The sequence below is a fragment of the Sander vitreus genome, chromosome 7 (assembly GCF_031162955.1).
Source record: "Sander vitreus isolate 19-12246 chromosome 7, sanVit1, whole genome shotgun sequence".
Classification (NCBI taxonomy): Eukaryota; Metazoa; Chordata; class Actinopteri; order Perciformes; family Percidae; genus Sander; species Sander vitreus.
Genome location: NC_135861.1, coordinates 1958885 through 2090885, shown reverse-complemented (window position 1 = coordinate 2090885; position 132001 = coordinate 1958885). Strand labels below are relative to the sequence as shown.

At 43.2% G+C, this 132001-nt stretch overlaps 4 protein-coding genes across 9 annotated transcripts; 2 read left to right on the top strand and 2 right to left on the bottom strand.

Moving 5' to 3' along the window:
• Positions 1 to 10665: 10665 nt before the first annotated feature.
• Positions 10666 to 25054, bottom strand: tbc1d25 (TBC1 domain family, member 25). Of its 2 annotated transcripts, none has more exons than XM_078254157.1 (7): positions 24869 to 25054; positions 23343 to 23452; positions 22016 to 22170; positions 20340 to 20467; positions 20050 to 20238; positions 18721 to 18996; positions 10666 to 13925 (listed from the first exon to the last, which is right to left on the bottom strand). In XM_078254157.1, exons 1-7 carry the CDS (start codon positions 24911 to 24913, stop codon positions 12228 to 12230), a joined length of 2601 nt encoding a protein of 866 aa, XP_078110283.1. In that variant the 5' UTR covers positions 24914 to 25054; the 3' UTR covers positions 10666 to 12227. The 2 variants fall into 2 exon arrangements, with proteins under 2 accessions (XP_078110283.1, XP_078110285.1); XM_078254159.1 differs by having other exon boundaries at positions 25004 to 25048.
• A 19634-nt stretch (positions 25055 to 44688) lies between these two features.
• Positions 44689 to 68737, top strand: ccdc22 (CCC complex scaffolding subunit CCDC22). 3 transcript variants are annotated; one of them, XM_078254156.1, is made up of 16 exons: positions 44689 to 45135; positions 46518 to 46695; positions 47348 to 47480; positions 50242 to 50348; positions 51502 to 51586; positions 54198 to 54367; positions 57231 to 57446; positions 57895 to 58068; positions 60004 to 60123; positions 61586 to 61702; positions 62887 to 62988; positions 63123 to 63230; positions 65254 to 65349; positions 66464 to 66523; positions 66634 to 66708; positions 67992 to 68737. In XM_078254156.1, the coding sequence occupies exons 1-16, from the start codon at positions 45086 to 45088 to the stop codon at positions 68103 to 68105; spliced, it is 1905 nt and encodes a 634-aa protein (XP_078110282.1). In that variant the 5' UTR covers positions 44689 to 45085; the 3' UTR covers positions 68106 to 68737. The 3 variants fall into 3 exon arrangements, with proteins under 3 accessions (XP_078110282.1, XP_078110281.1, XP_078110280.1); XM_078254155.1 differs by having other exon boundaries at positions 51502 to 51595; positions 57898 to 58068; XM_078254154.1 differs by having other exon boundaries at positions 51502 to 51595.
• A 682-nt stretch (positions 68738 to 69419) lies between these two features.
• On the bottom strand, positions 69420 to 101684 carry slc38a5b (solute carrier family 38 member 5b). Of its 3 annotated transcripts, none has more exons than XM_078254153.1 (16): positions 101608 to 101684; positions 87575 to 87705; positions 87102 to 87171; positions 85710 to 85825; positions 84695 to 84768; positions 84353 to 84445; positions 82824 to 82905; positions 81131 to 81213; positions 79376 to 79434; positions 78769 to 78885; positions 77470 to 77549; positions 76157 to 76257; positions 75902 to 76026; positions 74543 to 74687; positions 73528 to 73631; positions 69420 to 71390 (listed from the first exon to the last, which is right to left on the bottom strand). In XM_078254153.1, exons 2-16 carry the CDS (start codon positions 87637 to 87639, stop codon positions 71286 to 71288), a joined length of 1419 nt encoding a protein of 472 aa, XP_078110279.1. In that variant the 5' UTR covers positions 87640 to 87705; positions 101608 to 101684; the 3' UTR covers positions 69420 to 71285. The 3 variants fall into 3 exon arrangements, with proteins under 3 accessions (XP_078110279.1, XP_078110277.1, XP_078110278.1); XM_078254151.1 differs by lacking the exon at positions 101608 to 101684 and adding an exon at positions 98978 to 99193; XM_078254152.1 differs by lacking the exon at positions 101608 to 101684 and adding an exon at positions 98836 to 98961.
• Positions 101685 to 104511: 2827 nt separating this feature from the next.
• On the top strand, positions 104512 to 120382 carry LOC144520443 (solute carrier family 2, facilitated glucose transporter member 1-like). The gene is made up of 10 exons (XM_078254150.1): positions 104512 to 104532; positions 106122 to 106214; positions 108886 to 109046; positions 110628 to 110868; positions 112306 to 112468; positions 113580 to 113767; positions 114122 to 114226; positions 116878 to 116979; positions 117075 to 117278; positions 118283 to 120382. Exons 1-10 carry the CDS (start codon positions 104512 to 104514, stop codon positions 118487 to 118489), a joined length of 1485 nt encoding a protein of 494 aa, XP_078110276.1. The 3' UTR covers positions 118490 to 120382.
• The last annotated feature ends 11619 nt before the right edge of the window (positions 120383 to 132001 follow it).

Below are 132001 nucleotides of genomic sequence, written 5' to 3'. Positions count from 1 at the left end.
TTTTCTCATTACAAACAATGACAGAAGATGGAAATCATTTCAAAAACTTGGCAATCTATGATTGTTTGATTGCTAACGTTAGCTCCAAACACCATTCCAGTGACAACAGTAGGTCCATTTTCATTGTATTGACGTTACGGAAGTCTCTCGTTAGCAGGTTATTCTTTGGCTAACGGCAATTGTCGCAAAATGACGCACGCGCAACTTGCATCTGCACTTGGCTCACATCAGAGCAGACACAGAGGTCACAAACACGGGGAAGGAGGGGAGAGTGTGTAGCATTGGAGATCTGTGTTTAGTTTGAAATTACCCTTTTTTTGGGGCATTTTAGGCCTTTATATAGGACGGCTGAAGACAAAAAAGGGGGAGAGGGGGGGAATGATATGCAGCAAAGAGCCACAGGGCGGAGTCGAACCTGCGGCCGCTGCCTCAAGGAGTAAATCTCTATATATGGGCGCCTGCTCTACCAGGTGAGCTACCCAGGCGCCCCCTTTGAGACTTTTTAAAGACTGTTAAGTCAACACTTCCGTTCCTATATAAATAACGCTCCGCAGGTGAGCTCGGATGAAAGGACTTACAATCAATCATGCCACCGTATGGGGGTGGCGCAGTGGATATGGCACATGCCTATGGAGACCAAGGTTCGATTCCCACTGCGATACATCAGCCAATGTGTCCCTGAGCAAGGCACTTAACCCCTAGTTGCTCCAGAGGCAGATGCATGTAATGTAACCACACCACACATTCATACGCACATACGTTTTCTTTTTCAGATATCTCCTACCGGTGTCTCCGTTGAACTAGACATAACATACAACCTCAACAACCACACAGCCGGTACTCAGCACAATCACGTCGAGTCCTTCTCGGACAATTTCATTTTAAAAAGTCTCTTGAAATTGCTCATTGTTGTTTATGGTTATTGTGCTTCTGCTGTTGAACTGTCATGCTCACTTCCTGTTAGAAACCACACTGAGTTGTTTATTGGTAGAGAGAGGTTGACTGTAGCTCTCTGTCTCTCTCTCTGTCTCTCTCTCTCTCTCTCTCTCTGTCGCTCTCTCTCTCTCTCTCTCTCTCTCTCTCTCTCTCTCTCTCTCTCTCTGTCTGTCTCTCTCTCTCTGTCTTTCGCTCTCTCTGAATGTCTTCACAGTGCTGCTGTCCACTCTCCAAACCTTTGAACTCTGTGTGTGTGTGTGTGTGTCTTCACTATAGGCAACATTTAAGGAAATAAATCATTATTCAGAATGTTTAAGATGGACGTCGTGTTTTTTTGGAAGATTGTCACGTTGCTTTACTCATGTACAAACAAAAAAAAAAAAAAAAACTCTGAATCACAATTATTCTTATCCTTTTCAAAAAGTTTCTATATCAAAAATTTGGGTTTCTTTGAACCAGATTGTCAAAAAATGATAAAAGAACGTGACAAAAAGGTCGTGGGAAAAAAGCTTAAAAAATTTAGCGCACAAGAAATCGACAGACATCGAAAAAAGTGACCAAAAGCTAGAAAAACACCGAGAAACTTGACAAAAGTCTCAAAACCAATTCCATTTGACCCAGACAGATTAACGGTTGCATGGTCGACAGGAAGACAACACAGGATTAATTAAAGCTTTTCAAAATAAAACTCAGAATAGTAACACATCTCCACCCCCCCAAGCAGGAAAACTACCCGGATCACCGCTGAAAACTGTGAAACTTCTTTCACGATACGTGGGGCCGATTGGATTAGTGTTGTTGTGATTTTCATTTACTGCGATTCTAGAAGTAATTATATAGTGTTGAGTTTTGCGATTTTCTTTTCCTTCTTTAACAAAAACAAAAGAGACGATATATCATGAGACATTTCTAAAAACGGATTGTTTTCATGTCAGTCTGACATTTATTTCATTTGTAAAGAAGTACGTGTATTTTCTGTTTAGCTGGAGACGGATATGATGTAGTCGTAAAGCTAAGACAATGTGTTATGAGAGGACATTGACGTTTACATACAGACGAAAATCTGGTGCCACTGATATGTCTGCTCTTCTCTCTGCTGCTCTGAAACAGACGTTACAGGAAACACAAACACCGCTGCATGTGACGCTAGTTAACACTATACTCAACAACAGCTAACGTTAGCCTACCGCTAGCTAGTTAACACTATACTCAACAGCAGCTAACGTTAGCCTACCGCTAGCTAGTTAACACTATACTCGACAGCAGCTAACGTTAGCCTACCGCTAGCTAGTTAACACTATACTCGACAGCAGCTAACGTTAGCCTACCGCTAGCTAGTTAACACTATACTCAACAGCAGCTAACGTTAGCCTACCGCTAGCTAGTTAACACTATACTCGACAGCAGCTAACGTTAGCCTACCGCTAGCTAGTTAACACTATACTCAACAGCAGCTAACGTTAGCCTACCGCTAGCTAGTTAACACTATACTCAACAGCAGCTAACGTTAGCCTACCGCTAGCTAGTTAACACTATACTCGACAGCAGCTAACGTTAGCCTACCGCTAGCTATTAGCTGGATTAAACACGGTTAAAATGCTGACAGCTAACGCTAAACGGTGTAAAGTGTGACTGTGTTTTACTGTAGAGGATTCAACACCGGGATGTAACAATCTGCAGCTGCCGTCGGAGAAACAACACAGACGGTGCGTTCAATGAAACTGGTAAACTACAGCGTCGTGGTGCATTTGAAGTTATTGTAAATGTCCTTTTCCTGTCTGGTGGTTGTTTTTGTCGTTCAACAGCAATTTACTAGTGAAATAAGTTATTGTTATACATTATTATTAAATCATTTAATGTTGACCATATGGCCTTAGCAATAAACAAGCCGTTCTTTAATGTCACCAAATGTTGTTTAGTACCTTTTTTTTTTCTTTTCCTTTTTTACTTTCTTAAAAAGTATCGGTTCAGGCACCGTTAATTATGTATGCGATTAATTAATCAAAGAGTATGTAATTAATTAGATTACAATTTTTAATTGATTGACAGCCCTAAAATATACACATGATTTTAGGTGATGTTTTTGCAATTCATTTAAAAATTAGTTTTTTTTTTGCCCCAGAATACACTGTGAAATGACGAGTAATGTATTGCACATGCCTTTTTGCGATTGCAAACCAAGCTGTATAATATTTCCGTTTACCACATCTGTTTGGGAAAGTTAGCATTAATGGTGACAGTAGAAGTCACGGTGAAAGCACACCATAACAAACATTTATTTATATATATATATATATATATATATATATATATATATATATATATATATATATATATATATATAAACATAAACAGAACATTGTGTTGTCTTCCCGTTGACCGAGCAACTTTTAGTTTTTCTGGGTAAAGAGTTGAAATCCAAACTTCATTTTTTCACACTTTTGTCACTTTTTTTGTTTCTGTGCTTTTTTTGACGTTTTTTTTCTTCGTTCATGCACCACGTTTTTTAAGCTTTTTCCAAAAAAAAAAAAAAAGTTCTTTTATCAATCTTTTTCTTCAAATGCTATCAAATATTACTATCAAATTGAATAAAACACCCACATTCAATCAAAGTAGTGAACTGATCATTTATCTTAATGCGAAGAGTGTCGTAGGGAACCATCAACATTAGTTTTTTGGACAATCCTGTTGATAGAAACCCAAATTTCTGACGTAGAAACTTTTTGAAAAAGGGTCAAATTTGCCCCGAGGACAACAGGAGGGAACAGAAATAAATAAAATAAGAAAATAATACATACGATGAATAATGATAATGAAGAGGATAGAGGATATCTAAATATCTGAGCCATGGAGGGACAAAAAACTAATGTGTGCACCGGAGATGTGGACTTGAGACTGGAGTCACCATTATGATGACTTGCCTGTATTCATAAGTTTGTGTTAAAATATAAAATAATATAAGTTAATGTCACGTTTCTGTTTAACTATCACGCATGCTATGCAGCGGCGGAAGCGCAAACTGTGAATCACGGTTGGACGATTTCGGGGTAATCACTTTTGGCTTTAACATATTCATGCAATAAGGAAAAGGTTTGTATTAGTTATACAGTTATTTGATGAGCTGGGCTACTAGTATCTTGTCTTTTCTCCTCATGAAGACCAGACTGACGGACACTACAGGTCATCTTGGGTGTAAAAAAGTGACTCCACTTGACCCCCAAATAAGACTTGGACCATCTGACTCGAGACTTAAGCAAAGATAACGTGCTCGCAACACAACACTGTAATATTTTCACCACTTTTCTTGCAGACTTTCTTCTGAAACTTCTTAATCAATACTTCTACATATTGATTAACCTTGCTGGGACGTTGGCAACGCTGTGGCGGGTTGGGTTGGGTACCGAAACTCGGTTCAACCGACAACCGGCAGGAATCGGATCGGATTAGAACGAAAATCTCGGTTCCTCATTTCGGTTCCACTTAATGTGTCGACTGAAATATTTCCCCTCTGTCGCTCCGAAACGGACGTAAAAATGTCACACTTTCTCTGTAGTCTACCGTTAGCTAGCTACAGTTGCTGAATCTGTCTTCATTTCAGATCGACAAAGGTCAGTTTAAAAGATTTTCGTCAGACTTTGAGAGGCGTTGTCACGCTCATCCCGCTCGTCATTTCCGGGTTAGTGAGTCCGACCGCCCGCCCTCCGACCCAGGTCGGCCAAAATGAAGGCCGACGGCTCCTCTGACTGACGACGGCACGGAACACACCGACCAGACTCGAGTCACCGACCTCGCCAGACTGTCCGACGGCCGATTATTGTGTCGGTGTGTCAGCGCCATTAGTCCGTCCCAATGAGGACGCCCGGGAGAGACGCGAGGAAATCACAAGAGGAGAGAGAGAGGAAACAAGGAAATGTGATCCCTCCCCCATCCTCAGGGCAGGAATAAGAGCTTTGAGAAGCCTATATTATCCCTAAATACACACGTCCTCGTTTCCTCTCCTGGCCTCGTCCCTCCCGGGCCTCCTCAGTGGGACGGACTAAGATGTGAGGAAAGGAAGAAGGTGAGTCTTTTAGTTTGTCCTTTGTTTGTAGTGATGCGTTTTGGTTCGCTTGGCTTTTTCTCTGTGTGAAACGAAACTGAACCAAGGGGGGGGGGGAATCGCTCCGCGTTTACAAACTCATCAACAGATTCAGACCAGAGCAAACGATTTAGACATCAACTGAGCAGGAGAGTGCGTTATTGCGGACGCATTCAACTTTTTTGTGCTATTTCTTCTTTCTTCGTTACACAGTCTCGCTTGAAATCTTGTTTGGTGAGTCTTACAGTGAGTCTATTGTTAGGCCAACCTAACACACATTACACATTTCCAGCTCTAAACATTATTTAGAGCACATGCTGTTGAAGTGCTATCTGACCTCTGTTGCAACACCCCAAATTATAGGTATTTTCACCCTGTGTGAATTAAAAAAAAGATTAGCAACACTATATTTCAGTCAACTCAAAAACACAAATCAGCCTTCACCCAATCAGTTGCATTGGTTATTTATTTGTGTCCAATATACAATCAGTAACATTGTGTTGTATGATTAAAAAGTCTAACTTCTGTGCACATATATGAGATAAACCATTTTATAAATGCACATAATGCTAGATCATAGTCCAGCCAGTCCCGTTACGTCAGTTCTCTTTAAATATGCTATTAAATATTGATATACAAAAAGGAGGCGAGACCAAATGTAAGCGTAATAATCACAATAATCACAAGGGTCTTTCTAAAGACACGATAATTACTTTAGATTCTGCTTAAAACAGAATCAAAGAGGGATTTCCCTGTTTGGCATGGAGCCATCACCCCTTCTGTATCTGACAACTGAGCATATTTAATATTGGTAGAAGTCTTAAGGTGAACAATGCTGAGGAAATCAAACAAACGACACATCTGACAATCTTAAGATACACTCCGAACCTTTGTTCTGATGCCCCTGTGTGGGGGTGACGGGGATCAGCCAATCAGCGCCTTTGTTTTGGGCTCACAGAGAGGACACCTGTATGCGCTGGCTGGTCAGTTTCATTTTTAATTAGGAGTTAGGCCCGTTACACACTGGATGCGTCGCGTGAGCGTGCCCGTTTTTATTTGGGCTCCCATGGTAACAGGTTAGAGCGTGCACACTGCCTGCGTGCGTGCTAGAAATAGGACCGACGCCTATTTTTCACGCGACAACACAAACGTGTTGGAAGCGTTTCCAGACAAAATAGAATAGGAAAATATGTTTATGTGTCATTTTGACACTAATACATATTAATAAATGACATGTTGATGTCTGAAAGTCTCGAGGTTTTGATATAAATGTAATATAAAAAAAAAATTCTAATATTGCACCTGTCGATACAGAACCAAATATTCTGGAGCCTATTTTGTCGTCAATACTGCTGACGTTGTCTCTGCTGTAATCAGATCAGTATATATTTATGTTTATGGGAAACATACATGTGTACAGACAAGGCTAGCAGCAGCAGCGCCGCGTCAGTAGTATTATTTTAAATGACATATCTGCATTTATGTCAAACCTCGAGACTTTCAGACATCAACATGTCATTTATTAATATGTATTAGTGTCAAAATGACATATAAACATATTTTCCTATTCTATTTTGTCTGGAAACGCTTCCAACACGTTTGTGTTGTCGCATGAAAAATAGGCGTCGGTCCTATTTCTAGCACGCACGCAGGCAGTGTGCACGCTCTAACCTGTTACCATGGGAGCCCAAATAAAAACGCTCACGCCACGCAGAGGACACGCTCACGCCACGCAGCCAGTGTGAGAGTGGCCGGGAGAAGCACATCGTAGGTATTTCTGAAGTGTATAGTTCAAAGACATAAAAACACACACACACACACACACACACACACACACACACACACACACACACACACACACACACACACACACCCCTCTCTCTCTCTCTCTCTCTCTCTCTCTGCTGGCTGCCAATACATCTATTGAAGAGCATCAGACTGCGTTCTTACCGATGCACCACGGTGGTCACCTATTCCCAACCAGCTACAGTTAACGGTCCTAGTTATCAAGTCTCCGTTACACCCCCATATCCCCAAATCTCCCCGCTCAACGGAACTGGGAGAACATGTAGCGGTTTAGGGAACCAGGAGGTACATCTCGTAGGATTCAACACGTAACTCTTGTGTTTGAATGACTTTCCATTCTCTCTGCCATGCTACAGCCGTGCACAGAGCTCCATCTACATCACTTGACTCCGTACCAAAGTGCATCCAAATAAGACTGAGCTCGTCAACATTTACACGTCTTTAGAACAAAAATCGTAGACCGTAAAATCAGTAGGACGACGCATCCGGGTCCGCAAAGTAAAGATCATCAAATATGACTCAAACGGATTAATCGATTATCAAAATAGTTACTTAATAGTAAACTAATCGATTAATCTAATCCATCTCCCGGCCTGGTAAATGCCCAGCCTTTCAAACTCTGCACCCCCAGCTTGTTAACATTTCTATAAAAAGAAAAGACCATATCAGTAGGTCTTGGGTACCAACAGGTTTTTGGATATGCACAAGCATCGCAGCGCTGACATTTTCCAGAAGCATGATCACATCAGGCCATCCCACGCGTCGACAATGTCCTTCGATAAATCATTTTAATCCAAATATCACTCAGCCCAAAGGGCGGAACTGTGGGGGGGGGGTTGAGACCTCCACTTTTGAGCAAAATAGAAAGTTTTGAGCGTCAAACACATCTGGTGAGTTTTTCTGCATCAACTTATGGTGCAAATGTCTATTTATGTAAAGGGAATTATAATAGGGGGGGTTTGGATTATTGGGCTGGTTGTAACCCCCCCAATCCCCAATCCCGCCTGTAGATGACGCCTACGCTCAGCCCTATAACTGGCTTTTAATGTAGACGGGTGTTAAGAGCACAAAAGAAAACGGATTCAAACAAATGAGGCACTTCTCTGCCAAAATGTTGCACGAAGGCTAATATTTTTTGTCAAGTGTCCACTTTATAATGTCTATCACACTGAAGAACAAATGGTAAAGATATTAAATATACAGCCTGGACTCTAACGCCTCATCAGTACGGAGGAGGATTAGGGCTTTGAGTTCTGAGGCTACATTTACATTTTGGTTTAAAAACTAATATCTCTTGCTACGTTTCCCCCTCTCATTCCCCCTGCTCTGGTGTTCCCCCCTCTCATTCCCCCTGCTCTGTCGTTTCCCCCCTCTCATTCCCTCTCATTCCCCCTGCTCTGGCGTTTCCCCCCTCTCATTCCCCCTGCTCTGGTGTTTCCCCCCTCTCATTCCCCCCTGCTCTGGCGTTTCCCCCTCTCATTCCCCCCTGCTCTGGTGTTTCCCCCTCTCATTCCCCCTGCTCTGGCGTTTCCCCCTCTCATTCCCCCCTGCTCTGACGTCTCCCCTCATTCCCCCTGCTCTGGTGTTTCCCTCCCCTCTCATTCCCCCTGCTCTGGCGTTTCCCCCTCTCATTCCCCCTGCTCTGGCGTTTCCGAGCCCCTAAACCGGAGACATTAGGAAACCCTTCTGACCCGTTTTGGTTGGTAATCTGCGGGGTTGTGTTTCAGTCTCAACGGCCGCAGACGGAGACCTTTGGAGACACCGACACTGACGCCAACGTTTCTCCGTCTGATTGGGTCTTATCGGTCACGACGTCTCGTTAGCTGAGATTAAGCTACTAACGTTACCATGGCACCTACCAGCAGTGGGCGGAGTCTCCACGCTGCCTCCTGTTTATGCCCGGTATACGAGTGTTAGTTAGTGTTAGTTTAAACGGAGACTAGTTCTTCTACTGGAGATAGCGATGTAGATGTAGCCTGAGTTTGAAGTCAGAATTCTGAGAATAACTTCAAACTCTGAACTCAAACACATTTTTCACACGTGGCCCTGATCCTCTTCCGTCCATCAGCGATCACACACAAATCAAGTATTAAGATCAATATCAATCAGTATGCGAGACCTCCAATCGTGCGCCACATAGACAAAGCCTCACGTAGACAAACGTTTCTGTGGTGTCTTTGAAATGACACAGAGAACAGAGTAACAACAGTCTTTGGGGAACAGCAATAACCAAAGTGCTAAACTGATACATCTCTGAATAATGACCCACCAAAGCATTGAATAATGTACAGTACTTCCTTTAACTACTGTTGTAGATTGAATGTATGAGTCCAGCACATACTGCAGTACTACAGAATGGTATATGTACAATGGATATCAACACCGAACTGATCTCTACAGAACTGCATCCACGTATCCTCATAGTTAGATGACAAGATACGTCTGTATCTTGTCATCAATAAAAAAAAAAGATCCGCTGCTTTGTCACGTTTTATCTATGGAGACCCTTTGTACCAATGATTGGATTTGAGACTTTACTTCCTGAATAACTGAAAACATAAACAGCCTCATCTGTTCCTCTGGTGTCAGACTTCAGAAAGCAGGTATTAGCAGTTCTAGGTTGTGATTGGCTACGTCACATTCAAAGATGAAAGACAATTAAAATGAAACCGCTTGAATGTATCATCGATTCGTACTCATTTTAGTAACCCAAAAAAATCTCTGAAGTTGCGAGTTTGAATCACAGGCTGTAAAAAGAAATGGACGAAGCTTCCAGGTCTGAGAAGTGAAGCCGACGCTGAAGCTCCTTAAAGCTGCATTCTCTCTAACTTCCAGCAGGGGGAGACTCCACCGGCTCCAAACAGAAGTCTGTTTCTATAGAAGTCTGTGAGAAAATGAGCCTACTTCTCTCTTCATTTATTACCTCAGTAAACATTTTCATAACGAGTTTATGGTTTCAAGTCTTCTTCAACACAGCATGATGTTCATTTAGTAAATGATGCTCCCGTTTATTTTAAACCAGACGATAAAGCAGGGGATGCTTTAGGACCTGTCAGTCAGGACAGAGGCTTAGCGATGCTAACCATGCTAACACTGTGGAGTAAAAATAGACCTCAGCTTTTTTTTGGTTGTTGTCCGTGTTTTCATCTTAAACTCTGACCCTCTCACTGTGTGTTTTCACTTCATCAAAGTTAATTGGAACATTTTGGTCGCCTATAAATGTCTTGTTTAGCTTTCTGCCAACAAAGCTAGTCGCTAGTCGCTACCGCTAGCGTTAGCTGGAAACTTAAGGGAAAGTTTGCTGGTTTTCTGTTCTGCCGTACGTGCAGATGAACGGCTCCAGTACCGTCAAAAGGGTTGAAAATCAGCAACTTTCCGTCTTTAGCGTTTAGCTTAGCGCTATCGCAACCATAAATAACGCTGGCTTGGCCGCGTCATCCTCCCCAGCTCCGCCCTCTTGTCCGAAAATCATCACATCCGGTTGCAAAAAAAAAAACAAGATGCCGACGCACATATTTTTACAGTCTACGGTTGTCATCAGTTCACCTTGTGAAAGGCTGACAACAAATCAGAGTCTGGATTTTCCCTTATGTTTAAATCTAATGTAACTCGAGTGTTTTAGTTAAGACACTTTTGTGGCTCGTTGGACAAAACAGAAGCTTGTAAACAAAGATCATAAAAAGGGCAACGCAGGCTTAATGCACCAGGTGGCTTAACTTCTGTTGGTTCTGGCAAACCTCCACCAGAATCCCAGGGTTTAACATTTCATGCATCAGGAACTTTTATCATTACGATGAGAAATAAAGCTCTCTTATCCCCTCTCCAAGGACAGACAATAAAACAGCTACACTTTAAAAGGTTGATTTAAAAAAAAATCTAATATTACGATTACAGACATAAGTACTAAATAGAAGTAAATATGTATTCAATCATACACAGAATGAGAATATCATTAAAGTGTCATTTCGTTTTTCATCAACCTGGACCCTATTTTCTCATGCATTTGTGTGTCTAAGTGACCAATGTGAACAGAAATATTTGAAATTGGTCCAGTATTGAGCGAGAACGCTGTAACCTGACAGCGACAAACCGGGTTGCAATGTAACCCTATAGAGCAAATGTACAATGTCAATTTACGTCCACTAAAAGTTCTGTTTTTGCCGCTGACAGACTCAGATTATTATTTTAAGTGTCTGACAACATTATGAAAGGATCCCTACAGAGATAGACCTTTTAGTTAAAGAGTAAGATCCTTTTTCTTTAACCAGAAACAGCTATGAAATCACTATATCCAAACTCCACCAGACTCCATGTAAATAATCAGGACTTTTAGCGTGTATAGAGCCAGCATATCTTCACCAGACTCCATGTAAATAATCAGGACTTTTAGCGTGTATAGAGCCAGCATATCTCCACCAGACTCCATGTAAATAATCAGGACTTTTAGCGTGTATAGAGCCAGCATATCTTCACCAGACTCCATGTAAATAATCAGGACTTTTAGCGTGTATAGAACCAGCTTATCTCCACATGTAAATGGGTGAATTAAGGGTTTATTTCAACCAAACCAGAGTGGTGATTGTTGGAACAGTGGAAAGATGAACCAAGACGGCTTTTGATAGTTTTATTTTGTTTCTGTCGACTTTGAATGAAGTGTGTCTTACGATGATAAAATTACTGTTAATTTAAGTGCAGTCTGGTGAGTTTCGCAACAGCGATTTCGGGGATGATTCATGTTAAACGAATAGGATCTTACTTTTAACAAAAAGGTCTATCTCTGTAGGGATCCTTTCCATAATGTTGGGATGGGAGGGGTATGACTGAAGAAATAGATGTGAAGTAGGCTAATGTCCAGTAGTTTTATTTATTTATGATATTGTGCAATATACTCCTTTTATTGTATTCTATTTACTGATGTGTGTATGTTATGTGTTAGATAAATAGCACTGTAGATGTCTGGTTCAATGTTTGTGTCATTGATTATGTGTCAATATGCCTGTACTGTACAACAAATTGCCTTTCGGGGACATTAATGTTTTCTAAGTCTAATGTTGTCAGACACTTAAAGTATTAATCTGAAAGTGTCAGTGGCAAAAACAGACCTTTTAATGGACGTAATTGAAGGTGTGCAATTGCCCAATTAACTTACATTGTAGCTTGTTTCGTCGTTGCCGACTGCAGCGTTCTTGCTTAATACTGGACCAATGTCAAAGATTGGTGTTCCCATCAGTCACACACAAAAACATGGGTCCAGGTTGAAAAAAAACCCAAAAGAACGTAGTTACCCATTAACAGCCCAATTCAATGTGGAAGGCTGTATAAAAAAAGACCAACCGCTCCAATGGGCGACAAACAAAGTCTACAGAGGAGTTCACTGAGAATAGGAAGCCAGTGATGCATGATGGACTCAGGAGACGGGAGAAAGGGAAACTTGAGCTGTTGGGGAGGGAATGGTGGTTGCGAGGTTATAGGTTGAGTTCGGAGATGATGACTGAGGCGACGCTAAAGGGCTGTAAATGGGCCTGGCAGAGATGGTTGAAGAGGGGGAGTGTTGAGCTGCAGTAGCTGTTGTCGGAGAGTCCGAACTGACCTCGTCCCCTTCTTCCGAGTCCCACACTTCGCTCTGCAAGTAGTCCGCAAATAAGGCCTTGGCTCGCTGCAGCACCCGGCTCAGGTTGTGGCGCCGCACAAGGCGATCAAAGTGCATGGCTAGCTCGTTGTAATCCAAGCTGTTCTTGATGATGTGGTCTCGGTGCTCCAGCAGGATGGACAGGCACAGGAACAGCATGAAGGGATTGCCTTTGCCGAACTCTTGAGGCGGCGGCAGGGAACATGGTTTGATGCTGGTGGTCTCAGCTTTTGAAGAACTGGGCGTGTTAGCTGTAGTGCTGGGGGATTTGTTGCCAGGCGAAGGGAGATTGTTGTAAGACGACCTGCCGCCAGACAGCGAGGGGCCTCTTCCAAAGGACAAAATGGGCGAAGAGAGTAACGATCGACTCAGAGTGTGGTTTGGAGACGCAACGGATGTTTTTACAGTGGGGGTTGTGGGCGAGTTAATCCCTGTACTGCTGAGCACTTGGGCAGAGTTGGTCAATACTTTTGGGACAGTTCTTAGTAAGGCCTCACTTCCATTGGTTGCGGATGGGGGTGGGGATTTTGGAGGAGAGTCTGGAGAAGCACCTGGCCAGCTGGAGGGTGAAGCTGAAGATGTGGGAGAGACAGAGGGGCCGGTTTTCCAGATCGGAAGGCCACTAGGAAAGATAGGAGGCGATGACATTGGAGCGAAACTATTGTCGCCGTTTTTTATGAGAGGTGTTCTCTCTCCGGGGTCCTCCTCACTATCAGCCGTCGACTGGCGCCTTGCAATGCTTGTAACTGACTTTGAAGACACCAAACGCTGTGGCAGCTCAGCATCCTCCATATGAAAGCTATCTTCATTTCGGGCAGAGTAGTATTTAAACTCCCCGAAACTAGTTTGCCTCTCAAGAGGTGGAGCCTGCAAATCTGCCTTTTCCATGGTCGCTGGCGGAATATCGTATTCACCCACCTCGCTTCCCTTTTCAGCATTTCTCCTGTCTTTTTTTTCTACGGCAGCATTCCTGCTCACATCTGGTTCTTCTCTCGAAGGCCTCAGCATGTGTCGTCTACGCTGCTTCTCCTTTTGTTCCTTATCGTCTCCGAGACCATTCTCGACCGCCTTGTCCTTGTCTCTGCAGGACGTTGTTTCTTCGGTGTCCACCGGCGGTCCCAGGAGCTCCACTTCGGTTTCTGGAGGATCCGGGGGCAGCGAGCTCCACGTTACCTCGAGCATCCTCAGAGCGTCATCAAACGCAAACTCTCGCTTGAGCTCCAGGAGCAGCCAGCGGTAGCAGAAGAAGAGGTCGTCAGCTCCTCGGGACACCAGGTAAGAGTAGAATTCGGGATCTGAGTACTGCAGAAGCAGCTTTAGATGCTGGAACTTGACAGACATGAGCTGGCCATCCGGCCGGAAGTTCCCCTCCAAGCGTTTCATGATGCCACAAAAGCAAATGAAGGCGTGTGCCTCGTTGTCCATTACCGCAAGTATTGGGGAGGCAATATCACTCATGCCTTGACAGTATGATATCTGAAAAACAACACAACACAAAGTTACAAAAGTCTGTTTACAGATATACGCACACTTTAAGAATAAAATGGGCTTGCAGATTTTAAAAAAACTGAAAGAAACAAAGAAGTTTTTTATTCCAAGGGTAGATCAGGGGCCTCATTTATCATGCATAAAATCATTTCTATGCATAGAATCAGATTTTTTTTAATCTGCTAAGATTAAACATTATTATGCCAGAGAATCTGCGTATATTTACTGTAAAATGAGGACCAACAAAGCAGTGTTTCCCCTATAATTGTACAGGCCAGATTATTATTATTATTATTTTTTTTAAATGGCAAAAATAATGTTGAATATCCACTGTGTTTCCCCTATATTCATTCTGCAGATACGTACTGCTGTGAGTCAATAAATGAGACAACTGTCCGTGGTAAGTTCACTAACAGCAAGACAGTCAAGGGTTAACTAAAGTCAGTTGAACAGATGAAGTGACGATAACGTTAGCCTACCGGTAGTCTTGCATTGCCATATCTATCTCCACAGCGCTGACGGATTTTGTGTTTTTAGCTGAGCTGGACCAGAAAATATTACATATACATATATATATATATATATATATATATATATATATATAAACAGACCGGCAATGTTTTTTTTTGCCTGTGTTGTTCTCTCGGAAGTTTGCTGGAAATGACAATGTAACATTTTATGTGCGTGAGCACTGTGCCGGACTCATAACACTTAAAACCCTTTTAAAAAATAGCCTTTTAAATGCTACATTGCTTGTAACGAAATAACGGGAGAAACAGCCGAACCAGCTTCAAAACTGTCAAGTGCTTTGCGCTGGATCCAATTTATGCCGATGTGAAAAGGGGTTCATGTGGATTTGAAACAACCCAGAGCGTTCTTTTCTCCTATCCCAGAATGCATCTGTGGTGCAGCCAGACCTAACTCCACAGTGCTGTGGAGATGGAGCCGGCGATGCGAGACTATACAACAGGGTCTCTGCAGGTTTCAACAAGTCAGATTTAAGACTTTTTAAAGACCTTTTTAAGACCTTTATAAATGAAATTTGAGACCTACTGTATATCACGATATGAAAGTAAAACGAAATGCAGAGTCACAAAAGTACTTGCAAAATTAATAAACTAAAGCGACAGAGAAATAATAACCTGTAAATACACGGCAAATTATAAATGGACGAGCGAAAGAAAGAACTACAACACCACAGAATAAAAAAACCCAATCATTTAAATGAGCATTAGAGTAATGTTACACGGACGTAGGGAAATTAATACCTGTTTAAAGTTATTTAAGAGCTAGAACACAAGACTTCAGCGGCTTTAAGACTTTTTAAAGGCTAAAATGTTGGACTTTTTTAGACTTTTTAAGACCCCGCTGAAGCCCTGATATAAGGTTTGGCATCATACAGTATGTTTACTAGGGGTGGGAATCACCTTACGATCCCATATCATCACGATACTTATGTCACGATACGATATTATTGCGATTTTAAACATATTGCAGTTCATTACCTTTTTCCCAACTTCAAATCTTTCCCAATTTCAAATGATGTCCCCAAAAGGAAACTTTGTCAACATCTGTTTTACCTAAAAAGATACATTTCTCTGTTTGTTCATCTCACTTCAATTGTGTTGCTGCAAAAAGGGATTGTCAAGCAGACAAACTGACCAACACATATATCATAAAAGATCGATACTTGGCGTCTGTGTATCGATACGGTATTGCCACGGAAAATATTGCGATACTATGCTGTATCGATTTTTTCCCCCCACCCGTAATGTTTATACGCTGACAAAAGGCACATCATGTCATTATAGCTTGCGAGGTAGGGATGTCATGACAAACTGTGCACACATCACTGGCGCTCTTACCACATTTGCTTGTAATAAGTAATTGTATGGCAACAAATCAGGTGTGGATCACATGTGAAATACAGTAACACCAATGCAGGACCACTAGGGTTGGGTACCGAAACGCGGTGCCAATAGGGCACCGGTTCGGACGTAAATGGTATTAACGAGACCGAATAAGAACGAAAATTTCAGTGCCTCATTTCGGAGCCTGACTTTTTTTTTTTCAGAAGCATCGCTGCACGGGACGCTACGTTACCGTTAGCTAGAGGCTGGATTAAACCCAATGGTTAAAATGCTGACAGCTTACGTTAAGCAGTGTAAAGTGTGACTGTATTTCCCTGTAGAGGATTCCAACACCGGGACGTAACGGTCTGACTGCAGCTGCTGTTGTCGCAAAAACAACACAGACGGTGCGTTCACTTGAAACTCACCAGCCTTGTGGTGCATTCAAAGTTATTGTAAAATACCCTTTTCCATTCTGGTGCTTGTTTTTGTCGTTTACCAGCTATTTACTGGTGAAATAAGTCATTGTTATAAGTTATTGTTATTACATTATTAATCAATCTTTTCAATCAATTTAATTTTGATGTGCCCTTAGCAATAAACAAGCCGTTCTTTAATCTCGCCAACTGTCATTATATTGTATATATTGTTTGTATATTATATATATTTTGGTTCAGGCACCGGCACCGTTTTTAAAGTATCGTTTTAGCACCGGTATCGGAAAAAACCCAAACAATACCCAACCCTAAGGACCACATGTAAAGACTTACCGTTGCACCGGTGCATGCTGGGAAGTCTTTCCCACACACCTGCCCCTGGGATGCTACAGTATCTTAACCACGTTGTCTGTGATGTTTTTTGTCTTTATCCAGCTCGTCTGCTACTTTTGTCCACAACTTGTAACTCTTTCAAAGGGAAGTGTCTGTGTGTAAATGAGTCTGTACGTGCACAAATGGTTGGATGTAGAACAGGTTTAGAAGTTATGTGTTCGTACACAGTTAGAACTTGCTTCACGTATGCTTTGATAAATGAGTGTTTAGTTACGAGCTGACTGCCAGTTCCATTTTGGATCCAGTCCCAATGGCAAAATACCCTGAATGGCTAAGGCCCGAGGCTAATGAATATCTTATCTAAACCTTATATCTCAATTTGCAAATAACAATGTACAAACCTATTATTTAATTAACATTTCATATCGTCCGCTGCTGATTTCATCTTTACGCTTTGAGCTACGGACTGTCAACACGGGTTCCATGAAAAACAGTTGTGTTTTAGAGTAATTACAGATTTAAATGTAATTTTTTTTGGTTGTACTTATTTTTTAACTTCAGTTTATGTAAATGTTGAAGGCTGAACCTAACTGCATTCTTTAAGGTGGGGGTTTTTCAAAGTCTGACTGAGTCATATTTTTTGTACCTCTCTCTCGCTCTCTTTCTGCAAAACGGCAAAGTTAGAAGTATGCTGAATCAGCTATTAGCAGTTCCTGTGTGCAGTTTACCTATTGATGTACGGACAACTATCACTGGATTACTTTGAAACTTAAAAGTCTTCAATGATTTCTAATCGGATTGATGGACGTTTATTTGTGGCTTTGTGTTCAGATTGGATAGATTTATGACTCAGAGAAGTAGCGTGCTTTTTAACGGGAATTGCGGCAATCGGTCACTTTCAAGTTCTGAAATTCTTTAATATGCTACAGGAGCTGTGCGTCGCAGCCACTGCTGCAGCTCTCACCGGGCTGATGAACAGCCAAATCAGAAGCCAATATAAAAAATACAGTAAAAAAACTTCCTGTTGCTTTTAGAAACACCTGGGCTAAATCCCAAGTCTCTAATTCAATAGCACCTTGTCCGGACCGGAAGTCGTTCTGGCCCTCCTTTGCGAAGGCCATCTTAAGGCTCTTATTCCTCGCCACGAGGAACAATGGAGGAGGGATCTCTGAGGAACTATGAGCGAGGATGGAGGAGGGATCTCTGAGGAGCTATGAGCAAGGATGGAGGAGGGATCTCTGAGGGAGCTATGAGCGAGGATGGAGGAGGGATTTCTGAGGAACTATGAGTGAGGATGGAGGAGGGATCTCTGAGGGAGCTATGAGCGAGGATGGAGGAGGGATCTCTGAGGGAGCTATGAGCGAGGATGGAGGAGGGATCTCTGAGGCAGCTATGAGCGAGGATGGAGGAGGGATTTCTGAGGAACTATGAGCGAGGATGGAGGAGGGATCTCTGAGGGAGCTATGAGTGAGGATACAGAGAGCAGCCTTCCTGGAAGCCGTGCAGTTGAAAGCTGTTTGCTAACTCTGCACATACAGCCGACGAATTCACGTGACGCTTCAGGAGAAAGGACGTCTCATCTAGAGATGGCCCGATACCATTATTTGCTTCCCGATACCGATTCTGATACCTGAACTTGCGTATCGGCCGATACCGAGTACCAATCCGATACCAGTGTGTCATATATATTATGTTTTAACAACTGTATACTACTATCCCTGTATGGATGTGATTTCTATCTTTGTTGTCAGTCTGGCTCAGGTTAAACTCTTTGTGAAAACTGAACAATGAACGCCACAGAACTTTCTTTTATTCTGCAGTTTGACAGTCAATTATAACGGAAAAAGAACATAAATAAACTACTTTAACATAGATTTTCTTACGGGCTTTCTTACGTGGTATCGGATCGGTGCATGATACCAGCGTTTTAGGCAGTATCGGAGCTGATACCGATACTGGTATCGGAACATCTCTAATCTCATCCCTCTAAAAACAAAGGACTCGGACGGACAAAGACGCGAGGAAGGGAAGCAAGTGCAGGAAACGTGGATGCAGTTTAACGACCGAGACGTAGCCCCATAGGCATACTTCCAACTCTCCCCCTCCCCCCTGGTGAGGTGCCTAACGCCGGTACAAGCTAACTGATAGAACAACTCTACACACCTGTGGATGTGTGATGGCGAATGTGGTGAGCAGGTCTGTGAGGGCAGTCAAATGTGGACTGTCTTCTGAGCCTGCGTAGTACGGATGAGCCCGGTCTGTCCGCAGGACGTCTTTAAGAACATTCCCACGGATAAATTCAAGGTCTTCGTGGCTGACCCGGGCGTTCCACTCTCTCTTCAGCTGGTCGTACTCCCTCGTCTTCCTCTTCATGTAGTCCATTCTTTCCTGACCGCTTAGTCCGTCGGGGTAGACGTTCAGGAGGTACCGCCAAACAACCTAACATAACACAGCAGACAACGCAGCATTCATTAAAACCAGTAATAAAAATACTAACCATTTAATTTGCCCTGAATATAAGACAATGCACCCTTTTACTAGACTCATTTGGGGGGAAAGACTTTTTGAAGTCTAGGGCTGTACAATATATTATTTTTTCATATCGTCATCGCGATATCATCTGGCGCAATAAACACTTTGCGAAAGGCTGTGACATTATGCGAAAGAAAATATCAGCAGAAAACTTTAATATGCAACTATCATTCTTTTTTAGTGCTGCCTTTTATATTCAATTCAATGTTCAATTTCTTCAATAAAAGAATGTTGGAAATGATTTTCTATCATGTGTTTTAACTAGGGATGCACCAAATCCAGATTTTTGGGGTTCGGCCGAATACCGAATCCTCCTCCCATCCTCAGTCCATGAACACAGTCAACACATTAATGAAGTCAACAACGTCCACAGCAGTGTAATAAGCTGGTAATGGTCGTCTGGTTTACACAAGTTCTTAGCAGTGACTGTCCTCCCTTTGCCGTACCTGAAGTTGCTGCATTCTGGCTGCTGTCTGTAGATTCCTTCATGCTCAGCTCGTATTCTTCCAGATGTTTCATACCAGATGTTGTAACAGCGGTGATGTTGTGTATTGTTTAGGGTCCTCGCCAACACGAGAGAAATCGGCATTGCAAATTGAACATGTAGCTGGACTTGAATGGCCTTCTTTTGACTGAAAGTACTGCCAAACAACACTTTTTCTGCTCACCAGTTCCATTTTCACTTTCTCACAGCCTGCTGCATTGAACGCTCCACCTACGTAAACACCTTCCCGTAATCAACGGCGGCGTCATTACGTCGACCAGCGTAGTGTGCGTAGTGCAAGAGTAGGGTACGGTTCGGTGGAAAAAAATTCTAAGGTTCAGCAGAAATCCAACCCCGTCAAAGAGCCCAATATTCAGCTGAATCCTGGATTCGGTGCATCCTAGTTTTAAATGCAACAGGCAGTTTGTGAACTGCCTTAAACGTAATGCTCATAAAGCACAGGTACGGTACTTTACTTTGCGCAGTGAAGGTTCCACACCGCCATGGTAGATGCGCAGTCGCAGTTCCTCAGGTCGGGACAACTGGCCCTGTCCGTTGAGGTAATTGTGAAACTCGGCATCGCTCAGAGGGGGCTTGAAAGGCTTGATCTCTTCCCCGTAAGTCCAGCTGAGGGCTTGCTGGACTCTGTTCAGCGTGCGGCCCACCTGAACAAAAAGTGAAACAAGTGTGTAAGCAAAGACCCTGACTTATAGAGGGTAGAAGGTAAAAGAGACCGCATGAGGAAGGTTAAAGACAGTGAAGGAACCTGGGACAGTAGAGACTGTGTGAAGGGAAGAGCTGCGGATGCCAAAGACCGAGTCCGCTCTGTGAGAAGCTGCTCGGAGCCAATCACATCTTTGGGGCTTATGATGTCCCACTCCTCCATAACAGGACCTGCAGTTGGACAAAAAGTAGTAGACTTAACGAGCATCTATTTTAGGTCTGCCTCTAATTTATACTCCTTACTTAAGGGATAGTTCACAATGTTTCATAATGCAGGGTTTCCCCTACCACTATGAGGCTTAGGTGCAGCACCCTAACCAATTTTCTTTGTGAATGAATAATGTATCGTAAATAAATAAATGTTCTAATTAAAATAGCCCCACATCATCACATACCCTTCACCATACCTAGAGATTGGCATGGTTTTATTTCAGTTAGCTGGTTTGGTATGGTATGGTGAAGGGTATGTGATGATGGGGGGGGTATGGTGAAGGGTATGTGATGATGGGGGGTTATGGTGAAGGGTATGTGATGATGGGGGGGTATGGTGAAGGGTATGTGATGATGGGGGGGTATGGTGAAGGGTATGTGATGATGTGGGGGTATGGTGAAGGGTATGTGATGATGTGGGGGTATGGTGAAGGGTATGTGATGATGTGGGGGGTATGGTGAAGGGTATGTGATGATGGGGGGTATGGTGAAGGGTATGATGATGGGGGGTATGGTGAAGGGTATGTGATGATGTGGGGGGTATGGTGAAGGGTATGTGATGATGTGGGGGTATGGTGAAGGGTATGTGATGATGTGGGGGGTATGGTGAAGGGTATGTGATGATGTGGGGTATGTGAAGGGTATGTGATGATGGGGGGTATGGTGAAGGGTATGTGATGATGTGGGGGGTATGGTGAAGGGTATGTGATGATGGGGGGGTATGGTGAAGGGTATGTGATGATGGGGGGGTATGGTGAAGGGTATGTGATGATGTGGGGGTATGGTGAAGGGTATGTGATGATGGGGGGGTATGGTGAAGGGTATGTGATGATGTGGGGGTATGGTGAAGGGTATGGTGAAGGGTATGTGATGATGTGGGGGGTATGGTGAAGGGTATGTGATGATGGGGGGGTATGGTGAAGGGTATGTGATGATGTGGGGGGTATGGTGAAGGGGATGTGATGATGGGGGGGGGGTATGGTGAAGGGTATGTGATGATGGTGAAGGGGATGTGATGATGGGGGGGTATGGTGAAGGGTATGTGATGATGGGGGGGTATGGTGAAGGGGATGTGATGATGGGGGGGTATGGTGAAGGGGATGTGATGATGGGGGGACCAAGGGACCTTTATCAGGATCATAGTATCCTGGATCCATGAAATAACTGGCCTTTCAAAATAAAAGTCTGCCTGCCTCTATGGGAATTTAACATAGGGGTGTACTGACTTATGCCCCCTGTATTTTAAGGAAGAACATTTATTTATTTACGATAAAAGACAACTTTAAAGAAGACAACTATGTGTTGTCTTCTTTAAACTCTCTGAGGAACATCTGATTTCCTTCATACTGTATATGGAAGTATTTTACAGTTTAGCTTCAAATTAACTGCAAATGCCACATTTTCACATTTACCTCCACACTTTATGTTCTCTGCAATATAGTATATGCACAGTATAAGCTTTGCATTTGATCTTTTACGCTTGCTTTAAGGGTACACAGGTGTCCTTACTGTCTTCTGAAGGTTTTATGTCCATCTTGAGCTGCAGATGGGATTTTGCTGCACCGACAAATGCGACATCCAAATCCCAGTCAGACAGCAGAGACAGATACGTTTCAGCACCACTCCGATCTCGAGACAGGTAACTGATCCCGAAATTCCGCTTCCTGGTTTTAAAAGACAGAGGAATAAAAAATGCTGATATACATAATGTGTCTATGTCACAGTTTATAGCCAGTATAGTCTCACATTGCAAGACCCTCCTCCGTAGTGCTGTGGAGGAGGGTCTGTCTAGTCCACACAGCAAAAAAAAAGGATGGGAGAAAAACGTGCTCAGGTTTATTGGCATTTTATTTAAACCAATCACAATCGTCTTGGGCGGAGCTAAGCGCCGGACGGAGCAACGGTGTCGCTGCAAAATAGCCTCAGGAAGGAACTTGTTTTGGTGGAACATGTGTACATTCAAAGGTTGTTCACACCGCAAGTCTTAATGCTTAATTCCGATTTTTTTGTTTGTCTGTTCACATTACCTTTTAAAATGTGGCCTTTATCAGACTCCAGCGTGAACTGTTTGTGGTTTTGAACTGACCCACATGCACAAAAGAACAATAACAATGACATCAGACGCAGCGCGTTATGGAGGAAGTCAGCATTCTCACTTTTATTTCAAAATGTTTGTGTAATGGCAGCCGTAACATTAATGAGCAGGTGCTGAGGAGGAGACGGTTACGGCACGATCCTTCTAGTTTTGATTGAACTGAAGTATCTCCCCATACACTATGAGTAATGAGGTCTAACACCTGCCTCTCCCTCCATTGACCTGCTCCATCCCTGTTCTCCATGTTGTAGGCCTAGTCAAGTTTTTAATGTTACTGTCTGTGTCTAGGACCGACTCCCGCCGGAGCATAATTGTGACAAATGTCGATGTAGATTGACGTAAAAGTCGCATCAAATCCTCCTTGGTTGTTCACGCTGCGGCCGCGTTGATAATAATCAGACCTGGGTCTGATTCAGGACCACACAGGGAAGTGGTCTAAATCTGATTTGAGTGTTCACACTACTTCTGAAGAAGTCTGACCTGGTCACTTGACCCCAAAAAAAAAAAAAAATCAGATTTGGGCCACTTTTGCCTGCAGTCTGAAGGTAGCGACCTTCTAGCTAGCTGTCTGGATTTACCCTGCAGAGATCTGAGGAGTCCTCAGAAATCCACCGGAGTTTAAGATGCCAACATAAAGAAAGAGGAAGGTGACGGAAACATCCGGCCGAAATAAGGGACATCTGGAGGAATTTCCGCATTCCAAGTCGTGGATATAGACCAAGCCAGGGTGCTGACTCTTACCCGTTCAAATCAAAGGCTCTGATAAGTATGTGCTGCAGGACCTCCAGCGACGTTATCTGAGGATCAACAGCAAAGGAGCGAAACTCCACAGGAAACACCCCGTCACATTTCTGAGAAGCATAACAAAAGAATTAAAAAAACTACACTAGATACTGTGGGGGGAAAACCTGGGGGAGGTGGCAACACATTCTACTATTTTTGGCAGTAAGTAGACAATAATTCAGTGGAATTAACTATTAATTAACTGTGAATTACCTGTGAATTAACTGTGAATTACCTGTGTAAGATATGGCTGCACCTAACGATAACGTTGTCGATTAATCGGCCGATTATTTTCTGGATGAATGGATTAGTTGTTTGGTCCCTAAAATGTCAGAAAACTGTATAACACGTGGATCAGTGTTTCCCAAAAAGCCCAAGATGACGTCCTCAAATGTCTCGTTTTGTCCACAACTCAAAGATATTCAGTTTCCTGTCCCAGACGAGAGAAGAGACTAGAACAATATTTAAGAAACTGGAATCAGAGAATCTTATCTCAACTCAATATGAAACAATATATTTGGGTTTTCGACCGACACAACAAGACATTTATAGACATAATCCTGGACTTTGAGAAACTGGGATGAAACTTTTTCAACATTTTCTGACATTTTATAAACAAACGATTAATTTGAGAAAATAATCTGCGGATTAATCGGCAATTGAAGTCGTTAGTTGCAGCTCTAGTTTATATTATCACATATCTTATAGATCTGCTGAACATTGATAGATAATATTTAATTATTATCTATTATTTATTATTATTATTAATTATTACAGAAAGCACTGACTGCGTGTAGTTGGTCTACATAATGATTAAAAAAAATAAAAATAAAAATAATCGTATTCTTAGATTATTTGACCCATTTTGCAACATAGGGTAAAGCAATTAAATAAACATCAGTTTACTGAAATAGAGGCCACACTGTTCATTCAACTCCAGGTAACATGTGACGTCACGGAGTGCTGTCACGCACGCATTTTAGCTGAGCAGGCAGGTGACGTCAGTCAACTCGAGTCTGTGAGGGTTTCACCGCTTTGTGTATCAGCATTAGGTTACCGTTGGATCTTCATTATGGGGTTTTACATACTTGTGTACATTTCTAACCAGCTGTTGCAGTCAAATTACGGTCAAAATAACGTGATAGATATAAGTATCCCCCCCCCACACCACACACACACACACACACACACACACACACACACACACACACACACACACACACACACACACTTCCAGCAGTCTGTATTCAACGAAAACAAACAATGCTGGCCCGGGCGAAACGTTGACAAAATGTCGAGTCTCTCTCTCTCTCTCTCCCTCCAAACACACTGTTCTACAGCTAATGCCACAGGTGTTTTATGTCGACGTTTAGCAGTTGAATGTGTGTTTGAAAGACAGCAAACGTTAGAGCAAACTGACGGTTGCTAGCTGACGTTAACTAGCGAACGTTGGCAGTTTGTTACTCGAACCGTAATCATCCTACCTTGACTTTGACACGAACCACCCCCCTCTCCTCCTCGCCTGCCATTTTAAAGACTCCGTTTTCGGAACAGGGTGGTGGTTCTGGGTTTTGTTTTCCTTCTACACCGACATGGTGATCAATAACAGTAGCACTAACCGAGTTCCTCTCATTTCGTGATGGGGTCTGAGAGGGTCCTCACAGCTGTATTACCGCCATCTACTGGAGGTGGCGAATTTGCGTTTCCGGTGTTGCACCGGAATCTGTGAACCAAAGACTTTATTTTTATTTATTTATTTAATTTTTTATTTTTTATTGCAGAATACATTTGTTACAATTTGTCAAATAAGGAAATTGAACTTGTAGAACACAAATCATGTTGTTACAGATCATGTTTTTATAAAGAATTAAAAAAATAAGTAAAGTAAAAAAAAAAAAAATAATAATACATATCAGTCAATAGATATACAGATGAAAATAATATCATATAACAAGTAGTCAGTAAAAAATTATAAACAAAAGTACATAGCCAGAGTATCAGACAGTAAATATCAGTTAAATTAATTACAAAGTTAAATCAGATAAGTATTGCTTTACCCTCTAATCCAGAAATACAATCTATATCATTTTTTAAGTCAAGTTTAAAAACATTGAAAAGGGGTTTGTTTTTCATAAACAAGCAGAATTATTAAGTTGGCTATATATTGTACGGAGGAGTTTGAGTCAGAAAAGTAAAAGAAGATATCAAAATCAGATAAATGTATGTATGTTTGAGCCACGTTGTCCATTAATGAAACATTGTCTATCATTCCTCAGAGAAGAGCTGTGTGAACAGCTATAGAAAAAATGGTCTAACGCTTCTGTTTCCATAAAGCAAAAGCTGCATTTTCCGTCTACGGTAGGGATACATTTAGAGATAATCTTGTTACAGGGGTAAAAATGGTGAAGAATGTTAAATGATATTTCTTATAACTAAAAAATGTATGTGGGTTACTCCATGCTCTATTCCAGTTAATATTTTCATATAAGGGGGACCATTTGTATCTGGAGGCAGGGATGGATTTTGCACATAAAAGGTCTTTTATTACTTTGTTGTTGACTTTTCTGTCTAGAAAAGATAGACCATTTATTGAAACACTGCTGGAGAAAGATATATTACATTGATCCAAATCTGTCTCATCTCTAAGTAGGGTGATGATCCCATGGGGTATAGCTCGAGTTACAATATCACATTATTTTCTTGGAGGATGGAAATTGATTTGAGTTATTTAATAATTGGGTTACCAGTAGAATATCATGTTTAAACCAGTTTTCTATAAAGAGAGTCTTGTTTCTATATATGATGTTCATGTTGTTCCAGATAAAACATTTGTGAGGGGAGAAATTGTGTTTATATAGCAGAGACCAACAAGTTAGAGCCTGTTGATGGAAGTTTGACAATCTGTGAACCAAAGACATAGACAGTATATAAGAATGGACCAACAGATCCCGTGTCTCTGGACGGAGACCAGTGAAGGACATTAGAAGCTCTTTCCCGGTGATGGCTGAGCGTTACTGAGCAGCCTCCAACTGAGCTTGAAGACGTAGATGTGACGTGAGCAACCTGTCTGAAAGTTGGAAGTCTTCTGGTAGCTGTGCCAAGAGAAATCTCAATCATTCCCAATCTAGCAGAGACGGAGAGCGTAGGTATATGTAAGGAGATAACATAGACACAGGCTCATTATTGATCACTACAATGATAGTTAACATTAGTCATTACACTTAAACAGCTAATGGAAGTCCAAACTGCCTGAGAGCTTCTCCTGTACTATACGGTAACTCCTCTACTATGAGACAGGAAGTCTCGTGGTTATGACCCAATCGTTAGCCTATTGTTATAAAAACGTCTGCTACGGAGCCATAACGTGAGGTACAAGGTAATGGAGCCTTTTATACATTGTCGTGTTTCTTTAGAAATAAACAACGGACAAATAGAGTCTTTAAACGCTTCAGATGTGAAGTTATTCTCTGTCAAAGTGACGTCAAAATGAATGGCAGTCAATGGGATGCTAACGGGAGGTGATGGCTTGTTAGCATCAAAATGGCGCCATAGGAGGTTCGCGGTCCGAGGAGAAGCTGACCCCCTTGACCAAAGAGGGCGCTGCTGCCGGAGCTCAACAGTGGGTTTTTTATTGACAAAAACACCAACATACAAAACTCTCGTTGGGGAAAAGATATACGTGCGTATATACAATACAAATGTTGTCTATGTACAAGAGACAATGTACAAAGTCAAAAGCAATAAGGCTAGAGAAAGTAAAATTAGCATTTAGAGCGGCACACAAGATTAATCAAAACAGTAGTTTCCTAGATATGTCACTACACATTTTTCATTAGATTTGATCTTTTTCAGTGTGGAAAAAAACTATTTAAAGTAATTTATAAACCAAACAAAGGAAGGCTTAGAACATCTCCACTCACTGCAATGAATATGATATTTAGCCATAGGAATAATCATATTGACTAGATCTGATACTGATGAATCTATATTATCCATATAAAAGAGGATGTGTGTTAAATGAGAGTAGGGATATTATCAATCTTAAGTGACAGCCAATTATGTATCTTAGACCAGAAGCTGTTAGACACGGGGCAAAAAAAGGGTCGGAGCCAGGGTGGGAAATTAGCACCCGCCACCAGCCACATTAACCAGCTCCGACTGGGGGATCCCGAGGCGTTCCCAGGCCAGGTTGGAGATATAATCCCTCCACCTAGTCCTGGGTCTTCCCCGAGGCCTCCTCCCAGCTGGACGTCCCTCCACCTAGTCCTGGGTCTTCCCCGAGGCCTCCTCCCAGCTGGACGTCCCTCCACCTAGTCCTGGGTCTTCCCCGAGGCCTCCTCCCAGCTGGACGTCCCTCCACCTAGTCCTGGGTCTTCCCCGAGACCTCCTCCCAGCTGGACGTCCTGAGTCTTCCCCGAGACCTCCTCCCAGCTGGACGTCCTGAGTCTTCCCCGAGACCTCCTCCCAGCTGGACGTCCCTCCACCTAGTCCTGGGTCTTCCCCGAGGCCTCCTCCCAGCTGGACGTCCCTCCACCTAGTCCTGGGTCTTCCCCGAGGCCTCCTCCCAGCTGGACGTCCCTCCACCTAGTCCTGGGTCTTCCCCGAGGCCTCCTCCCAGCTGGACGTCCCTCCACTTAGTCCTGAGTCTTCCCCGAGACCTCCTCCCAGCTGGACGTCCTGAGTCTTCCCCGAGACCTCCTCCCAGCTGGACGTCCCTCCACCTAGTCCTGGGTCTTCCCCGAGGCCTCCTCCCAGCTGGACGTCCCTCCACCTAGTCCTGGGTCTTCCTCGAGGCCTCCTCCCAGCTGGACGTCCCTCCACCTAGTCCTGGTTCTTCCCCGAGGCCTCCTCCCAGCTGGACGTCCCTCCACCTAGTCCTGGGGCTTCCCCGAGGCCTCCTCCCAGCTGGACGTCCCTCCACCTAGTCCTGGGGCTTCCCCGAGGCCTCCTCCCAGCTGGACGTCCCTCCACCTAGTCCTGGGGCTTCCCCGAGGCCTCCTCCCAGCTGAACGTCCCTCCACCTAGTCCTGGGTCTTCCCCGAGGCCTCCTCCCAGCTGAACGTCCCTCCACCTAGTCCTGGGTCTTCCCCGAGGCCTCCTCCCAGCTGGACGTCCCTCCACCTAGTCCTGGTTCTTCCCCGAGGCCTCCTCCCAGCTGGACGTCCCTCCACCTAGTCCTGGGTCTTCCCCGAGGCCTCCTCCCAGCTGGACGTGCCTGGAACACCTCCCTAGGGAGGCGCCCAGGGGGCATCCTTACCAGATGCCCGAACCACCTCAACTGGCTCCTTTCGACGTGAAGGAGCAGCAGCTCTACTCCGAGCTCCTCACGGATAACTGAGCTTCTCACCCTATCTCTAAGGGAGACGCCAGCCACCCTCCTGAGGAAACCCATTTCGGCCGCTTGTACCCTGGATCTTGTTCTTTCGGTGTTGGTGTGGGCGGCCATACTAGGCGAGATCGGTCGTAAACGGTTGTAAATATGGTGGCGTTCTATTTGGTAGTGACGTAGGTGGCATCTATAAATTTGCCTGGATTGCTTTTAAACTACACTAGTTATACTCAAGCACTTATAGTTGTCTTTCGTGTTCGATTGTATATGTTTGTGCTATATGTTGTTTAAAAATATAAAATAAATAAAAAGTTGATCTAAAGTAAGTCTAAGTAAGTCATAATTATTTCTAGATAAAAACATGGAAAAGGTATAGGTCTGCTATGCTACTTGTTAAAGGGGATATTACACATATTTTGCAGATTATGTTCACTATAATCATCTTGTGACTTTGCAAATACTTTTAATAAACATGTTTTCTCATTATGTTGATGCTGCTGGCTAATTTTTAAATGTAAGCTGTGTAACAGATCCTCTGCAGAACTCATCAAACATTATTCTGATCTGTATTTTCCACTCTGTGATGGACATGACTTAACCCAGTGAATAAACTGGTTATTTCAACCAAAAAGAGTCAAAGTGAGGCTGAGATAAATGAAAAAATACGGAAAAATTAAGCTTTGGTTACATTTTAGTTATTTATTTACTATTTGTTATTTACAATGTAGTCTTTTCCCAGAGAGCAAGTCAGGCTGACCAACTCATCTCCATATCAATGGTACATATCACATGCAGTTTGACATTGATGTATGTGGGAGATGAGTTCTGATTTGGCCAAAGACAGAGGCGACGGTGGCGAGGAAAAACTCCCTTTAAAGGCAGAAACCTGGGGAGGGACCAGGCTCTCTGGGGGAAACCCTTCCTCCTGAGGGCTGGGGGAACCTACTGCTGCTCCAGGAAACAGGGTCAGCTGGTTGTTTACCACAAACCTCTTCCATTACCTTCAACACAACAACAGGGAGGGAATTAATAGGCGTGTCTGTAAAGCCTGCATGGCTACTTACCTGGAGTCTCATTTATAGACGTGGCGTACGCACAAAACGGGGCTGTGAACGTAGAAAGAAACAGACAGACAGAAAGAGAGACAGACAGGGAGAAACTGACAGACAGACAGATAGAGAGACAGACAGGGAGAAACAGAGACAGACAGACAGAAACAGACAGTCATAAAGAGAGACAGACAGGGAGAAACAGACAGACAGACAGACAGATAGAGAGACAGACAGACAGAGAGACAGACAGGGAGAAACAGACAGACAGACAGAAAGACAGACAGGGAGAAACAGAAACAGACAGACAGACAGAGAGACAGACAGGGAGAAACAGACAGACAGGTAGAGAGACAGACAGGGAGAAATAGACAGACAGACAGACAGGGAGAAACAGAGAGACAGGAAAAAAACAGAGACAGACAGACAGACAGACAGGGAGAAACAGACAGACAGACAGATAGTGAGACAGACAGGGAGAAACAGACAGACAGACAGACAGACAGGGAGAAACAGAGAGACAAACAGACAGGGAGAAACAGAGACAGACAGACAGAAACAGACAGACATAAAGAGAGACAGACAGGGAGAAACAGACAGACAGACAGATAGTGAGACAGACAGACAGACAGACAGAGAGAGAGACAGACAGGGAGAAACAGACAGACAGACAGAAAGACAGACAGGGAGAAACAGAGGCAGACAGACAGAAAGAGAGACAGGGAGAAACAGAGGCAGACAGACAGACAGAGAGACAGACAGGGAGAAACAGAGGCAGACAGACAGACAGACAGAGAGACAGACAGGGAGAAACAGACAGACAGGTAGACAGACAGACAGACAGACAGGGAGAAACAGAGAAACAGACAGAGAGAGAGACAGACAGGGAGAAACAGACAGACAGACAGAAAGACAGACAGGGAGAAACAGAGGCAGACAGACAGACAGAAAGACAGACAGGGAGAAACAGAGGCAGACAGACAGACAGAGAGACAGACAGGGAGAAACAGAGGCAGACAGACAGACAGACAGAGAGACAGACAGGGAGAAACAGACAGACAGGTAGACAGACAGACAGACAGGGAGAAACAGACAGAGAGAAACAGAGAGACAGACAGACAGGGAGAAACAGAGAGACAGACAGGGAGAAACAGACAGAGAGACAGACAAGGAGAAACAGACAGGGAGACAGGGAAAAACAGACAGACAGACAGATAGTGAGACAGACAGGAAGAAACAGACAGACAGACAGAGAGAGAGACAGACAGGGAGAAACAGACAGACAGACAGAAAGACAGACAGGGAGAAACAGAGGCAGACAGACAGACAGAAAGACAGACAGGGAGAAACAGAGGCAGACAGACAGACAGAGAGACAGACAGGGAGAAACAGAGACAGACAGACAGAGAGACAGACAGGGAGTAACAGAGGCAGACAGACAGAGAGACAGACAGGGAGAAACAGACAGACAGGTAGAGAGACAGACAGGGAGAAATAGACAGACAGACAGACAGACAGACAGACAGGGAGAAACAGAGAGAAAAAGACAGACAGACAGACAGACAGACAGACAGACAGACAGACAGGGAGAAACAGACAGACAGACAGAGAGAAACAGAGAGACAGACAGACAGGAAAAAAACAGAGACAGACAGACAGACAGGGAGAAACAGAGACAGACAGAAACAGACAGGGAGACAGGGAGAAACAGACAGACAGACAGAGAGACAGACAGGAGGAAACAGACAGTCAGACAGACAGGGAGCAACAGACAGACAGACAGAGAGACAGACAGGGAGAAACAGAGATAGACAGACAGACAGAGAGACAGACACGGAGAAACAGACAGACAGACAGACAGGGAGAAACAGAGACAGACAGACAGAGAGACAGAGAGGGAGAAACAGAGACAGACAGACAGACAGAGAGACAGACAGGGAGAAACAGACAGACACACAGACAGACAGAAACAGAGACAGACGGAGAGACAGACAGGGAGAAACAGAGAGACAGAGAAGGCGAAACAGACAGACAGACAGGGAAAAACAGAGACAGACATAAAGAGAGACAGACAGGGAGAAACAGACAGACAGACAGATTGAGAGACAGACAGGGAGAAACAGATAGACAGACAGAATGACAGACAGGGAGAAACAGAGGCAGACAGACAGACAGAAAAAACAGACAGGGAGAAACAGACAGACAGGTAGAGAGACAGACAGGGAGAAATAGACAGACAGACAGACAGACAGGGAGAAACAGAGACAGACAGACAGAAAGATAGAGAGAAACAGACAGACAGAAAGACAGACAGACAGGGAGAAACAGACAAACAGACAGAGAGAAACAGAGAGACAGACAGACAGACAGGGAGAAACAGAGACAGACAGAAACAGACAGACAGAAAGAGAGACAGACAGGGAGAAACAGACAGCCAGACAGATAGAGATACAGACAGACAGAAACAGACAGACACAAAGAGGGACAGACAGGGAGAAACAGACAGACATACAGACAGATAGAGATACAGACAGGGAGAAACAGACAGACAGACAGAGAGACAGACAGACAGGGAGAAACAGACAGACAGACAGACAGAGAGACAGACAGGGAGAAACAGAGAGACAAACAGACAGGGAGAAACAGAGACAGACAGACAGACGAGAAACAGACACACAGACAGACAAAGAGACAGACAGGGAGAAATAGACAGACAGACAGACAGAGAAACAGACAGGGAGAAACAGAGACAGAGAGACAGAGAGACAGGCAGACAGACAGGGAGAAACAGAGAGACAGACAGACAGACAGACAGGGAGAAACAGAGAGACAGAGATACAAACAGACAGGGAGAAACAGACAGACAGGTAGAGAGACAGACAGGGAGAAATAGACAGACAGACAGACAGACAGACAGGGAGAAACAGAGACAGACAGACAGAAAGATAGAGAGAAACAGACAGACAGAAAGACAGACAGACAGGGAGAAACAGACAAACAGACAGAGAGAAACAGAGAGACAGACAGACAGACAGGGAGAAACAGAGACAGACAGAAACAGACAGACAGAAAGAGAGACAGACAGGGAGAAACAGACAGCCAGACAGATAGAGATACAGACAGACAGAAACAGACAGACACAAAGAGGGACAGACAGGGAGAAACAGACAGACATACAGACAGATAGAGATACAGACAGGGAGAAACAGACAGACAGACAGATAGTGAGACAGACAGGGAGAAACAGAGAGACAAACAGACAGGGAGAAACAGAGACAGACAGACAGACAGAAACAGACAGACATAAAGAGAGACAGACAAGGAGAAACAGACAGACAGACAGATAGTGAGACAGACAGGGAGAAATAGACAGACAGACAGGGAGAAACAGACAGACAGACAGAGAGAAACAGAGAGACAGACAGACAGACAGGGAGAAACAGAGAGACAGACAGAGAGAAACAGAGAGACAGACAGACAGACAGGGAGAAACAGAGAGACAAACAGACAGGGAGAAACAGAGACAGACAGACAGACAGAAACAGACAGACATAAAGAGAGACAGACAGGGAGAAACAGACAGACAGACAGAGAGAGAGACAGACAGGGAGAAACAGACAGACAGACAGAAAGACAGACAGGGAGAAACAGACAGACAGGTAGAGAGACAGACAGGGAGAAATAGACAGACAGACAGACAGACAGGGAGAAACAGAGACAGACAGACAGACAGGGAGAAACAGACAGACAGACAGAGAGAAACAGAGAGACAGACAGACAGGGAGAAACAGAGAGACAGACAAGGAGAAACAGACAGACAGACAGGAAAAAAACAGAGACAGACAGACAGACAGGGAGAAACAGAGACAGACAGAAACAGACAGACAGACAGAAAGACAGACAGGGAGAAACAGAGGCAGACAGACAGACAGAAAGACAGATAGGGAGAAATAGACAGAGAGACAGACAGGTAGAAACAGACAGACAGACAGACAGGGAGAAACAGAGAGACAGACAGACAGACAGACAGACAGGGAGAAACAGACACACAGACAGACAAAGAGACAGACAGGGAGAAATAGACAGACAGACAGACAGAGAAACAGACAGGGAGAAACAGAGACAGAGAGACAGAGAGACAGGCAGACAGACAGGGAGAAACAGAGAGACAGAGAGACAGACAGACAGACAGGGAGAAACAGACAGACAGACAGACAGACAGACAGGGAGAAACAGAGAGACAGAGATACAAACAGACAGGGAGAAACAGAGAGACAGACAGACAGACAGGGAGAAACAGACAGACAGACAGACCAAGCTCAATCTTGGTCTGGGAAGTCTGCTCTGTGTTTTCTACTGCACAAGAGGCGTGACCAACGGGCAGTCCTTCAATAATTGATAGTCCTTCAACCAATCAGTCCAACGAGCCGGGTTGCATCAACGGGTTTCCTGCGCTTCGGTGGCCGCCATGTTGAATGTAATCAAAAATCTGCTTTGTCACTTCTCTATCGTCATCGTGTTAAACCCGCCAATAGTGCGCCAGGTGGATAAGCCAGTTTGTTAATGGTTCCCGCAAATTTGTAACGGAAGCAGGACAGATAAATGTACAGGTTTCCACAGGGACGTAGCACACAATTCTGGGCCCTATAGAAAGGCCCTTTTTACTCTATGAGGCGCTTTGCATTGAAAAATTGGCGTGTACAGGGTGGGATAAGAGGCTGATTCACGTATGCATACTTGTGGGTAATCTGTGATTTATAAAGGCAACATTGCTTACAGATGCATGGTTTTATAAATCTGAATTTCTTTTGACTTTTGGGCTTACGTACACTTTTAAGGATCCTACACAGTTTTATAAATGAGACCCCTGTACAGGTTCCTAACAGGTCAAGTGTTTGTTTAAGTGCTGTCTTTGTTAGTTTGATCCAGGGAGTACGTCATCAGTAGGTCCCACCATTGCCAGACCGGACTACATCTAGGAACAGACACAAATATGTTAGTGCTGCTTTGTGTGTGGGGAAACAAGAACATTTTCTGATGTGTGTTTGACTTCAGTGCAGGGTGTCACAGTTTTGTCCTTTTACCGATCTTTGGTAGAAAATGATGTAGGCTGTTCGTTGAGCCCGCTTACAAACAGCAGCACCAGTTGTCTTGACAACTTCATGATCACCATGGCAGAGCCATCTGTCATCTGTGTCATACAGCAACACAGTCGCTGATGTAGCGTCCTAACAGGAGAGAAATCACTGTTACGTCAGGTGTCTAAGCATGAAGTGCAACTTAGGAAAGAGACGAAAAAGAACTTGCAGTTGCAAATTGTAAATGATTTTGCAGAAAACCTGCAGAAGAAAGTTAGGTAATTGAAAGAGCGCGAGTCAATATCAAGTGTTTCAATATTTCTGCCTCTGATTGACACACACACACACACACACACACACACACACACACACACACACACACACACACACACACACACACACACACACACACACACACACACAGCTGGTTATTCTACTGTCCCTCTGTCCTCTGCAGTGTTTTACCAACATTTTGGATTATAACTGAAACATGGAGGGAGAAACATCCTGTATTTCATGTATTTTTTCTACTGATGTGTTAATCTAATTGTATTCACTATGTGGGTCAACATGGTAAACAACAACAAAACCAAACCAAAAGTGAGTACATGTCCAGCAGAGATAATACTGATTCTCATCTACAGTAATTTCCTGTTCACAGGGGATGTGATGTGACACACTGTGAACAGTAGTGTGTGAAAACAGATCAATACTGTCAACGCATAAGATACTGGTTACCTGCTGTTATGTTTCTGCTCAGCTTCATCGTCAGTTACTGGAGCCACACGATGTCTTCTCTGTTAAAGGACAGAACGGTGGGTCAATATTACAGCAGCAAGATGAACTACAATGAATACTTCACAAGACAAAATTCAAGTTCTGTAGAGTAAAAAGAAAAGCAATGTCTATGTCAAGCATCTTTTGTGTCCAAAAACCTGTTTTTGGTGTAAAACGCTGTTACTTCCTGTGAAACTTACCAGGGGTCGACTGAACAGTCTGTACCACCTCCCGTCGCGGTTTTCCACAGAGGTCTCGGCGGCAGGCGCTTCTGGACAGTGACTTTGGTGATGCACAGAAACACATGTTCTATTATGGGCGGCTGTGGATCAGTGGTAGAGAGGTCGCCTGCCAATCAGACGGTTGGTGGTTTAATCCCTGGCCTGCAGTCCCATGTCAAAGTGTGGCAAGACACTGACCCCAATGCTGCGCCATCAGAGTGTGAATGGTGAATGGTTCCTGTACTATGTAAAAGTGCTTTGAGTAGCTGTTAAGACTAGAAAAGCACTATATAAAAACAGTCCATTTACATTATACACCCAAAATCAATCATTTAGGGGCATTAAAAACTCTGTCCCAGTGTCACAGACTTCAACTGTCTTCAACTTCAACTGTTCAGCTGTTATGGCTGTTATGAGACCATGATATATGTACTCCAGAATCTAAAAGAACTAACATGTTTCCCAACACCATTCTCTTTCACACTTACACCAAACATAAGATAACGGTATTCACTTGTACACGCTTTTAAGAACAATTGGCACAACTTGAAGTATGGCAAATGTGCCCATTAGCCTACACAATCATCAGATTAATCAATAGCAGGCAAGAGTTAATACTGATGATCAAGTCTTCAAAAACAAACGACTAGTCATAGTGCATGTCTCTGAGGTCACTGACGTTTACAATGACACATTTAAATATTTTCTTGTTAATTAAAGTAAACTGATGAGAGAACAGAACAACTTGTATGATGTCATGAACAGTCCTATAATAAAAAAGTGAATCTTTTAATTTGTTGTTGACACTGTAACAGAGAAGCTGATTGACCTCTGTGGATTATATGATGTTGTAAGATGTTTCTTATATTTTTGCTCCTCCGCATATGCAAAATGAGTGGAAAATATCAAGAAAACACCTTACTGTACTGTGCAGCACAGCACCTCAATACATTGCATCACATCGTACAGGTGTGTCACTAACTACACTGTATTCAAAAGCAACTTTCTTACCTCCCATTGGAGCGCTGTCTGCTCTCATCTCCCTCGACTTTTTCAGGAGCGATTTGATATTTCTGTTAAGGAAAAAAGGAAATACACGTATTTATGTATGTATATATGTAAATGAACACAGAAAAATTATGTCTTCTGTGCTGACATGAACAAGCATCACAGACAACTACAATACTCTTGTCAGCAGAGCCAGAGAGATACTCAAAGATGTAGATGAACAAGGTCTAAAACACTACACAGACTTTGTAGATCTGTGAAACAAACCTTTGGTTGATGGTTGAACATTGTTGCAATGTCTTCCAGCAGGTACAATGTGAGTGAACTGTTGGTCAACTTAAGTTCTAAGTGAGTGTAGGTTTCTAGTCATGTTCGGAGCGGAACACGACTTGATAACATCATGTTCTAGAATGCTTTATGACACAGATAACATCATGTTCTAGAATGCTTTATGACACAGATAACATCATGTTCTAGAATGCTTTATGACACAGGCACTGAGTTCCATCAGATAGAACGTCTAATAGAACACAGACAACAGCCTATATGCCCACGCTAGTGCTGACGTACTTCCGTTTCGTTCTAAGCCACCGTTGCTATTTCCGGAACGCTACCTCCTTCATACAAAGGGATGAAATGCTCTGTGATGGACTATGTGGAAAAAAAACCATACTTATTTTTTTGGGAACTGTAGAAAGCAAAGAAATTATAGTGATTGTAAGTAAAAGTAAGAATAAAACTTCCAAAGATTGTGATGACATTGATATGTCTCTAGTAAAAAAATGTAATAGACCCAGTTGTAGACCCACTAACATATATATATATATATATATATATATATATATATATATATATATGTATGTATATATCATTTAAAACAGGAGTATTTCCTGACAAGATGAAAGTAGCTAAAGGCATTCCATTGTATAAATCAATAACAATAATCAATAACTATAGACCAATATCCTGGCTTTCTCAGTTCTCAAAAATACTTATTTGTCAAAAGACTAGATCATTTCATTGATTTAAACAATGTACTAATGGACAGTCAGTATGGATTCAGATCCGGTAGATCAACATGTATGGCATTAATTGAGTTAGTAGAAGCAGTGGGGAATTTCATTAATCTAAAAAAAGCTTTTGATGCTGTTGATCATGACATCCTGTTAAAAAGATGGAGAGGTATGGTGTCAGAGGTGTGGCCTATAACTAAACTAAAAACTAAAAAACTATATTGAAAACAAGAGTCAGTTTGTTCAAACGGGTTATCATTGGTTAGTGAGCCATAGTATTTCCTGTGGCGTTCCACAGGGGTCAGTTTTAGGCCCGAAACTGTTTATCCTTTATCTAAATGACATTTGCAGTATCAAATATACCACAAATATTTTTTGTTGTGGGGATAACTAGCAGCAGATGCTGGAAATGGTCACAAATGAAATTAATAAATGTTATACTATGTTAAAATAGTAATTGATAATGAAACAATTGAAAGCGTCTATGAAAGTACATTTCTGTGCATGAAGATGGCCAGGAGTATTGGTATATTGAGTAAAACTAGATACATATTGAACCAAAATACATTACATACTCTGTACTGCACACTTATTTTACCATATATGTTATATTGTGTGGAAGTTTGGGGAAATACCTACAAAAGCAACTTACAGAGCCATAATATCATTCAGTTCAAAAATAGATTAAATAAATCATTACTTGGTCAATACAGAAAAGAATAGACCGAAACATAGGAACGGAATTGTAATGTAAAGGTATTGTTGTTTATTGTTGAAAGTTATTGTAAGACCTGAAAAATGGTATGCTGTATTTGCATATCTACTTACTTTGTAATAATCTGATTTTGTGAAATAGGGGCAGGACCAAATAAGCTATTTGCTTCCGCCTGCTCCTTTTCAAACTAATCTTTTTATATTTTTAGTAGTAGTAGTAGTAATAGTTTTGTCTTGTGTGGTATCCTTAGTTTCGTTGCTGTGGTGCTGTATAGAAGAAGTATTCACCGACACTGATCCTGATTATAAAAGGGTTATTACATCAAAGATTCAGCATCAATGACGAGTCCTGCAGAACCCGGAGAGTACAAAGCCAGTATGCACTCTGTTCTGCTTCAGCAAGAACATGGTTTATAAGGGGTACGTTTTAGGTAACATGTTAGATAAAGTAAATAGATGTGAGTTGGCAAGTAAAGGTCTGAGTCCCTTTGAGGTCAGAGTCTCTTTGGGGGGGGGGCTCCAACACCACACATAAAATCATTAATGCCACTCAGCTCCCAAATCACATAATCACATAGAACGTCCTCTTCAACACATCGCTCCACTGAGAGGAAAATCATTAAACTTACATCACTAACACAGTGCTCATTATGTCTCAGCACATTTGAGCTTTATACAGACTTTAACCTTATAGGCTCTTCAGATACTACACTTGCAACAGTGATTGTTCGAGATAAATAAATAAATGAAATGAAATGGATACACAGTTGTTTTAAAATCTTTTTTTTAAGTTGTTTTTTTACTGCTCATGTCAGGCTTCAGGCAGTACTTGTAACTATGGGGTTAGCTCACCACACAATTGATTTAAGATAACAACTCTTAAAACTGTCATGACAGCCACTGTTTTCTGAACCCGTTGTTTTGGGGATTGGCATTGTGATATCTGTTTTTCTAATGATACAGAAATAAGTTTGGAGTTTTTGCTTGAAAACAAAATAATGATTATTTAATTACTAAAACAGTTAATAGTATAAATAATGCAGCAAAGATGTCTCAAGTGTGCCAGGTTTCATGTGATCATCTGTGCTGTGACCTCAGGAACAGTTGTGCTCATAAGTTTATGAACCCATGCTAAAGTAACTAAAAAGAGGAATAAAAAAAAAAAACACCTTTTGGAAATTGATCTTAATGCCTTAATTATGAGTCCGACCACTGTGGTGTTGTCAACAAACTTGACGATGAGGTTGTTGTCAGTGTTTCCGACACATAGACTGATTTGTGGCGGTGCGCAACACAATCAACACCGACCGCCACACATTGCGTTTAGTTCAGCTGCATTTCCTTTCCCTGTTCTCCTCGGTCTCTCTGTCACTCTACACACACACACATATGCAGCCCCTCCCCTCCGTGCACACAGCGTCTGTCTCCATGAAAACAGTGTTGCAAACTTAGCGACTTTGTCGCTAGATTTAATGACTTTTCAGACCCCCATAGAGAGTTAACTCTAAGTAACTTTTTTCACAAACGCGACTAGCGTCAAAAATCTGGTGACTTTCTGTAAAAAAAAGACGCCAGTATTTTCCAGCGAGCACACAAGCTATTTCTCTACAGTCACCTCTCTCTGAATCTATTTTGTGAGGAGCAGCCCCTCCACTCCCCTCTCTCCTCATGTGTGGCAGCACTGCGCACCTCAGGTGGGACTCTATAGTCGCTTTTCCATCACGTGATACCTGCTCACCTCTACTCGCCTTTTTTGGTTTTCCATTGCGAAAAAAAGTACCTGGTACCTGCTAACAGGTACTTTTTTTAGTACCACCTCAGTCGAGGTTCCCAGCGAGCTGAGGCGAGCCGAAAAGGTGACGTGAAAGCGACAGACGGGGGTGTCCTGAACAAACCCGCTATCTTTAAATAGTTCAGCCAGCTGTTTTATTTTTTGCTGCCTCCAGCTTCATTTGAAACTAAATGTGTCTTCTGGCAACAACAACACACCGTCCACGTTCTGTGTGTCGCGTTAGGTCACGGCAGTTTCCTGCGGCGCTGCTTGTTTTACAGTTCTGCGGCGGCTCCAGGCAGAGCTTTCACCGTAGCCACGTACACACACACACACGGCCGGCTCGACGCACGCACCAGCGCACACGTATAAACATCAGGCCACTTACATAGTATACGGAGAAAGCTCTGCGTGGAGCCTCCACAGAACTGGAAAACTAGCTCAAGTGGCCTGATGTTTATACTTGTGTGCTGGTGTTTGCGTCGAGCCGGCATATAACGACCAGCCACGCTGAGGCGGTACTAACGTCTGCAGTGGAAAACGGACGCACAGTGTGTCGAGTCGTGTCGAGTCGAGTCGAGGCGAGTAGAGTCGAGGCGAGTCGAGCAGGTACCATGTAATGGAAAACGCCATATGCTCCTCTTATGGTCCGCCTTTGCTAACGTAATACCACTTTTCAGGTCGGCTCGAGCAGTCCTGTACAGAGCTCTGTCATCTGACGTGAAGGCAGCGTCGCAGGCTCTGAGGAGTGTGCGGACATGGTTGGTCATCCAGGATTTCTGGTTTGGGAAAACCCAAATGTTTTTGTCCACAGTCACATTTACAATACAGAACTTGATATAGTCCATTACTGTTCCTGTGAATGAAAACACTGATTCATGGTTGTTACCATAGACAGTATATAAGAATGGACCACCAGGTCCCGTGTCTCTGGACGGAGACCAGTGAAGGACATTAGAAGCTCTTTCCCGATGATGGCTGAGCGTTACTGAGCAGCCTCCAACTGAGCTTGAAGACGTAGATGTGACGTGAGCAACCTGTCTGAAAGTTGGAAGTCTTCTGGTAGCTGTGCCAAGAGAAATCTCAATCATTCCCAATCTAGCAGAGACGGAGAGCGTAGGTATATGTAAGGAGATAACATAGACACAGGCTCATTATTGATCACTAAAATGATAGTTAACATTAGTCATTACACTTAAACAGCTAATGGAAGTCCAAACTGCCTGAGAGCTTCTCCTGTACTATACGGTAACTCCTCTACTATGAGACAGGAAGTCTCGTGGTTATGACCCAATCGTTAGCCTATTGTTATAAAAACGTCTGCTACGGAGCCATAACGTGAGGTACAAGGTAATGGAGCCTTTTATACATTGTCGTGTTTCTTTAGAAATAAACAACGGACAAATAGAGTCTTTAAACGCTTTCAGATGTAAAGGTATTCTCTGTCAAAGTGACGTCAAAATGAATGGCAGTCAATGGGATGCTAACGGGAGGTGATGGCTTGTTAGCATCAAAATGGCTCCATAGGAGGTTCGCGGTCCAAGGAGAAGCTGACCCCTTTGAGGTTGTTACACAGAAACTACCAGAAGCATTTCCGGGTAATCTCTGCACCTTTGGATGATTTGTTTAATCTAATATTACCGTGTAATGAAATAGAAACAGGCAGTTTTACATTTTGCGGCACTGATTCATGGAAATTACACAGAAACTAGACGTGTTTCCAGGTAAGAAGTCACAAGATTAAACATATAATTTGTAAAATATTACCTTGAAACAAAAAAGGAAATGTTTGGAATAAAGGGTGGATGAATTTCAGCATTATAATATGGTAATTACCAATTTTAAATTCCAAAAGTTTCATCTAATTTGGAAGGTATTACGCTGATAGTAGCCTATAATACTGTGAAAACATTAACATATATTACCCCCATTATTGCCACGTTATTACACTATTATTATAACTATATTACCATTACCCAGATATACATTTGGTTATCATCGAACCCTTTCCTACTTATTACATTGGTAATCGCATGTTATTACATCTGTTACCTTCTTATCACTTTATTACCCCAGTATTACATCTTATTACTGTAATGTATTACCCAGTTATTACTTTGGTAATTACATGTTATTACCTATATATTACCTCTTTATTATCATACTGTTAACCCACTATTACCATCTTATTACCGGGCCGTAATGTAAAGTGCTACTGATAAGAGAAGTGCAAAGAAAATGTAAAATAGTTTGAAGGTATGGCCAGAGTGGCTTGCACATAGCGATGCAATGTACTGTCAGGCAGTGGCAGAGCCACCCAGTTGGATGGATTAGCGGGTGAGGAGCAGGGGCGTAGCACAAAATCCTGTGCCTTGTAGAAAGGCATTCTTTATGGGCCCCTCCTGCATCCACAGCTATTCATTCTAGCATCTTTGTGGGCCCTCCTCACATGAGGGCCCTGGGTACTCAGTCCCCTTTTTCCCCCCAGTCCGACACCCCTGGTGAGGAGAAAATGACAAGCGGCAACGTTAGGCCTACCCAGGTAGAGCCACACAGCTAGCCAGCTAGGCATCCATCCATATCAACACGCGGATAGCTCTGTTAGCCTGGGTCCAGCTCGCCACGCCCGCACCTCCCTGCGCCTGGCTACACCGAGTCGGGCTCGTCGTTACTATCATTTGGCTCCCGTCAGTCCAAAAAGTGCCTCAGAACATACCGAGCGATGCCGACTTCAGCGTACGTTCTGCGCGTGCGCCAGACGTATACGTGTCCATAACAGCAGGCGGTGCTAATCTGTATTGTATTATTGTATTATAAATGAAAACCGGAAATGACGAACGCGTCACATGGGTCTGTCTGCTCCTGAATCCTGACTGAAAAATCGTCAGATTTTTGAGAGGCGTTCAGTCACGCTGATCCCGCTCGTCATTTCCGTTAAGTGTTGTAACATAAGTGCACTGATTCGCTAGTCAAGGGCTAGCGCTCCAGCAATCAGATTGGCCATTGAGTCCGACTTCCCGCCCCTGATTCAACATGTCAAATCGGCCCAAATGAAGGCCGACGGCTCCTCCGACTGACGACGGCACGGAACACACCGAACGGACTCGAGTCACGACCTCGCCAGACTGTCCGAGGCCGATTATTGGGTTGGTGTGTCAGCAACTTAAAGGAGAATTCGGTTGATTTCAACCCGTAGCTCTGTTGTGTGTAAATGTGGAGAGCTGTCAGTAGCGAGAAAAACTAAACCAATCGGTGCTGCCTACACCGTGTTATCCTCCTGCTAGCGTTAGCACCCAACAGGCTTAAACAGGGCAAGTTTTAAACGTGTTTTTAGCCTCTAAACATGCTCGAAATATCATTACAAGTGCCTCCCCATGTGCAGTGATTCCTTCTGAGGGAACACAGGGAATCTGACTGGAATATTGGATTGTAGGAGTTTGACAATCGACTAGTGTTGACTTGACCGGAAAACAGGAAATAAACAGAGCTATGCGCACTGGCTGGATTAACACAACCTTTATGCCTTTCTGTCACATCTACTGCAGTCAGATTCCCTGTGTTCCCTCGGAAGGAATCACTGCACGTGGGTAGCACTTGTAATGACATTTCGAGCATGTTTAGAGGCTAAAAACAGGTTTAAAACCTGCCCTGTTTAAGCCTGTTGGGTGCTAACGCTAGCAGGGGGATAACACGGTGTAGGCAGCACCGATTGGTTTAGTTTTTCTCGCTACTGACAGCTCTCCATATTTACACACAACAGAGATACGGGTTGAAATCTCCTTTAAGACTGCAGCAGTTTCCGAGGAGGTTGAAGTCAGCTCCCGACCAAACCGGGCAGAGGCCACTGTCTGCTGCCAGAGAGGCCGCCAACGAGCCACTGGTAAATTGCTGACAGGTCACAGATTTTCTCTCTGCCTTCTCGCCCCACCGCTCACCCTGGAAACAGGTTGGTTACTTTTCCATCTGTCGATGCAATGTACTGTCAGGCAGTGGCAGAGCTAACCAGTTGAATGGATTAGCGAGAGTTGGAAGGATTAGTGGGTTATTTTTTTGTATTGTAAAAATACTATGTGCCCTGGTATTTTAACCCTAACCCTAACCAATCACAGTCCTCGTGCCTAAACATAACCAATCAAAGCAACGAAGGCAACGAGTACTAGCCAATTAGAGGCAGAATAGGGCGTGACATTCCTTCTCCATCCTAGGAAACGCAAATTCGCTTCCGGTCATGAGATTCCCTTTTTGGAGCATGCTGGGAAGTGTATTTCTAGATTGCGCGGTCCTCACTTGTTCCAGCGACAGTAAATCAATATGAAACTCCACCTCCCAGAATACCGCTGCTCAATTCCGTTATTACTTCATTTCCACACTGAACAAGACACACAAATGTCAGATGTGTTACGTTTGTAGCAGATGGACCCGACCAGGTTCAATTTGTAGGACATGCTAATCTTTCATTGTGTCTCAAAAGCTTATTTGTATCAAGGCGCTTCAAATCGGCGGAGAATAACGTAAAATGGATTTTGTCAGGGAAGTGGAGCAGCCTTGCTAATTAAAAAGTAGCTAACGTTTCTAAGTTAGCCTACAGAAGATGGAAGCTAGTTCACCAGCCTGTTTTCATACATGGGAATCCCATACGGTTACTAGCTAACTTAATGTTAATAAACAACCCGGCTAGCATCACATGCTCTGCTATAGTCCTGTCTGTTAGCTAGCTAGCGTTACAGAAAAAACTTCAGCGATGGAAGAAGTTGACAACATTTTGATTCACGCCCTCAAACAAGTCGGCACGTAAGTATCAGCAAACAGCGGCTTTATTAATTCACGGTCGTGTACAAAGTGTTGTTGAAATGACATGTTAGCTGACTAATGTTGAGTTTGCTGTCAGACAGACATCATTCATGTAATGTTAGGGAACTATAAGCTAAGTCAGCCCATCACATGATCACAGACGTGGGTTATTGCCAGCGGTGGAAGTACCGAACATAGGTACACATTTGAGGTACTTGTACTTTACTTGAGTCTTTTCTTTTCATGCCACTTTCTACTTCTACTCCGCTACGTTTCAGAGAGAAATATTGGACTTTTTACCCCACACTACATTAATCTGTTACAGCTTTAGTTACTTTACACATTAAGATGTTTGCACACAGAACACATGTAGTTTATAAAATATGTTTTATTATACATTAAACAACAAGTCAACGTCCAGCTGATTACACCATTAAACACACAAATGTTTGGATCGTTTCCAGTTTCTAAAATGGAAGGATTTTTCTGCATTGAGTACTTTTACTTTTAATCCTTTAAGTAGATTTTCCTGATGATACTTACATACTTTTACTTAAGCAACATATTCAAAGCAGCACTGTTACTTGTAACACAGTATTTTAACAGTGTGGTTTTAGTACTTTTACTTAAGTAAAGGATCTGAATACTTCTTCCACCACTGATGAAGGCAAAGGTTGTGAGCTGAGCAAGCTTTAACTTAATAATAATAATAATAATACATTTTACTTTATATAGCGCTTTTCAAAGTACTCCAAAGACACTTTATAACTATTGACTGCACTGACTTGTAGAGCACTGCCACTTTACTTTCTTCTTTTTTATATTTATCTTTTTTATTATGGGATATATATTATGAATGTGTGGGGGGGTTGTGTCTATCTGTCTCTACATGTGTTTTTAACGGCTATGGACTGTCTGGCTATGAATGCTTAGTTTTTTTGTATAATGAGGACACTGCCTCAAATTCCTAGCAACTTAGTTGCATGGCAATAAAGACACTTTACATTGAAACCATGGTGAGGAAAATACATTTTATTTTACAAATAAAAACAACACAAAACTCAAAAACAATCCTATTAAAAACGATATAAGCAGCAGCTAACGGTAGGTTAAGTGTGGTGTTATAACAGGGTGAAGGCTCTTCTAAAGAATCAGAATCAGTTGTATTGGCCGAGTATACTTACATACACATGGAATTTGACTTCGGTAGGTGTTAACTCTCTATACATTCAACAAATAGACACGTAGCAGTAACATAGACATAAAGAGATTGGTTTTGAGAAGTGTCCAGGTCAGTACAGCCACGGATGTGTATGGCTAAAGTGTGAACGTTCGTTGCGTAACTGGCAGCATTCCCTTCATATTTAATATGTGACCCACAGAGAGGTGAGTGAGGAGACTGGCAGCATCAAACAGTTCAGCAGTGAGCTCATAGTGGAGGCGGTGGTCCGATGTGTCCGGGTGATCGATCCAGGCCTGGGCAGCGCGCTGCCCACCTCCCTCCCTCCTGGCATGTCCGCCCGCTTCAGAGTGGGCATGAGCCTGGCACAGGCCTGTCAGGTAAGACATTAGACCAGCGGTTGGGACTGTATGACTAATGGTGTAGTCTGAGGCTACATTTACATTGCCACGTATGATTACCCAAAAGCAAACTCTGTGTTTTTAGCTGCAGTAGAAGAACTAATCTACAGAACATGTTTATTGTAGTATATCCACAACAAAAACCTAGACTACAGCACTGGGGCAGCACGATATGAGAAAAATATGCGATAACGTTGTTGAATACCGCGATAACGATATAACTTGCGATTAAATAAAGAGATATTAAAGTGTTCTCAGTTCTGCTGCTTTCAGTATTCTGCTAAAATACAACAAACGGCTTGTTGACACATTCTTTTATTGAACACTTTGAACATTGAATTAACTATAAAAGGCACCATTAAAAAAAAGAATGATAGTTACATTTTAAAGTGCTGTTTTCTGCTGATATTTACTTCAACCAACTCCAAAAAATCTCTGAGTGTCTTTCGCGATGTGTCGCAACTTATGCCAGTTGATATCGCGATGACGAAAAAACAAATATTTTTCCAGCCAAGTAACCCCTGAACAATGCGGAACATTTCAGTTGTGCCTGCAAGATTATCAGCTCCGTTGAATCCCTGCCTGCACCTCCCCAGCAGTATTTCTAATATGTCACACCGTTGGTTTCCAGGACATCGGTTATAAAGGAGAGATAGGCTACCAGACCTTCCTGTACAGCAATGAGCCCGAGATCCGCTCCCTGCTCATGTTCCTGGTGGAGAAGTTGCCCAGAGAAAGCGCCGAGGCCTCAGACCAGCCAACAGGTACAGAGAGCTCCACTTCGTCTATGTCCTCCACGTGGTTTCGTATCGCCTCTCCTCAGAGAGAAAGAATTAAATATTGTATATCTATGTATATGTATTGTTACATTATTTGTGCCATAGTCTTGCTTAGCCAGCTCTATCTCCTATCTCTATTTACCTTTTAAAGGTATTTGCATATAACTGATCCCCGTGTGTTTCAGATGAGTTTACCAAAGTCTTAGGTTCACATATAGTGTTAATATAGGATCAAAATAGTGAAAGAATGTCTTAAATGAAATTTTGTAATATTGACTTTTGAGTAGGAGTTTTGTCAAACGTTGTTTGGACGCGCCGGTGCGTCTTTCGTCCTCAGAGGGTTCAACCAATCACAGCCGTCTTGGGCGGCGTTAAGCTCCGGACACAGCGACGGGGGCTCTGCTAAATAGTCTCAGGAAGGAACTGGTTTAGGTGGAACATTTGCACCCCGCAAAATAAAGCGACATACAATATTAAATGAAGTTAACTGTTGACACAACACAGTAACGTGAGATATTTAAATCAGCTGATACATGGTTAAACCTCATTAGCTCTTACCAGTGTATCTCCGTGTTTACTTTGTCCACAACAATCCCACCAATCAGTCCCAAAACCTCCCAGTTAGAGAGGAAACGCCCTAAATATATACTTCCATTGATCCAGACTAGTCACACAGCAATGACTATCTAAAGTTTGCAAACAGAGGCTTAACATTAGCTCCCATAAACTAGACTAAGTAAGGCTGTGGGAGCCATTTGCAGCGTGTAGTTTGCTAGCTCGAAGGTTGTTGTTTCCTGACGTGAACAGAGTTTGAGAACGGCAACACACAGAGAGCGCCACATACAATTTAAAATGACAGCTACAACATTTTAGTAACAGACAAGAGACATGTACATGAGAAAATGTAGGCTCGATGGTGTTTGAAGCCCCCAACGTCGACTTCAAGGCACCTAACCATTGCCTAATCCTAGTGCGCTGCCTGGAAGACGACGTTGGGGGCTTAAAACACCAAAATGTACCACTGGCAAGTTTTGAACAGTTTGCAGCCTCCTCTCATAACTATTATGGTCTGTTAAGCATATTGGTCCCTGTGTTAGTATCTCATAATGAATAAGATCGAGCTTAGTGTGACCTGTGATCAGTCAGTCACATGTACAGGGTTTCTGCTGGGTCTTAAAAAACCTTAAATCAGCTGAAGTGTGGTGTTCTAGGTCTTAGATAACTTTAAACAGGTCTTAATTTCCCTATGTCCGTGTAACACTACCTCTAATGCTCAATGAAATGATTTTTTTTTTTTTATTCCGTGGCGTTGTAGTTCTTTCTTTTGCTCATCCAAATATAATTTGCTGTATATGTACAGATCATTATTACTCTGTCGCTTTTATTCAATTTGAATACATTTAGATTCGGGCTGTCAGCATTAACGCGTTAATCGTGATGCGATTAAGGGCCGAGCATAATGCGTTACTTTTTTTTTAATCGTATTAATCGCATGCCGCCATTTATTCATTTATTTTCACTTCACTCGGCTTTGCGTTGAGCCTAACAGGATACTATTTTGCCGTACTTCCTCCTAACACATCCTGTTGGTGCCACTGATATGTCTGCACTTCTCTCTGATGCTCTAAAACAGACGTTACAGGAAACAGAAACACCGCTGCACGTGATGCTAGTTAACACTATACTCAACAGCAGCTAACGTTAGCCTACCGCTAGCTAGTTAACACTATACTCGACAGCAGCTAACGTTAGCCTACCGCTAGCTAGTTAACACTATACTCAACAGCAGCTAACGTTAGCCTACCGCTAGCTAGTTAACACTATACTCGACAGCAGCTAACGTTAGCCTACCGCTAGCTAGTTAACACTATACTCAACAGCAGCTAACGTTAGCCTACCGCTAGCTAGTTAACACTATACTCGACAGCAGCTAACGTTAGCCTACCGCTAGCTAGTTAACACTATACTCGACAGCAGCTAACGTTAGCCTACCGCTAGCTAGTAGCTGGATTAAACACGGTTAAAATGCTGACAGCTAACGCTAAACGGTGTAAAGTGTGACTGTGTTTTACTGTAGAGGATTCAACACCGGGATGTAACAATCTGCAGCTGCCGTCGGAGAAACAACACAGACGGTGCGTTCAATGAAACTGGTAAACTACAGCCTCGTGGTGCATTTGAAGTTATTGTTAAATTCAAATGTGTGACCAGATTAAATATATAATAAACAAATACAAATCTTAAAATCAAGTTCATAAAGTCACTTTCTTTGCATTCATTTGATTCCCAGTCCCGATCCTCTGGTAAGAACGGCTTCCCCTTGTTAATATGGACTTAAAAACTGTTCTGAAATGCAAAATAATAGTATTTTAATCATGTGATAAAACATGCGATTAAGACAATGTAATCGTTTGACAGCCCTAGTTTATTTACTTTGCAAGTACGTTTGTGACTCTGCATTTCGTTGTACTTTTATGTCATGATATAGGTCTTACATTTCATTCATAAAGGTTTTAAAAAGTCTTACATTTGACTTGTTAAAACCTGCAGAAACCCTGATATAAGAAATCAGCAATCTGAATCTATGCCAGCAGACGGCATTGTTGCACTTCCGGAGGTCTAAAAGGAAACGCTGTTGTCTGCTCTACGGTTTCTTAAGATAAGGGCATTGTTGGCATGACAAGGCCTTTTGTTATGACTTCCCACTTATTGCTGAGTCATGCAAAGCTGTCATCTCTTCCTGTAGGTAAATCGGTGGTGCTCCAGAAAGCCATCGCTGCTGCGATCAGAGCCCAGCTGGCTGTGCCCTGGCTGCCTCCAAACTGCAGACTGCCACTGCACGGTGAAACACAAGTAAACTCTTTAAAGTTGCATTTTGACATCTGAAAAAGCGTTAATAAATGTGTGGGGGGGGGGTCCCGTGACTGGCCGATTCAGGCATTTTTAGATTAATCAGACTGGCTACGTAATGCCTGATCCATTTCCAAACTTTTGTTTATTAAATCTGTAAGGCTTCCTTCAAAAACCTGTTTCTGTTAATAGTCCCCTGCCCCACCAACCTGATGGGAACAATGTGATTCCTAAGTCAGAAATGTAATTTAGCAAATAGGCAATTTATTCAAATATTTAATCGTGATTTAACGCGTGACTGTCCACAGTTAACTTGCGATTAATCGCAAATGAATAGCACATTTTGTATCTGTTCTATATGTACTTTAAAAGGGATATAAGTGTAAGTGGTATTTGAGACTGGACGTTCTCCGGTGGTAACTCTGCACATGCAGATACCTTTAGTCTCGTGGAGAGAAACATCTGGAAGGGCTTTGAAACTCCACTTGCCGTTCAAATGGTCCTTTTCTTTCTCCATTTCTGCTCAAGGAGGTTTGTTTCTGCGAACCAACCACGGCGTTACTGCTACATCGCTTCCTCATTTCCCAAACTACGGAGCGGAAGGGAAAAGGAAAGCTGTGATGCAAGTTTATTTACATTTGAATAGGCGTGCCCTTCTAAAATTACATTTGGGGGTATTCATTTCAGCGCCACCATGTGGCCGATTGGACTTGTGCAGCACTTGCACATCATTTCCAGTTATTTTTCAGAAAAAGAAGCTTGATGCCAAGCTTGATTGATTGATTGATTGATAGATATCTTTTATTTTGAACATGTAAATAAAATAAAACATCAGAAAAAGAAATATTAATAAAAAAACAGTTCCAAACTCCATAATTTCCAGTACTTAAAGACCTCTATTTACACATACAAAAAGGAGTAGGAAGAAGTAAAACTCATGTACTACCCCTTTTTATATCCTTCCTACCCTATTAAAAGCTCCGTACGGACTGACGGGACGTTGAAGGCTGTGACTGCAATGCTTGTGTTATGTGTAAATGGGTAAATATGTTGGTAGTAATCCAAGGATGGAGTTATGTATGGATTTATTTATGTAACCTTCCCAGAATAGAGTCTGTCGGTTTCTAATAAGTCCTTTTTTTCCCTTCTTGTTCAGAGTCCAGGAGCACAGCACAGCTTCCACGTCCAGCCTCTCAGTTTACCACACTGCACTAAAGGTCCAGGAAAGAAGCAGCTGAAAGGTAGGCAAGGCAAGGCAAGGCAGCCTTATTTATATGGCACATTTCAGCAACAAGGCAATTGAAAGGGCTTTACATAAAAGATTAAAGAGCAGCTGAAAACAATTAAAGCGTGATTTATACTTCTGCGTAAAAGCTACGCCGTGGCTACGTACATAGGTACGTGGAGACATCGACCTACGCCGTACCCTACGCCGTACCCTGCCGTGCGCCACTCAGAAAATGTAACAACACGTACAACATGAAATCAAGGAGAGGGTTAACTTCTCCTGCTCCAGATTTCCCACCGTGGTCAGAAAGAACAGGGGAGACACTTTGTTTCTCCCACTATGACTCTAGAGTCGGTACTCGTTCACTGATCCCTCGCTCTATCACACACACACACACACACACACACACACACACACACACACACGCCGGCTCGACGCACAAGTATAATCTTCAGGCCACTTACGTAGGCTACGCGAAAGCTCTGCGTGGAGCCTCCCCACGACCATAAATCACGCTTAAGAAAGTAAAAACAGCTTCCGTAGAATAAGACCGATGTAGAGTCTTTAATCAGACCTAAATTAGGCCAACGCGCTGCGAGAAAGCGAGAAGTCGTTTAGACTCGTGTTCTGGGCTGCCAATAAACCAATGTCCAATACATTTAGGGGCTTTCACACCTACTTCATTTGATAGGCCTCCTACTGCACAGTGGTGCATGTATGCTGTATGATTTCAGATGATCTGAGTTTCACACTGATCCCTCCCTTGTTTTCATCTAAAATATCTAAATGTAATAAGTTACTAAATGAACATCATGCCGTATTGACGAAGACTTGAAACTAGCGATTGAGACCATAAACTCATTATGAAAATGTTTACTGAGGTAATCAAGTGAGAAGTAGGCTCATTTTCTCATGCGGTACATCTCCTCGACTCCTCGGTACGCAGCTGAACTGGAAGTTGTTCTGTCCCTCCTCGGTGAAGGCCGTCTCAGAGCTCTTATTTCTGGCCTGAGGAGCGAGCATCGAGGAGGGATCATCGAGCAGCCTTCCTGGAAGCCGTGCAGCTGAAGGAGTTGCTAACTCCGCCCAGACAGCTGACGACTTCATGGGACGCTTCAGAGGAAAGGACGTCTCATCTCTCTAAAACACGTTTGCTCGTCGCCTCTCTCTTCCGATAATTTCCTCGCGTCTCTCCCGTGCCTCCTCAGTGGGAAGGGGGCAAGTTGAGGAGTCAGGGATGCAATTCAAGGGCCATGGGATGCACTTCTATAGAAAAAACTTTGTTTTGGAGCCAGTGGAGTCGCCCCCTGCTGCTCATGTTCAGGTTCATAACTGTATTTAGAGGTTATATCAGAATAGGTTTACATGGTTTAGTTTTCAAAAAAACATTTTTGTTGCACATTGCTGCAGCTCCTCTTTTCACCCTGTGTTGAGCTCTCTGTTTTAGCTACAGAGTGAGACCTCTCACTGCTGTCACATCTTTGTTGTCAGTCGCACATGCTCAGTAGCTAGGTAAGGATTACATCATCTGGCTAGCTGTTTCTCCAACTTCAGTAGTACAAGGCAGGATTAGCTGGGAGACTTCTTCTAAATGAGGGCGCACTTCCAACTTTTCGTGGTAATACCTGCAGAACAGGGACATGGAAGTAGTTCTTTTGTAGATTATGGTGAACTAGTGTGTGTTGTAGCATTGTTTTGCCATTCAGAACGAGTTAGCATGCTAGCGCTAGCATGCTACGGTTAGCCACCTCGTTTCGGCTAGTGACGTAGAAAGCCGTGCAGATTTTGACCAGCTCACCCGGAGACTGAAGGCAGGACACATTCAGAAACCGTATCTCACTCTTTTTGTGCGTGTGGAAGCACCAGAGACACAAAAGAACTCCCCAAATCCCAGAAAAAATGATTTGTTTTTCAAAATATGGGCACTTTAAACTTTCTGTGCTCTGATTAGTTCAACCAAAGATCCTCTATACTAGAGACAGTAAGAAATGGTCCACACTTCCTGTCTCCTAAACGGGTGTGTCCTTGTTTGAAAGTGTAGTGAACGTTGTGTGGATGGGTGAACCGTTATATTTATATGATTTATCGATACTTACTTTTAGACACACAGCCTCAAAGAGATATTTAGCATCATGGAGATTAGTTTTGTTTGGGCGTTGGTGAACGTTAGCTGACGTTAGTGTCTCTGTGTCGCCAGATCTCGCGAAAGTTCAGTCCTGAGACAGAAACAGGTCTCAAACAAAGTCAATTTTCTCCTGATGTGTCCGTCTGAAAATTTCTTTTCAAAACCATTTGAGTGTCAGAATGTTCTGGAGATATGTGGCTTGTGAAGAATGACTCCAGTATTTACTTTGGTGACTACGGGGCGAAAGAATTGCTCATAATCTGTGTTCACGTTCACTTCTCCCATTGGAATCAATCCACTCAGGACGTCCCGCTAGTCTCCTAAAGAAGCGTGGCGGTGGACAAACCCACGGGACACAGAGACAGGAAGTTACTCTGAGTCGGGCCGTCTCGGTTGTAAACCGTCTCTGGTTCAGTCTGGTTTTTGGGGGAATCGCTGTGTGAAGAAAGAAAGAGGAAAGAGTTTGAATTCTGTGTGTGTGTGTGTCCTGTAATTTCAGAGCTGGAGGACTACCAGCGAGACGTTCTTCCTCCTGTGACCGCCCAGCCTTCCCATCATGCCACTATGGTGGCGTCCATCCTGGAGCAGCACACGGCTGAGCTGAGCGCTGCTCAGGAGTGGGACAACGAGTGGAACACGCAGGGACTTCTGTCTCGCCTCACACCACAGGCAAATCCTCACTCTCCCTTCAACATCACCACCACACACCAAACGACCGATCGACAATGAAAACATTTGTTAGTTGCAGCCTTAAACACTATGGTGTGCCTTGTTTTTAAGGTGTTGTCTGAATTTGTTTAAGGCCTCTTCACACGGGGAACGATTGTCTCGTAATTCATTTTCAATGAGAGGCGAGCGGGCAGGTAGGAAGGCGCGGGCAGTCTGACAGGTGACGCGACAAGCGGGTGCAGTCCCATAAAACTGTCCCATTCGTGCTCGTCACACGCACACGCCCGCTCGCTGCAAGAATTGAACTGTGTTGAACTTGCGCAAATCAATGAACGAGAGACGGATTATTGCCGTTTGCGAGTTCCCTAAAATAAACAGTTATTAGGACATAGACAGCGGGGCTTCTGCTTGTCAGAGCATCGGCACAAGACTGGAATTATCAGGTAATGTCCGTAATTATGACTATGCTAACTGTAGCTATCAACAGTCCATGGTTAGGAAAGACTAGAATTGCCACTATTTTGTTATAAATGGACCTGTGATTAGGGATATATGAGATCACAGTCAGCTAATGTCATTCAGTTGTACGGCAGGGGTTCATTAGTGCACAGAACTAGAGCTGTAATCGGGCCTTAAAAGTTCGGCCCGACAAGGCCCGAGCCCGACAAGTACATTTTGATTGACAGCTTTTTAAAAGCCCAAACCCATTTACAGCTTGACTTTATTCAAATGTGCGCGCGCACACGCAGCTCTTTGGCCTTTTGTCAAGAATTAGTTATTTCTACGTGTTTTAACATCATTTATTCATGACTAACGGAGGCTATCGGCCACTTGGAAGTCACATTACATGTCATTTAGCTGACGCTTTTATCCAAAGCGACTTACAATTGCTATATTAATTGCTACCCAGATCTCCCACACCAAAGGCATGTGTCATATCCACTGCGCCATCACCACCCACCAAGTTGGAACAAAGAAATAAAAGAAGTCCTCCAGAGGCCAGCCTCCGTTTCACCTCCTCAGCATCCATTTTTCCGCTAATCGAAACGCATCACGTGACCGCTCATTTACCGCGCAACCCGGAGCGCGAGCCCGAGCCCGAGCCCGGCCCGAGCCCGTGTACAATGATAGAAATTAAGACTGAACCCGTCGGGCAAAGATCTTCAGCTCTGCACAGAATCTCCACGGTTACCACACATCGATCGCCTGGTGTTTTCTCGCGGAGCGTTGTCTGTCCGTCTATTCACACGAGGAGCGCAGTAGACCCAGCGGATCCACGCGACGACGCAGGCGAAGGGTCGCTCCCCGTGTGAAAAGCCCTTTTTAATCCGAATCCTTTTCCCCCACGCCTTGCTCCTAGGTAAGGATGTGCCAGAGCTCTGCATTGGTGTCGTCATTATCTTGGATCGCTAGTTCCTTCTCTCCTTGCTGTAAGATGTTGATGGCACTCGGCCTTTTCAGAGTCACTGGATTTCATTCATATTAGGGAGTCTAGCGTTGAAATGTGTCTTTGTGGGCAGAGAAGTGACGTAGTTGGTTCTGTGAAAAGGTAGAAAACCTACTACGGTCTTTGTCGATTAATCTGTGCATTATTTTCTGGACGAATCGATTAACTGTCTGGTCTCCGAAATGTCAGAAAATGGTGAAAAATGTGGATCAGTGTTTCCCAAAGCCCCAAGACGACGTCCTCAAATGTCTTGTTTCGTCCACAACTCAAAGATATTCAGTTTCCTTTCCCAGAGGAGAGAAGAAACTAGAAGATAGTCACATTTAACAAGCTGGAATCAGAGAAGTTTGACTTTTTTTTTTTAAATAAAAAATGACTCAAACTGATTAATCGATTATTAAAATAGTTGGCGATTAGTATAGTTGACAACTAATCGATTAACCTTTGCAGCTCTTAATTCCAGCACACTTTTACAACTTCATTTATGAAACGTTTCAGATTTAACAGAAAAAGATCTTATGTTTCAAATCCGGTTTCAAGATGCATTTTAGAAACAATTCACTCGCAGACAACTTAAACTCTTTATTAAAAGATAGTTAACGTTCTCAAAATGTTAGTGTTTTCCCCCAAGGGGGTAAGCCAGCCTCCGCAACGTGTACCTCCTATGGAGACATTTTGATGCTACCAAGCCATCCCCTCCCGTTAGCATCCCATTGACTGCCATTCATTTTGACGTCACTTTGACAGAGAATAACTTCACATCTGAAGCGTTTAAAGACTCTATTTGTCCGTTGTTTATTTCTAAAGAAACACGACAATGTATAAAAGGCTCCATTACCTTGTACCTCACGTTATGGCTCCGTAGCAGACGTTTTTATAACAATAGGCTAACGATTGGGTCATAACCACGAGACTTCCTGTCTCATAGTAGAGGAGTTACCGTATAGTACAGGAGAAGCTCTCAGGCAGTTTGGACTTCCATTAGCTGTTTAAGTGTAATTACTAATGTTAACTATCATTTTAGTGATCAATAATGAGCCTGTGTCTATGTTATCTCCTTACATATACCTACGCTCTCCGTCTCTGCTAGATTGGGAATGATTGAGATTTCTCTTGGCACAGCTACCAGAAGACTTCCAACTTTCAGACAGGTTGCTCACGTCACATCTACGTCTTCAAGCTCAGTTGGAGGCTGCTCAGTAACGCTCAGCCATCACCGGGAAAGAGCTTCTAATGTCCTTCACTGGTCTCCCGTGGAAGTTTACGGCGTGGCTTTGTCCATTTCTTTAACTGGTTTTTCCACATGTTGTTGGCACGTTGGATCCTCTCTACCTGTTCAGGATAGGCTGTTATTATGAAAAACGTTTGTATATGAACCATATCATGTTAATTTAGTGCGTTTGTGTTGTTGAACAGGAGTATCGCTCCAGGAAACTGGCCCGGCTGCGTAAACGCATCGAGGAGCAGCTGCGTTCGGCGGCCCTGCCGTGTCCTGAAAGTGCCTTTGGCGGCCCTCGCTCCGCCTCCGACCTATCGGAGCTGCTGCAGGCCTTCAGAGGCTCCGCCCCCTCCGACCACATCCTGACCAAGGGCACCCACTTCACCCACACACAGAAGTTCACCTTCACACAGGTGAGGACCGCGCCGCAAGCACAACACGAACATGGTTTGGTTTCAGATTAATCCATCAATCCATCCAATAGGCAATCGATTCAAATGATCATCGCAAATGATTCGCACATTCACAAGTAATAAAGCTGTGTGTGTGTGTGTGTGTGTGTGTGTGTGTGTGTCTCTGTCTGTGTGTGTCTCTGTCTGTGTGTTTCTTGGTGTGTGTGTCTCTGTCTGTGTGTTTCTTGGTGTGTGTGTCTCTGTCTCTGTGTGTGTGTCTTTGTGTGTCTCTGTGTGTTTCTCTGTGTGTGTGTGTGTGTGTGTGTATGTGTCTCTGTCTGTGTTTCTCTCTGTGTGTGTGTGTGTCTCTGTCTCTGTGTGTGTGTGTTTTTTATGTGTGTGTATCTGTCTGTCTGTGTATCTATCTGTCTGTCTGTCTGTCTGTCTGTCTGTGTGTGTGTGTCTCCAGCAGGCGGCAGCAGTAAGCAGCCCCCCCATCCTCTCTGGCCATCAGTCAGAGAGTGACATGCAGTTCCGGCAGCAGGAGGAGCAGGCTTCCCTCCAGCAGCAGTTCCAGCAGCTCTGCAGTGACGTCGACCAGCTAGCAGCAGACATGAAGCACATGAGTGTCACTAATGCACAGGTTACACACACACACTTCTATTCAGAAATACTTCTGTTGGTTGATAAAGCACTGAATGGTTTATATCTGATCTGCTGCTACATTATGAACCACCCAGACCTCTCAGGTCGTCTGAGTTAGAACTAAACAGGGAGACGTAGCGTTCTGTTTTTATGCTCCACATATCTGAAACAAACACCCAGAAAACTGCAGGTCTGCTGCAACTCTCAGTTCTTTTAAAGGTCCCATGGCATGAAAATTTCACTTTATGAGGTTATTTAACATTAATGTGAGTTCCCCCAGCCTGCCTATGGCCCCCCAGTGGCTAGAAATGGTGATAGGTGTAAACCGAGCCCTGGGTATCCTGCTCTGCCTTTGAGAAAATGAAAGCTCAGATGGGCCGATCTGGAATCTTCCCTTTATGACGTCATAAGGGGAAAGGTTACCTCCCCTTTCTCTGCTTTGTCTGCCCAGAGAATTTGACATCATGGCTTTCAAACGAGCAAAGTGGCAGTTGGTCAAGGCCACACCCCCACCCTCCACCTTGCCCCCCCCTCTCCTCCTCAATAGCATTTAAAGCTACAGACACAGAAATGTCTCATCCTAAGGAAAGCTCATTGTGGGACTGGCTCTAGTGGCTGTAATTCTGCACCAAGGCTGAATTTTGGGAAAGAGACTTCACTACAGTATTAGGGGACCACTAAGGCCTATATAAAAGAGACTTCAGATACAGTATTAGGGGACCACTAAGGTCTATATAAAAGAGACTTCAGATACAGTATTAGGGGACCACTAAGGTCTATATAAAAGAGACTTCAGATACAGTATTAGGGGACCACTAAGGTCTATATAAAAGAGACTTCAGATACAGTATTAGGGGGACCACTAAGGTCTATATAAAAGAGACTTCAGATACAGTATTAGGGGACCACTAAGGCCTATATAAAAGAGACTTCAGATACAGTATTAGGGGACCACTAAGGCCTATATAAAAGAGACTTCAGATACAGTATTAGGGGACCACTAAGGTCTATATAAAAGAGACTTCAGATACAGTATTAGGGGACCACTAAGGCCTATATAAAAGAGACTTCAGATACAGTATTAGGGGACCACTAAGGCCTATATAAAAGAGACTTCAGATACAGTATTAGGGGGACCACTAAGGCCTATATAAAAGAGACTTCAGATACAGTATTAGGGGACCACTAAGGCCTATATAAAAGAGACTTCAGATACAGTATTAGAGGGACCACTAAGGTCTATATAAAAGAGACTTCAGATACAGTATTAGGGGACCACTAAGGTCTATATAAAAGAGACTTCAGATACAGTATTAGGGGACCACTAAGGCCTATATAAAAGAGACTTCAGATACAGTATTAGGGGACCACTAAGGCCTATATAAAAGAGACTTCAGATACAGTATTAGAGGACCACTAAGGTCTATATAAAAGAGACTTCAGATACAGTATTAGAGGACCACTAAGGTCTATATAAAAGAGACTTCAGATACAGTATTAGAGGACCACTAAGGTCTATATAAAAGAGACTTCAGATACAGTATTAGGGGACCACTAAGGCCTATATAAAAGAGACTTCAGATACAGTATTAGAGGACCACTAAGGCCTATATAAAAGAGACTTCAGATACAGTATTAGGGGACCACTAAGGCCTATATAAAAGAGACTTCAGATACAGTATTAGGGGACCTTTAAATCAAGGCTGACGACCTTTCTTTTTGATGCTGCCTTTTAAAAAAATAAATAAATAAAAGAAACTTAGACCCTGTAACTTTTATATGTGTATTCCATATCTATCTTATTCTATTTATTATATTTTTTAACTGCTATTTAGTATTTTATGTAAAACATTTAGATTTGCCTCGTTGCTGAAAGGTGCTTTATAAATGAAGCTGCCTGCCGTGTGTTCACGGATGATGTGTTTGGGTGCAGGTGTTGGATGAGTTGAAGCAGAGAGAGCTGGGCAACTCTGAGAAAGAGGAGAAGATGCAGGTGAAGAAGAAAACAATCGACCTGTTGCCAGATGCAGACGACAACCTGCCGAAGCTTCAGGTACGAGGGCTGAGGGAGACCTCTTCTGTCTCCGAATCAGAATCCTTTAGTGATCCCCTCAGGGAAGTTATTAAGTTGCAGTTAGTCAAAGTCAGATTCAAGGTAAAATAAGAGTAAGAAAAGAGAAAGTCAATACGTGTATGAAGTAAGTAAAGTGTTGGGATTTTAACCCTGTGAATGCTGGATGATGTGTATCAGCTGCTCCAGGGCTCCTATCAGAGAGCACCAGTCACCAGGTGGAGTTCAACTTTTACTTGGTATTAAGGTGGTGCGTTACAGTCACAAGCTGTACATTGTTGCATATATGAAGGAAGTTTCTGACATAAACCCAAAAAGGTACAATAATGTCACAGCTGTTATAACTATTATCTGATATAACAGTGGGTTATTAATCACTTATTAACAAATACTGAAATAAAATGTACAATTATCACACTGTGCAAGTAAAATGGAACATCCTCTCCAGCACAGTAACGATTAAAACCCCCAAAACGTATCACACAGTAGCTAGTAACGTGCAATGAACAGTGACAAGTTAGCAAGCTAGCAAAATACAGATGAACTAGCAGCTTCACATCACCGGGTAAAACAGTTAACATTCAGGACTCATTACAGACTGAAACAACTCAAACAGCTTAATCTGCTGCCACAATAGCTAAATAGAAAGAGTACAAACTTACATCGTCTCTGACTTCTGAACAGGCGACCGCCGTAATGAAAAGAAACACGACGCCATCTCGGGGATTTCTTACATAACTTACGTAATTAGCGTACGCAACTAACGTAGCTGTAACCTACACACACTGTAACCTACACACACTGTAACCTACACACACTGTAACCTACACACACTGTAACCTACACACACTGTAACCTACACACACTGTAACCTACAGTCTCCGTAGCGTGAGGAATTCACAACAGTAACATAGCTACAATAAGATTTAGTTACTTATTTAAGAAAAGAAACCGTTTAAAAGTGACTATTTACAGAAAATTAAAAAGTGAGCGGGAGCGCGCCTGGTTAGCTCACCTGGTAGAGCAGGCGCCCATATACCGAGGCTTACTCCTCAACGCAGCGGCCGCAGGTTCGACTCTAACCCTAGCCCTTTGCTGCATGTCATCCCCCCTCTCTGTCCCCTTTCATGTCTTCAGCTGTCTTATGAATAAAGGCCTAAAATGCCCCAAAAATTTATCTTAAAAAAAGAAAGAAATTAGCACCATTTACCAGCCGCATGCTGGTAAAAAGCCAAAGAAACAATGGCAATCTATTGAGTGGCTGTTTTGGCATTTTGAACCCTGATTGCAACATATAAAAAGGGAAAACATCCATTAAGCGTTATAAACAGTATGTTCAATATGAGCCGGCCAAAGCTTGAGAAACCTATCATCCAGCATATCACCCCAGCCGGGCTCTCAGATTTAGTGGAACCCCTGTGTGTGTGTGTCTCTGTCTTTGCAGGCTGTGGTGGAGGCCAGTGCCAAGCGGGTGGTGCACCTGGCCTCTCAGTGGGAGAAACACCGCGCTCCGCTCATCGACGAGCACCGCAGACTCAAAGAAATCTGCAGCAACCAAGATGTAAGTGCAACGGATTTGTTACAAGAAAAACACTTTGACTGACAGACAGACAGACAGACACTCTCTCTCTCTCTCTCACTCACTCACTCACTCACTCTCTCACTCACTCACTCTCTCTCTCACTCTCTCACTCACTCATTCTCTCTCTCTCTCTCTCTCTCTCTCTCTCTCTCACTCACTCACTCACTCTCTCTCTCACCCACTCTCTCACTCTCACTCTCTCTCTCTCTCTCTCTCTCTCTCTCACTCTCTCTCTCTCACTCTCTCTCTCTCACTCACTCTCTCTCTCACTCACTCACTCACTCACTCACTCACTCTCTCTCTCACCCACTCTCTCTCTCTCTCTCTCTCACCCACTCACTCACTCTCTCTCACTCACTCACTCACTCTCTCACTCACTCTCTCTCTCTCACCCTCTCTCTCTCACTCACTCACTCTCTCTCTCTCACTCACTCTCTCTCTCTCTCACTCATCTCTCTCTCTCTCTCTCTCTCTCTCTCTCTCTGTCTCTCTCTCTGTCTGTCTCTCACACACACACACTCACTCTCTCTCTCACACACTCTCTCACTCTCACTCACTCTCACCCACTCACTCACTCTCTCTCACCCACTCACTCTCTCTCTCTCACCCACTCTCTCTCTCTCTCTCTCTCACTCTCTCTCTCTCTCTCTCTCTCTCTCTCTCTCTCTCTCTCTCTCTCTCACACACTCTGTCAGCTCTTGGCTCACAGCTGATGGCAATTCTCCACCCATTCGTCAAAGCCAGGCGACAAAAGCACAAAGCAAGCTGATCCACTTTTCCATGTTGATAAGAGCATTAAAATGAGAAAAAAAATAATGGGACAATAAGAAATCAAGGGACATTTAGAATAGATAAGAATGTGTGATTAATTGCGAGTTAACTATGACATTAATGCGATTAATCGCCTCCATTTTCTAAACTCAAAACGTATCTGTTTAGAAAGGCTTTTAATACGTAGTAGTGGTGTGACAGCTTCCCTCTCCTATTTATATGTAACCTTTTCTGATTTTATTGTTTCTAGGTTTCATTCTTTTTATTGTATGATATGTTATATGATGTGTGTTTTAGTCTTGGTCTGATGTGAAGCACTTTGGATACCTTTTGGTTACTGTAAAGTGCTATATGAATAAATGTTGGTTGGTTGATTGATTGCTTTTCCTCAGCTGGAGTCGTCCAGAAAGCTGTCTGAAATCAAGTCCCTGCATGACAAAATCCGTGTGTCTACGGAGGAGGCCAAGAAGAAGGAAGAAATCTACAAACAACTGGTAACGGACTGAGTTTACTGTTCTTTTGAATGCTGACAAACGACACGGCAACATGCGTGATGTTGACACAGTTTTGTTTGTCTTGTACATGCGTGTTTGACCGGTTGTATTGTGCCTGTTCTTTCCCAACGTAGGTAACGGAGTTAGAAAATCTTCCTCAGGACGTGTCTCGGTCAGCGTACACTCAGAGGATTCTAGAGATCGTCAGCAACATCAAGAAACAGAAGGAGGAAATTACAAAGGTACATTCAAAAGCAACTTATAAGACAAAACTGGACATAACTAATACATAGGGCTGGATCCGAATATTCCAATATATAAGTACAACTAAGTGTTTCATGGTGTGATCATTTCAGCTGGACTTGTAGATCAGATTTCATAAACTACATGTGATTTGTGTGCAAAAATCTTAATGTGTAAAGTAACTAGTAACTAAAGCTGTAACAGATGAATGGAGTGGAGTAACTAGTAACTAAAGCTGTAACAGATGAATGTAGTGGAGTAAAAAGTACAATATTTCTCTCTGAAATGTAGCGCAGTAGAAGTAGAAAGTGGCATGAAAAGAAAAGACTCAAGTAAAGTACAAGTACCTCAACATTTGGACTTAAGTAAATGTACTTAGTTACATTCCACCATTGTCACTGACACACACAAACACTATTCACGTCGACGACGTTTCCGAGATTGTTCAGGTGCCAGCAGCTGTCATTTCAGCCGGGTGTCCGTCCCCTTCCTCTGTCTCTGTGTTGGCGTTCTAACCTCTGGTGGATTTGTGAGGACTATGGTTAACTGCTCCTCAGATCTCTGCAGGGTAAATCCAGACAGCTAGCTAGACTATCTGTCCAATCTGAGTTTTCTGTTGCACGACTAAAACAACTTCCCGAGTTCCTTCCCGAGACTATTTTGCAGAGACACCGTGGCTCCGTCCAGCGCTTAGCGATGCCCAAGACGATTGTGATTGGTTCAAAGAAGTGCCAATAAACCAGAGGACGTTTTTCTCCCAATCCAGAATGCTGTGTGGGCTAGCCAGACCCTCCTCCGCAGCGCTGTGCAGGAAGGTCTGGCAATGCGAGACTACACAAACACCAACTGTACCTTCACTTTAAGGAAACCAAACTGACAGCTGTTCTCTACAAGCCTGGGCAAGTCGTAACATGAAAGGGGGTCATGGTCTTTCCATGCTCACATTACTGGAGCCTTTTGCATGCGAGCCCTACGCAGTGAGTTTGTGTTACGCTGTCTATAGTGCGGCTCGGGAGCATACACCTGTTTCTGTCCATGTGTCTGTCCTGGGGACGCTGCTGAAGCTCTGTGGCTGGCAGAAAGACACACACACATTATATTTTTACTAAAAGAACCTAAACAGCCTACCGGTAATTGGTATTAGAAATAGGCCGACCAATAGACTAGCACCTACTTACTTTTTTTATGGTATGTAAGGTTACAACTATAAGTTCATTAACAAATGTGATTTAGGATGGCAAGAAAGCGTTTGATAGGTTGGAATGGGACTATCTTTGGGCTACTGTGGATACATTTGGGCTAGGTGCACAATTCATTAGTATGGTAAATATGTTATATGTAAATCCCTCGGCAACGGTCAACACTGGCAGTGTTTGCTCTGCCCAGTTCCCAGTGTCTAGGGGAACTCGTCAGGGCTGCCCTCTTTCGCCCCCACTACTATTTGCCCTCTCCCTCGAACCACTGGCTCAGAAAATCCCAACAACATCCCATCACATTTTGTAATTAACCAGATGCCCGAACCACCTCAACTGGTCGAGAGGGGGTCGTCTTATATTTTCGTGTCAATATGGTATGCGCTGTTATCAGCTGCAACATCCCCCTCATCAGTAGGGCTGGGTCCAAATTCGATACTTTTTAGGCACCGACAGAATTGTGTCGAGTATCGAAAAATGCCTCGTCATTCAAACCCCAATTTCAATACCTAAGGATTAAATCTCATCAGCGTCAGTGAGCCAATCGGCACGCAGCATGCTTCTACCAAGATCTGATAATGTCTGTGATTGGCCGTCTTAACGTTACACGTCGTAGAGACTCGTAACACAGAGACGGGCTCTATATAGTAGGAGCTGAAAAACACAAAAATAAATGTGTGCCGTAATGTTGTAGGTTCTTTTTGTTTTATACAATTGGTATCAAAAAAAGTATTGTTTAGGAACCAGTGTCAAAGTCGGGTACCGGTATTGATTATTGCTGAATGATACGCAGCCCTACTCACCAACACTGTGTTCACTTTCTCTGCAGATTCTGTCCGACACCAAGGAGCTCCAGAAAGAGATCAACAGTCTGACAGGAAAACTGGACCGGACCTTCGCTGTGACTGATGAGCTGGTCTTCAAGGTAGCAGAGTTTTTTTGTTTTGCATCAGTTCTCCTTTTACGTTCAGTTTAGGGCTGCACGATATGAAGAACATGTGCAATAATGCTGTTGAATATCGCAATAACGTTATAACTTGAGATAAATAAACAGATATTACAGTTTACTCCGTTCTGCTGCTTTCAGTATTCTGCTAACATACCAGTCCCTCCAGAAAAACGTGATTTATGCGATCGCATTTGTTCAAATACACCGCTCTTTTGCCGCATAAATATCCAATTTCCGCACAAAATACGCGGGGCTTGCATGATTTCATAATCCCCGCATTTCCGTTGCAAAAAAGTCCCAAATATCTTAGCAGAAAGTAGAAAATGTTGCGTTTACATCACACAAGAGCAGCCAACTCTCCACAACAAGTACATATGCTCTTTAATCCTGAGGATGTTTTCAATATATACCGTATTTTCCGGACTATAAGTCACATTTATTTAGAAATTTATTTCACAAAATCCAAGACCAAGAACAGACATTTAATCTGGAAAGGCAAGTTATTAAACTACCCAACAGCCCCCAGAACAAGGGGCTGAATACGGTAGGTGTCCTCTATGTTAACGTAACGTAACTGCTCTGTTGACGAGCCTCTCCCAGCAGCACGTTGTTCAAGCACCCATCTGTGGACTCCTTCCTCCAGCTCTGGCCATCTGGATTTCAGCGCGACTAGCTTTCTTTGTTTTCTTCATTGCAGTGAGACTAACCTTTTCTCCAGTCCCTCACAAGTTTCTCTCTCACTCCAAACTCTCCTTCTGCTGCTCGATGACCGTTTCCGGCTGCGTGTTTTACTACCTGCAGTCTCCTGCAGCTTCTTTTCTTTCTCAGTTGTCTTTAGGAGCAGCATATAGTCGTCACAAGCCTAGAGCGCCTCTCGCGGCTGTAGACTTTAATGTTTTCAGCATGAAATAATATTTAAAGACATGTTACATTATATATATGTTGATATATAAGTCGCACCTGACTATAAGTCGCAGGACCAGCCAAAGCATGAAAAAAAGTGACTTATAGTCCAGAAAATACGGTACACACACGTGTGTTTCTGGACGAACTAATTTTTCATGTTTTTATGTATTTTTGTCATTTGAAGGACGCCAAAAAAGACGAATCCGTCCGCAAATCCTACAAGTACCTGGCTGCCCTGCATGAAGTACGTCATCACGTTTTGTCTCGGCTACATTTCGAAGATTTCATCTTCTCCGTTTGCTCTTATCAGTGAAAGTGTAACACGTCATCTCTCCATCTCGCATTCTTCCGTAGAACTGTAATCAGTTGATCCAAACCATCGAAGACACCGGGACAATCCTGAGAGAGATTCGAGATCTAGAGGAGCAGGTAAGATTTGCAGTTTAAGTGATGCAATATGATCGTCACATCATACACAGTCTAGTACGTTGAAATGTGTCTTTGTGGGCAGAGAAGTGACGTAGTTGGTTCTGTGAAAACTATGAACCAACCTACGGTAACCTGGCCTGCAACCAATAACTATTATTTTCACGTGTTGATTCATTTTCTGGATGAATGGATTAGTTGTTTGGTGTCTAAAATGTCAGAAAATGGTGAAAAATGTGGATCAGTGTTTCCCAAAAAGCCCAAGACGACGTCCTCAAATGTCTTGTTTTGTCCACAACTCAAAGATATTCAGTTTACTGTCCCAGAGGAGAGAAGAAACTAGAACAATATTCACATTTAACAAGCTGACATCAGAGAATGTTTGACTTTTCTTTTTACCCCAAACATGTTTCTCTGTACTGGCCAGGGCCGGCGATTGCTATAGGCGAACTAGGCGATTGCCTAGGGCGTCAAATGTGTTGGGGGCGCCGTGTCGCCCTTAGGTCTACTTCTCCTTAATAACAGAATTAGAATGACATGCAAAATAAAACATGTTTATTAAACATGATCATCCTAGGGCGCCCTCTCAGCCACACGGAGCTCTGAAGCAGACCTGCACGTCGCTTAGCGTCCACTCTCGCTGCAAAAATAGAGACGAGCAGCGGCAAAGCACTGCTACTTCTACTAGGCGGAGTGATATGCTTGCAGCACCTGAGAAGCTCTGTATTGAGGAGCAGAGAGTAACAGAAGTAGCAGTGCTTCGCCTTTCTGAGAATATAGTTCCCAGTTTGTATACGGTTAGAAGATGGCTGTGTGTCATGTGACCTTGTTATTTGTACACGCTGTGACTATACAAATCACAACATGTAAATAGGAACATGTCGGAGTTATTTTGTCACTTATTGGGAGCAGTAGGCTAGATGGAGCTGGTTACCTCCAGGATCTGTGCTAAGCTAGGCTAGATGGAGCCGGTTACCTCCAGGATCTGTGCTAAGCTAGGCTAGATGGAGCCGGTTACCTCCAGGATCTGAGCTAAGCTAGGCTAGATGGAGCCGGTTACCTCCAGGATCTGTGCTAAGCTAGGCTAGATGGAGCCAGTTACCTCCAGGATCTGTGCTAAGCTAGGCTAGCGGTGGGGGCGTCAGACAGTTACGACACGCACGGCGATGAGAAGGGTATGTCTGGACTTATCTAACTCTGGGGGATACGGGGAATAAGAGAGTCCCAATAAGTCGGCGTGTTCCTTTAAGAACATTTCTTTAATGGCATCTTAAATTTCCCCACAGATCGAGACAGAAAACAGTAGTAAGACTGTGGCGAACCTTGAGAGGATTCTGGACGACTACAAGGCTATCCGACAGGAGAACTCTGCACTCGCTGCCAAAGTCCGAGAAGGCTGAAGGAAGCCCCCGCTCCGCTCCGCCTGCCGAGGCAAAGGTTGTGGTTAAAAAAAACAAACCTGGAGCCATACAAACCTGAACGGGACTAAAACAGAACTCCAGTTTTCACGCTGAAGAGACTTTAGGAAGGGCGAGCTGATTCTTTTGAACCCAGAACTAACCTGGCATTTTAATGCACAATTTGTACGGATGGACAAAGATGACAATTACCGTTTAATTTTCAAACTGATTTCTGTGGCTAGACGTGCTCTCTGAGGGTCCATGCACTGGTTCGATTGCTCTGTCTCCGAATGAAACGCAACAGTGGACGGCCGAGGCTGCTGTCAGACCTTTTACGGTTGGAAATGTAAAGTCATTCATGGTGATGTACAAAAAAATAAAAAAAATAAAATGTTTTCATAAGGTATCTTGGATAACATCAAATCTTTGACTGGGAATTTTTAATACAGGAGTTGTTCCACCATTTTCAGACGTTAGCAGTTCCTTGGTTGACATGATTATATTCAAACTGAATATGAGTGTATGGCATTTGAATGTAGTCCCATTAATAACGCTGTTCAGCCCAATCAGCAGAGTATTGTTGTACATACAGTATGGTACCAACTTGAATAAAGATGCCTTACAAACTTGAAGAGCAGCTCTTGTAATCTTTATAAAGACGCTGGTCAAGATGAATGGACCGTCAGTCATCGCCATTTTACAGCTCTTATTCCCCCTGCTCTGGCGTTTCCCCCCTCTCATTCTCCCTGCTCTGGCGTTTCCCCCTCTCATTCCCCCTGCTCTGGCATTTCCCCCCTCTCATTCCCCCTGCTCTGGCGTTTCCCCCCTCTCATTCCCCCTGCTCTGGCATTTCCCCTCTCATTCCCCCTGCTCTGGCGTTTTCCCCCTCTCATCCCCCCTGCTCTGGCGTTCCCCCCTCTCATTCCCCCTGCTCTGTCATTCCCCCCTCTCATTCCCCTCTGCTCTGTCATTCCCCCCTCTCATTCCCCCTGCTCTGGCATTTCCGAGCCCCTAAACCAGAGACATTTGGAAACACTGTGTTTCAGTCTCAACGGCCGCAAACGGAGACCTTTGGAGACACCGACACTAACGTTTCACCTCCTGATTTGGTCTTATCGGTCATGACATCTCGTTCTCTGAGACTAAAGCTACTAAAGACAATGACTGGGGGGGGCCCTGTTGTAACTCTGAGGACCCCCTATTGAAGATCTCTGTCCTATACAACTTCTTAGTCTTTTTATTTGAAATATTAATTTGTGATTACCACCAAAACACATTAAAAAAAAAATATGACACACAGGTTTCATCTTTCGTTCATTTTTATTAAACGATATCCACATATGTTCACAAATGAATCATGAGGTTAATTGTTTCACAGTTGCATAAACTTCATGTCATACTTTGCTGACGGAAGACAAATCACTGTTCCAGTTTTGCCAAATACTGCTCCGCAAAAATCCCAACGAATCACAACGCATCAATTAAAGAGAATTTATTCAAACGAGCAGAAATAATTGGACTACAATGTTGGGGGACATATATTATTGAATAACATTTTTTTTTATCAGAATACCAAATACATTTTGCCTGTCAAACTTAGATAAGCAGATCATTAAACGTTTATAATATTGCTGTTATTCTACACAAATGATTCTCAGATTGGTCCGTGAGCGACCCCTTGTGGTCCGAGGATATATTTAGTGAAATATCTTATTTTTAAAGCTATAGTAGGCAGTTGCTAGAACACCAAGGAGGACACGGAGGATTAAAGCAACATGATGGACTCTTCAGAAGAGCTCGTTATCTTCACTGGAGTTTCTGCGCGGGAAAGTCACTGGACGCCTCAATCTCCTGAACATAGTCAGACTGAGAAACAGAGAGAGTTGTGTGGAGCTGATAGTCTTAATTAGCTTTGTAGCAACTCATTTGGCAACGGCTTGAATGAAACGGACGTTCATTAATATCAAAAAGTTATGCAATAAAGCTTTAATAAAATACTTTTAATTTCAAATTCAAAACGGTGTTTCTCAAACTGTCTGCCAGCGACTCCAAACCCTAATAGTGAGGCGCAGAGATGTGGCGTTTTCAATAGTGGATAAACTCCTGTGTATATTCAAACATTTATATTTCAATTGGCTGTCTTTCAGTTGTTTTTTACACTGCCTCCAATTTACGTCACAAATGATCGTTGTGACATTTGAAGGAAATACGCAGGAATCACGTTTACGGTTACAGCTGACAGGGTGGATCGACGGCTTCGGACGTAATCCGTCCTCATTAAGACGGCAACAGAGACGACGAGTGCGTCGGCCTTTTCTCTAAAAACTTTCGTTTAATTTGGCTGTCATTTGTAATATATTAGGGATGTTCTGATGCATCAGGAATCGGTGTGAATGTGTAAAGAATGATGTTTTTTTTTAAACATCCTAGTGCGAAACCTTCTTTAGATTTCACTTGTTTGACTTCAGATGTCACTACGTCTTCTTGGTTTATTTATTTGAAAAGTTTTTTGTAGTTATTTTGAAGTGGGTTTGTTATTTAAGATAGAATACAGACTGTCAAGTCAGTGTCAGTTTTGATAAGAGGACACATCTGTTGTTGTGCATCGTTTATATAAATAAAGGGACATTTTTTGTCATTTGGAGCTCGTGTTAAAAAAAAATCCGGAGAAAATCGCAACGTTAACATAAAATCGTGAATCGTGAGTTGAGTGTATCTTTACATTCCTACAACGTACTGTTGAAGTAAGAGGCCTCTTGTTTCGGGGGATGTTTTGGCAGTTAGATGGTCTGTGAGTTTTCTTTTATTGGGTAAGTAATCCTGGGTCTGAAAACATTTGAGAAACACTGTAAATCTACACCACATTTAGCTTCTGTTAGGGCAAATATCTTTTAATGGTTGAGGGGCTGCAATGGTCAACGTGTCCGTCGGCTCTTCATGGAAAACGGAGGAACAAAACCACCTGTGATGGAGCCTGGTGGTGCTGGGTGGGTGACGGGACAAGTCAGGGCTCCTCTCATCACTCTGGAGGAAGGGATTGTCCCTATGATTAATAAAAACACTCCCGCCAAAGCCCAGAGCCTTCCAGCAGAAAGGTTGCTTCCCCCATGCGGGGGAAGAGCTGAGGATGGATGAGGGCAGCGGTGGGCTGCTGTCGCTTTAGGGCTTGGGGTGAACGCTTTAATGGCCGCCAAGATTTCGCTTTTCTCCGGTCATCCAGTCAATCCCGATGAACGTCAGGCTCATGGACATGAAAATGAAACCCAGTGCTGTGAAACACGCAGCCTGCAAACCCCAAAAAAGAAGATATGTCAATGTAGGACTTAGTTCCATACTTAAAGGTCCCATGGCATGAAAATGTCACTTTATGAGGTTTTTTAACATTAATGTGAGTTCCCCCAGCCTGCCTATGGCCCCCCAGTGGCTAGAAATGGTGATAGGTGTAAACCGAGCCCTGGGTATCCTGCTCTGCCTTTGAGAAAATGAAAGCTCAGATGGGCCGATCTGGAATCTTCTCCTTATGATGTCATAAGGAGAAAGGTTACCTCCCCTTTCTCTGCTTTGCCCGCCCAGAGAATTTGGCCCCCCCATGAGAGAGAGAGAGACATCATGGATTTCAAACGAGCAAAGTGGCAGTTGGTCAATGCCACAATTTACTGTGTCACATGCATGTTTATCATTAAAACATTATTTATTAAATCATGCCAACAAATACTTACAATGAGAAAGGAAAATGGCCCAACTCGAGGAGCGGCACCAGCATGCATTTGAAAATCTCACTGCACGCAATTGGATAACACTACGACCAATCACAACAATACACAGGGTGACGTATCCAGAGCCACATATGCTTAGCTACCAGGGAAGCTAACTGGTAGATTAGACTCTTAGCTACCAGAGGAGCTAACTGGTAGATTAAACTCTTAGCTACCAGAGGAGCTAACTGGTAGATTAGACTCTTAGCTACCAGAGGAGCTAACTGGTAGATTAGACTCTTAGCTACCAGAGGAGCTAACTGGTAGATTAAACTCTTAGCTACCAGAGGAGCTAACTGGTAGATTAGACTCTTAGCTACCAGAGGAGCTAACTGGTAGATTAGACTCTTAGCTACCAGAGGAGCTAACTGGTAGATTAAACTCTTAGCTACCAGAGGAGCTAACTGGTAGATTAGACTCTTAGCTACCAGAGGAGCTAACTGGTAGATTAAACTCTTAGCTACCAGAGGAGCTAACTGGTAGATTAAACTCTTAGCTACCAGAGGAGCTAACTGGTAGATTAAATCTCTTAGCTACCAGAGGAGCTAACTGGGTAGATTAGACTCTTAGCTACCAGAGGAGCTAACTGGTAGATTAATCTCTTAGCTACCAGAGGAGCTAACTGGTAGATTAATCTCTTAGCTACCAGAGGAGCTAACTGGTAGATTAATCTCTTAGCTACCAGAGGAGCTAACTGGTAGATTAGACTCTTAGCTACCAGAGGAGCTAACTGGTAGATTAATCTCTTAGCTACCAGAGGAGCTAACTGGTAGATTAGACTCTTAGCTACCAGAGGAGCTAACCTGGAGATTAAACTCTTATCTACCAGAGGAGCTAACTGGGAGATTAGACTCTTAGCTACCAGAGGAGCTAACTGGTAGATTAAACTCTTAGCTACCAGAGGAGCTAACTGGTAGATTAAACTCTTAGCTACCAGAGGAGCTAACTGGGTAGATTAGACTCTTAGCTACCAGAGGAGCTAACTGGGAGATTAGACTCTTAGCTACCAGAGGAGCTAACTGGTAGATTAAACTCTTAGCTACCAGAGGAGCTAACTGGTAGATTAAACACTTAGCTACCAGCGGAGCTAACTGGTAGATTAAACTCTTAGCTACCAGAGGAGCTAACTGGTAGATTAAACACTTAGCTACCAGCGGAGCTAACTGGTAGATTAAACTCTTAGCTACCAGTGGAGCTAACTGGTAGATTAAACACTTGCCGTATCCGGTCGGCAAAACAGCAAAAACGTCCTTCTTGTAAAGGAACGATTGGAGCTCCGTCTTCTGTTCCTCTTTTAGATAAAAAGCCAAGTCTAACTCGTTCATTGTAGCGGCCAAAGCCATTTCAAACAACTGGTGTTCATTCGTAGCCATCTTGCAATGTTTACTAATGACATCGACATGCAGCACTGTCGCCGTCTGTTTAGCTCGCCTCTGGCCCGCCTACATCAGATGCGCCGATGTGATTGGTGCAGCTCGGCTACCAGGGCATAGTTAATGAGCATCATTGCTGAATGCCAGAGTGACTCGCTGAGCTAATTACAACTGTGCTCTTGCGAGAACTCTGGATTTCCAGGGTACACTTAGACACAAATGCATGGGAAAATAGGGTCCAGGTTGAAAAAACTGTTAACTGTGTTGTTGTGTCAGGGAGAGGTGTGAACCTACCTGGATCTTTGGTCTGGAGTTCATGGGTTCCTGGTCGGTGGGGACGATGCGAATGTAGAACAGTCCAGGAAGGATGAAGATCAGACTGGGAGCAGTGGTTGCCCCTAGACACAGAGGACGCACAATAAATCATTTCATTGTAAAAACAGAATTTATCTCAGAGAAAGCTGTTGATTGTAACGAATGAGACCACAGAATGAAATCCAGTACTGTGGCCAACTGTGTGCTGCATGTGTCTTGGTTTGACAATAAAGAGGCAAAGTCCCTCCCCTTCCGATAGACCTCACGGGACCTTTATTCGGATAACGGTTGTGAAAGGGGAGAGGCAAATTATTTTTTGATCCCGTTTGAATTGAGCCATTAATTACAAATATGATGTTCGTCAGTTTAAAAGATAATTCTTCAACCAAAGAAAGTCTCAGTTAGCCGTAGGTTTGTCACATGACCACTTAGTTTAGTGTGAAACCGCTCAGTGAACTACATCTCTCGTCTCACACAATTTACGTCACCTAGCTTGATGCTCAACTTGCTCGCTAGCTAGCTTAGCTCTGTTCCACAACACACAGATCTTTATCAGCAGAGAAGAAAGAGAACAAGCCAGATCCTCTGCTCATTTGAGCAACCTTACATCCCCGGTACGATACACAGAGACATCGTAGCTTCAGAGAGATGTCATCCATGCGACTTTGAAGTGTGTAGTCTTAATAAACTGAGACTTTCTTGCAATCGAAATGATCAATTAAACTGATGAACATCATATGTGTAATTCATGGCTCAATTCAAACCGGACCAAAAAGTAATTATTATCTCTCCATTGACTCCCGTTCATATTTTTTCAAAAGATAGGTCCCATGGATTGGAAGTAGAAGGGTGTGGGTATATGTGCACCCGCTCCACCCACTGAACCAACCCGGCCACGTCAGAGTTCATTTTTATTGCACTAGAACTTTGTTTCTTTTTACAAACAGCCCTTTTCATTCAGGCTTTCGTCGTGCTTCCAAGTCTAATGTCCCACCTGTAATGCCAAAGATGTCTCGGATGTTAGGAACGAGGATGACCAGCAGGTTGACAACAAACAGCAGACACAAGGCGATGGCGATGTGACGCAGCCAGTGGAAGGGTTTCCCTGGAAACAGCAGCTGCAGGAGGGCCCGCCGGATCTGACAGAAATACAGACGTAAGGACACATAATGCTGCTCAGTTTTCAGACAGAGTCAGTGTAACTTACAACACGTAAATGCAGAAGAACTGTGTTAAAAATCGTCAACTGTGCAAGCGGCAACTTCCGCGTCTGAGAAGTGAAGCCGACGCTGAAGTAGTGAAGTAGTGAACTATAAAAGCTATATATAAATAAATATGGAATTTAAAAATGCAGTTTCCATAATCACATTCTATATTGCATTTTGATTTGTTAAAATGATATCGAACACAAGGGCCTTATTCATCCACCTGGAGGCCCAGGGTAAAAATTAACAGTAGGCCGCTATTGACATCTCACCTAAGTGGCAACTTCCATGTCTGAAAAGTGAAGCCGACGCTGAAGCTCCTTAAAGCTGCATTCTCTCTAACTTCCAGCAGGGGGAGACTCCACCGGCTCCAAACAGAAGTCTGTTTCTATAGAAGTCTGTGAGAAAATGAGCCTACTTCTCTCTTCATTTATTACCTCAGTAAACATTTTCATAATGAGTTTATGGTCTCAATCGCTAGTTTCAAGTCTTCTTCAACACAGCATGATGTTCATTTAGTAAATGATGCTCCCATTTATTTTAAACCAGACGATAAAGCAGGGGATGCTTTAGGACCTGTCAGTCAGGACAGAGGCTTAGCGATGCTAACCATGCTAACACTGGGTACATTAAAATAGACCTCAACTTGTTTTTGGTGTTTTCATCTTATACCTTGACCATCTCACTGTGTGTTTTCACTTCAGTAAAGTTAACTGGAACATTTTGGTCACCTAGAAATATCTTGTTCAGCTTTCTGCCAACCAAGCTAGCTAGCTACCGCTGGCGTTAGCTGGTAACCTGAGGGGAGGTCTGCAGATTTTCTGTTCTGTCGTACACAGAGATGAATGGCGCCAGTACCCTGAAGTCCCCGAAGTAAATCTCTGCCGGAGGACTCACTTCAGAACCCTCTTCCACCCTCTCGTCAATAATTGTCACATGCAGTTGCAAAAAACCAAGATGGCGACAGCTAAATCGCCAAACTCGATGCTACGTCCACTATTTTTAAAGTCTATGGTTTTGCATGTTGGTGCTGGACACTTATTTACTGAATCCTTCCCACTTTACTTTTGTGTGTTTGTGTGTGTGTGTGTGTGTGTGTGTGTGTGTGTGTGTGTGTGTGTGAGAGAGAGAGAGAGACATGTTCTTACAGGAAACAAGACCACGGGTACAGTCAGAGTGACGGCCACCAGGACAGCCAGGCGAACACACAGGATCAGAGTGTCCAGGGGGTCCACCTTACTGTAGGTATGGAGCAGCTCTGCCTCAGTGTTCCCTACACACACACACACACACACACACACACACACACACACACACACACACACACACACAGATATAACCTGTGACGCCTCACTATCATTAGACCGAGTTCTGCAGCGGACTCAAAGAGACGTTGCGCTCACCGTAGAAGGTCAGATAGCCGAATGTGGCGGTGAGGAAGTACATGATGAACATGCCCAGGATGGAAACATTCCCAATATTCTGCATTCTTCTCTTGGTTGGGCTTTAGGAGGAAAAGATAGCAGATGTTTTTTAGCAATACATTACACTAGGGCTGCACGATATGAGGAAAATATGTGATCTGTTGAAGTTAAAACAAATCCTTTTCCAACATACTTTTATTGAACACATTGAACATTTCTGCACATGCTGCACTAATCCATATAGCCTCTTTTTTTCATAAATGTTAAACAGTCACATGTACATATTTGTTTCTGTATATATTGTTTGATTATTTCATACCAATGTTTATTTATATACTAATGTGTTTATGCAGGCACCAGTAACCAAGGCCTAAAACTGGGGGAGGACTAGTACTGTGTGCATAGGTGTAGATTTCGGGGGGGGGGGTTGCAGGGGATTTGTCCTTCCCCCCCATAATTTAGAAGAGGTAGATTTGTCCCCCCTCAAAAAATGTAAGACAACCCACTCCCCAAAAGAGGTCAAAATACCCTTCCCAACAATTTCAATGGCGAGTTGCAGTGTCACAAACGGATCAGCCCCAGCTCACATCCAGGAGGGGTCAAACCCTACACGCCGACCCCCCCCCACTCCGCTCGGCATCAGCCAACGTGCTTGCTGCCCTCTCACAGCGAGGGACAACTCATCACTCAACGAAATCCCGACTGTTTGCTGTCCTGGCTCCTAAATGGTGGAATGAGCTCCCTACTGACATCAGGACGGCCGAAAGCCTACGCATCTTCCAACGAAGGCTAAAAACACATCTCTTCTGACTACACCTCGGATGATAAATATGTATAAATATATATATATATTCTTAAAGCTGCACTTTCATATGGTTCTTTGTAGTTTTGGTTATCTAAAGCTAATGAACTTACTTCTTGTTGTCTGGAGTTTGCACCTTCAAGGTTGAAAGCATTAATTGGAAATCACTTTGGATGAAAGCGTCAGCTAAACGACATGTAATGTAATGTAATGTAATGTAATAATAATTGTGTCTACTTGACTGTCATGTATTTTATGTTAAAACTTATATGGTTTTAACAAGGTTAACAAGATGTAAATGATTCCTATAATCGGTCAATGGGGTTCGGTCATAATGTGTCCGTCCCCCCCCCCCCCAATGTTGAAACAAAAAGTGCGCCCATGACTGTGTGCATCAAAGAGAGCCCTGAACACCCTCCTTTACTGCCAAAAACTAAATCACATCGAAAGTGTACTGTATGTGAAGAATGTAAGAATGTGTACATCTTACTTGCTCAGTTCAGTGTAGATGGGAAGCACTTCAGGGTGACATACAAAAGCAAATGCCAGGATGGGGATGGTATACGCCGTCTGCAAATCAAGTAACAGAGTAACTGAATGTTTTCCAGGAAGCTCATGAACTCCACGTGTCCAGCTATGTGTAATATGATGCACCCACAAATAGTTCCTGACCATACATGTGTTCAGAGCACACCGCCGCCCTCTGAACAGACTAGAGCTGCAAAGATTCATCCATTAGTTGTCGACTATAAACCCTTGTGTTTCTATCAGAATTTTGGGTTTCTTTCAACAGAATTGGCACAAAAAAGTAACGTGGATGGTTCCTACAACACTCTTCACAAGTAAAATAAATGATTAGTTCACTTACTTGGGGGGAATGACAATAATTGCAAAAAAGAACGCCAAAATTGTCGGGAAAAGCAACAAGTGTCGAAAAAAGACGATGCAAATGTTGAAAAAAAAAAAAGCTTTCATTTCACATTTTGATCCAAAAAAACTAAAAGTTGAACGGTCGACGGGAAGACAATACAACTGTTCAATTAATCGGCAACTATTTTGATAACCGATAATCGGTTTGAGTCATTTTTTATGGAGAAAAAAAGGAAAACTTCTCCGATGTCAGCTTGTTAAATGTGAATATTTTCTAGTTTCTTTACTTCTCTGTGACAGTAAACTGAATATCTTTGAGTGCCTGCGTCCGTTGGGTAAAAAAACGAGCAATCGGTGCTGCAACTAACCCTAACGATTATTTTCTTTGTTGATTTAATCATTATTTTCTCGATTAATTGTTAATATGCATGATAGCGTGTTAGGGTCATTGTAGGAAAAAAATACGGAGCCGGGGGAGGAGGGTAATATTCAGAGATAAAGCTCAGAATTTCTGAGATTAAAGTCGTACATTTATGAGAAAGAATCAGAGAGTCACAGATTTACAAGATAAAAACTGATTTTAAGGAACCAAATTGGTTGTGGACAAATAAAGACATTTGAGGACGTCATCTTGGGCTTTGGGAAACACTGATCAACATTTCTTTTCCCACCATTTTCTGACATTTTAGAGACCAAACAACTAATCTATTAATTGAGAAAATAATCAACAGATTATTTAACTATGAGAATAATCGTTAGTTTCAGCCCTATAGATAAAACAAAGTCTGTGTGTCTGTATGTGTGTGTGTGTGTGTGTGTGTGTGGGGGGGGGTTTGTGTCTGTGTGTGTGTGTGTGTGTGTGTTTGTGTGAGAGTGTGTGTGGGTTTGTGTCTGTGTGTGTGTGTGTGTTTGTGTGTACCTCTTGGTTGATGGTGAGGTATTTGACAGCGCATGCGTCCTCTGAGATGTCTGTGGTCACAGAGTAGTTGCCAAACACTTCCAGAGGACAAGCAATGTTGAATTTTTTGTAGATGACCTGATGTGACAGAGAAAGAGAGTTGGACTTGCAACCGAAACAAACTTTGAACTTCGAGCTAGCGAGCTACACCCTGATAATGGCAAGTTTTAAAGAAAAAGATTTACAAAGAATATGTTTAGGGCCTCTCTAACTGGGAGGTTTTGGGACTGATTGGTGGGATTGCTGTGGACGAAGTACACACAGAGATACACTGGTAAGAGATAATGAGGTTTAACCATGTATCAGCTGATTTAAATATCTCACATTACTGTATTGCGTCAACAGTTCACTTCATTTAATATTGTATGAGGCATTTTCTTTTGCGGGGTGCAAATGCTTAGAAGACGATTGTAGTTGGTTCAAGGAAATGCAAGGAACCCAGAGCGTTTTTTTCTCCTATCCCAGGATGCATCTGCGGTGTAGCCAGACCTTACTCTACAGCGCTGTGGAGATCTGGCAATGCGAGACTTGACATTAAGTAATACACTGTGACTTCCCACAGACTCACCGCAGAGAGGAAGAAAACCATGCAGGAGAGAGAGAAGCCGCTGGTGTAACCAAGATACCCTGCAGAACGCAAGATGAGACACACATTCAAAGAAATACACATTCTGTAGGTAAGTGTTATTGTGTTGATGTTATGAAAGTGCTGTTTGAATTTCCTTTGGCTTCTCTGAATAATATTTGGTAGAGCAGAAACAATCTGTTGTCTACTATATGGCTTTTTTAAGGTTGTATTCACCATATAATAAGGAAACACAGAACTTAAAGCTATAGTGCGTAGTTTCTGTCGCCCCCATGAGGAACTCTAAGTAATGACAACAACACTGTCGGCGCGTCCACATGATACAAGCCTTCCGTGATTACGCACCACCCCCACCCCTCCTCCACACAGGTGCTAGTAGCCAAGAAGGACACGGAGGATTAAAAGAACATTATGGGGCGCCTGGTTAGCTCACCTGGTAGAACACTCACCCATAGACAGAGGCTCAGTCCTCGACATAGCGGCCACGGGTTTTTGGCCGCTATGACATGCAGCCCTTTGCTGCATGTCATTTCCCTTTTCTCTCCCCTTTCATGTCTAAGCTGTCCTGTCACAAATAAAGGCCTAAAATGCCACAAAAAACATGATGGACTCTTGAGAGGAGGTAATCATCTTGTAGTTCACAACCTATGTTCTTCTACGTATTTGTTATTATTTTTCCATACCCTTTATTTGCACATTAACTCCTTCCACATTTTTCAACATAGAAACTTCATTCAAACACCAAAACGTTCAGCACCCTTAGGACATTCCTGCTTCTATACAAAATTTCCATAACTTTCATAATTTCCGAAATATTCAAGGTTTTCGGGGAAATGTTCTCGATTCACGTCAATGGACGGACTTTTCAAAATACATACATTTTCAACTGATATCTTCTCGTTCATACATTCACAGAGAAACACCATTCAAACTTTAAAATGTTCCACCTCTTTCATACATTCAGGGTAGTGTCAGCCTTTCAACATACAGCATTCACACCACAATTTCTTCAGAAATTGCATTCTCTAGTTTTTATGTCTTTGTTTCCAAAGCTGAACGCTGCTGTTTCCTTTCTCAGCGGTGACGCATCACTCCAGCTGCTGCGCGAGAAAAGTCGCCAGAAGACACCGTTTTGTAAACATAGCCATACTGAGAAATACAGAGAGAGTTTTGTGGAGCTGACAGGCTTTATTAGCTTTGTAGCAACTCATTTGGCTATGGCTTGAATGTAACGCACGTTGATTAATATAGAACAGTGGCGCACTATAGCTTTAAGTTCTTCCAAAAGAGTTGAATCAAGTAATGGTGTATTTGTACAGGAGTGTCAAACTCAACTTCCCTAAGGGCCACACTGGAAAATGAGAATCACATCAAGGGCCAGTCATGTATACTTTATTGACATGTTTTTTTTATACATTTGACTATATTATTGCATGTCTCATATAGCCTTTTTCACATACAATTTGGTCCACATAAAGTCCTAAAAACGTCAGCAAAAACGTTCCTTAGTCATCATAGAATTTAGCAAAAACAACGGATTCTGATTGCATTTTCAAAATTAGGCCTGAATATGCAAACTCGTTGGTGGTGTGAGAATTTCTGAGTGAGGGGGGGGGAATTTGGCCAGATTTGGCCCGTGGGCCTTGAGTTTGACACGTGTGCTGTACACAAACTATCAGCAGTATTCCTCTGAGGAGTTGTTGAGTAGTATGATGACATGGAGGTGAAGTGGCTTACCCAGGTGTTTCATCAGAGCCAGGGGGAGGATGATGCCCACAGTGACGATGATGATGAGGTAGTTCCCATTCATGAACCAGTCGCTAGGTGCAGAAGACACACACACACACACACACACACACACACACACACACGTAAGCAAATGTTTTTCATTAATGATGCAATATTTCCCTGTCATTATAAGAGGAGGGGGGTGGGGGGTCTGGGGTTTGTCCTCCAGGAAATTTTGAGCATCAAACACTTCATTTCCTGCATTCTTGTGAATTTTTGTGCAACAATTTGTGCCTTTTCTGCATCAAGTTATGGTGGAAAAAAACAAGAATGCATGGTTCAAAAGGGTTGTACTTAGTGTCTTCATTAATCATAATCGGGTGTGTTTTGGGCGTAACATGCAGTAAACCAATCAGAGATCATCTCCCATTCCCTTTAAAAGCCAGGCGCGTTTGGACCTTGGAGCATTGCTGTTATGATGGAGGATTTGATGAGCACGAATGAGAGATTTTCAGGAGAAGAAACTGATCTGCTCGTGCGTGAAGTGAAAGCGCATGAGCAGATCATATATGGCACGAGCACTATGCCCCCAAAAGGCCATAATACTATTTCACATTGTAATATTTTTATTTTTAATCTTCTGCATGTTTGTGTGCTGCTGCGCATCCCTGTGTGTGTAACAAACATAGTGTGCGTGCATTTTACTAATGTGCTGTTAAAATAACAATGAAATGTTGCGTTATTGACTTTAGACCAGGTTTCTGTTGGTCAATGGCGCGATGGCGCCATCACTTCCCACTGCCTCAAGATAGCAATACACACAGAATGCACCTGAACACACCTCCCTGTAAGACCAGCACGCCCAGAATGCACCTGAACACACCTCCCTGTAAGACCAGCACACCCAGAATGCACCTGAACACACCTCCCTGTAAGACCAGCACGCCCAGAATGCACCTGAACACACCTCCCTGTAAGACCAGCACGCCCAGAATGCACCTGAACACACCTCCCTGTAAGACCAGCACGCCCAGAATACACCTGAACACACCTCCCTGTAAGACCAGCACGCCCATTGGCGCACAGATGGGCGCAGGTGCATTTGCTGTTTAAACGACGCGGGCGCTGGAAATTGACAACTGCGTCGGTCTTAGACTAGCAAAGACACTTGCGTCGGAATATAAACCGTTTAATAGTCCAACAGCATGTGTTTACCACATCATGGCTAACACCAACAACCGAGGCTAAAGTTACCCACAATCCATCAGGTGTATCACACTACGGAGCCTACAGTAGCCCAAAATACACAACAGGCTACTTCCTGTTTAGCACTCTGCTAACTTGAATAGGGATTAAATGATTTAATAGTGCGGGTCTTCTAGACTTTACAAATGTTGTCGGACAGAATGGATCAAAAAATTCTGATAGTGAAACGAGTTATTTCGCGGGGGCTCAAAAAAACATATCCACTGATTTACAAATGTCTCTTTCTCCGTGTAAGTCTGTGGGGAAAAGTCTTTTTGCGCCAGAGGGCATCACGTGACCGACATGGAAGTTGTAATTCCACTGTTTGGCCGCTACGTTAATTAGCTTCAAAGCCCGGCGCACTTCCTGGGGGGCTGGTCTGAAACGAGCGATAACAGTGGCGATGTGCGCCGCTTTGTTTGTGTATTGTTGATTCCTAGTTGCTAGCAGTACTCACTCAGAGCTGGATGTCTGGCCGAGAAAGGCTTGGATGACCAGCGGTAACTCAGATTTGACTATGAACAGGTAGCTGGACATGGCTGCAGGGAAGGAAAACATAGACAGCCTGAAGAAAGAGTGGTTATTAGTTTCCATGGCCACATGTTTTTACATGTTCCCACAAAACAGTGATGTTCTGGCACATTTGCTTCCCTTGGCAAGATGTATTATTACAACCTAGTCATATGACATAAACGTCTCCATTACCAGAGGTGGAAAGTAACGATTTACAATTACTCACGTTTCTGTAATTGGGTCGTTGTTTTGTGTACAACATACTTTTTAACGTAGTTTTTAAAATCTGTAATTTTACTTTTACACAAGTATGTTTTGTTCTTAGCTACATTTGAAATCACATCTGTCCAATGGTGTAACTTTGGATTGAGAAGTGGGTGGCACACAAAAATAGGGGGTCTGGGGTTCCTCTGCCAGAAAAATGTTTTCTATTTGAATCCCATATCCTGCATTTCTACATCCATCTACATCTAGAGACTATGGTGATACAAAACCCAGGAAATAATGACGTTGATCATAATGATAAAGTCTGCCAGAAAGAATAGTACTAAACTATGTATAAGAAAACGATGTCTTACTGTCTTTATAGTTTAATATCTGGGCGATCGCCAAGGCTTGAGAAAATCATTTCATAGAGTCAAAAATGTTTACAATTTAAAAGTGGGTGGGGGGGGGACACAAATGGGATTTTGAAAACATAGATTGGGCATGTCCCCCCTGTCCCCAGTGGAAATTACAACCTAGCATCCGTTATTGAGTAAAAAAAAGCTCTACAATCGCTCTAATGTTGTTTTGCGCCATCGCTTTGGCAAAGCAATTTAATTAAATAAGTATAAATAAGAAATTACGGGCACCTGGGTAGCTCACCTGGTAGAGCGCGCGCCTATCTAAAGGCCTTTTCACAGTCGCCGTTCCCAACCTGTCAATGTGACGTCAAAATGACGTAGATCTCGCTGTCGCGCACAAAGCGGAAACAGGAAGCATGGACGAGTTCGAGGGCAAGTCTCTCTTGTAAACTTACCGGGTTAAGATGAGCTCTTTTAATGGTGAATGAAAGGCTTGATCCGTCGAAGTAGGTCATCGAATCGTTGCGCAGACATTCTGAAGTATTCAAAGTGCTTTGACGTCAATGCTGCTGCCAGTTCTGCCGTCGTTTACCTTTATCTTCTCCTTCTACTCAATAGAAAGAGCAAAGTCGGCAGCCTTTCCTCATTAGCGCCACCTCTGTTCAGGAGAAGACTGCAACTAGTGTCGCGACCAACACGCGCGATTATAAATAGTTACGGCGCTCCCATGACGTCACACTGTCGCGCGACAGGTCGGGAATGGAGAGTATAATGAATGTTTAAAGAGGCTTAGTCCTCGAAGCAGCAGCCGCGGGTTCAACTCCGACCTGCGGCCCTTTGTTGCATGTCATTCCCCATCTCTCTCCCATTTCAAGTCTAAGTTGTCCTGTCGGAAATAAAGTCTTACCTCCGATGTTATGTAGCGTGATGACGATAGCTGCTACAATCTTCCCTGGATGACCAAAAGCTCTCATGCCGAGCTGCTCGTAGGCACGAATACCTGAAGAATAACCAAGGCATCAAAACGGATGCAGAAATTCTGACACCTGTACAGAAATACTCAAACTGAATCTGCATTTTGTTTTTACAGAACCTTCTGATCTGAGGGTTTTCCCCCTTAAAAATATCGTCATAAACAATTGTCAATAAATTGCCTGAAGAGACTGAAGAGAGAATGGCTTTTTGAAAAGTTGAAGCTCTGAGACTGATAGGTTTCTGACAATAGTTTCCACATTTGATGAAGCCTCACCCACAACCCCAGCACTGCGGAGCAGCAGATGGACGGAGTAACAGGACAGAGCGGCGATACATGTCAGCAGGATCCTGTAAAACACAAACGGGTGTCGTAAGTAATGTCATTAACGTCACTCCATACATGTTGATTAGTTTAGTCAAAACCAAGGTGTCTGCAAGGGAGTAGGTTTGGTTTCAACATTGAGGGGGGCAACATTTTAACTGGGGGGGTCTTTATAGACTGGGTTAACCAGCCCGATCTGCTGGCGATTTGATTTCTCCCTGCAGCTCAGGCTGGAAACCTGTACGTTTATCGATCCTGCTTCTATTACAAATCTGCGGGAACCAATCACAAACTGGCTTATCCACTGATGGCTATTGGCTGGTTTAACACGATGACGATAGAGAAGCGACCAAGCAGCTACTTGTTTACATTCAACACGGCTGCCCCGTTGAGGCCGCTGTCGCTGCTACGTCACCCCGATTGTTCGCTCTGATTGGTTGAAGGACTATCCAATTGCGTACAGAGTCATTTGAACTACGCCCGTTGATCACGCCTCTTGTGCAGTAGGAAATACAGAGCAGACTCCCCAGACTAATGTTCAATCTTAAACGATTGAGCTTGGTCTGCTGATAGCCAGACTAGGGTCTTTCCCTATAAAAAATAAAAATAAATATTGAGCGACACACATTTCCTTTCCTGCATTCTGGGGAATTTGTATGCATCGATTTATGGTGCAACAGTCTTTATTTAGTTAGAAGAAATTATTATTCTCCTGAATTGTACAAAACTTTCCTCATTGTCAAAACATTACGTGTGTCTTGGGATCGTTTTTAGGAATCATGTAGAGAATGAGACCTTGTTAAAGCCAGAAGCTCCAAAGTTAAAATCTACATAAATCCCATCTTTATAATTATACTAGTTTGTCTACAGTTTGTCATTTTCAGAAAACCACTATAGTTCAGAACATGTGTGGCTGTACATGTGGTGTGTTCAGGTGTACCAAAGCGTGTATATTTCTGGTGCTTACAGGAAAAGGACGATGCCAGTGTTGGACATGGCGTAGGACAGACCCAGAATGCCGCTGCCCATGATGGCATTGCTCAGGTTGAAGACAGACATCCCAAAGGAGGTTTTACCCTCAAACTGGAAAAGACACAAGACTATTAACGCCATGTATGGATGCAGATTACATCACAATTTACATATAGTGTGTATAGTAAATAATAAAAACAATCTGTGTCCAGGTTGAAAAAACTAAATTACCATTCAAGAGTTTTAATATTGTGCCTTAGGCTACATTTACATTGCTACGTTTTGGTTTAAAAAAAAAGAATATCTTTTGCTACGTTCCCCCCTCTCATTCCCCCTGCTCTGGCGTTTCCCCCCTCTCATTCCCCCTGCTCTGGCGTTTCCCCCTCTCATTCCCCCTGCTCTGGCTTTTTCCCCCTCTCATTCCCCCTGCTCTGGCGTTTCCCCCTCTCATTCCCCCTGCTCTGGCATTCCCCCCTCTCATTCCCCCTACTCTGGCTTTTTCCCCCTCTCATTCCCCCTGCTCTGGCGTTTCCCCCTCTCATTCCCCCTGCTCTGGCATTCCCCCCTCTCATTCCCCCTACTCTGGCTTTTTCCCCCTCTCATTCCCCCTGCTCTGGTGTTCCCCCCTCTCATTCCCCCTGCTCTGGCGTTTCCTCCTCTCATTCCCCCTGCTCTGGCGTTTCCCCTCTCTCATTCCCCCCTGCTCTGGCTTTTTCCCCCTCTCATTCCCCCCTGCTCTGGCGTTTCCCCCTCTCATTCCCCCTGCTCTGGCGTTTCCCCCTCTCATTCCCCCTGCTCTGTTGTTTCCCCCTCTCATTCCCCCTGCTCTGGCGTTTCCGAGACATTTGGAAACTCTTCTGACCCGTTTTGGTTGGAAATCTGCGGGGTTGTGTTTTAGTCTCAACGGCCGCAGACGGAGACCTTTGGAGACACCGACACTGACGCCAACGTTTCGCCGTCTGATTGGGTCTTATCGGTCACGACGTCTCGTTAGCTGAGATTAAGCTACTAACGTTACCATGGCACCTACCAGCAGTGGGCGGAGTCTCCACGCTGCCTCCTGTTTATGCCCGGTATACCAGAATGTTGACGAGGTATTTTGGTTTGGGCGTGTTAGTTTAAACGGAGATTAGTTCTTCTACTGGAGATAAAAACACTACACAGCAATGTAGATGTAGCCTTAGAACATGATAACATAACTTGCACAAGTAAATAAGTGTGTTGCAGGAAGATTTGTTGTTTGGCTTAATATAAGCCAAAATGTGATTCTTGCTGTTCTTGCACTTTTTGGAAATTGTTTTGGATAAAAGTGTCAGCTAAATGTAATATTAAAAAATAAATGTTCATTGTTCATTGTGCTGTAAATGAACATGTGGAGCATCCTCACGTCTGTGAACTGAGGTCTCTTTGATCCATCGCTCTTGTGTGGCAGGAACATTTCCTCCTCTGCTGGGATTCTGCAATATCCACACACAAAAAACAAAAACAAACGATTTTTAACCCTCTGAGGACAAAGACGCATCGGCGAGTCCAAGTCTGACAACACTCCTACTCAAAAAGCGAAAGTACAAAATGTCATTTTAGACATTTATTTACTATGTTTTACACATTGCTCTGGAACAAATGTGGGCATCACTGTACAGAAAGCTGAGTTTGTTCTGAACATGTTGATAGGAAACACACCCTTAAAAGGAGAATTCAAGAAGAGATCTAAAAATGTTCCTCAGAGGGTTAAATAGTATGAACGTATTTGATTTACTGAGAATTCATTTAGCGAGTCAGTAAATGTAGGAACACATAGGCACACATATAACATAGTGTAATATAAACACATAATACAGGCACACAGAGGAAACATACCCTCCCTCCGCAGGCACAGCATCATCATGGTGATGATTACCAATTGATAGCTTCTGCAGTTCCATACTTTAACAGGGACGTAGGCTGACTTATTCCGTCAGATAGAGAGGGATGTTTTTGAAAGGTGAAATCTGAAAAAGAAGAAACAAAACACAAGCAGCTTAATACCAACGTATGTAGAATATTTGCATATGTAACCAGCGGAAGTTTCTTTAGATATAAGACACCGGGACACCGGGATCGCTTTTTTTCCGTCAATCTCTCTTTTTATTCTGGTCACGGATGCAAAAAAGATGATCTCCTTACTAATTAAAATGGCCTGCTCCAGCTTCTTCAGTAACGTTACACAAATTAACAAAAAATGCAAAACGGAAGTTAGATTAGTCTGCCACAAATTCAACACTGACTCTTAAAAACATGATATGTTGGGACAGACATAACATTATAGGAAACAAAAATATGAAGAAAATATTACAAGAAATACTGTAATGAGATGAGTTCGGATAATAAATCAGCCAAAATAAATTACTCTCACCCCGACCTCTCCCATATACGGAAGCCTTGAAAGTTACTTTTCTGGCATTATTGGCCAAGACGTATGTTTAAGTCGTGCGTACGAGATCGTTTCTCCTGCGTATGACTTAAACTTAGGTTTTGGCCATGAATAGTATCTCATACGTAGGAGATACCATCTCCTACGTACGACTTAAACATTGGCCATCAATGCCCGAAAACCCTTTTTTTTCACCTTGCCTTTCAGGGCTTCCATACCGTTACAGGAATTGTACAACAAGGGGAGAGAGAAAGAGGGGCACAATATATTTATAGTCTGGAGTTTTGATGTTCTCCTAGTAAAAATTAAGCCTATACCAGATAGATTTTAAAGTGCTCATATTATGCCTTTTGGCTTTTCCCCCTTTCCTTTATTGTGTTATATATTTTTGTGCACGTTATAGGTTTACAAAGTGAAAAAGCCCAAAGTCCCCCCCAAAGGGACTTACCATCTCCAACAGAAAACACTGTTCACAAACTGCTCCAAACAGCTCTATTGTAGTCCAGCCTTTACTTCAGAGACAAACGTGGTCACTTTGGAACACACGTTATAATGCTCGCCTAGCTGCTAGCATGGCACGCCCTCATACTCTGCTTCTGACTGGCTAGTAGTCCTTACCTAGCTACTGTCAGGGCACACCCTCATACTCTGCTTCTGACTGGCTAGTAGTCCTTACCTAGCTACTGCTCATGTGCGACTCCCAACAAAGATGGAACAGAAGTGAGAGGTCTCACTCTGTAGCTAAAACAGAGAGCTCAACACACAGGGTGAAAAGAGGAGCTGCTGCAATGTGCAGTTCAACAAAAATATGGTGTTTTTCTAAAATTAAACCATGTAAACTTGACGTGATGTAACCTATAAATACAATTATGAACCTGAAAATTAGCATAAGACGAGCACTTAAAAGATAGAAGTAACCAGATAGATTGTATGCAATTTTAACAAGAGATGAATGCAAATAAAAACCTGTTACACATTTAATAATTTGATGTTGACTGAATAACACTGACCTCATCAAAATGTAAACCGGTTACAACTGCTTTAGCTTTAACTGCAATATTAGATGTGTGTCATGTAGGCCTGTAGATATTACAGTTAAAAATATTGTAATACAAATACTCGGGGGGGGGGTGACTGCTAGTGATTATTTTTAGCCCTGCTAGCTAGCAGCATGGCCCTAGGGATGGCAAGGTTGTTTGTTCCATAGACTGTGTATAAAGAATAGTCGTAGCATTAGTGGTGTGGTGCTGCGCTAAGCTAAACGCTAAAGAGGTAAAGTCACCTGATTTTCAACTCTTGAAAGCGAGTCATCCAGTGGAGTTTTAATGGCGGGTAAACACAGACCTTCGGGTACTGGCGTCGTTCGTCAGCATGTACAGCAGAACACAGAGCTGGTTGAAAAAAGTTACCAGCTAATGCTAGCACTAGCTAGCTTGGTTGATAGAATGTTGAACAAGACAATTTTAGGCGACCAAAATGTTCCAGTTAACTTTGATGAAGTGAAAACACACAGTGAGAGGGTCAAAGTTTAAAATGAAAACACGGACAACACCCAAAAACAAGCTGAGGTCTATTTTAATGTCCCCAGTGTTAGCATGGTTAGCATCGCTAAGCCTCTGTCCTGACTGACAGGTCCTAAAGCATCCCCTGCTGTATCGTCTGGTTTAAAATAAATGGGAGCATCATTTACTAAATGAACATCATGCTGTGTTGAAGAAGACTTGAAACTAGCGATTGAGACCATAAACTCGTTATGAAAATGTTTACTGAGGTAATAAATGAAGAGAGAAGTAGGCTCATTTTCTCACAGACTTCTATAGAAACAGACTTCTGTTTGGAGCCGGTGGAGTCTCCCCCTGCTGGAAGTTAGAGAGAATGCAGCTTTAAGGAGCTTCAGCGTCGGCTTCACTTTTCAGACATGGAAGTTGCCACTTAGGTGAGATGTCAATAGCGGCCTACTGTTTATTTTTACCCTGGGCCTCCAGGTGGATGAATAAGGCCCTTGTGTTCGACAGCATTTTATCAAATCTAAATGTAGTATGGAATCTGATTATGGAAACTGCACTTTTAAATTCCATATCTATTTAGTTATAGCTTTCATAGTCTCGCATCGCCAGACCTTCCTCCACAGCGCTGCGGAGGAGGGTCTGGCTAGTCCACACAGCATTCCTGGATGGGAGAAAAAACGTGCTCTGGTTTATTGGCATTTCTTTAAACCAATCACAATCGTCTTGGGAAGCGGTAAACGCCACATGGAGTCACGGTGCCTCTGCAAAACAGTCTCAGGAAGGAACTTGTTTTGGTGGAACATGTGTAGCCTACGTTCAAACCATAGTCCTCATAAATCCACCAGAGTTTATAACGCCAACACAAAGAAAGAGGAATGTAACGGACATCTGGACGAAAATGAGTGATCGGCAATGGAGCAATCCCGGAAGTGGACCATCGTGGATATAGACTATAGCTTTCAAAACTCTTTTACAAACGTTATATAACATGAAGTAAATATTATAAATGACTAGTTTTCTCTTTGCTAATAAAAACAACAAGTGGCCAACACAGCAAACCAAAAATTGTAATGCATTATCCATCCATCCATCTTCATCCGCTTATCCGGGGTCGGGTCGCGGGGGTAGCAGCTCCAGCAGGGGACCCCAAACTTCCCTTTCCCGGGCCACATTAACCAGCTCCGACTGGGGGATCCCGGCGTTCCCAGGCCAGGTTAGAGATATAATCCCTCCACCTAGTCCTGGGTCTCCCCCGAGGCCTCCTCCCAGCTGGGACGTGCCTGGAACACCTCCCTAGGGAGGCGCCCAGGGGGCATCCTTACCAGATGCCCGAACCACCTCAACTGGCTCCTTTCGGCGCAAAGGAGCAGCGGCTCTACTCCGAGCTCCTCACGGATAACTGAGCTTCTCACCCTATCTCTAAGGGAGACGCCAGCTACCCTCCTGAGGAAACCCATTTCGACCGCTTGTACCCTGGATCTTGTTCTTTCGGTCATGACCCAGCCTTCATGACCATAGGTGAGGGTAGGAACAAAAACTGACCGGTAGATTCAGAGCTTTGCCTTCTGGCTCAGCTCTCTTTTCGTCTAACGGTGCGATAAATTGAATGTAATACCGCACCTGCTGTGCCGATTCTCCGACCAATCTCCCGCTCCATTGTCCCCTCACTTTCATGAACAAGACCCCAAGGTACTTGAACTCCTTCACTTGGGGGTAAGGACTCATTCCCTACCTGGAGAAGGCACTCCATCGGTTTCCTGCTGAGAACCATGGCCTCCGATTTAGAGGTGCTGATCCTCATCCCAGCCGCTTCACACTCGGCTGCGAACCGATCCAGTGAGTGCTGAAGGTCACAGGCCGATGATGCCATCAGGACCACATCATCTGCAAAAAGCAGCGATGAGATCCCCAGCCCACCGAACTGCAACCCCTCTCCACCCCGACTACGCCTCGATATCCTGTCCATAAATACTACAAACAGGATTGGTGACAAAGCGCAGCCCTGGCGGAGGCCAACTCTCACCTGAAACGAGTCTGACTTACTGCCGAGAACCCGGACACAGCTCTCGCTTTGGTCGTACAGAGATTGGATGGCCCTGAGAAGGGACCCCCTCACCCTGTACTCCCGCAGCACCTCCACAGTATCTCCCGGGGCACCCGGTCATATGCCTTCTCAAGATCCACAAAACACATGTAGACCGGTTGGGCATACTCCCAGGCTCCCTCCAGGATCCTTGCGAGAGTAAAGATCTGGTCCGTTGTTCCACGACCAGGGACGGAATCCGCATTGTTCCTCTTCAACCTGAGATTCGACTATCGACCGAACCCTCCTTTCCAGCACCTTGGAGTAGACTTTACCGGGGAGGCTGAGAAGTGTGATACCCCTGTAATTGGCACACACCCTCTGGTCCCCCCTTTTTTTAAAAGGGAACCACCACCCCGGGTCTGCCACTCCTTAGGCACCGTCCCAGACTTCCACGCAATGTTGAAGAGCGTGTCAACCAAGACAACCCCTCCACACCCAGAGCTTTAAGCATTTCTGGACGGATCTCATCAATTCCTGGGGCTTTGCCACTGTGGAGTTGTTTAACTACCTCAGCAACCTCCACCAGGAAATTGATGCCAATCCCCCCTCATCCTCCAGCTCTGCCTCTACCATAGAGGGGCGTATTAGTCGGTTAGGAGTTCCTCAAAGTGCTCCTTCCACCGCCCTATTACCTCCTCAGTTGAGGTCAACAGCGTCCCATCCTTACTGTACACAGCTTGGATGGTTCCCGCTTCCCCCCTCCTGAGGTGGCGAGCGGTTTTCCAGAAGTACCTTGGTGCCGACCGAAAGTCCTTCTCCATGTCTTCTCGAACTTCTCCCACACACGCTGCTTTGCCTCTTTCACGGCAGAGGCTGCAGCCCTTTCGAGCCCTTCGGTACCTTGCAACTGCCTCCGGAGTCGTCTGGGATAACATATCCCGGAAAGACTCCTTCTTCAATCGGACGGCTTCCCTGACCACCGGTGTCCACCACGGTGTTCGTGGGTTACCGCCCCTTGAGGCACCTAAGACCCTAAGACCACAGCTCCTCACCGCAGCTTCAGCAATGGAAACTTTGAACATTGTCCACTCAGGTTCAATGCCCCCAGCCTCCACAGGGATGCACGAAAAGCTCCGCCGGAGGTGTGAGTTGAAAGTCTGTCGGACAGGGCCTCCTCAGACGTTCCCAATTTACCCGCACTACCCGTTTGGGCTTACCAGGTCTGTCCAGAGTCTTCCCCACCCCCTGACCCAACTCACCACCAGATGGTGATCGGTTGACAGCTCCGCCCCTCTCTTCACCCTTATCTAGATTGTAATATTTAATTGTAATACATTAGATTACAGGAGTGTCAAACTCAGTTTCACTAAGGGCCACTTTGGAAAATGAGAATCACATCCAGACGTAAAGTTCATTAACATGCTTTCATTTTATCAAAAAAGTCAAAAAAGTTTGACTATGTCATTGAATGTCTCCTATAGTGTTCTCACTAACAGCTCTAAAAAAGTCAGGAATATTGTTCCTCAGCCATCATAGAAAAAAGCGCCCAAAATGTCGGAAAAAGTGACAAAAACTTGGGAAAAAGCGCGAGAAACTTCGAAAAAAATGACAAAAATTAAGTGGACCAAAATCTGCGGAGGGCCGGATTTGGCCAGCGAGCCTTGAGTTTGACACGTGCATTAGTATTAGGTTTGTGTTTGTGGGCCACAATATTTTCTAAACCTCAGCGAAAGGCAACGTGGCTCTACAGATAAGAAGCTGGAGTGAAGCCAAGTGTGGACGGCTGCAGTTTGGGTATCTCCTCCCTGTAGGCCTCAGGAGCGACAGACAGTGATAACAGCTGAGAATGACCTCTCTGCTCAAACATTACTGGGCTGGTTCCGCAAACATTGACATTTGTAGTCGTCACATTTACGCATGCTCCTTGCGTTTATTTGCCCCGACGCAGAGAGACGTTTTCACTTCATTCCCCTTTAACTTCATTGGCATTACTAAATACATTCACGTTTTACAGAGAGGAAATCAAAAACATACTTGAGTTTACCCTCATGTTGTTCTTGGGTCAAATATGACCCATTTTAAAAGTTTTTTAAAATCTTTTTTAAATATGTGACGTCAAAAACACTGGAAGAAAACGTGAAAAAAACGCAGAAAAAGCACCAAAATAAGTGGCTAAAACATTGTGTGAGTGAATGTGTGCATTACAGTTGTTTTGTCTTGGGTGCATTTATGTGTGTGCCCACATCCAGTCCTTCCTTTTTGTGATTGTTTTGGGCTAAAATCCTTAATTATGTGTCACGTTTTCTTAAACAATGTGATGGAATATGTGGGATATTTATGCGATGAAATGGCGGGAACTTGCAGAAACTGTGGCGTCATCGTGGTTTCGATGTGGGGAAAATGCGGGGATTATGAAATCATGCAAGCCCCGCGTATTTTGCGCGGAAATCGGCAATTTATGTGGCGAAAGTGCGTAAATATATGCGGACTTTGGCTGATTATGCATTGCATTATGCGATTGCATAATCACGTTTTTCTGGAGGGACTGCACATCCAGAAAGGGCATTGCTTTATTTTTTGATATACAAATATAACATAGAAAAACTAAATAGTACCGGTATATGTGTGTAAACCAAGCTTGTAGTCAGCACAAGTGAGATGTAGCGTATCAATGTTAAGTAAAAAGATTGTAAATTGTCCCACAGTTTTAATGCACGCTCAATTGAAACAGAAAAGTAACAAAAACGATGAACCCCCCCCCCCCCACGTCCAAAACAAAAACGCCGGAAGAAAACGTCGACGTTTATGTCGCTTATTTCTACGCTTTTTTTTTACCCTTTGGTCTTTTTTTTTCTGACGTTTTCGAAGCTTTTTTAGACATTTTTTCAACATTCTTTTACAATTTTTTGTTTTTCAAATGCTATAAAATGTAATAAATCCCTCTAATTTCAGGAAAGTACTGAACTGATCATTTATTTTACTTGTCAATAGTGTTGTATGGAACCATCCACGTTATTTTTCTTTGACAATTTGGTCGAAAGAAACCCCAAAATAACAGGAAGCATCAAAAGTAAAAGAAGTCGTTTTCATACCAAGTGGACAGTTGGCGACAACGGCAACGTTCGTGAGTGGCTGATTTACGAGCAGTATAGAACAAACGTACCGCAGTGACTCTAGTGTGTACGGCTCAGAGAAAGCAAAGTTAAATCCTTTAAAAGCCAGGCACGTTTGGACCTTGGAGCATTGCTGTTATGATGGAGGATTTGCACCGTAATATTTGTATCTGTAATCTTCTGCATGTGTGTGTGCTGCTGTGCGTCCCTGTGTGTGTAACAAGCATAGTGTGCGCGCTGTGCACGAGCCTAGGAGCATTTTACTAATGCTCTGTTAAAATAACAATGAAATGCTGCGTTATTGACTTTAGACCAGGTTTTTGGTGGTCAATGGCGCGATAACTTCCCGCTGCCTCAAGATAGCAATACTCCCAGAATGCACCTGAACACACCTCCCTGTAAGACCAGCACGCCCAGAATGCACCTGAACACACCTCCCCGTAAGACCAGCACGCCCAGAATGCACCTGAACACACCTCCCCGTAAGACCAGCACGCCCAGAATGCACCTGAACACACCTCCCCGTAAGACCAGCACGCCCAGAATGCACCTGAACACACCTCCCTGTAAGACCAGCACGCCCAGAATGCACCTGAACACACCTCCCTGTAAGACCAGCACGCCCAGAATGCACCTGAACACACCTCCCTGTAAGACCAGCACGCCCATGGGCACACAGATGGGCGCAGGTGCATTTGCTATTTAAACGACACGGGCGCTGGACGGGAAACTGACAACTGCGTCGGTCTTAAACTAGCAAAGACACTTCACAAGTCACAATAAAAAGATTACAAATCTGAACCATTCGTACATATCGCTTACACATGGGCTTTCATGCAGGGGAGACGAGTTTGTGTCACGTTGGAAACAAGACTTTCACTCAGGAAACAGTTGTGGGAAAATTAGATACAAACTAGTATTCAGGCTCTACAGGGTGATTCTTTCCTTTGGCAACTATCATGTTTTTACCAATTAATGTACAGATTTTAAGGCTTTTTTAAAATCAAATATCTTGAAAAATAGTGCACATAGCTGCCGTAAATTAGGAAAAAAACTCCATGTTTGGGCTCATCCCCGAACGTTGACCTACAAGTATTTCAATAAGTATTTTAGGGTTTAATGGTTCTAATGTTAACCCTTGTGTTGTCTTCCCATCAACCATGAAAACCAACACGTTCTCACACCCATCTTGTAAAATATGGACGCTTGGGCAGGAGCCTTTGTCGTTCTTATTGACGCGCCTTTAGCGCTTTAAGTAAACACGCTTGGTCGGGACTATTGACGTCCCTTTAGCGCCATAAGTAAACACGCTTGGTCGGGACTATTGCCGTCCCTTTAGCGCTATAAGTAAACGCGCTTGGTCGGGACTATTGCCGTCCCTTTAGCGCTATAAGTAAACGCGCTTGGTCGGGACTATTGCCGTCCCTTTAGCGCCTTAAGTAAACACGCTTGGTCGGGACTATTGCCGTCCCTTTAGCGCTTTAAGTAAACGCGCTTGGTCGGGACTATTGACGTCCCTTTAGCACTATAAGTAAACACGCTTGGTCGGGACTATTGCCGTCCCTTTAGCGCTTTAAGTAAACACGCTTGGTCGGGACTATTGCCGTCCCTTTTGACGCAGTTATGTTTAGGAAAAGGTCGTGGGTGGGCGTACGGTTCTATGACACACGGGAAGAAAGAAAAAAACGACTATAGCAAGCGTGACAAGTGGGACGCTCTCCCCGGTGCGTTACACAAACACGCTGAAAGACGCCTTTTTCGTCACATCAGACGCTGACAGCCACTGTCCAAACGTCCTTATTTTACGAGTTCGGAGTGAGAACGGGTTGTGAAAACAAACATTCTATCTCAATGTTTTAGCTGCTTTTTTCCAAGTTTTTATGTGATTTTTTTTCAATGTTTTGGTCACTTATTTCAAAATTGATATCGCTTTATCTGTCATTTTGTCGTTTTTTTCCGACATTTTGTCACTTTTTCAATGTTTTGGTTTTTTTTTTATGTTTTGGACGCTTTTTCCGAAGTTTATGACGTTTTCTCCTTGCTTTTCCCAACTTTTTGTCGTATTTTATATTTTTTACATTTTCGCCGCTTATTTCAACATCCCATATTTTCTAAATACCCCGAGGACAACGTGAAGGTTAAATAAAATGTATTCAGAAGTTGGAATGGATTTTTATATTGTGACACCGGGGAATTGATTTAATCTTTCCAGGAAAGAGGCCATGGCATGTGCGGAGGTGACCTTTTTATTTAAAGGTTGATACTCCCACTGACCAGCCTGTCCAGTGGTTGTTTTAACCCGCTTTTAATACCTGTGTCCTCCTTTTATATGGGTTTTTAAATAACCAAACCTGTTTTTTTTAAGGAGGTTTTAAAGTGTATTCCCACATCAGTGGTTCCCTTGTGCCCGTGCCCCTCGTAGCGCCAATCACGGGCGCTGCGTTTGAACCCCAACCTAACCCTACCGCCTGGCTCCGTCCCTGGAAGACGGATCCATTGTTTCAGCAAAAAACCTAAATATATATATATATATTTAGCCAGATTGGGGCTCTACATTCCTAACTGTGATCACATCATAAAACCTGAGTTTGGATGAATGATGCATTTGATGTATCAGATGTTTTGAATCTGCTTTTTATATTTTGTAAATCTGTATAACCATGTAGGACAATGTCCCGTGCGCCTGTTCCCCTGATACTGTCTTCTTGTGATGCAGGTACACCCACCCATCCTGTGCACCAATCAGATTCAAGAGATTCTATGCCAATGCTTTTGGGCCAATGCTTTCACGTAAATACAAACTATCTTAGACTCTGTACTGTAGCACGTGCTTAAGGTCATTGGGAATCAAATCTTCAAGCATCATTTATGCAACAAAAACCAAAGCCAAACTGGGTGCAAATGATTTTAACTTTACACCATATGAGGGTTTAACCAAATCTCTCCAGAATAAAAAACCAAACAGCTGGTGTAACACCCTAAATACACCCAAACTTAATAGATGCTATTTGTTGAGAAAACATAAAGGAATAGTTTGACATTTTGGGAGTTCCCTTGCTTTTCTTTTTGAGAGTAAGATGTCCAGATACCAACCTCATGTCTGTGTTAGTATAGCTTACATGTTCAAAATGCTTTTCTGACATGATTCATAGTCTTTTGGAACATCTGTATAAGCTTACAGAAAGAAAATGCAAGCCTTTAACACAGACGTTACTGTTTACACAGACGCAAATTCCTCCAGGACAGATATAGAGTATGCCACACAGTGAGGTAAGAGGGAATGGAAAGTGTACAATGTGTGCCTGAATGAGGCCCTGCCCTATTTTTCAAGCATGGAATGAGTAGATTTGCAGCTTATATAATACTGTTACCTTTACATGTGTTTTTTTCTTTTTGTTTTTTATGTGCAGCACATTAACATTTACTCTTCTACAGTATGATGTCAAGCATCTCCATGTTTACCTCAACACCAGCAATGTTTTTTACGTGTATTTTTCCTGAGTTGTACATTTTTTTTACATCTATGTGTAGTAGGCCGAGTTAGCATACAGCTGTCACGTCATGAGAGCATTAAATCACTTATATAATATAAAAAAGTAACGCACACCAAGGGCTGTCATGAGCTGGTCAACAGTTGTTGATTTGAAGAAGGCCTGAGAACCGAACAGTCATCAGAATAAATAGAGAAATGCATATGGAGCCAGCTGTTTAAGCATTAAATCACTTGCCCGTAATCTGTTTTTCTTCATTTAACCCCACAAAAAAATCTGAATAACCTATGCATCAAGTCTCGCCGTTGACCATTTAAAATGGAAAATGTGATGAAATGGTGTAACAATAACGGACATAATCTAAACCAAGCAACCTCTCTGTGGCGCAAAAGATCTTTTTGCACGTTACCAAAGTCAACAAATCATTATTAATCCATCTGGAAAAACTTAAAATGAATTTATTTATAGAATGTTAATTAACTTTGAGTAGGAAGCCACTGTAATTGTTCCACATCTGGAGCACAGCTGCATAACCTGAGCAAAAGAACTAGATAAATGAGTCTGACAAACCTTTCAAAATCAAAGCCTCTTGTAACAAAGCTCAGCGCTTCTGCTGCAGGTCTTCACCCTTTCCTGAGCAGACCTCCTCAAAAAGCCAAACCACGTGGCAGCAAAGTAGCTCCAACTCAGCCAGAAGAATGGAGTGACTTACCGGTATGCCTCCAGAAAACAGACCCGGGTGACTTTCTGAAGCAGAGGTGTGTGGGGAGGGGGAGGGGGGCCTGTGTGTTGAAGTTCCTGGGATCAGAGGGATTGTTTGGGGCTGAGAGGATACCAACACTGGCCTGTTTCTGCAGCACAGAGCGCCTCAGGGAGAGATTGGGGAGAGGGGAGCAAATGTGGGAGCGGGCAGTAAGTTGGGAGGGCTGCTTGCTGAAAATGACGGTTTCAAGTTTCTTGTGATGTCACATGTAGAGACACTCCTCTTCCTTTCCAAAAAGAAAACAAGGCAACTGTGGCTTTCTCTCAGGGCTCTGGTGATGGATTGCTCTGTGGGGAAATCACTCGGCACCTATGGCCTGCTCATACTGCACACACTGGGCCTATTGAATTGTTCCCATGTTTCAAACGCTCTTGCCCCTGACCCTGACACTTCCCACTGCCTGCCTCTGAGTTGTGGTGACAGACAGTGGAAATATGTTGAGGTGATCAGCACACGGTTACATAAGAACCTGGCTGCTGCCGGTGGGCCGCTCTGCATTGGAAGCAAACTGGAAAAAGCTAGCTCGATTAGATCAATATGGAAATGTTCCACAGAAAGGTAAATATATAAACCAGCTTTTCCCCGAAGTCTCTGAGCGGAGCCGTTTAAAACGACACATGGTCCAGGAGACACACATTCCCATGGTTATTTTGGTGTATTGTTTCCACACAGGAACACACTTTCAGCTGAGTGTGTTAATTCACTCTATGAAGTGTGTGTCTGTCTGTCTGTCTCTCTCTGTGTGTGTGTGTGTGTGTGTGTGTGTGTGTGTGTGTGTGTGTGTGTGTGTGTGTGTGTGTGCTCTCAATGTTGGTGTGTTGAAACCAAAATGATGCCCTTGTCTGGAGCCCCCTGGCAGAATAAATCTCTTCAGCACTTTTATGCTCATAGGCCTTTAGGATAAAGAACCCACGCTTGTATAGTTTGTGTTAATAAGTGGCCACAACATCAGCTCACATGTCAAGCATGTTGGCATGGAGACAGTCTCCACTGAGAAGATGTATAAATAACTCCTGTGCTCAAAGGATTAGTGAGAGAGACCATCAGCCTCTTACCTGGACCAACATTAGGGACTGCACACACACACACACACACACACACACACACACACACACACACACACACACACACACACACACACACACACACACACACACACACACAGACAAACAGACAGACAGACTCACACACACACACACACACACACACACAGACAGACAGACAGACAGACAGACACACACACACACACACACACACACACACACACACACACACACACACACACACACACACACAGACAAACAGACAGACAGACTCACACACACACACACACACACACACAGACAGACAGACAGACAGACACACAGACAGACACACACACACACACACACACACACACACACACACACACACACACACACACACACACACACACACACACAGACACAGACAGACAGACACACAGACAGACACACACACACACACACACACACACACACACACACACACACACACACACACACACAGACACACACACACAGACAGACAGACAAACAGACACACACACACACACACACACACACAGCTTTAGAAAGTTTGTATGGTGATGTAAGATTGAGTCAGGGGCCTCTGACTTGACATTTTTGTGTACATGTGTAAATAGCACTGGGGTGAAAACCTCATACCAAAATGTTAGCCTGGATCAACGGAAGTACATTTCCAGGATGATTACCTGACGTCCCTCATCTTCCTCTCTCTGTGTGTTCGTCCATTCTTAAAGTCCCAGTGTGTAACGTTTTTAGTTCATTCTCAAAATCTTATTCAAAAATCCAAAATTCAGGAAAAGGAGTCTTCTTCTTCGCCCAGAAAAAGAACGGACCTGATCGCCGGAGGGAAAGCTGGATGAAGACGCGGATGACATCTTGGCTTTTTGAAGCGTGAAGGCTACCGTAGCTGTAACATGTACTTTGAACTGCGTGGTGCGAGAGAGTCGATTGTGATATATGATCTCAACGCTAGATGGGAGAGATTCCCACACGTTGGATCGTTAAACTCGCTTTAGGACACAACAACAAACTTCCAGCTAGTGAGCTACACGCTGAAAATAACACGTTTTGAAGAACATTTGGACGGTGCAACAAGGCAGACCTGCTTGGTTCTTTCGGGGAATGATTGTAAAGATTTACAAAGAATATGTTTAGGGCGTTTCCTCTCTAACTGGGACGTTTTGGGACCGATTGGTGGAACGACCATATTGATTTAGTGGGCTTGGCTTTTTGTTGGGGCTTTGTGTGAAAATCCAGTTTAAAGAATTGAGTTGTTACCACTGTGATAATACCTGTGTTGGTCTTGATGTGTTTTCCTCTCAGCCAATCAGCGTGAGTGATTCTCCTACTCCTCTGGAGGCACGGCAGCACATCAAGATCCACTTAGTGCTGACGTCATTAAGCTGCTTAGGGCAGCAGGTAAACGGAGGGAGAAACTGAGTAAGATTTGTTTACATCGAGGTTGGAGTGAACGATAGAGCAGATAGCAGATCACGCCGACATGCTTTTGTTGAGTATATAAGATATACTGACCTGACGGATTACTAACGATCCAGATTTTGTGAAGTGAAGTCTGGAGTTTGAGTGATCCAGGCAGCCGGGATGGAGTGCAGCGGCCAGGTAACTGCTGCTGCGTCATCATGACAATGTTAAAAAACTGAATAGTTGTGGAAAGGAGGCATGACGCTCTTCTGACAAAGGTTGACGTCTAGTTTCTCACGTTTTGCGTGGCAGGTTAAAACAGCACCCTCTGACAATATATTGGATAAAGTCATAGTGAGTGACAGCCATATGCCGGTATTCCCTGTTGAGTAGTTTTTATTTTGGCAATACTGGGCATAACTGTGGGTTCAACATCGGGGGGGTGGGGCGGTTTGAGATCTCTTGAGCAAAATAGAAATACATTCTGGCTGCAACAATTTGTGTCTTTTCTGAATCAAGTTATGGTGCAAATGTCTTATAATAGGTTTTTTATAATTGGGGGTTTTTTGGGGGTGCATCAGCCCTGTAAATTACGCCTATGGGTAATAGAGAAACAGTGCAGTCACTGGACTGTTCTTGAATATTCATCCATGGAAATGATGACACGAGATATATGGAAACACACACAAATACACACAGCTTATTTAGCTAGCAACATGGCTTACAGGTAAATCAGGTAAATCAACAATTGCAATCTTCGTCCATAGTTAACCATCTCTAGGTACATACAATAAACATCAACATAATGGAAAAAGTGAACAATCTGTTATGTCAAAGTGTTATAAACATAAACCTCCCACTTACACTGGTAAGTTAAACTGGGAAGACCGTAACGTGCGTCATTCCCCTTAAAAACAACCGCGCACATGTTTTAAAGGGGCAGAACACTAAACCAAAGCACGCAAATATATACACTTCTGGTGAATGGCGAGTGGAGGCATTCAAGGCATTTATTAAACGATCGATTTCTGGATTTTATTATTGAATATCAGATCACTCAAACAAAGATCCATTTTAATTGGAGAAATGATTATTCCAACCCAGTGTAGGCGGCAATCCGAGACTTTAATTTTAGCCGCAGAGAGGCTTAGTAGGGGAATAACTTGCCAGACGCGCTTAATGATCACGGATTCCAGTTTATTTACACTAACACAAACAAGGTTCTGCTTCCAATACATCCCATGCTTGTGTTACTGGCATACGAAGTTGTGTCCAAAAGTCATAAACAGTACTTAGAAAATCGTAAAACAAGCGTGAGAACAGCAGTCAGCAAAAAATGAGACTTCCCCCTTTCACCACCTCTCTTAGTCACAAAAAAACAGAACAGGTGAACAGATGATATTACTTTACTTCAGGTGCCTTGATTACCGTAAATGTCCTTTCAAAATAATAGAACTACACCCAGCCCTAGTATTTGGTGAGGGGTTTAGGGGGTCCTCCCTCAAAAAAATATTACGTTTTTCTATTTAAAGAAATATGCAATTGCACATGATTTTGGACCGTTACCATATCTGTGTCTTAAACGTTACAGACAACATACTAGAGCAGATAATAAATAACTAACCCTCAAAAAAGTTAAAGACAAAACTTGCTATAGAAGTTCAACTACAATCATTAGATGTGAGAAAAGTCATTTAGTTACATTCCTTCGGCCAAACTGCTTTAAGTGCTGCACCGAAGCCTTTTAATGGTTTGGAAAACTCCGGTAGAGTCGTGAAATATTAATGTAGACAACAGGTAGACGGGTGTGTCCCTCAAATACATGTAGAGGAGTAAAAAGTACAATATTACCTTTTTAAATGTAGTGAAGAAGTATAGAGAAGCAGAACATGGAAATACTGACGCAAAGCATTGTCATGATAGCAAAATTGTACTTTTTTTTTTTTTAAATACCTTTTTTTAAACCATCGTAAGTTTGGCCTGAAGTTTGTGTCCAGTGTGAAAACATCACATGCTCAAATCTACGGAATCCAATAAGGGCGTGTAAAAATGTGTTGTAGCCGTAGCATTAGTTTGTGCGTGTGTGTAAAAACAGATTCTCACTCCCATCTCGTAAAATATGGACGCTTGGTCAGCTGCCTTTGTCGTTGTTATTGACGCTAAAAGTCTTCTTTAGCGCCATGTAACGCGCTTTAACTAAACGCGCTTGGTCGGGGCTATTGGCTTCACTTTTGACGCAGTTATGTTAAGGAAAAGGTCGTGGGTGGGCTTACGTTTCCGTGACACGCGGGAATAATGGGACGGTTAAAGAAGAAAGCGACTTTAGGAAACGTGACAAGCGGGACCCCCCCGACCAACCTCCCTACGTGGAATTTCGGCCTTACATATGACTCACTAAACCCCGTGTAGCTGCCTGCTCTCCCCGGTACGTTCTACAAACACGCTGAAGGACGCCTTTTTCGTCGCTTCAGACGCTGACAGCCACTGTCCAAAGTTAGAGTGAGAGTGAGAACGGGTTGGTAAAAACGTTTTGTAGCCGTAGAATTATTTTGTGCATGTGTCATTGTAATTTGTGGAGGAATATTTTCAACAAAGTCTGAGAAATGGACACATTTCCCATCTGCGTTACTGAAGTTACAAGCACAAGCTTTGAGTTACAAGTACGGATTTTCACGCCTGAGCCTGCTTAGTGTGCTTTAGTGTGTAGTGTGAGAGACTTTTCTCCTGTGTGTATGTTTTCATTCTTCTGTGCAATGAAAGCACCACAGCGGACTTGAAAGCCTATTTTCATGTTGCTAAGTATAGCTACACAGCTAACTTTGTGGCATTCACCTACGTTGAACCTCTTGGCTTCTTTCATTCCGAACAACAACATGGCCAATCCACTCAGCCTGTCTAATTAATCATTTGAGCTCAGAGGTAGATTTATTGCCCGTGTTTAATTTAATATGTCAATGGGTTCCAAACTACTCTGTCTTTGATGCTGAACTGACAGCATGGATGGATTGTGAAACAATGGACCCCAATGAACGCTTGGTCAGGGGCCTTTGGTGTTTGTTAATGATGCAAAAAGTCTCTTTTAGCGTCACATTTAGACCCGTTCTTCAGGACTCTTGGCATCACTTTTTGACGCTCTGGGTTGGGATGTAGGTTTCAGTGACACGCGGGACAAGAACGGGACATGAACCCTGGTCTTCTGGGTGAAAGTCCTGTGTTGTTTGACCCATGCACCCCCCCAACCTGCCTTCTTACGTGGATTTTTTCCATAATACTCGCTACCGTTGTCTCTCTTAATACTACGTCGTCTTACAGCGCCGCGATCGAGCTGCTGCTCTGCCCGGTGCGATCCATACAAACGCTAAAGGCTGATTTTTGTGTCGGTATCTGACACTGAGAGACACTGACCAAGCGTCATGTTTTTACAAGTTGGGGGTGAGAACGGGATGCTGGGTCAGGGGCCTTTGGCGTTAGTTACTCACGCAAAAAGTCTCCTTTAGCGTCTCAGTCCGACGCAGGTTTTCTTATTTAAATAATTCCAATATAATCCCATCCGCGGTCATATTATGACCCTTTGTGTCATTTCTCAATGTTAGTTAGGGTTAGGGAAAGATCATGGATGGGGTTACAAAATGTATGTGTAAGTCACACCCAGGATATGAATCCCGGTCTCCTGGGTGAAATTCCTATGTTATTTGACCAATTCACCACCCCAAATGGATTTACGGTGTTTCTACTACTCGCTACCGTTGTTTTCCATTCCCTTCCTGTCCTCTAGATGTGTTGATGTTGAATGTTTGCGATAAACTGATGAAGCATTCCTTTATGTGTTTTGGATCAGCTGAAAGATGCATCGTCACAAAGCTGAAAACAGATTTTCTGACATGAAAAGTTTTAAAAGTTTTTAGAGATATGTGGTTCTTACAGGACAGCGACACTACAAACATATGATGATCTCATAGACCACATGTGTCAAACTCAAGGCCCGTGGGCCAGATCTGGCCCCTTGCAGATTTTAACCAGGCCCGCATATCAATTTGGGTTTCCAATCATTTTTGGGCCACTTAGATGTTGTCACTTTTTTGACGTTTTTGGCACTTTTGATGATGCTTTTTTTGACGATTTTTCAACGTTTTTTTTGGCGCTTGTTTAATGTTTTTTTGGGCCTTTTTTGGTAATTGTTTTCTATGATGACTAAGTTACTTTTTTGCTGACTTTTTAGGGCTTTATGTCGACCAAACTGTAAGTGAGAAGACTTTATTTTTTTTCTCTTAAATAAAAAACATATCAGTCAGACATCCAGGCCCTGGATGTGATTCTTATTTTCCAGTGCATCCTTAGTTTGACACCCCTGTTATAGACCATGATGCATTGCTGTAGATTAAACTATATATATATATATTCTTAAAGCTGCACTTTCATATGGCTCTTTGTAGTTTTGCTTATCTAAAGCTAATGTACTTGCACTTACTACTAGTTGTCTGGAGTTTGCACCTTCAAGGTTGAAAGCATTAATTGGAAGTTGCTTTGGATAAAAGCGTCAGCTAAACGACATGTAATGTAATGTAATTTAATGTAATGTAAATGACATGTAATGTTAAATCTTTGTTTCTCTGTCTTAACAACAGGTGACACCCCAGCTGATGATGGCTGTCGGCACAGCTGTGATTGGCTCTCTCCAGTTTGGCTACAATACTGGTGTAATCAATGCTCCTCAGAATGTGAGTATTTCATTTTCAAAAATACATAAAGAAATGTGTGAGAATAATGATGAAAGTGGGAGAGGAATACCATAACATGAACTAGTGGTAATGGAAGGTATTTTCAGGTAAAAGCTGAATCCAGGTGGTACATTTAATGGCTTCACCATCCCAGCATTTATTTCCAGAACTGATTTAGTTCACCTTGACTGAAAAGATCCATCTCAAACTTTAGATTTCATTGTGAAAATATAAAGACGAAATGCTTGGGCACACACTCAGAAACCTAGATTTGCTTCTGCTAAGAACAAGGGCATAGTTTCAGAACAGCAACAAAACAAAAACAAAACAAACATATAGAAAAAAGCAAGCATATGAAAGTAATACAAAGGTTATTTGCTTCATTTATATAAAGTAATATAATCTAGCAAATCATCCATTATGATTAAATTGGTTTTCACACTCTCAATAATAATGTTAGGACACCAAAACCATAGACAGTAAAAATAATAATTGGACGTAGCCTCCGTAAAGTCACCCATTGGTTTGCGGACTGACATTTTAAAGCCTTGAGTTTGGGTGTTGCCATCTTGGTTTTTTGAAACCGGACATGACAGTTTTTGAAGAGAGGGCGGAGCTGTGGAGGATGACGCGGCCATGCCTGTGTTGTGTATGGTTGCAACGGTGCTGCTCTAAGCTAAACTTAGCAATGCTAACCATGGCAATATGCACACTAAAATAGACCTCAACTTGTATTTTTGGTTGTTGACCGTGTTTTCTTAAACTTTGACCCTCTCACTGTGTGGCAAAGTTATTTGTAACGTTTTGGTCGCCTAAAAATGTCTTGTTTAGCGTTCTGCCAACCAAGCTAGCTAGCTACCGCTAGCGTTAGCTGGTAACTTATGGGGAAGTTTGCTGATTTTCTGTCCTGCTGTACATGCAGATGAACGGCTCCAGTACCCAGAGGTCTGTGTTTATCCGCCGGTAAATCTCCGCTGCATGACTCGCTTCAGAAGGCTTGAAAATTGACAACTTTACCTCTTTTAGTGTTTAAATTAGCACCGTTGAAACCATAAACAACACTGGCTTAGATGAATCATTCTCACTAGCTCCACCCTTTTATCCAAACATGGTCATATCTGGCTCCAAAATACCAAGATGGCGACAGCCAAACTGCAAACTCAAAGCTTCAATATGGCAGTCCACAAACCAATGGTGACATCACAGATGCTGTCCATTTTTTGTACAGAGACTTTTTACACGTAAATTATTATTATACAAAGGATGTAGTCTATATATTGATATATATAGAAAACGTTATATATATATATATATATATATATATATATATATATATATATATATAACGTTTTCTGTAGCACGACTAAAACACCTTTTGAACGTACACACGTTCCACCAAAACAAGTTCCTTCCTGAGACTATTTAGCAGAGGCACCGTGGCTCCGTCCGGCGCTTAGCGCCGCTCAAGACGATTGTGATTGGTTTCAAGAAATGCCAATAAACCAGAGCACGTTTCACTCCCATCCCAGAATGCTGGTTGGACTAGCCAGACCCTCCTTCGCAGTGCTGTGGAGGAGGGTCTGGCAATGCGAGACTAATTCTTTATATACACTCTATGGTTTCCACAGAGGCTTTTTTCCATACACATTATTCAATTACAAAGGATGTGATACGTGTTATTGTTGATTTTTTGTTGTTAAAGACAACAGAGAAAATATGCTTTTAAAAGGAGGTGTTGGAAACGCAGGTGACAGGTGACAGGTGACATGCAACATTGTTAGCAATGTTGCATGTCACCTGTTTAAGTCCGAGCAGGGATTTTAGTTTTTTTGCATGCTAACAAGCCTCTGACGGGGTCTGACATATAGCTGAAATAACAGGGAGTAGGTTAATGAGATAAAGCAGTTGGAGGCATTAAGGATTAAGGAGCTCAAGCTTACCAGGCAAGTTAAGATGTTGTGCTGGTGGACTACTGCCTAAGACTTAGTTCATAATGATAACAATATGTAATGACCCAATGTGGGAAAATCCCAAACAAAGTGGGGGTAGGCTATAGAACCGCATAATGCATAGTGGGTTAGTGTTGTTCCTCCACCAAATTATCTATTTTCCAACATGGATATTGTGAATAATGCTGTGAATGCTGCCACAGTGTTTTTCTGTCTAGTCTGCGCTGTGGAGTAAGGTCTGGCTACACCACAGATACATTCTGGGATAGGAGGAAAAAACGCTCTGTGGTTTTCTTGAAACCAATCACAATCATCTTGGGTGTCGCTAAGCACCGGCAGAGCCACGGTGCCTCTGCAAAATAGCCTCTGGAAGGAACTTGTTTTGGTGGAACATGTGTACGTCGTGCAACAGAAAACTCAGATTGGACAGATAGTCTAGCTAGCTGTCTGGATTTACCCTGCAGAGATCTGAGGAGCAGTTAACCATAGTCTTCATAAATCCATCGGAGTGTAGAACGCCAACACGAAAAAAAGAGAACGGGGACGGACATCTGGCAGAATTCCTGGTGGCACGGAGCAATCCCGGAAGTGGAACATCGTGGATATAGACTATGGAACGAGTGACTGACCAACATTGTTGAGAGCCCTTTAACAAAACAAGTTTAATCTGCCTTTATTCGTCTTGCACATTGAGTCTACCGTGTGTTGTTTTTGTGTTTCAGATCATTGAGAGCTTCTACAATGAGACGTGGAGCGGCAGGTTTTCAGAGCCCATCCCTCAGACCGCTTTAACAGCTCTGTGGTCGCTCTCTGTCGCCATCTTCTCTGTAGGAGGAATGTTCGGCTCCTTCTCTGTCGGCCTCTTTGTCAACCGTTTCGGCAGGTATGACTCTGTGGAGATACTGTGAATTCCTATCTTTATTCAATAGAGTGGTCTTGCAATTTGAGTGCATTTCTCATTGATTTCACGTTCAGATTTTAAAAATACTTTCCCTCACTGCTTTGTCCTCACACTCAAAAACTACTTGTGCTAAGATGTTCTCTGCTTCTGCTCAAACTGTGTGCTTGCACTCATATGTCTTCGCTTTTCCCACACGCTTGTTTATATATACATTAACTGTCCTTTTATTCCAAAAGTCGGGTGAGTAACCGCCCACAAGGGACGTTCTAAAGTAAAGCACCTGCAACGGGACGGGGATCATTTCAATTTCAATTTGATTTATAGTATAGAATCATAACAAGAGTTATCTCAAGACACTGATAGAGTAGGTCTAGACCACACTCTATAATTTACAATTTCAATAATTGCTTGCCCGGCCAAATGCTTGCCCGCCCAAGAGCAAGCATTTGATGCAACAGTGGCGTTTAGGCAGAAACCTCGAGTGAGGGGAAAACTTCCTTTTAGGCAGAAACCTCGGACAGACCCAGGCTCTTGGTGGGCGGGCATCTACTGGTGCCGGTTGGGGGTATAATGGATAACAGCGGCAAGTAACAATAAAGATAATGGGGTAACAATTTACAATAGGGTACACAAAAATGTAGGTAGTTACTGAGGAACGAATGAGGAATGAATGAGTAACGAATGGTTAGTTAATGATTAGTTACTGATTGACTGTAATTTTAGTTACTGGTAACGCATTTAACAGTAGCTACCATTCTGTTTACCAGTAACTAATCATTAGTGCTTGAATCAGTCAATCAGTAACTAATCATTAACTAACCGTTCATTCCTCATTCATTCCTCAGTTACTACCTACATTTTTGTGTACCTTATTGTCATAGGCGCCGATTTATGTTTTCCTCTGTGGGTGCTCAAGGCTTCTGACAGGGCACTGGTGGAACTCTCTGCACTGGTGGTGGATGTCGTTGATGCACTTGCATCATTAGATTTTGCTTTTTTAATAACAAATCTGTCCATTTTAGTCGCACTCTGACTACCTAACGCACATGCACGCAAGTGGGAGGATGGAGGGAGGTCACTAAAGAGGCAATTTCATCCGAGAGACGCTGTGATTGGTGGATAGGATATGGAGCAGGGGACTGACAGCGACATAACCAATCACACTATGACAGACGCTCCACTTAGCACCAACTGCAATGTTTAATTTTAAATGCATGTAGCCTACTGGCGGTCTGGCACACCTGGGTGCTCAGTATTTTCCGTGGGTGTTCGAGCTCCGGAGCACCCATGGTATCGGCGTCTATGCTTAGTGTAAAGTGTTACCGATAATGGAACTATGACTAGAAATAATTGGTCAAAACAAAAAAGAACAGAGTTTTAAGGGGAAAAAATGTTACAAAAACCTGAATGGGTAATCAATGCCAAATACTCTCATGTTGAAAGACTAGACTCTTAAATAAAGATGGGAATGAATCTCCTTATGACTCTTCCAATGACCAGCAACATTAAATCACACCTTTAAGAATGACACACCATTAATGAATACTCTTCTTATCTCTAAAGGAGGAACTCCATGCTCATGGCCAATGTGTTTGCCTTCATTGCTGCTCTGTTTATGGGCTTCTCCAAGCTGGCTGCTTCCTTTGAGATGCTCATCGTTGGACGTTTCATAGTGGGTCTCTACTGCGGCCTCTCCACTGGCTTTGTGCCCATGTACGTTGAGGAAATCTCACCCACGTCTCTCCGCGGAGCATTAGGAACGCTGCATCAACTTGGTGTAGTGATCGGCATTCTCATGGCACAGGTGGGATCCTTAACTCTTGAACTCATGATTGCTCTCTTCATTTCCCATCTTCAGTAGCTTTAGAATGAGAAAATAAAATCTCCATATAGTCTGATAGTTTGGGCTGTTCTCATGAACCATTCATACAAATAGTTACGAAAAGTAACGCACTGTAATAACTCCTCATGTTCTAAATCATAAGTGCAGACCATGCTGATGTATTGCTATGTGATCACCAGACGCAAACAGAATCTGCAGATATTTACAGTTTTCAGCGATGATCTAGGATGAAAATCTGCAGAATGTAGCGGACTGTTTTTCTGCTTGCGGTGGAAATGGGTCGACATTCTAAGTTATATTTAAATTGTTTTAGTTTGTTTAAAATGTGTGGAAAATTCTGCGGAAATTCTGCGTTCACAGATTCTGTGTGGGCCGGCCCTGTTCTAATCTACACATGTGTGATTGGCTGCAATGGAAGGAGGTATCTGATTAGCTACAGATAATCCCCTTTGAAAAAAAAAAAACATTTTTAAATCAAGTTGTGGCAGGGGAGTCTCAACAAACCCCCAAACAAATGCTGGCAAATGGCTTTCAACTCGAAGCGGAGCACGCGTCCCGGGGTAAACACACGATTCTCACCCAGGAAACGTGCCGCCTGATGCTCACTTTTTTCAGCTAAACTTGTTACTGTAAACTTTAACAGCTGCTGAAACAACGAGCACTTCACGGTGCTCACCTTTTCATGACCTGAAAGGTTGTCATGTGACCAGCCAGCGGTGGCCTAATGTAGTAGGATACCATACGAATGGGTGTGCATACGTTTTTGTAGGATGAACATTGCATACAGTATATTCTGCACTTTATGTAGCATATTGTATTCTGTGTTCTTGTACTGTATTGTATGTGAAACTATTTGTTGTCTTGCACGCCTACGCTTGTCTTGGCCAGGTCGCCGTTGCAAATGAGAACCTGTTCTCAACGGCCTACCTGGTTAAATAAAACAAAAATAAAAAAATATTAATTATTTATTATTATATTGATGCGGCTTATGCATAGCAAAAGGTAAAAAATACGCATCAACGCATTGTGGCACACAGGCCTTCTTCAGGGTGACAACCCAGAAGTGAGAGGCAAACAGGAAATATGTAGAACAAAGATAGGAAGTGATTGTTGGACTTGTTTCAACCATCACCGTCTTCCCACATTCTTAAATTTATATTACATTTCTGTAAAACAAGAAATGTCTGAGTGCACATCAGAAATACATTTGTGAAGCTGCATTTATTAATATGTGGATTTTCTTTTTACATTTAATTTAATGATAAATATTTTGTCGGCATTAATAAAGTATTTTTGTGGAGACTAATTTATATATAAATCATGAAATATATTAGTGTTATGGTAGTACTAAATGTAGTGTGTACAGTGTGAGTAAGCAGTGTGCTGTGTGTTGTGCAGATCTTTGGGATTGAGTTCATCATGGGGAACGCCTCCCTGTGGCCGCTCCTGTTGGGTTTCACTCTGCTGCCGTCCGTGCTGCAGTGTGTCCTGCTGCCGCTCTGCCCCGAGAGCCCCCGATACGTCCTCATCAACCTCAATGATGAGAGCAAAGCCCGCAGTAGTGAGACAAACACACATGCACGCACACACACACATACGCACACACGCACACACACACACACACACACACACACACACACGCATGCACGCCCGCCCGCACGTGCACGCATGCTCGCACAAGCACACACACACACACACACACACACACACACACACACACACACACACACACACACACAGGTTTGTGGCACTATCTTTGTGGGGACCCGTTATCCATAATCCTAAAACCAAGTCTTAACCCTGAAACAGCCCTTTAAACTTTTGGGGTCTAGCATTTGTCAGGACCCCACAAGCATACTGGACTCCCGGTTTTTGGACCCCACGAATATAGTTAAACAAGCCCACACATACACACACACACACACACACACACACACACACACACACACACACACACACACACACACACACACACGCACGCATGCACACACACACACACACATAAACACGCATGCACATGCACACACACACACACACACACACACACACACATAAACACGCACACACACACACACACACACACACACACACACACACACACACACACACACACACACACACACAGGTTTGTGGCACTATCTTTGTGGGGACCCGTTATCCATAATCCTAAAACCAAGTCTTAACCCTGAAACAGCCCTTTAAACTTTTGGGGTCTAGCATTTTGGCCCCACAAGCATACTGGACTCCCGGTTTTTGGACCCCACGAATATAGTTAAACAAGCCCACACATACACACACACACACACACACACACACACACACACACACACACACACACACACACACACACACACACACACACACACACACACACACACACACACACACACACACATTTCACAAAACTTTACTTGCAGTGAATAAAGATAGAAAACCTGATCTTAAGCTTTTCACGGGCATTTATTATTCATATTTAGACCGATATCACGATATATTATTACAGGATTGTCTAGCAACATATTAATTATTGCAGTATATCTGTATCGTGATAGTAACGGTATCGTGAGCCGTGTATCGTATCGTAAGGTAACCTGTGACTCCCAGCCCTGGTGGCGGCTTTATAAATCCCTTTCCAGGCTGATGATGTACTAACTTGACCTCCTGTCCTCCAGTCCTGGTGAAGCTGCGGGGCACTGACGAGGTGAGCGACGACATGCAGGAGATGAAGGAGGAGAGCCAGCAGATGATGAGGGAGAAGACGGTGACCATCCCCGAGCTGTTCCGCTCCCCCGCGTACCGCCAGCCCATCTTTGTTGCCATCATGCTGCAGCTCTCGCAGCAGCTGTCTGGAATCAACGCTGTAAGTCATCCGTGTCAGATGGACGAGATCTGACAAGTCTCGCATTGCCAGATCTCCACAGCACCGTGGAGGAAGGTCTGGCTACACCACAGATGCATAAGAAGAGGGGCCTGAGTATCATTGAATGATCCGTAATTCATTTCATTTGACACCAGAAACCAGTTTTTCTTTGTTTTTTGTTTTTACACAAATAACAGATATGTTTTTTTTCATTCTTTTTTTTAAACACAAATGAATTACGGATTATCCAATGATACCCTGACCGAGAAGGCCTGTGTATACACACACTAAGACAAACTGTAGCAAATGTAACTGTAACTAAAGCAACTGTTCCCGGTGTTGTGTCATCTTTAGGTGTTTTACTACTCAACTGGGATCTTTGAGCGAGCAGGAGTGTCCCAGCCTGTTTATGCAACCATCGGTGCAGGAGTGGTCAACACTGCCTTCACTGTGGTTTCTGTAAGTCACAAAAGAACCAGAAACATAAAAGGAGAAAGAGAGGCAGAGTCCCTCCCATTCCGGTGGACCACCATCTGACCTTATTTCAGAAAATATATGTACTGTAGTGAACGGGGAAGAGACAAATAATGTGTTGATGCCGTCTGAATTTAGCCATGAATTAGCTCCTCTTTTCTCCCTGTGTGTTGAGCTCTCTGTTTTAGCTACAGAGTGAGACCTATCACTGCTGTTCCATCTTTGTTGGGAGTCACACATGAGCAGTACCTAGGTAAGGACTACTAGCCAGTCAGAAGCAGAGTATGAGGGCGTGCCCTGATAGTACCTAGGTAAGGACTACTAGCCAGTCAGAAGCAGAGTATGAGGGCGTGCCCTGACAGTACCTAGGTAAGGACTACTAGCCAGTCAGAAGCAGAGTATGAGGGCGTGCCCTGATAGTACCTAGGTAAGGACTACTAGCCAGTCAGAAGCAGAGTATGAGGGCGGAGCTAGTTGATAGATTAAACTTTTGCCGTATCCGGTCGGCAAAACTCCGAACACATCTTCCTTTTTTAAGAATGACTTCAGTGCCGTTCTTTGTTCTTTTCTCAAAGAAAAGCTGAACTCCAAGTCTTCCAGAGTCGCGGCCAAAGCCGATCCAAAAGGATCGGACGCTGCAAATCAGAAGCCAACTTGAGCGTCGTTGACTATTGTTGTTCTTCTGGCCCACTGGTATTTAGGTCACCACCCAACTCCTTCTGTATTTTATGTCTATGTTGTTTTTCATGTGTTATATGCCTTGCTGCAAAACCAATTGCCCTCCGGGGACAAAATAAAGTTGAAGTTGAATTACATCTCTCGTCTCGCACAATGGCCCTCATTTATGAAATGTGCGTACGACCTAAAACAGGCGTAGGACGGGCGTACGCTGATTCCTACGCAAAGCAAGGGATTTATCAATTTGAACGTGAGCATAGGCTGCTATAAAATCTCACGTCTGGTCTGAACTCGTGTACCCAAGTTTTCGAGTCAGTGTGGACTTGCGGTGCAGCATATAAAAAGTTTAACAGGAGAAGGATCAAGTCATCAGTTGATCACATATCAGCAATGGCAGATCTGGCTCTTTTAAAAGACCTCTATTCGCCGGTACAACAGTGCACACGTACGCGCACGGGCCACGGTGGAGCGCTCCATCGGATTGATTAAGGGAAGATGGCTCTGTCTTGCATCAGCGGGGGGGGGGACCCTACTATACACGGCAGAAAACATTGTTTTAGCCTGTGGGGTTCTGGAGCCAGATGACCCGATGCCCAGAGAGCAGTGTCCAGCACAGCCCCAACTGGGGGCTATACGAATGAGACAGGATATTATTCCTCGCTTTTAAAAGGTACAGTGTTATGTTTGGCAATGATAGCCTACTCAATACAGGAAACATGACATTGCACAACATTTTTATTTATTCTTCAGGTTTTCGTTTCTCTTTTAAAGTGTTGATGGCCACAAGTGAACGATTTATTTCTGCTACTGACCGACATATTTCGGCTTGTTTTTCCAGCCCCTCTGCTGTCAGGAGACAGGGTGGGGGTGGGGGTCCAGCACAGCTGTTGCCTGGCTCTGACTCATGAAAAAAACAGTAAAAGTAAAATAAGACACTGCATAAACTCCGCTACTGTGTGTTTATTTAAATATAGGTAAACCATATAGGCCTAAGATATTGCAATATAAGCCTGTATATTACTATTAGGACTATAGCATACATATGTCAAGGATGTATAAATTAAATAAACTTCAGCCGGAGTACTGATTTACGACTGCAACACTGTGGACTGCATCAGTGATCTCTTTCCATTCCCCATTCTTTCTACAGCCTTTAATACCAGTTTTCAGGCTGCCAAATCTACAAACGTAAGTGCAAGTGAACCTGAGATATCAGGGTTTCAATCTCCACCTCTGAAAAGTTCCACTTCTTAGCCAGATTACGTATCATATATGATATGTCGTAAATTGTAGGGGCGAGGCCTCAAAACCGAGAATATATAGGGGCGTGATATTTAAATGTCGATTGTTTCCAGCCGCTGCATTTATCAATGTACGACCATTCTTACACTCTGATTGATGTGATACGAACGTTTCATGAATCACACGTGAAGCCTGTCGTAAGATGATTTCTGCGCTCATATCTGCGCTGGTTTCTACGTTAGGTTGATAAATGAGGGCCAATATACGTCACCTTGCTTGATGCTCGGCTTGCTCGCTAGCTCGTAAACTAGCTTACCTCTGTTCCACAACACATGTAACGTTATCTTACCTGATCCAGCATCTTTTTATCAGCCGAAAAGGGAAAGAACGAGCAAGATGTCCCGGTACCAAACACACAGACATCATAGCTTCCGAGAGATGTCACTTAGAGACTTTGAAGTCGTCTTGCTAATGACGTCTTACACTTTAACAGTTTTATGACAAAATGAGACTTTCTTCACTTGCAAAATTATCTTTTAAATTGACAAACATCATATGTGTAATTCATGGCTCAATTCAAACGGGATCAAATCAATATTAGGCTCTCCCCCGTTCACTACCGAACATATTTCTTTCCGAAATAAAGTCCCATGGTAGTGCACTGGAAGGGAAGGGCCTTCACCTCTCTTTAAGCTACTTTCTCTCCTTCTGTGCAGTTGTTTGTGGTCGAGCGAGTCGGCAGGAGACCCCTTCACCTCGTTGGTTTGATGGGAATGGCAGTTTCAGCAGTTTTCCTAACTGTTGCCATGGCGTTGTTGGTAAGTGTTTGAGATTATCTTTCACAGTCTTAAATCCATTAGGTTTTTTTTAAATGCAGTGACTGAAAGCTTCTGTGGTGTGCTGTGTTTCTCAGGACCAGCTCAGTTGGATGTCCTATGTCAGCATTGTGGCCATCTTTAGTTTCGTGGCCTTTTTTGAAATTGGCCCCGGCCCCATCCCCTGGTTCATCGTGGCGGAGCTCTTCAGCCAGGGGCCGCGGCCGTCTGCCATTGCAGTTGCTGGTTTGTCCAATTGGTCTGCCAACTTCTTAGTGGGAATTGGCTTCCCGTATGTTGAGGTAAGACATCTTTAATTTAAAATGATACTTACATTGTACACTTAAAGACTGTTAAAATAGTGGAAGAAGCATCCGTGAGTTCACACGTTAGTTTGTGGCCACTTTGAAGCCTCGAGTTTGGCAATTTGGACGTCGCCAACTTGTGTTTTTTGCTACTGGATGGGACGTTGTTTTTATGAGAGGGTGGAGCTGGAGAGAGTTGTTTACGGTTGCAATGCTGTTGCGCTAAGCTAAACGCTAAAGGGGGAAAGTTGTTGATTTTCAAACCTTCTGAAGCGAGTCATCAATCGGCGATTTACTGGCGGATAAACGTGGACCTCCGGGTACTGGCGCCGTTCATCTGCATGTACGGCAGAACAGAAAATGTGCCAGAAAAGTTGTCATAACACTGAACAAGACATTTTTAGGTGACGAAATGTTCCAATTAACTTCGCTGAAGTGAAAACACACAGTGAGAGGGTCACTCTCAGCCAAAAACAAGTTTAGACTACAAATAGACTGAGGTTTATTTTAATGTCCCCAGTGTTAGCATGGTTAGCATCGCTAAGCCTCTGTCCTGACTGACAGGTCCTAAAGCATCCCCTGCTGTATCGTCTGGTTTAAAATAAATGGGAGCATCATTTACTAAATGAACATCATGCTGTGTTGAAGAAGACTTGAAACTAGCGATTGAGACCATAAACTCATTATGAAAATGTTTACTGAGGTAATAAATGAAGAGAGAAGTAGGCTCATTTTCTCACAGACTTCTATAGAAACAGACTTCTGTTTGGAGCCGGTGGAGTCTCCCCCTGCTGGAAGTTAGAGAGAATGCAGCTTTAAGGAGCTTCAGCGTCGGCTTCACTTCTCAGACCTGGAAGCTCCGTCCATTATTTTTTTTTTTTTATAGTCTATGATTGTACATGTATATTCAGTCCAAAAATGCTGTCAACTTGCTTAACTGTTGACTGTATACATACTTTAGCTTGTTCCCCTTATTCAAAAGAAATGTTTTGCCTCCCCAGCAACTCTGCGGCCCATACGTCTTCATCATCTTCATCGTCCTGCTGCTCGGCTTCTTCACCTTCACATACTTCAAGGTTCCCGAGACTAAGGGCCGCACCTTCGATGAGATTTCAGCGGGCTTCCGGCAGTCCGCTGGTCATGGTGCTGACAAGTACTCTGCCCCCGAAGAGTTCAACACCCTCAGGGGGGATGACCCCGACCTTTGAAAGCTGCCATACATGCACATGCACACAGCGTGCAGCAAAGTTACCTGTTACACTTTTAGGATACTACTACTTAGGGTACACTTTTAGGATACTACTATCGTGTTTTTATCGGCCAGTATTACCTAAGAGGTTAAGTCAGACTGTAACAAAGATGGATGACCTGACTGAGGATATTAAGGCTGCAACTAACGATTATTTTTTATTGTCGATTATTTTTATCGATTATACGATCAGTAGTTTGGTGTCTAAAATGTCTGAAAATTGTGAAAAATGTGGATCAGTGTTTCCCAAAGCCCAAGATGTCATCCTCAAATGTCTTGTTTTGTCCACAACACAAAGATATTCAGTTTACTGTCCCAGAGGAGAGAAGAAACTAGAACAATATTCACATTTAAGCAACTGGAATTAGAGAATTTTCTGACTCAAACTGATTAATCGATAATCAAAACAGTTGACGATTTGTTTAATAGTTGCCAGCTAATCGATTCAACTTTGCAGCTCTAGAGGATGTCAATGTTCAGCCTGTAGGAAGTCTATTTTCATCACTTGCCATGCTGGCAAAAATGTCTTCCATAGGCTTTTAAAATGAAGTGAGTGAGTAGACTAAGTAAGTGAGGCTGGGGTATGCTGCAGCATAAAAGACACGGTGGGTTTAAACTGTAAATATTTTGAGTGTTATGTAGTGTTATTCTTATTCAAAATATCTTTTTTCATGTTTGTTATGCAGTCCTATTTTCTATTTTGGAATTGAAATGATCTGGTTTGAAGCGGTAGACTGACTGCTTCAATTAAAACAAGGTCAACATTTGGAAGAGACTATCTCTCCAGGGCAAGGCCGTTCCAATCAGTAGTCGTGTTTCCATCAACGTATGTTCATGTGCATTTTGAAGTATTGCATTAGAAGAGGTTGATGGAAACGGTAAAATTTGGAAAAAAAACCTTCCTCAAACTTGCAAAAACGTTTTTACGTTCGCTTGAGGTGGTTTTTTGCCTTTTTCGGAAAAAGAGTTGATGCGCAAAATGGGCGATGGAAACAGCTTTGCAGAATAAGTTGTGACGTAGCGAACATGTCAGTCGCGTGACTATAGTCGCGGTATCCATCGGATGGGGGAAGGATCGGGATACGGGTCCCCTCCAGTGCGGCGTACACTTGTGGCACAAGGTGCGTGGTGGAGTTGCGGTGGGCTAAAGCCTGTGCCTCCGCCACGTCGGGTAAATTGAGGAATTGGTTCAACAGCTTGAATGGTACGGCCCTGCACACCGCGTACACACCGCGGTGAACGGTTGTCTCGCCGACACCAAATGTCTCTGCCACAACCCTGGATTCTGGATTCTGCACAGGTGGCCGACTTGTACAAAGCTACCTCTCTCCATTTAGCCAAAGAAACGTAGCTTCTAAACGCTTTGATTTAGCAAGCCGGTTTGTAATCTACAGCCACGCGTAACGTCAACTTGTGACGTAACTACGCTTCGTGTAGTCCAGTTTATTCGCTCTAAACCAGTTGATGGAAACGCTTCTAATTCGTATTTTCTTTTTTGCAACATTTTAAAAGTTTGCTTAAAATTCGCTTGACAATTAGATGGAAAGATGACTAATGTTAGTCACTGAACCCATACACACCCGGGCCTTTTAAGAACTATTATGGGCCATGTAGTGGTGTGTCATGAAGTGATATCCACATCAACTGCCAAATGTACAAATGGAATATGTAACTCTGTGGAGAGATAGTCTTGATACGATAGAGAACAACAGTATCCAACACGCCCTCGTACCAAAACGACAGACTAGGTTGATTCCAATGACAGATGTAAGCGTTTAAGCTAACGCTGTTATACAGCCGCACAGTCGCCATTTTGAACATGTGACTGCAAAACGTGACCATGAAGGCAGTACTTTTTGGGGCTTTTCCCTTCATTAGAAAGCGGATAGATATGAAAGGGGGAGAGAGATAGGGGATGACGCGCACCAAAGGGCAGCAGGTCGGACCCGAACCCTGCCGCCGCTGCAGGACTCAGCCAACATGGGGCGAACGCTGCCACTGGGTGAGCCAGAGGCCGCCCCTATGGCAGTTTTTTTTTTTTTATCACGTGACAGTTTTATTTAAGGCAACGGTCGCAGTTTTAAACACGTATTTAACGTTGTGAAATGGAACTAGTTAAGTTTAGTCGTGTGTTTGTTTTTGCCGTTCTCAACCTTCATTCGTTTGGGTTCGATTCCCACTGCGGTACATCAACCAACGTGTCCCTGAGCAAGACACTTAACCCCTAGTTGCTCCAGAGGCGTGCAGCCTCTGACATATGTAGTGTCAGCTAGGTGACATGTAATTTAAATATCTCACGTTACTGTATTGTGTCAACAGTTAACTTTATTTAATATGGTATGTGGTGTTTTCTTGTGCGGGGTGCAAATGTTCCACCACAACAAGTTCCTTCCTGAGACTATTTAGCAGAGCCACCGTCGCTGCGTCCGGAGCTCAGCGCCGCCCACGATGATTCTGATTGGTTTAAAGAAATGCAAACAACCCAGAGTGTTTGTTTCTACTATCCCAGAATGCATCTGTGGTGTAGCCAGACCTTCCTCTGCAGCGCTGTGGAGATAGAGCTGGCGATGCGAGACTAGTTTAGACCCAACTGTTTCTGTACATTTAGCTTTGAGACAGGCACACATTTTAATAATAATAATTAATAGTTTTGAATGACTGTATATCTTTAACTCCAGCCGACAAGTCTTTGCGTCACTTTGCATCCATGCTTCTCTTATGCAGTCACACCACTTATACATATTGTTATAATCAGAGGTGGTGACTGTAATTGAGTAGTTTTTTGTGTACTTTTACTTTTTAAAGTAGTTTTTTAAATCTGTAATTTTACTAAGTATTGCACTTGGCAACATTTTACATCACATCTGTTACCGAGTTAAAAAAAAAGTAAATAATAAAATAAATTGCACCGTTGCTTTGGCAAAGTATCTGTCAAACTAGATTTTTATACCGGTAATTTTACTTTACTTAAGTAAAAGTTCATCAAGTAATAGTACTTTTACAGAAGTAGAAAATGTTTGTACTCTTTCCACCTCTCGTTATTATGTTTTTATTTACTTTACGATGTTTATTGTTAGTTTTATCATTATTATTTACTTCCAACCAATGTATGTATTTTCTGGAATAAATGTTCTTCATAATAACTGAATCCACAGGTTATAGAGTGTCATACTTGGAGAGTTAGAAAGTCATATATACTGTAAATTGTAGCCTATGGGTGGGAATAACCCCACGATACACAGCTCACGATACCGATAATATCACGATGCAGCCATTTCGCTATAATCAATACATTGCTAGACAATCCTTTAACGATACATCGCGATATCGCGAACGGGTCCGTACGATATCATACGAAAATGTATGGACACCAAAACGTATGATATCCTACGAAATTAGGAGAGCGCCGGCTGGTCACATGACGCCGGCTGGCTACGAGCTCCATGACGCTGAGTGGCAGTTCCTTGATGTTTAAGCCGCTACAGAGCTTCGCGACGCGAGCTAAAGACCTCCGTCACAGCTCGGTCGTATCAGCGGCAATTAGTAGATGCGTTTAGCCGAAAATAGGTGACGTTGAGCCGGGTACAGAGCACTATGAGCTGCCACTCGTTTCGGCGGAGATTACGGTTACATTTAGTCCACCAAATATGAGTGTTTAGCTGCGACGAAAGTTAAGATTAGGCACCAAAACGACTAGTTAAGATTAGGAAAAAGATTGTGGTTTGGATTATAACACTCCCGAGGAACACACATTTCCTGGATGAAACTGTTTATTTTCCCCCGGGAAGCGAACTCCACTCCCTGGCTTGAAAGTCCTGTATGTTAACGCCCACCCGTCCTCCCCGTCCACCTCCCAACGCTGCCAGCCTCGGTCTTATACGCCGACATCAGCCGTCAATGTGGAGCAAACAGCAACAACTAAAAAGTGATATCTTTACGAATTACAGTGCTTAACTTTTCGTAGCTTTTTGAACGAATGGTTCATGAGAACAGGATGAACTATAAATACTAAATGCCTGTGAAAAGGTTAAAGGTGCAGTAGGTTAGACTATATGTTCCAGTAAAACTACATGAAGCAGGTAAAAAAACCTGGCTCCTCTGGCTCCACCTACAGCAAAAATCCACCGCTCCCTGTTCGGATGCACCAATCAGGGCCAGGGGGCGTGTCTAACTGCGTGTCAATCACTGCTCATGTACATGCATTCATTCTCCCTTGTGGGGGGAGGGGCTTAGGAGACCGTTTTAGCAGAAAGTGGGGAGGGACTGAGAAGTTGTGGATGTTCAAATGTTTTGGCTATGGCACCTTTAAGTACAGATTTTCTCTCTTTATTCACTGCAAGTCCAAACTGTTAGAAAACAGCACACTTCTGCAGCAGAAGTTGTGAACAACTGCAAGTTTTTCAGTCTGTAAATTAAAATGAAACAACTATAGAGCAACTCTGGCTCCAGACCTCGGACTCAAACGTGGCCGGAGCATCTTGTTATTTTCCTCAAACTGGCGTCCGCCATCCCGTTGAAAACCTCTTCCTCTTCGGCTCGTTAACTTACGTTTACTTTCCCTCGTTCGTGTGTTGAACGCCACCTCGAGGAGCCGTGAAGCAGCGACGCTGGGAGCAGGGACATCTATTCAGAGCGCCTTTTCTTTTTAAAATATCCATATTTGACGCCAGCGTATCGATTCTCATATCGCACGAAGAATATGTTGCCGTATCGATATTTTGTCTCACCCCTACTATGTTTATATTTACTATGTTTATGTACTGTCTAATTAACGAACCTACTGAAGTCAGTATCCCTGTCACATTCACATACTATATTCACAGTAACATTTGTATATTTACTGTATTATACATTTAACATGCGATATACAAATGGATGTATAAAGAAGGCACAATATCTAATACAAACGGATATTGAAATACTTAAATTTTGTGCATATATTAATTTTTCTGAGCAGTATTCAAAAGGTTTTCTGCTGCTGCAATGAAATCCATGTGCAGATTTATACAGTGGTGTAGTCTACGTGATATGCAGGTACAGTTTACGCAGTGTACCCACTAAGAAAGCTCCAGGATTTCCATATACCCACTTAAAAATGCCCAGTGACACGCAGCAACATACTTTCCATTATATTTTTTGATATCTTTTGAAATGTCATCTATGTTTTTCATCTTCACATATAGGCTAAATAAAGGTATTTCCACTGTAAATTGGTGCATAAAAGTGTATCAGAATACAGGAAATGAAGTGAAATTGATGCTCAACATATAATGTCTGAGAGACATTACTGCTATTACTTTTGTAGGACTTTTTTTTTTTTTTTTTACAGAATCAATGAACTGTGCTGTGATTTGTACTTTATGACAATTGTTCTACAGACCAACTGAACAGTGTTTTAGAAAATAAAGATATATATATATATATATATATACTGTAATAAACTCACTGTTCTTTGGGATTTCTCTACTTCCTCTTCCTTTGACATGACTATTATAGTTCTTAAACACTGAAGGGTCAGGGTAGTTGGATACTGGTGGTGATACATGGTGGAATGTAACTAAGTACATTTACTCCAGTACTGTACAAATGTTGAGGTACTTGTACTTTACTTGAGTCTTTTCTTTTCATGCCACTTTCTACTTCTACTCCGCTACATTTCAGAGAGAAATATTGTACTTTTTACTCCACTACATTCATCTGTTCCAGCTTTCGTTACTAGTTACTTTAGTTACTCCGCTACATTCATCTGTTCCAGCTTTAGTTACTAGTTACTTTAGTTACTCCGCTACATTCATCTGTTCCAGCTTTAGTTAGTAGTTACTTTAGTTACTCCACTACATTCATCTGTTACAGCTTTCGTTAGTAGTTACTTTAGTTACTCCACTACATTCATCTGTTACAGCTTTAGTTACTAGTTACTTTAGTTACTCCACTACATTCATCTGTTACAGCTTTAGTTAGTAGTTACTTTAGTTACTCCGCTACATTCATCTGTTCCAGCTTTAGTTACTAGTTACTTTACACATTAAGATTACTGCACACAGAACACATGTAGTTAATAAATCTGATGTTTTATTCTAAAGTAAACTAGCCAACAATATAACAGCTACAAGTCCAGCTGAGATGATCAGACCATTAAACACACAGCTGTTTTAAACTTTTCTGATTAAATAAAAGCATGTCAATAAACTCTTCATATCTGGCCCTTGATGTGATTTTCATTTTCCAGTGTGGCCCTGGACAGTTTGACACCCCTGCTCTACATGATGATTCTTTTCCTTGGCAACTATCATGCTTTTCACAAATGATGTACACATTTTTAGGCATTCTTTTATCAAATGGCTGGAAAAATAGTGCACATGGTTGCTGTAAATGGAGCATGGGTTTGGCTGAGCCCTGAATGTTAACATCTGGCAGTAACCTGAAACAGTAGCTGCTGGAGAGCAGAAGAAGCTTCAGCCACTGCATCCTGACATTCTGCAGACTGGGAACTAGAGGGAGCTCACAGCTCAGTACAGACAGTCCACGAAGCCTACAACCAGTGGTTATACTGTCATCTACATGTCAGAATTTCAGAAGTGGGGCCCCCGCAAAGGATGATTTTTAATGAAAGCTCCTCTCCCATTTGTCTCTCCAACGTACCAATTCCAACTAGCCTACATTTCATTTATGACTGATGGAACCATTGACATTTCCAATAAACCGTTCCACATCATGGTGCCTTTGAATCAACTCGCCCTTATGTAAGTGAACACACATTTAAGGATTGCCTATTATTATTATTCAGGATAGCTACATCAAGACGGTTTCCACCACCCAGCAGTTTTCTGCAGGTATTTCCACAGATGTGTGGAGCAGTGGAGGATCTAGAACATTTTACATGGGGTAGCAAAGGGGTAGCGAGAGATCTTGGCAGGGTGGTAGGGGAAGACCATATGATGCTCGGGGGGCAGCTCAGTCGCTCCAGTCTTTGCCGGGATGCTGGGCCACCACACCACAGCAGACTCGCTGTGTGCGAGCCAGACTGTACGAGCGCCGCTCTGCACGTTTGATGCAGGGACGTGGCTAATTATTTGAGGGGCAGGGGGCTAAGATTACATCTACAATTATTATTTATTATTAATTAATATAACAAGGCCCTAGCTCCTTAAAGCTGCATTCTCTCTAACTTCCAGCAGGGGGCGACTCAGTCTGTTTCTATAGAAGTCTGTGAGAAAATGAGCCTACTTCTCACTTGATTTATTACCTCAGTAAACATTTTCATAATGAGTTTATGGTCTCAATCGCTAGTTTCAAGTCTGTACTGCACAACAACCTGCATCCCGTACATTTTATTTCTCTTAGTGGGATTTTGCGTCTCTTTGTAGCCGGTTTGTGTCTCGTTTTAGTCATTTTTGTTTTCCCTTGGGGTTGTTTCGGGTCTCTGTGGTCATTTGGCATCTCTTTGTGTCCCTTAGTGGTAGTTTTGCGTCTCGTTTTCACATCACTGGGGACAGTTATTATCACCATATCTGTGTGTATAACGTTGGAAATGCTAGAGCAGATCATAAATAAATAACGCCCAAAAACCTTAAAGACAAGAGATGAGCTGAGAAAAAGTCTTCTAGTTTCATTCATTTGGCCTAAGTGCTGCCCAAACCGGCTCGGGTGTTGCACCTAAACCTCATAATGGCAGGGAAATCCCTGCATATGTAGCAAAGCTGACTTCTGACTAAACGTCCATTTCACGGAGAGGTTGCACAATAAAATACCTCAGAGGAAATATTGTGATATTCGTAGGTCAGTATTTTCAATCAGTCAATTTATTGAATTGGATTTTGTACCCTACTGCACAACAACCTGCAACAAGGCGCTGAATGCCTTTCCATCTGGGGTATAATATATGGCAAAGGTGACTGCGGCCTATCTGATATAGAATCCGATTGACAAGATCAAGGTAAAGGCCTCCAGTGTGTGTCGTGTGTAGACTTATCACCACCTCACACCATTCCTCTGCCGGTTTTTCATAGGTTGAGTTAGTCATTGAGTGGAAAACCCCTTCCATGTCATCTGGTCCTGCGACCTGACCTTTGTACCTGTCGTTCTGTAGCGCTGGAGCTTTACTCTTCAACTCTCAAATCTCTGGACAGAGTCCACCACTCTGCCTTGAGATTTATAACCGGTCATGTCTACGGCAGTGAAGTGAGTATACTGGGATTTTTCCCTCCCAGCTTCATACTTCACCCCCCAGAGCGACAAACCCCATACATTTTTTACGACGTTACGGCGAATAGCATCAGCCTCATCTGGCTCATTTTCTTTAGTTTCTGTAACGTTAACAACCCAAAGCGGCAGTAGCTTCAGGGGCAGGGAGACGGGGGGGAAAGTGGGAAAGTTCTGTCACAAAACAATCGTTGTGAATCCTCGCACTTTTGTAAGTGGGGAGATACGGTAAATTCTTGACCTTTCCTAGTGGGTGTATGGCGTATACCTGCGTATCACGTGGACTACACCACTGTTCTATGGTACACATCATTGTTTTTTAAGACTCTGACACACCAACCCGACGGCCGACTCAAATCCTGCAGTGCCAGACGTGTCCCCCTGCTTAAGCCAGTACATGTCCAGGCCCGTCTGGAGTTTGCTAGAGAGCATTTGGATGATCCAGAAGAGGATTGGGAGAATGTCATATGGTCAGATGAAACCAAAATAGAACTTTTTGGTAAAAACTCAAATCGTCGTGTTTGGAGGGGAAAGAATGCTGAGTTGCATCCAAAAAACACCATATCTACTGTGAAGCATGGGGGTGGAAACATGCTTTGGGGCTGTTTTTCTGCAAAGGGACCAAGACTACTGATCCGTGTAAAGGAAAGAATGAATGGGGCCATGTATCGTGATATTTTGAGTGAAAACCTCCTTCCATCAGCAAGGGCATTGAAGATAAAACGTGGCTGGGTCTTTCAGCGTGACAATGATCCCAAACACACCGCCCGGGCAACGAAGGAGTGGCTTCGTAAGAAGCATTTCAAGGTCCTGGAGTGGCCTAGCCAGTCTCCAGATCTCAACCCCATAGAAAAGCTTTGGAGGGAGTTGAAAGTCCGTGTTGCCCAGCGACAGCCCCAAAACATCACTGCTCTAGAGGAGATCTGCATGGAGGAATGGACCAAAATACCAGCAACAGTGTGTGAAAACCTTAAGACTTACAGAAAACATTTGACCTCTGTCATTGCCAACAAAGGGTATATAACAAAGTATTGAGATGAATTTTTGTTATTGACCAAATACTTATTTTCCACCATAATTTGCAAATAAATTCATTAAAAATCCTACAAAGTGATTTTCTGGATGTTTTTTCTCATTTTGTCTCTCAGTTAAAGTGTACCTATGATGAAAATTACAGGCCTCTCATCTTTTTAAGTGGGAGAACTTGCACAGTTTGTGGCTGACTAAATACTTTTTTGCCCCACTGTACGTATCATCAGGCAAATGCAGGGGTGGACTGGGACAACAATTCGGCCCTGGCAATTCCGTCCCTTAGGCCGGCCACACGCTGCCTGCGTGGCGTGAGCGTGGCCTTTCTGTTGCGTGTCAGTTGCGTGTCAGCTGCGTGGCGTTTTCTACGTCTTTGCACGCCAGAAACGTGTCTGATGCGGCGCTGCTGCTGCTGCTAGCCGTGTCTGTACACATTGATGTTTCCCATTGATTTACTGCACTCAAGCAGTAGTATACTTCATGTTAAACATAAATATATACTTCTATACGTTGTCTTTGACTACAGCAAAGACAACGTCTGCAGTATTGACGGCAAAATAGGCTACGGAATATTTCATTCTGTATTGACAGGTGCAATATTTGAAAATCAATAATTATTTATTATTATTATTTTAAATTACATTTATATCTGCATTTATATAAAACCTAGAGACTTTCAAACATCAAAATGTCATTTATTAATATGTATTTGTGTCAACATGACATAGAAACATCTTTTCGTATTCTATTTTGCCTGGAAACGCTTCCAACACGCATGTGTGTCGCGTGAAAAATAGGCGTTGGTTCTAATTCTAGCATGCACGCGTTTTCGGCATGTCACGTGCGTGTCACGCAGGCAGTGTGCAAGCTCTAACCTGTTAACATGGGAGCCGAAATAAAAACAGACACGCCATGCAGCTGACACGCTCACGCCATGCAGGCAGTGTCTGGCCGGCCTTACTGGCCCAATTTCAGACGGGGACATTATTTGCTTTATAACCAGGCTCACAAAAGAATTTGGCAGCAGCAGCATGAGGCGCACTTACAGGCTTTCATAATGAAATAATACACACAATTCATAAAACCTTCAAATGAACTACCATGGCACCATCTTAGAATGGAAATGCTGCTAATTTAAAAAATATTATTAGACACAAGCTTTTATTTTGAAGAGTAGAAGCCCCAACAGCAGCAGACGTGAGGCCCCAGACTGCAGCCGTATAGTCTTGCATATTTTTGTCAAACTATTGTGAAACACCAGTGTTGCCCCATTTATTTATTTTTTATCTTTTTTCCAGCGGCCCTAATCGGCCCAGGAGTGCATCGGACCTTCTGGCATTCGCCAGAACTGCCAGACTGCCAGTCCGCCTATAGGCAAATGTTTTAAAAGTAGTAAAAGTAAAAGTATTTCATTCAGAAAAATCCTCATTTTTTCCTCTTATTAATGCAACAGAACATTCCCTGACAATTGACCTGAGAATTACTTTTTTTTTTTTATGTAAGTTAGTGAAGAGTAAATAAAATACATTATGTAAAATAAAATAAGGATTGTGAAACATGTTCATACATACTCAGCTGTAAAATGAATACAAATACATAAACCAACAAATTACATTAAGCAAAACAATTTATAATCTACCCATAGTGCAGTAAAGCAGATTCAGTTAAAGTGCTCATATTACGCTCATTTTCAGGTTCATAATTGTATTTACAGGTTGTATCAGAATAGGTTTACATGGTTTAATTTTCAGAAAACACCATATTTTTGTTGTACTGCACATTGCTGCAGCTCCTCTTTTCACCCTGTGTGTTGAGCTCTCTGTTTTAGCTACAGAGTGAGACCTCTCACTTCTGTTCCATCTTTGTTGGGAGTCGCACATGCTCAGTACCTAGGTAAGGACTACTAGCCAGTCAGAAGCAGAGTATGAGGGCGTGCCCTGACAGTACCTAGGTAAGGACTACTAGCCAGTCAGAAGCAGAGTATGAGGGCGTGGCCCTGACAGTACCTAGGTAAGGACTCCTAGCCAGTCAGAAGCAGAGTATGAGGGCGTGCCCTGACAGTAGCTAGGTAAGGACTACTAGCCAGTCAGAAGCAGAGTATGAGGTCATGCCCTGACAGTACCTAGGTAAGGACTACTAGCCAGTCAGAAGCAGAGTATGAGGGCGTGCCCTGACAGTACCTAGGTAAGGACTACTAGCCAGTCAGAAGCAGAGTATGAGGGCGTGCCCTGACAGTACCTAGGTAAGGACTACTAGCCAGTCAGAAGCAGAGTATCAGGGCGTGCCCTGACAGTAGCTAGGTAAGGACTACTAGCCAGTCAGAAGCAGAGTATGAGGGCGTGTCCCTGACAGTACCTAGGTAAGGACTACTAGCCAGTCAGAAGCAGAGTATGAGGGCGTGCCCTGACAGTACCTAGGTAAGGACTACTAGCCAGTCAGAAGCAGAGTATGAGGGCGTGCCCTGACAGTACCTAGGTAAGGACTACTAGCCAGTCAGAAGCAGAGTATGAGGGCGTGCCATGCTAGCAGCTAGGCGAGCATTATAACGTGTGTTCCAAAGTGACCACGTTTGTCACTGAAGTAAAGGCTGGACTACAATAGAGCTGTTTGGAGCAGTTTGTGAACAGTGTTTTCTGTTGGAGATGGTAAGTCCCTTTGGGGGGGGGGACTTTGGGCTTTTTTCACTTTGTAAACCTATAACGTGCACACAAAAAGATATATAACACAATAAAGGGAAGGGGAAAAAGCCAAAAAGCATAATATGAGCACTTTAAAACATATGTCCTTTTCTGCAAACCCCTATAATCTGATCAGTTACAACAACCTGTTGCTTCCCCCTAGACACCCAGATATTGTGCGACACACGCCCATCTCTGCATGAAATTGTCCATTTTCAGTTGCAGATTTGCCGTCATTTGTTCCGTTATTTAAACTCTTTCTCTGTGTCCTTTGTGTTAGGGTTGGCGGTTTTGGCTCCTTCCAGTTCATCGTTATCATTTTTTCATTGTGACGTCAAAATGACGTAACATTCTGCTGGCGCGCCCGATTTATGGCACGCGAGCAGAGGTCGTGCACGGCTCTTTTTTTTCAGCGGCGCTGCGACAAAGCGGAAACGGAGGCCTGAACGGGTTCGCCGACAACCGGATGCCAGGACTCTCAGAGTGACTGCAGGTCTCTCTGGTTAACTTCCTGGGTTAAGATGAGTTGTTTTTATGGTGAATGAAAGGCTTGATCCCACCAAGGAGCTCATCCAATCAAATCGTGAGCATTGACGGCAACGCTGCAGCCAGTTCTGCCGTTGTTTACTTTAGCCAGCTGGGCTGCGCCCTAGTGTATAAGAGCCTTAAGCGAGAATTATACTGGATGCAGCTCAGCTGGCGCGCATACAAATGTGACGTCATGGGATCGCCGTGACTATTTATAACCTATTTATCCGCGCTGGTGGTCGCGACACTAGTTGCAGTCTTCTCCTGAACAGCGGTGGCGCTAATGAGCAAAGGCTACAGACGTTGCTATTTCTACGGACTAGAAGGAGAAGAAAAAGGGTAAACAACGGCAGAACTGGCAGCAGCGTTGTCCGCCAATGCTACAATTTGATTGGATGAGCTCCTTGGTGGGATCAAGCCTTTCATTCACCATAAAAGAGCTCCTCTTAACCCAGGAAGTTAACCAGAGAGACCTGCAGTCACTCTGAGAGTCCTGGCATCCGGTTGTCGGCGAACCCGCTCAGGCCTCCCGTTTCCGCTTTGTCGCACGCCGCTGAAAAAAAAAGAGCCGTGCGCGACAGCTGGACATATTACGTCATTTTCACGTCACGATGGCGCGCGCCACCTTGGATGCGTCCAGTATAGTTCTCAAGAAAATGAGAGGTGTATTAAAATATGATTTTTAATTTCCAATCAAAGTCTTTCCACAATTGGCTATTAAGTTCTTTATGACAGTTTGAGCACAGTTCACACTTTTTATTAAGCTGCCAGCGTCTGTTTTACATTATAATTCTACGCAACTTTTTTTAAACGCCACCGCCGTTTTTTTTAAATCATCTCAGCTGGACTTGTAGCTGTTATATTGTTGGCTAGTTTACTTTAGAATAAAACATCAGATTTATTAACTACATGTGTTCTGTGTGCAGTAATCTTAATGTGTAAAGTAACTAGTAACTAGTAACTAAAGCTGGAACAGATGAATGTAGTGGAGGAACTAAAGTAACTAGTAACCAAAGTAACTAGTAACTAAAGCT

Bases quoted from the DNA above. Each gene is read 5' to 3' on its own strand.
- tbc1d25 (XM_078254157.1), bottom strand. From the start codon at position 24,913: ATGGCAGGCGAGGAGGAGAGGGGGGTGGTTCGTGTCAAAGTCAAG. The intron at 23,453-24,868 runs GTAGGATGATTA...TATGCTTCTCAG, and splicing joins TGGTTCGTGTCAAAGTCAAG to AAATGTGACGGGGTGTTTCC. The intron at 20,239-20,339 runs GTTCCTTCACTG...CTTTTTGTTCAG, and splicing joins CACAGTCTCTACTGTCCCAG to GTGGGCCGCACGCTGAACAG.
- ccdc22 (XM_078254154.1), top strand. From the start codon at position 45,086: ATGGAAGAAGTTGACAACATTTTGATTCACGCCCTCAAACAAGTCGGC. The intron at 62,989-63,122 runs GTAACGGACTGA...TTCCCAACGTAG, and splicing joins AAGAAATCTACAAACAACTG to GTAACGGAGTTAGAAAATCT. The intron at 66,524-66,633 runs GTACGTCATCAC...ATTCTTCCGTAG, and splicing joins ACCTGGCTGCCCTGCATGAA to AACTGTAATCAGTTGATCCA.
- slc38a5b (XM_078254153.1), bottom strand. From the start codon at position 87,639: ATGGAACTGCAGAAGCTATCAATTGGTAATCATCACCATGATGATGCT. The intron at 84,769-85,709 runs GTAAGCACCAGA...TGTGTTTTACAG, and splicing joins ACTGGCATCGTCCTTTTCCT to GATCCTGCTGACATGTATCG. The intron at 76,258-77,469 runs GTAAGATGTACA...TTCCTCCTAAAG, and splicing joins ATCTACACTGAACTGAGCAA to CCCAACCAAGAGAAGAATGC.
- LOC144520443 (XM_078254150.1), top strand. From the start codon at position 104,512: ATGGACCCCAATGAACGCTTG. The intron at 110,869-112,305 runs GTGGGATCCTTA...TGTGTTGTGCAG, and splicing joins TCGGCATTCTCATGGCACAG to ATCTTTGGGATTGAGTTCAT. The intron at 114,227-116,877 runs GTAAGTCACAAA...CCTTCTGTGCAG, and splicing joins CTGCCTTCACTGTGGTTTCT to TTGTTTGTGGTCGAGCGAGT.